This window comes from Leptodactylus fuscus, chromosome 7 (assembly GCF_031893055.1).
Source record: "Leptodactylus fuscus isolate aLepFus1 chromosome 7, aLepFus1.hap2, whole genome shotgun sequence".
NCBI lineage: Eukaryota > Metazoa > Chordata > Amphibia > Anura > Leptodactylidae > Leptodactylus > Leptodactylus fuscus.
Window position 1 is genome coordinate 82,020,919 of NC_134271.1, and position 144,179 is coordinate 82,165,097.

Consider the following 144,179-nt stretch of genomic DNA (forward strand, 5'->3'; position numbering starts at 1 on the left):
TCTATCTATCTATCTATCTATATCTATCTACGTATCTATCTCCAATAAATGAACCTCCAAGGTGACCCCAGGAGACAGCAAACATCTTATGATTACTTCTAACACTAAGAAGTCCTTTCTTTTCTCTGTTCCATTTATGTACCTCCTGTCCTATCTTTTCTTTCTTCTTCATCGCTTTCTATTAGTCTTATTTGCCATGTTTTTATATCTACAACTGAAAGTTTGTTGCACATTTATCCAGTTTAGGTAATTCTCTATAAACTAAGCACCCTGGGTTCTAAACTTATAGATACATTGTAACAAACCATCATAAGTTTCTATAGCTCACACTTTGTCTAGACTGGAATCAGTTTCAACAAACGATCAGCTTTGAGAACTATAAGATCTGTGTAGGTTTTCAGCTTCTGGATGTACATAACAATGACCTAGTTCCCTGAAAACAAGCAAAGATCTTAGAAATGGTGAGGAACTGAGGCTAGGTTCACATCTCTGTACTGGACTCCATCATTCAGGTTTGCCGAAGGTACCGAACCGCTAAACAGTGGCTACCCCATAGACCAGACCTGGGCAAAGTCCAGCCCCCGGGCCATATCCGGCCCTCTGACTTATTCAGTCCGGCCCGCACAGCTTTGACTAGGGAGGCGTGTCTAGGGGGCGTGTCTTAGTGCCTGCCGAAGATGGAGATGTGGAGCGTGTCATAAAGTACTGAGAGATGTAAGGTGAGCTGCAGGGGGGAGAGAGAGAGGGTGTGTCCCTGTCTATATGTGTGTCTGTCTATGTGTCTGTCCTTATGTGTGCCTGTCCATATGTGTGCCTGTCTATGTGTGTGTCTGTCTATGCATACCTCCCAACTTTTGAAGAACCGAAAGAGGGACAAAATGTGCAATTTAGCCCTGCCCACTTTTGTGTTGACTCCACCCACTCGTTAATTTTTCATGTGCCCGCACACAGTATAATCCTCCTACAGTCACCCGTAAATTATATGTCCCCCCTCTATCTCTCCCCCAGTTTCATATACACCCTTCATCTGCCCCAGATTCATGTCCTCTCCATCTCTGCCCCCAGATTCATGTCCCCCATCTCTGCCCCCAGATTCATGTCCCCCATCTCTGCCCTCAGATTCATGTCCTCTCCATCTCTGCCCCCAGATTCATGTCCCCCATCTCTGCCCCCAGATTCATGTCCCCCATCTCTGCCCCCAGATTCATGTCCCCACATCTCTGTCCCCAGATTCATGTCCCCCATCTCTGCCCCCAGTTTCATGTCCCTCTTCCATCTCTGCCCCCAGATTCATGTCCTCTCCATCTCTGCCCCCAGATTCATGTCCCCCATCTCTGCCCCCAGATTCATGTCCCCCATCTCTGCCCTCAGATTCATGTCCTCTCCATCTCTGCCCCCAGATTCATGTCCCCCATCTCTGCCCCCAGATTCATGTCCCCCATCTCTGCCCCCAGATTCATGTCCCCACATCTCTGTCCCCAGATTCATGTCCCCCATCTCTGCCCCCAGTTTCATGTCCCTCTTCCATCTCTGCCCCCAGATTCATGTCCTCTCCATCTCTGCCCCCAGATTCATGTCCCCCATCTCTGCCCCCAGATTCATGTCCCCCATCTCTGCCCTCAGATTCATGTCCTCTCCATCTCTGCCCCCAGATTCATGTCCCCCATCTCTGCCCCCAGATTCATGTCCCCCATTTCTGCCCCCAGATTCATGTCCCCACATCTCTGTCCCCAGATTCATGTCCCCCATCTCTGCCCCCAGTTTCATGTCCCTCTTCCATCTCTGCCCCCAGATTCATGTCCTCTCCATCTCTGCCCCCAGATTCATGTCCCCCATCTCTGCCCCCAGATTCATGTCCCCCATCTCTGCCCTCAGATTCATGTCCTCTCCATCTCTGCCCCCAGATTCATGTCCCCCATCTCTGCCCCCAGATTCATGTCCCCCATCTCTGCCCCCAGATTCATGTCCCCACATCTCTGTCCCCAGATTCATGTCCCTCCATCTCTACCCACAGTTTCATGTCCCCACATCTCTGTCCCCAGATTCATATCCCCCATCTCTGCCCCCAGATTCATGTCCCTCCATCTCTGCCACCAGTTTCATGTCCACTCCATCTCTGCCCCCAGATTCATGTCCCTCCATCTCTGCCCCCAGATTCATGTCCCCACATCTCTGCCCCCAGTTTCATGTCCACTCCATCTCTGCCCCCAGATTCATGTCCCTCCATCTCTGCCCCCAGATTCATGTCCCCACATCTCTGCCCCCAGATTCATGTCCCCACATCTCTGCCCCCAGATTCATGTCCCACATCTCTGCCCCCAGATTCATGTCCCACATCTCTGCCCCCAGATTCCTGTCCCCCAATCTCTGCCCCCAGATTCATTTCCTCTCCATCTCTGCCCCCAGATTCCTGTCCCCACATCTCTGCCCCCAGATTCATGTCCCACATCTCTGCCCCCAGATTCATGTCCCTCCATCTCTGCCCCCAAATTCATGCCCTCTCCATCTCTGCCCCCAGATTCATGTCCACTCCATCTCTGCCCCCAGATCCATGTCCCCACATCTCTGTCCCCAGATTCATATCCCCCATCTCTGCCCCCAGATTCATGTCCCTCCATCTCTGCCCCCAGTTTCATGTCCACTCCATCCCTGCCCCCAGATTCATGTCCCTACATCTCTGCCCCCAGATTCATGTCACCACATCTCTGCCCCCAGTTTCATGTCAACTCCATCTCTGCCCCCAGATTCATGTCCCTCCATCTCTGCCCCCAGATTCATGTCCCCACATCTCTGCCCCCAGATTCATGTCCCCACATCTCTTCCCCCAGATTCATGTCCCACATCTCTGCCCCCAGATTCATGTCCCACATCTCTGCCCCCAGATTCATGTCCCTCCATCTCTGCCCCCAGATTCATGTCCCCCAATCTCTGCCCCCAGATTCATGTCCCCTCCATCTCTGCCCCCAGATTCATGTCCCCTCCATCTCTGCCCCCAGATTCATGTCCTCTCCATCTCTGCCCCCAGATTCATGTCCCCACATCTCTGCCCCCAGATTCATGTCCCACATCTCTGCCCCCAGATTCATGTCCCTCCATCTCTGTCCCCAAATTCATGTCCTCTCCATCTCTGCCCCCAGATTCATGTCCACTCCATCTCTGCCCCCAGATTCAGGTCCCTCCATCTCTGCCCCCAGATTCATGTCCCCACATCTCTGCCCCCAGTTTCATGTCCACTCCATCTCTGCCCCCAGATTCATGTCCCTCCATATCTGCCCCCAGATTCATGTCCCTCCATCTCTGCCCCCAGATTCATGTCCCCCATCTCTGCCCCCAGATTCATGTCCTCTCCATCTCTGCCCCCCGTGTCATGCCGTCCTCTCCTTCATCTGCCCCCAGATTCACGTTCCACCTCCACATTAAACTTACCTTCTCCTCCGCTCCCTCGCCGCTCTCTGCCCGCCTCTCTCGCTGACACATGCGGCTGAAGGAAGGAGCTCACACAGGTCAGCTCCTCGCTTCGCCGCTGCCCGCCTCTCTCCCTGACACATGCGGCTGAAGCTGCTCGCGTGCTCGCTTCGCCGCTGCGTCTCTCTCTCGCTGACACATGCGGCTGAAGTGAGGAGCTGACCTGTGTCAGCTCCTCGCTTCGCTGCTGCCGCCGGCTCCTGGCTTGTAGACGCGATGTACAAGCCAGGAGCCGGCGGCAGCGGCGAAGCGAGGAGCTGACACAGGTCAGCTCCTCGCTTCAGCCGCATGTGTCAGCGAGAGAGAGACGCAGTGGCGAAGCGAGCACGCGAGCAGCTTCAGCCGCATGTGTCAGGGAGAGAGGCGGGCAGCGGCAAAGCGAGGAGCTGACCTGTGTCAGCTCCTTGCTTCAGCCGCATATGTGTTCAACTCAGATCTGCGTCCTCTGGACGCAGATCTGAGTTGAAATCGGGACATACCTCCCTCCAACCGGGACCGCGGGACATGTCACCTAAATCGTGACTGTCCCGCGGAAATCGGGACGGTTGGGAGGTATGGTCTATGTGTCTGTCCTTATGTGTGCCTGTCTATGTGTCTGCCTGTTTATATGTGTGTCTGTCTATATGTGTGTCTGTCTATATGTGTGCCTGTCTATATGTGTGTCTGTCTATGTGTCTGTCTATATGTGTGTCTGTCTGTTTGTCTATATGTGTGTGTGTGTGTCTGTCTATCTGTGTGTGTGTCTTAGCAACCTAGGGGCAGAGATGGAAGGGGAATGTTATACTAGGGCAGAGATGGCAGATGGAGGGGGGGGGGGGACATGAAATGGGGGATATGAAACTGAGGGAGAAATGGAGGGGGGGGACATGAAACTGGGGGTAGATGAAGAGGGCACTTAGACTGGGGGGACATTAAACCGTGGAGGTAGGTGGAGGGGGACCTGTCTGCCTGTAGTTGCCCCCAGTTTAATGTCACCCTCCAGCTACCCCTACGGTTTAATGTCTGCTTCCAGCTTCCCGATTTTAATATCCCCCTCTAGTTGCCCTCAGTTTCATGTCCCGCTCCAGCTGTCAATTTATTGCCCCCCTCCAACTACCCCCACTGTTTAATGTCCCCCTCCAGCTGCTCCAGTTTCATGTCCCCTCTAGTTTCCCCCAGTTTATACTGAGGCACCAGGTGAGGGACTTAATACTGTGGGGCAGTTGGAGGGGACATTATAATGTGGGGACATATAATGTACGGGTGACTGTAGGAGGATTATACTGTGTGGGGGGGCATGGAGAGATGATTGGGAATGGGCGGAGTCAACATAGAAGTGGGTGGGGCTAAATTTGCCATGGCGCGGCCCTCTAGCATAGTTTCAATTTCTTATATGGCCCCATGGGAAAATTAATTGCCCACCCCTGCCATAGACTATAATGGTGTCTGCCTGGTGCCTATCAGGTTTTTTAACTGAAATTGGTTCAGGACTTTTCTCTCCGACGATTTGCAATCGGCTTCTGCATCAGGGTCTCTAACAGAGGCTCTTGCGCAGATGTGAACCTAGCCTAAGGCATAAAATATGCTGGAAAGCTGCAGAGCGTTTCATTACCCAGTGATGACTGGTAAAAGTGGCGAAATGTATGTGTAAATATTGTTGATGTCTGTGGAAGGTTTTCTGCACTTCTGTCTGTTAGAGCGAGGGGCTAATTCGGAGAGGCCAACGTGTGGACGCTGCTCTACTCACAGTTCAGCCGTTCCTTCAGAAAATGATCAATAAGCCAATGAATAATTTACACCCTGAATCAGGAGCCGCCGGAGAAACATCTGTAGCATCGGGAGCCTTGCATGAAGCGAGCCCTTTGTTAGCATTTGTCAGATTGACTGTAATTCACATTGATCCAGCCGCATCCACCTAATAAAAGTGTCTCTCTCTGGAGGGAAAGCCACTTGGAGGAGATGTGCTCTCCACCGTAACCTGAGCTGCCTGGTGCTAACTTGTTGCTGCATCTAATGCCAACACAGAACTTCATCTTACACTTACTGTCAGATATAATGTCCATACAATGCTAACCACAAATCCTTCACTTAACTTCTTCTGATCCTATGGTTCTCACTAATTTTCGGGTTTCCATCCTTCTGCTCCACATGGTGAGCCTAAAGACGGAGACCCTGTCTGCTCACAATGCTTGTCCATAGACAAGTATTATCAGGAGTGGAGGGGGCGTTCCTCCCCGCTCGCACTGTACAGCGCAATAGGCGCTGCTGTGAAGAGGACGTACCTGACTGACTATCAGTGGTGGACCCAGGCTTTGCGGAGCACTGGGCAATTGACTTTGGCAGGGCCCTACTTAGCAGGGGACCCCATGAATTTTTGAAAAAAATTAGCCCTAAAAATGCGTTTTTGAGGCGTTTTTTAACCAGTTAGCTGTGTTTGACCAACTTATAAAACTGACCTTATTTGTGTACTATTAGCTCCATTGGGAGCGCGCACGCAAGGCCAGCGGCATAGAAGCGACGTCATCTCACTGCTGGCTTTGCATATGAAACCCCGCCCACCAATTGATGCAAGAAAACCAGGAATAAAGAAGAGTTTACAGCAGCGAAGACTGGTGAGTAAGGGACATGGGAATACCCCTTTAAGCGTGCCTCACGCTTCTAACCCATACCTCCCAACTTTTGAAGATTATAAAGAGGCTCCACCCACTTTTATGTTGACTCCGCCCATTCTCATTCATTTTTTCATGTGCTCCCACACAGTATAATCCTCCTACAGTCACCCGTAAATTAAATGTCCCCCCTCCATCTCTCCCCAGTTTCATGTCCCCCTGTTTCTGCCCAGTTTCATGCCATTCTCCCCCCTTCATCTGCCCCAGTGTCATGCCGTTCTCCCCCCTTCATCTGCCCCAGTGTCATTCCGTACTCTCCCCCTTCATCTGCCCCAGTGTCATGCCGTTCTCCCCACCCTTAATCTGCCCCAGTGTCATGCAGTTCTCCCCCCCTTCATTTGGTCCAGTGTCATGCCGTTCTCCCCCTTCATCTTCCCTAGTGTCATGCCGTTCTCCCCCCTCCCCCTTCATCAGCCCCCAGTTTCATGGGCCCCCTACATTATGTTCCACCTTAATGTTTAACACAAAAAAACCACACTCACCTTCCCTCGCTCCCCCGCCGCTCTCTCCACTCTCTCACTCATACACATAGTTGTAGGCGCAATGTGACATCATCACATTGTGGCTCCAAATGCCGGAACGCAGCGTTTAAAGCAGGAGCTGAGCTGTGACAGCTCCTACTTTAAACGCCTATGTATTCAGCTCATCGGCATCCGTAGGACGCCAATGAGTTGAAATCGGGACATACCTCCCGCCGACCAGGACCATTTTGTTAGGTCCCGGTCGCGCTGCGGGGCCCCCTGGATCCGCCCCTGCTGACTGTCAGGAACACCCTTCTGACTGTAAAGAGCTACGGTACCGAGACCGAAAGCTCTTTACCCGGGGCACAGATCGGGAAAGCCAACAGTGCGCTGAATTCAGTGAAAGGTCCTCTTTAATTTAAGCAACTAATTTTGAAATAAAGTCCATTCTATCTGATCCTTGTTCACACTAATAGCAGTTACACACTTGTGCACATTAGATTGTCAGTGCAGCTCTGCACACACAAGGACATGTACTGGGACAATGGTTCTGGCACAGGCACAATAAATATAGCTGAGCATTACGTGCTGTGCCCAGCCAGGGCCCACTGCCAGCTGCTTATTTACAGCACAGAGCGCTTGGCGTTATCTGAGATCCTGTTAATTCATCTTCAAAGACGCTAATTGATCTGTGTTATCGCTTGTTATAGAAAGTATCCCTGTAATTCCCCCTTATATTTCTATTGCCAGGTGATTCACTCGGGGTGGGGGGCTCAACTCTCTTTTATCAGGCGCTCAGGTTAATGGCACTCGGGTTTAGGACACTAAATTCTGCCATTGTGCCCATGGAAATTCTGAACAAGTATCTTGGAGCCGGTACAATGGAAAGATCAGTCGGATCCAGACGGGTTTAAGCATTTGCTACAATTATATATAACATGAAAGAACAGCGCTTTACCCGTGTAAAAAGCGAGGAAAAAGCATAAATCTTGTGTGGCCGCTCAGCAGCTGAAACCAAATTCATTAGTGGGAGCTGGAACTCTGCTCCGGATGTGCAGTCAGCGCAGTGTAAACGTGGCTTTATTAGCAAATCTGTAAGTGAAAATACAGAACCAGCATCTATGTAAATGGATTAAAGCCTCTCTGCCCCATAGCCCCATAGATCCCAGCCACAAGTACAGCATCATTACAGCTCTATTGCAGATTATAGATTCACCTCATCCTTTATAGTCACTGAGTCCTCCTGCAACTTTATACAGCAATACTGCTCTGTCTGGGAATCTAAAGATGTGTTCATCCTGAACTACCTGGTTCACGAACCAGAACTTCAATGAAGACTCATACTGTTCTATATATTTCTATGCTTTTTGAGTATTTCTCCATTTTTTAACACGGAGTTAACGCGAGCGCATTTTAGCATAATACACGTGTATAGAATACACGTGTAAAAATAACACTCCCATTGACTTCAATGAAATTTTTTACATGTGTAAAAAACCTGTCAAAATACGCACCAAAAAACGTAAGGCGTATTGTGACGCGTTTTTTACATGTGTAAAAAAATTCATTGAAGTCAATGGGAGTGTTATTTTTACACGTGTATTCTATACACGTGTTTTATGCTAAAATGTGCTCGCGTTAACTCCATGTGCACGGGCCCTTAGACTTATGCCCCTTTCACACTTGCGCTCATTGTCCAGTTTGTGCATTCCACCGGTTTCTGTCTTCTGCCCCGGTGAAACTGGACAGGGGACGGAAACTCGGCGGTCAGTTTTAAAACTCATTCACTTGAATGAGTTTTCTGCCTGTCCGCGAGGAAACCTCTGTGGACTTTCTGTGAAAAGCACTGTGGGAAAAACTGCAATGCATTTCCACTGCATTTTTTACTGCAGCATTTTTTTGCTGCAGCCCACTACATGGGGCTTTAGCCTAAAAGTATTTTTACTTCCTACAGGTACTTTTCAAAAAGTGACAGTTATCGCGTGATGACGCCGCCTACGCTGATACGTAGACGTCTGAACCAGCGCAAGGAGAGCGGCAGCTGTTCTGCACTGGTTCAAAGAAAAAAAAAAAATCACCCAGGCTAACACCCCCCCCCCCCCCCGGTCCGCCGCCTCATTAGAGGTGCGGCGCTGGATATCCTAGTTACAGAATGTAAATCTACAGCAGGTAGGAACTGGCATAGATTTCCATTTTAACCCACGTATAAAACTGGCATGTGCCAGTATAATAAGCCAGTCGGACTTTCTCTACCCCATTCCCTGCCCGCTGTACCTACATTCGCACAATGTGGGGCCGGGGCCACATGTGGCGGAAAGGCTGCAGAAAAAAATGTGGCGTTTTACAAACACAGCAAAGTGGTTAGGATTATAGCGAATCTCATGCCCAATTTGCAGTAAGTCAATTATATCTACGGAAATGCCAGTGGTTTCCCTATAGATATAATTGAGGTAGAAAGTCCAGAAAAAAAAGTCTGGAGAGGTTTTTTTTGCTGCAGGACGCCAAGTGGAGCCTTAGCCTGACAGGGGCTCTAGGTGCACATTTGGCACAAGAAAGGCCTTGCGCCAAATATACGCCTCAATATCATCCCTCTGCATCAGATTAATTCTCAGAATGTGTTCTAAAAAAAGAGTTGACTGTTGGACGTAACAAAATGTCCATTACACATTTTTAACTTTTGAGTGAATAAAACTTCAGTAAGGGTGCATATGTGTCGTGAGGATGCCCAGACATCTGACCAGGTATATAAAAACTTATAATCTGGTTGAGCAAATAGAGGAGGGTGCTTAAGGGTCTCTTCACATGGAGGAAAATGGTGAGGAATTTGGTGTGGAATTTCAGCTCTGAAAAAAAACTCCCATTGATTTCAATGGGTTCCTTTTTCTGCTAAAAGGAACCCATTGAAGTCAATGGGAGGCTTTTTTTTCAGTGCTGAAATTCCACACCAAATTCCTCACCATTTTCCTCTGTGTGAATGGACCATAAGGGTGCATTCATACTACGTATACGGCAGCTTATTCTGAAAGTAAAACACGTTCAGAATAAGCGGCGTATAAAGCAGTTCCATTCATTTCTATGGGAGCCGGCATACGAGCGCTCCCCATAGAAATGAATGGGCTGCTTTTTTCACTACGAGCAGTCCCATTGAAGTGAATGGGAAGCGCTGCGTGTACGGCTCGGCATGAGCAGAGCTAGCCGTACACGCCAGCACATCCCATTCACTTCAATGGGACTGCTCGTATTGAAAAAAGCAGCCCATTCATTTCTATGGGGAGCGCTCGTATGCCGGCTCCCATAGAAATGAATAGAACTGCTTTATACGCCGCTTATTCTGAACGTGTTTTACGTTCATAATAAGCTGCCGTATACATAGTGTGAATGCACCTTTAAAGTGTGAAATAGAGAATACTACCACCCAGTTGAGCTCCCAACCCCAGTGAATTCTGGTAGCCCACAGCAGGGGCACTTCAGCACTTCAGGCTTTCAAGCTCTTCAGCTTTTGACCTTGACTGGTGGCCACCAACTACAAACGGTACCTTAAACCCACTGCAATGTTCTACCTGGTTTGAACGCTTTTTCCTTCTCTCTCTTCCTTTGTTGTAGTTTCACAGAATTCATATTTGCATGTGGTGAAAGGCAGATGAGATCGTGATGTGGTTGATGAAATGGCGGAACACTAATGTCTTTACTTACAAAGATGTAGATAACTGTCCTGAATGCCTTACTTCATTGAAACTGTAAAGCAGCAGGAATGACTGCAGCTTTAGATGTGTCTAGAGTATAAGACATAATATATGCATATTATAGTAAAAGTTTGAACATATACGGAAATTCTGTTTCATGAAAAAACAGGTACAATAGAAAGGCAATGACTTCTACATACAAGGCTCCTTGGGTTCTAAGTGAAACCAGCAGGTCTCCCCCTCGGTTGAGGTGATGTAGCCTCCACTAGGTCACTCCTTGGGTCCAGGCTGCGCATGATCTGTGGGTAATGAGTACCATCTGGTGATGCAGCCTTGACGCTTTGGCCAGCACCCATCGCCCAGGCCTGTAATTTGATTCTGATATAACTGGCTCCTCAGCAGCTGTGTGCCGGGTTTTTCTATTTAAAGCTGAAGGAAAACAAGATCTAAGCCACATCAATATCCATCGTCTCCTTCCAGGGATGGTCAAAGTAAATGTCCTGACTCATGAGCAGCCAACTTGGAGTGGTTTCCCCTGTCCAGGAGTAGAGCGGCCAATGAAAACAAAGAATCCTGAGCAGCGTGCAAATGGGATGAAGTCACTGCACATCCTTAGCCTCGTACAGTGGGGATTATGGAGAAGGTAGAGGTGACCTGAAGGTGGCAGGTGACTTTTATCATCACCAGAGCTTTGCTGGTAAATGGCCAAACACAGCAGCAGATTTACTAATAGTGTCTAGATTATATGCAGATTTAGACTATACAATGTTGTTACACTGTCTAAAATGAGACCATTTATCAGTTGGCTTGGAAGTTCCTGACACTTTTTTGGTGCCTGGTGTCACAACATAAGTCACACCCCTTTCCCATGAGACCACACCCTTCTCCAAAAAGTCATGCTCTTTTCCAGACAAGTTGGAAAAGTGTCTTGGGCAAAAACTGCAGCATTTTACAGTTCCTAAAAAGTGTCTAGGATTCTGTAGTGGATCCCATCCGCACATAGCAGAAAAATATGTGATTTTGGAAATCGCAGCGTGTTAATTATACCTATGGAAATGCTGGTGGTTTCCCCATAGGTATAGTTGAAAGAAACCTGTCTGGACTTTCTGTGAAAAATGCTGCGAGAAAAAATGTTTCTTTCCGCTTTTTTTCTGCAGCCCACTACATGGGAAAATCGCTGCGGATACAGCTGCGGCAAATCCGTAATGGAAATGGATCACGTTTTTTTCCGCAACTGTTTTCACAGAGAGTCTTATACTTACACGGAAAATGGCAACGTTTCCATAGGTATAATTGACATGCCGTGATTTACAAAAATGCAAACATGGCACCGCACAGCATTTTGGTGCAAATTACGCCGGAATTGTAGTGCATTTTGTTTGATAAATCTCACCCCATACTATACAAGTGATACTGGCGCACCCAGTCATTTCACCCATAGGACTTGAACCATAGAATTAGAGGTCTAGATCAAGACATTCATCACATACTTGGTAGAGAAAGTAGAAAAGAGTCTGAGATACCAAATACCACAAAGCTCTTGGATGAGAAATGAGTTGGCGGTCATTCTGATCAGGATGGGTTTTCTAATTCTGAATGTGATTAAGAACATTCCCATTCCCTGACAAGAACGAGCGATATTTCAGACATTGCCGACATGAAACATGATATTTATTAAACCTTATTCACATGGAAGGGGAAAATGGTTTTGCCACAGACTGTGAAAAAACGGACATGCTCTATCTTTGTCCAGTTTGACAGATACAAAAGTAGATGTGAATACAAACATAGATTCTCATGGGTGTTAAAATGGCTATGTGACAGTCATGTGAATAAGGCCAAGAACAGACCGTCACATTCATCTTTTTTTTTACAGACTTTAGATTAGTGAAAAATGGAAGTGTTGTGTGCATAAGGCCTTAGAAAGTTGCAAACCTTTTCTTTCTACAATGATGAAGACTTATTCATGTAAGATAAGAGTGACCCCTATAAAGACTGAAGTGGGTTAGAAACAGCAAAACAAAGTAATAAAATTTAACATAACCAAATAAAAGAAGAGGTAAAACCAACAATCCATTTGCTTATGTGCAGGAGTCGGCTGCTCTGTGTGTGCGAGGAATGTCGGATGCTTGTTGTAGTATTATTACATGAATATTAAAGAAGCAGTGACCGGAGCTCACAGGGACACAAGCCGCCTGTTCCACTTCATCAGGGGATCATTTGTACTGTTATGGGGTCGGAAAACCTACAAACTCTCCCTTCATCCTGTAGGAAGGAAGTTTAGGTGAGACTGTTATTCCTGCGCTCTGAGGAAGCCTTGTTTATTGAAACTGGATCTGTATTAAAAAGGCCTCGGAGGAAGTTTGGTCGGAGCGGCCGCAGGGAGTCGAATCAAAGTGACTGTGGGTCTCACAAGGAGCGAAGCCACCTGTAATGAGATCACCCAGGGAGGAACGACCGAGGAAAATCAAATAATTAAACAAACTCGGCTTATAAGACAGATGTCCGCACCCCGGGGGGCCCCAAAATGCACTACAGTGTACTACATCTGTAACTCCACAGCCTCTCCTGTGTGAATGCTGATGTCCAGGATGTGAAGGGGGTGATAAATATGTGCAATTTGGGGAAAGGGAACAATTTTTCATTTAAAGGGCCAGTAACCTTGCAGCTGAGATTTTATAAGGGGATGTTCACAAAGCACCTGCTGTAGAAACACCTTCATTCAGGTGCATATTTTTTAGTCTCAGAAATTTCTGCAACAAATCTGCTTCATACACTTAGGCCCGGGACCCCCATGTGGCGTAAACGCATGCCAGTTATACCTACGGAAATGCCAGCAGTTTCCTTATAGGTATCATTGGAACAGAAAGTCCACCGAGGAAACTTCTGCGAACTTTCTGTCTAAAATACTGCTGGAAAAACCACGATGCTTTGCTGCTGCATTTTTTCCCGCAACGGTTTTTTGCTGCGGGACGCCACGTGGGGCCTTAGCCTCAAGATGACCATACACTTTAGCTGTTATGCTTGCTTGCCTTCTATTTTTCCACCCCATACACATACAAACTAAAGCTAGCTAAGTATACATGTGTTCTCAATGGAGAGAGGGGAATACTGTGCTGCTGCTGCTTAGGAGGCTAAGGCCCCATGTAGCGGGCTGCAGAAAAAAAAAACCTGCAAGAAAAAACAACGCCTGTGAGGAAACACAGCAGCATTTATATACCTGCACCGATACAGCGTGTTGTTGACATTGATGATCCACCTGCTCTGGCGTTTCGGCAGCTCTCAAGCTGGCCTGGCACTGAAGTTGTTCTTCACAAGGTGCCTGTAATTGTTCCGACATCTCAGCAGCTCACTTCAACGCCATATGATGCATGTGTTGTTGGCGTGGATGATCCCCCTGAGCTCCGCTTGAGGAGAAGTCTGTGACTTCTGGCTACCTTCATAGCTCTCGTTGTTTGCGGCAAATTAGATTTTCTTTTTCCAGTCATGTTTAAAATTGACAAACTGCCAATTTGGATTAAAGGTGTTTGCCCATGTCAGTTTTTCTGCAATGCCTGGAGCAGATCAGATAAAATGCAAATGAGTCTACACAATCCAGGGGTTAGTGTGTGTTTACACAAAGAGATAACAGCCCTGGGACCTGAGATAAGGTGCTGCAGGAGCAGTGTAATATAGTATGTGAACATAATTTCATAACAGTGAACCCATGTCATTTACCAGAATAAAAAGTAGTCTATGTTTTAATCAAGGTTACAATCTATCTATGTGCCAAATTTCATTCAAATCTGTTCAGCTGTTTTTGCGTGATTGAGCAAACACAAAAACACCCAAACATCCAAACTTTCACATTTATTATAATATTAATAATTGTATCATATAAATAAAAATAATCATTTTATTTTGAAACTGGAGTCTAAAACTTTTCCAGCTCCAACTTCAGCCAAAATTGGTTTGGACTCCAACTTTACAACTTCGCCCTGGACTGCATTACTCATTCTGTAGGCTTTTCAGTCATTCGTTCTTATTCTATGACCAACTGACTTGAATGATAGTAGTTAGAGATGAGCGAACACTGTTCGGATCAGCCGTTCCGAACAGCACGCTCCCATAGAAATGAATGGAAGCACCTGGCATGTACACTTTGCCAGCGGCCAGTCGCCGTGCCAGGTGCTTCCATTCATTTCTATGGGAGCGTGCTGTTCAGAACGGCTGATCCGAACAGTGTTCGCTCATCTCTAATAGTAGTGTGAACGTAGACCTACACAACAATGTGTTCAGTCACTGACAGCAAATAGAGATCTTGAAAATATAAGGAATAGAAACATAAAGGGGAATATTCATTATTGTTCTATGCATGTGGCATTTTTGCATTGGTCTCACAATTTTTCAGAAAATGCCTGGGGTTTGTGCGGGTCCATCACCCACACTGCATTCATCATCATTTACATCTGGTGCTGGGGACATACAATGCACAAGTCTTTATGAATCCTCCCCAAATGTATTAGAAAGTAGCAGAAATTTGCAGAGAACTTGTGTCTTATTGTCTCCAGAGATCAGGTTGGTTCTGGATGATGATGTTGATGATGATAATGATAATGATCTGGATAGCCGCACTGATCTCCCATGTGACCCTGTTGTACATATTATATTGCATCATTGTATTCTCTATTCATCATTCAGTAGAGACATTGCAAACAATGTAATAAACCACAATTTTGGCAACAATGTAGATATACTACTCTATGGCATGTAACCTAGGCGCCATCTCTGAGGGTCACCGCTGATGAATTCTGCTATTTTATAAGCCCACAAGGCCCCGCACTGCCGACTTTGCACAATCTGGATGCTTTGTGTTTACATGATGAGCTGGAGCTTTACCAGAGACCCCGACCTGCCCAACGCGGCAAAACACGTCAACAGATGGGCCGCACAGCAGTAAACACAACACATTTGTATCCAGCGCGGAGTGTCGCTTTACGCCTGGCAGGAGAACAGAAAAGAACAGCCAGGCAGAACATGTTCCGTCTTCGCTGGGTGTTGTCTTGCTGTTGGCTCAAGACGTTGTCCCGCAAACAAGCTGAGAATTGGCTGCACGTGCTGGCCTCCTGTGGAGAAGGCAAAATTGAAAAAGACTTCATAGAAACATAGCCAGAAAAACTAAGAAAAAAATCTAATCCTAATCCTCCAGTTTCTCCTTCTGTCAAGTTTTAAAAATTCTATCCATCTGGTTTTAGTTGTATCTATTTCTGGGAAAGCTGGGTGACACCACTATAATTTCCATAAGGGCTGCTCTAACCTAAGTGTAACTTCCTCTCCTGCTTTATGACAGCAACATTTGTCTTATCTGTCATTTGAGTCTATAGGAAAGCTGAGTGATAGAAAATATGGACATCATATACAATCACCCAGTTTGTGAGCTAGGTAAAAGCTGAGAACCTTTTATTGATTATCTGATTCTTGGAAATCTGGGTGGTAACCTATTTGGCTCCCGTTTGGGGTCTTCAATAAACTTTCATCAAATCCTGATGAAATGATGCAACACACTACCACATTAAGAAAAACTAGGTGGAAACTTAGCTGCCTGCCATTATAGGGACTAGTTCTCACCCAGCTTTCTTTTAGTCTTGGTACAGTGACCTTAAAGACATGGACGTGATAGTCAGAACTACGGGAAAATATTTCGACAGCACTTCTGGGTATAGTGGTCAGCTCTGACCTTAGGATGCTACATCACAGTCATTGTTCCTGTTCCTCATAATTGTGTTCTGTATCATCTTTCCAAATTCCAGAATGAGACAAAGGGTGTAAATACTTACAACAAGAATCACCAGCGTGTCACAGAAATGTTACGTCGAGACTCCAACAGGTCAAAACACCCAAACATATAGGGAAGGAGCAATTCTGACAGCACAAATGTTACACAAGATGATGGAAATAAACAAGGCGAAACTTGTCTCTGGCAACTAAAATAATGGCACCAAGCCCTGCGCCGAAAATAAATCCGATAACGAGATTATGTAACACACAGCGAATGCAGGAACAGACAGAATACATGAATATATTACACATCCCATAGGAAGATCACAATAACATGAAGGATTATCTATACTATGCAGACTCTGACCCACAGGTAGCAGTAGTATAGAAGTTTTATTGTTACACACAGAAGGCAGTATTTGAACTTTTATTATTTATATTGTTATACATAGAGGTGCTATTAATGATGGCTTTACCCCACAAGTCTCGCAGATATTCACAATGTTTATCTAAGGGTTTAGAACCCAGAGTATAATAAGTGGAGGCCCAGGAGAGGTGAGTAAACATAACAATCATCTTAGTCTGAAGTATTGCACTTCCAGTTGGAGATGGGTCCTTTCTTTTGCTGGTGTTCATAAGGACGCTGATGGTAAGTGTAGGAATGAAACAGGAAGCAGCAGCGCAGTTGGACCAAAGTATATCTTTACTGAGACAACAATGAACACATGCTGCTTCCCAATGGGAGTTGTGGTCATGGAGTTACACTGTTGTGGTCGGTCACAGACTTGGGATGAGAGATACATAGAATTAAAATGATAATATGGTGGTTATTCTCAACTACAATAATGAATATTCTCTGCCCCTCCGACTATGACTATGGGTACTGTATATGCAAATCTGTCTCCCAAGATGTAAACAGGGAGACAGTGCCTCTGTTATGCTGCCCTCTATGGGAAGCACCCTGAACATCATGCCCGACTTTCCCAGAAGTCTTTACTGCATAATGCGAGGTTATAACCAAATCAATTTCTCAGCTACGGACGGCACTGTTTCTGTCTGGTTGGACTTCATCAGCGCAGCCTAGAGATAACTGATTTGGTAGGAGTGAGATGTTCAGGGTGCTTCCCATAGAGGGCAGCATAACAGAGGCACTGTCTCCCTGTTTACATCTTGGGAGACAGATTTGCATATTCTTCCCATGTTCCCTTGCAGTGGAGCAACTATGGCTGTATAAGTCTCCACACACCTGAGAAGGTGGTCTCTCCTTAAGGAATGACATTATCCCCATAATATGGGTACTGTAGTAAATGAAGTCCCAGGATCCCAGGCTACCTGTATATAGATGGGTCCTGATTGGAAAGTTATGGAAACCTCATCTTTTCTAACTTGGAACTCATTCTTCTTTTTTGGGACCTGACAACTTATTTCCCTGGCTCGGGTTGCTGGGCAGGTGACTCTTGTTTGAGCTTTATTTCTCTTTCCTTATGGGTAAAAAATATGCAAATCTATTCTCCAGGATGGAATTAGGAGAACAGTGCACTCTGTACACCACCCTATAGAGGGCGGCATCCTTAACATCATGAACGACTCAGTTATAAAGTCTTTTAATCATAATGTGGATTTAATTGCCAAATCAGTATTTCTGTCCCAAAAGGAACAGATTCCCAACTATGGACAGCGCTGTTTCGGCCTATTGGGCCATCCTCAGCATAGCGTAGGGATACTGTTGCACTGTGCACTGTTCTCCTAATTACATCCTGGAGAATAGATTTGCATATTTTTTACCCAGAATCCCTAGCGTAGCAGGAATGACTTGTAAGTGTCCGTACTGCCTATGTAGGCAAACACTCTCCCTGATGTGTACGATTGTCCCCTGACCCTCTTTCCTTATAGGCAATAGTCTCTCAGCAGGTGGTCTATACTTCTTCCCTGCTAGCACTAGACTTAACAACTAATTGACCTTCATGTCCATTCACATGTAAAGGGTGCCAAACCATAGTGGAAGGCTCAAAGGGGGCACAAAACAATAGGGAAACTGCAAAACAAATATAGATGAGAATCACATATCATACCTAAGCAGTGTCCACTGGGATTCTGCAATATAATCTTGAAGAATAAAGCTACATTCACATCCATATCGGAATGATGGACTTTTTCCTCCACTGGTTTCAGTTTAAAAATGATACCCGATAGACTCTAATATAGAAATGCAATGCTAGGGTGAACGTAGCATAAATAGCCCAGATGTTAAGCACCATATTTATGTTCTATTTCCATGTACAATGGCTGGTATATGGGCTAATGGGCTAGGCTATCTTCATAGCCTCAGTTTCTTTCTGTTATCTTTTCTGTCCTGAAGTTGATCAATGACCAATTACATCTTCATTTTCTTCCTGTCCCTTAGTTCCCCACTTGACCTTACATAGTCTGGCAGCCAGAAAATAAGTACACAGTGACCTGCAGTCCTCCAAGTGTAAAGGTCACTTGTCCTTTCTGTCTTGGGAGATTTCCCGATGAACACTCTCCATCAGAGGCTTCTTAAAGCCCTGAACACCTCTGAGCTACATGCAATGAAATGACAAGAACTGTATAGTCATGTACACGAATAATGTTACAGATATTTCTGAATTATGTCCTGTATTATTTTATTTTTATTTTATAAACTATTCTTATCTAAAGCCTAACATATAATAAATAGAACATAAAGTAGCAATGCCATATACAATTATTACCTGATGATCATGTGATGCATAACAAAGATAATCATGGAAACAAAACAAAAACTCACCCTATAGTCCATTGCCACAAAATAATCCATGTATCATACATACATATATATATATATATATATATATATATATATATATATATATATATATAGTGCTTAAATTGAGCCAGAACATGCTAGAACTTAGTTCCAGCATAAAGACAAACTGTCTTTCAGTGTTCCGGTATAAAGAACCCCATAAACATCGCTATTATTATACCCAGGGGTCTTTTTGAGTCCCCTGAGTATAATAATTGGAGGGCTAGGAGAGCTGAGGGAACATAAAAAACACTGATACTTACCTCTCCTGGCTTCAGAAGGCTTCAGGGCTACTTGGTGATGTCATAGACGTCACGTAGGTTGTGCTTGCGTTCTTATGTGTCGCGACACAAAGTCCGACTCAAGTGATGTCTCTTCCATCATTAAAGATGGTCAACCTCAACCGAGAGTGTGCTGCAGTCCAGAAGAGGTAAGTAACATTGTTTTTTATGTTTATTTCCTCCCCGGGCCACCGATTATTATAGAGTATAATATTTTTACATAGGTTGTCCACAATGGGCCTTAATACTGTTTGCAAGCGACACTATAGGGAAGGAGGGGGGGTGTTAATTATTGCAGAATATATATATATATATATACTCCTTAATATAATAAAGGCGAAGTGAAGCCTGTTCCATCCATTGTCATTGTCCAGTCAATGTCTAATGGACCAGGTTTGTCAGCCCAAATTACCAAGAGCCCCCACCACCTACAACCCTTTTACATCCAACCCACCAATATACAAATGTGCACAAGGTATTCTTCAAAAGACAATACTTATTTACCTACAAAAGCTCAACCATCACATATCAAAGCCCAAGTTCGGTGTCCGCAAGCCCCACATTTCATTTATCTTACTGAAAACAAAAATCTACAGTGCCGACATTAACCTACCGCCATGGCAACCCCCTCCAAATAAGAGAGCCCTTCTCTATACACAATCTTTCATATTCCAGAGAACAAACCTTCACCATGTCACTGACAATGTGTTTAACCACCTCATCCACCAGGAGGATTCTCTGCTGCGTCAACTCTAAACACCATGCAAGAATAAAGTACACCTGTCCCAAATTTCTGAATGTTCTATAGGCCAACCCCTATACACCATGTAAATGACGCCCACATTATGAGACAGTCTTAAAAATAGAATTCATATGTGTAAATAACTGTGAAAATGGCACATCAATAGCTTTGCAATGCATAAATGTCACAAAAGCCACTAAAACACGGTGGTACAAACTGAATAATAACTTGCCCCCCAGTGATTTCAATGTGTCTATTCATGTTTATGGTTTTTTTGATTGTCCGTTCTAATAGACTGTCACAAAATAGGACACGTCCTTTCTTTGACCTTTTTCACGGATCCTTCAATAGAGTCAAGTTTGTGAGGGATTTGTGAAAACCGTTTGAAAGCAAACACTGACTATCCATTACTCTCCACAAGTGTCATTCTATAATGTATGATACTGCTGTATCTAAACCTATCTGTTTGATAAACGTTTATTTAATTGTATGGTGTAATTGGCATGAGCCTCATGGGGATTTTTGCCTTCCCCTGGATCAACACTGTAGGGATTGTAGGGTTATAGGTTGGACTTGATGGACTAATGTCTTCATCCAACCTCATCAACTATGTAACTATGTACTATGAGAGATACTGTCGGCTGAGCTGCTGTATCTACACACATGTGCACCCTTTGTTATTTCGGGGCAGTAAATAATAAGACGCAGGTGATGACAAGAATCAGGTATCTTCCAGTTCCAGTAATGATATCTTCCTTCATGTGAACAATGGTCATTAAGTAATTTCACAGATAATCATAATCTCCATCACATGGTCCTGATAGGTAGTTATTATCTGCTGATACATTGTCCTGGAATGAGGATTGTGAGCTGGACAGTTGTCGTCCACACTGGACATCACATATGACCTCAGAAGTAAACAGAAATATTCTCAGCACTTTCTGACTTTTTATTACAAGACAATGAAAATGTTTCCAATTCTATGAATAACTTAAGTAAATGTCAGTCCTGGAGTCTCCTCTTCAGGTAAAGTTAGGGTGCATTCACATGATGTAACGTGGAGCGCGATCTGGCACGTATACGTCTGCAAAATCACGGGCGCTAAATAACGCAGCGTATATGCTCCTAACTCCCATTGAAATCAATGGGAGCATTTTGAGAGCGTCATCTGACGGCACGTGTACACGTTACATCGTGTGAATGCACCCTTATATGTAAAACCAAGACCTGTAACCAAGTTATGTGTAAAACCAAGGCCCCCAAGGAATCTGTATATGTAGTTATTGTTGGTGGAAAGCTAGGTGACAACTAGAGATAGGCAGACCGATTCATCACAAATTGGGCTCAACCCCTATATTCAAAATGGTTCAGTTTTTACCGAAACCGAAACAATGGGGATTCGTATCGGACAAACTAATATGGCCACCGTCTCATGTATTGCACAGTAAAAATACAGAAGAGACATTTGTCTTGTGACCTTCTGGCGCCAACTGACAGCCTCTCAGCCAATAGTTAGTGGAAGGTGGACACTTTATAGTGCTGATGTCATATACAGTATACAAGAGTGTGTGGGCTTGAACACGAATCATATCAGGGATGGCGGAAGTAAGGAATGGTTGTATTACAGCATGATACAGAGCACTGAGTGCTGCAAATCTTGTGTAATACATCTAGAGACTTTATGGAGTAGGAGAATTACAACACAGTTTAGCCAGATTTAATCAATTACAGACAGATTAGTGATAGAAATCATAGAAAGAAGTGAGGGAGAACATTTTATGATTTGGCAAAATGCGCTGAAATTTTGGAGTAAAATTTTGGCTCCAAAAAAAAAAAAGCCAACTGATAGGTGGCATAAACTTAGACTAAACAGTCTTAAGATATGCCAGATTTGGCATCCAGCGAAACACTGATAAATCTTTTGGATTTTTAGGTTTTCTATTTAAAAAATTAAAAAGGATTGATAGATCTGCCCAAATATGGGAATATTACTTATAATTAACACAATAGCTTTTCCCCATTTTAGTCTGCGTAGTCACCAGTGCAGAAGTTTTGTAAATCCACATAGCAGGATGGCATATGAACTTATCCTATAAGTATGATATCCAGAAGCTGGCGGCTGCAGCTGGTTACTATGTATCACCTGTACGTCCAGTGATGAGCCCAGCGGGACGGGGATTAGACACATTTATAAGACTGGGAATAAGAATTGATCACGACCCTGCTTTGTGCTGCTTATTCACGGTAAGAGCAGATTTTACCATATTCAGGAGTTAGTCGGGACAATCTGTAAAATTTCATTTCTTGGCGTCTCATCTGGGGAGCTGCAGATAGGTACAGTGTAAGTCTTAATGCAGAATCTTTATATCTAATAGCAATCAGCTGAGAGGTAGGGTCAGGTCTGATGATGTACAAATCCGCTCTATTTCTACACGCGCGTGTTAATATATATGGAAATCAGTCAGCATGGAGAATCGCGGCTTGTAGTCTTAAGTAGAGCAATATTCTTCAAGGAGCCTCAGCTCAGAGTATTGGTGCTTTTAATATGTGGCCTCCCCCTCTCTGTTTAGGATTACTGGAGATAAGGGGGTAAATCATCTGCAGCTTTACAATTATACTTGCTCCTTGAGACTGCTGCTCCATGACTGCAAGGCTTTTAAGAACGTCCAATCCCAGTATTCTTAAAGGGTAGGGAAGGTCCTTGGAAATGACTTATTCTCAATAATGTATATATTTCATTCTGCTAAAGTAGCTCCACTCTTAACCCCTTCACTCCCTGGACCACCCATAAATCCTAGAGGTACTATTGTTTCTGGTGATTACATTTATAGGATTCACTATATATCATTATAGTCATTTTAACATATCTTCCTATAGCAATGTTCATCCAAAGCTTAAATAGCACATGAATAGAATGCAAGTACTTCAGTGAAGTCTAACATAATAACAGATTAAGTGGAGAGATGAATCAGTTTGTTAGTTCTATATTTTAATAGGAACTTGGGACGCAATAGTTATGTGCAGTTTCCAAAGTATTTGGTGTCCAGCTTCCTTAGAACAGAGGCATAACTATAGGGGGTGGTAGCAGTCACTAACAGGTGCCGGACCTTGAGGGGGCCCCAAAGGTCCCTCTGAAACATTAAATATACCACTATTCTAAATGATACAAGGACCCCTTTACTGATTTTGCATTGGGGCTCAAAAGCTTCAAATTACGCCCAACCGTGGCTGTGCTCAGTGTGATATCCATGTATTTCACAGATAGCACACTGATCCATTACTTTCTATGGGCCCCGTACACACGACCGTGAATTACACGGTCCCGTGTACGGGCCAACAGTTGTGGCCCGTGCTTTCGTGGCTCCTATTCATTTCATGAAAGGAGTTGCAGAAGAGCAGTGTGTGCACAGGTGACACAAGGGGACATCCCCGTGTCCCCCTGTGCAGCCCATGCTTTTAGTTAATAGCAGGCCGGTTGTAGAATGTTCAACTGTCCATATAGTACTAAATTGTATGTATGTGCAATTTTGAAACGATCCTGTCTGTCAAATGACTTTCTGACAGACATACATTATGTAAACTAAACAGAACCTTAGGAACATCTAACAATGGAAAACCATGTCACAGCTTATAATGTGTTACTGATAGATTTGCCACTCAGGTGCCTGGGAAAGCTGAGTGACAAACCAAGTAGGAGAAATAAATCAGCCACCATCCAGCTGTACTGAGACAGACTCTTTGAATTTTTCTTGATATAAGGGCATCTCCAGGATTGGTGATGTTTTAATTTTAGGGGTAAGGTGTGATCCTGGCGAATCCCATCCAAAAATACACGCAGCGGACACGCTGTGATTTCCAAAACTTTCATGGTTTTGGAGATCGAAGCATATTGGTTATACCTGTGGAAATGCCAACGGTTTCCCTATAGAAAACCTCTGTGGACTTTCTGTGAAAAGTGCTGAAGGAAAAACCGCAATGAGTTGCCGTGCGTTTTTTTTTTTACAGCACTTTTTCGCAGCGACTCGCTATGTGGGGCCTTAGCCTAAATACTCTTTCTATACATGACCTGTTGACGGTGGAGGGTATATCAGAATACCATACCTGTTTAGGAGAAACATAGGGCAAAAAGTATGTAAGACCTCATGAGGAAGTATATAAGACTTGTCAGTCAAGCATAAAAAACTTATTTAAGACATGTATAAGACCCATTGGTTGGGTTCACAACACAAGAGTTATGGGAACTTTTGTTTTGTTTCCTTGGGAGTCTTTATCAGGAACGTATCTGCAAGCAGATTGCGTAGTGACATAGCTGAGGTCATTGTGCGCCTGCTGGGAATTAGTAGGGGTGCTGCTGACAGTACATAGCAGGGTGATGATGTGTAGCCTGTAATAGCAGATAATAATTCCCTGGTATTACTCACTTAAACGTGACGGTAATTGTGAGCTGCTCAGGTGTCTGCAGGTTGTTGTCACCTGGCTCCAAGCTCAGTCGGACAGAAAGACAAGTTCCTCTTGTTTGAGACTTTATTCACATCAAAAACTTGTCACAATAGGGAGGAAACTCAATCGCTGTCTATTTCCTGAGCACAATGGCAGCGATGGCGCATTCCAGAGGGCGGAGACTAAAATATTCTACATTGATTCTTGAGAAATGACTTGGATTGATCCTCATGACAATGGTTAAGCCAAGTTTAGTCTATGAAGCTGGAGAGTAGGGCTTAAAACTTAAAGGGAAAGTGTTGCCAGAAAACCACCTATTTTATTTTTAGCAAGTTTTGTTAAACATAAAACTCTACAGACTTTTTTTGAAAAGCGCTGTGGGAAAAAGCTCAATGTATTGCCGCCACGATTTTTCTCACATCGGCATCCAGTCGTGCACTCCGTTCCGGATTAGGCCCAAATGAATGGGCCTAGTCGAGAGGGAGTGAGAATGAGCATATAGCTTCTTTTTCCAGGAGCCTGAACAAACAGCTCCCAGAAAAAAGAACTGACTGGCTCCCATTGATTTCAATACGGTCAATACGGCCTCAAAATCCTGACCAAAAAACCCTGTGTGAACTTAACCTTACTGTGAAGTATCCTAGACTCCCTGCATTGAATGCAATGCAACCCCTCCTGGAGTCCCAGGCTGTCTACTCCAGTATAGGACCACCCACCTAACAGTAGACAGCCAGACTGGCATATTTGGTGATGAAATGAACAGAAATGATCGGTGGGAGCTAGCACCGGAATCAGTGGAGTGGCGCATAGTGAACATATTACAGCACTGATTGCTCATGAACAGTCAAGGCTAGAGACAAAATCCCAACTGTGCAGGAGTTAGTGGAGCAGCACCTTATAAAGAAAGTCAAAGAATTAGAGTTGGTGGAGGTGGTAAAAGCTCTACTTTAAGTGCTGATGCTGTCTTGTGGATGGATCCTTACCAGTGGCATAACTACCGCCGTAGCAGCAGAGGCAGCTACCACAGGGCCTGAGACATTAGGGGCCCAGTGACAGCCGCTACCGCTGCTATCATTATACTCGGGGGTCTTTTTGGACCCCCGAGTATAATGATCGGCAACCCAGGAGAGGGAAGAAACGTAAAAAACACTGTTACTTACTTCTCCACGATCCGGGCAGGCTTCAGCCTAGTCGTCTGACGTCTCATGACCCCGGCCTGCATCCCGGGTCATGTGACATCTGACGTCATTGCAAATGGACTACTTCAGAGGCCGTCATCGTAGGAGCAGGGAGATAGGTGAGTAACAGAGGTTTTTTTAATGTTTTTCTCCCCCTGAGTCTCCGATTATTATACTCTAGGGTCTGAAAAGACCAGAGTATAATAATTGTTTATGGCTGTCCACAGTGGGACATAATACTGTGTGCAGGGGCCACTATGGGGTAAAATACTGTGTGCAGGGGCCACTATGGAGGATAATACTGTGTGGAGGAGCCACTATGGGGTACAATACTGTGTGCAGGGGCCACTATGGAACATAATACTGTGTGGAGGAGCCACTATGGGGGATAATACTGTGTGCAGGGACCACTATGGGGGATAATACTGTGTGGAGGGGCCACTGAGGGACATAATACTGTGTGCAGGGGCCACTAAGGGACATAATACTGTGTGCAGGGGCCACTATGGGGTATAATACTGTGTGCAGGGGCCACTATGGGGTATAATACTGTGTGCAGGGGTCACTATGGGGCATAATACTGTGTGCAGGGGCCACTATGGGGTATAATACTGTGTGCAGGGGCCACTATGGGGCATAATAGAGCGCGCAGGAATGCGTAGGAGGGGGTCGGTCAAGGTCTTCGGCATCAGTGTTGGTCGGGGGGGGGGGGGGGGCGCATGTCAAAAGTTCGCCACTGGGCCCCGCCATTCCAAGTTACACCACTGATCCTTACAGAGCCATTCCCTAGACCGATCTCTGTCTTTTGGTGATCACTACCCAGCCATTCCCCACTTCATGCCCCTACAGTTTGGCCAAATGCTAGTTTTAATGGCAATGGAAGAGGACAGAGATCAGATAGCCATGCGTATTCTCTTACCCTCATGTCCATTATATGGAGGCGTACACAATAAAGTATCTCTTATGTATTTCTAGGATTTTTTTGTACTTGTCCACATCATGCAGCATGAATATGACTTCATAATGTGTAGAGCTGAACTTGAGATACCCTCACTGCCCCCTGAGGAGCATCATTGTCCCTTTTGTCATTATTATCAGGGAGTCCTTAACTTTAGTGATCTACCAGTACTTCCTCTAAGTATATACCCCCTTCCTTATCTTAATGGAAGGGTTGGAGCAGGGTTGATTGATTATCTAGCTGATTGATTGATTGAGTGAAAGGTTTGCAATCAGCCTGGAGGGTGAACCGCAGGGACCCATTGTCTCCCTTCCTCCTTAAGTAGCTGGGCAGTTCTGAGTTGCCAATATCCATCTCTCTCCATCTTCATCCATCTCTGTGAATGTAAATCCTTGTCATCTCTTCTATCAAGCTGTCAAACATTTTTTTCCAAGCAGTTATTAGTGATGTCTGTCCTGTAGGAAAGCTGGGTGACCACCTTATGGATAAACATTTAGTTTCCCCCTGACTTTTGAGTAGCAAATGTACAATATTAGAGGGAGGATTGTGTCATTGCACTACTAGAAACCTGGGAAAGCTGAGTGGACACCTCTATAGATTACAGTTGTGGTCTAGTTCAAGCTTTAACAAATGTAATAATAGACGTTTACCAATGGATGAGGATGACATCTATAGAAGGCTAGAACGCTTCGTAAATCTGACTTCATATCTGCTCATGATTCCTGTAAATTTAGTATTTATACTTTGTATCTCATAGCTGATACATTGTCAGTGATTGCTCTTATCTTCTTCATCCTGCTGTCTTCCTCATCCTCTGGCACTCAGGGTGGGCCTGCTAAAGTTTAAAGGGGAACCACAGTCCAACCATAAATTAGTTCCTGTAAATGAGGATTCTCTTCAGTTCAGTGAGTGCCCCCTTCCCTCCTCTGCAGTTTATGAGTCAACAAGAAACTTCCTAATTTCCAAATTTATGTCTTTGTAACTATAACCCCTGATCTAGTCATCCTTTGATCTGTGATGATTTACACAGATGTGATGGGAAATCTTTGCTATAAATAAGGGTTTGGCAATGAAACCCAAAACACAAGGTCCAGAAACATCTTCAGAAAGGTGAAGGACGATATGATAAGAAAGAAGTAGATGAAACAGTCCTGACCCCCCCCCTCCCCCACCCCCTTGTAGAGGAGAGAGAAAACCGGCTCTGGAGGCACTGACGGCACTATAAATATATTAATCATATAACACATATTTATTCACAATGCTATTCCATATCCGAAGTGCCCCAGACTTATGAACAAGCCCCTACCTCTAGCACATCTTTGGCTATCCATATACCACATTGTGACACCTTTATGTCAATTTAAGGCATAGATTATAGTAAATCTGTTGAACTACAGGGGGCTCTGCTCTCTACTGCCAAACCGCACCAGGTTTTCCAATCACAAAATTTTGTACATAAGCAGTGCGTACCATAAATGGGACAAAGCTTCCATAGAACACAATAAAAGGTAAATTAAGGTGGTCATCCAACTTTCCCAGATACAGACATACACAGAAGTTACCACCCAGTTTTCTCAGGGTTGTAAACACATAACCTAAAGGTAGCAGATATGCCATTCAGACATCTAAGAAAGCAGAGATTTAATGGTGGGTTGTTGCCTAGCTATGCATTCTCCGGTATATAGTTAATAACTGCAGCTAAGAAATCTACATGTAGACAGGGCTCTGCTTTTCATCAAGTTGATCTATATGTTATATACTGTAAATCTCTTTATATAGATTCCGTTACTATAGGTCTGCATACCTGGACAAGAGTTTGGCAAAGATGGGTGGCACTTTTTCCAGAAACAGATATAGTTAAGAAGTATCAAGTGTGTCAGGGAAGCTTCTTTCTTAGTAATTTTCAGTTTCGCACTTGACTGCGGAGATATGCAGCACTGACTTCTTGCAGAAACTGTGGAATCCACCCTTCTGTTGTGAAGACGTAATCCTATCTGTAATTCACACTTTCCAGGGTTAAGAGCCTGCGGCAGAATGTGAATTTATGAATTAATTTGTACAACAAGCTCGCTGGTCCGGGCAAGTAACAACCAGTCCAACAAATTAGCAGAGCCCCCTTGTGTATGAACAGGCGCCAGGATGTGTATGCAGGTCACAGCAGATATAAGCCGAACCCCCACTGGACAATTATACCACGGCTATGTGAGAACACTCAGCACCCAACAGAATCTACACAAAGGAGTCGTAACATTTAGCTAAATTCACATACAGCAGACTTTTTGCACAAATTTATTCAACTCGTCCATCCATTGAATGGGCTTTTAAAATGACCACTTGCAAGCCGTCGTCAAGCTGTTTTTCATGGTGGAATCGTGGTGGACAGATAGCGACCCAAGTGTGAACGCCCCCTTAAAATGAATAATAATCCTGCCTATAGAATGCCTTACCTCATGGCAGTAACTGAGAAGTTGTCACAGCCCACCCCCTTACTGACATCACTAAATAAACTATATCTTGTTGCAAGATATATATATAATATTCTTCTGGCTGCTTCTTCATTTCAGGGACCTGTGAACACAATTTCTTACATTGCTACCTTAGAATCTTATAAATATAATTTTAGATTTTCTTTTTCTGAGGACTTTGCCTTTAAATGCCCTATAGATGAACAGTATTCTATCCGCAGCGAACAGAGCGAAACTTTGCTAATATTATTTTCTGCTGTTCTTTCTCATTTCTTGTGACATTGTTTTTCGTTGCCTCTCTGACTCCTAAGCTGTCACTCACAATTCAGATGTTGCGTTGCGTTGTGTTGTCAGCTCCGGGAACGATGCTCTTTTATCTGTTTACATTCCTGCATGACAGATTGTGTGATTTCAATGCATTTTGCAAACATTATTTAGCCTGTGCTCTCACTCATGTTCCTGCTGCTCAGAAGAGTCTCGTTTTCTTATTCTGTCTCCATGAAAAACAAATCATTGCGGGCATGATGAAGAGCTGGGTGAACATGTGGGGTTACCCTGGGCAGACAAGCAGATGCCAGCTCTTACCATTGATTAGCAGACAGGCAAGTCTCAGTCCTGGCTGGATGGTGAACCGCCACAGTCTCGTGTGCCATCAGTCTCTGAGCACTGCTGCTTACGTTTATGTAAATTTATGCAAAATAATTTAAAGGGAATTCTTAATATGGATTTATTATTCCTTTATGTAAATGAGAGAGCTGCCAGCTATTGGTAAAGTGAAGGTTCACCTCTGTATATAAGGGAATTGCAATTATACCAAGCAAAAGCAATGCATCTAATAAGCAAGAGCAAGGGCGGGGAAATCAAATTCCCTATGGTTGCTTTCCCTGGCACCATCCGAATATGAGCACTGAGCCAAAGAGGCTGCAAACAGCACATTTTAACACTTCACCAGCTGAATTATGACATCCACTTTCCGGTAGTAATACTACTTTCTGGCTCTTTCTCAGTAGTTCTTCAATGGAACCAGCTGCTTATCATCCAATACTCCAAGTAACTGGCCTACCAATATCACTGCCTTTACAATAGCCCATGAGGCTTAGGCCTCACATGGGCCTTTGTGGACTTTCTGATTCAATTATACCTATAGGGAAACCGGCAACGGTCCACACTGTATATTTTACCACAAAGTGGAGATATAATTTGCTAGAATCCCTTGCACTTTCCCTTGACCGTGGCGTTTATACTATGTGGGGCCCTGGCTTTACCCAGAATTTTATTCACCTGGGGCAAAGGGTGAGTGTGTTGCTCCCACGTAATAATACCTACAAATGCCTAAATATATAAGATTTTGTAGTTCAGAATTCAAGTATTATTTTACCGTTGCTGCTTCTGTCCTACTACCCTTTACTTAAAGGGGTTTTCCGGCCAAAAAATCATTTTTTTTTTTAAATTTAAAAAAAGGTCTGTTAGTGTTATTAATGGGTTAAAAGTGCACCCATATACTTTTAGCGATTTCTAGGTGTCTGTGGTATGATCTTCATTTGGTTACTTGTGTACCTTCCCACTATGTAACTTCCTGTGTACCTGTCAGGGCTCGTTCACATCTGCGTCCGGTCTCCGTTCATACAGGTTTCCATTTCCTGCACAAAACAGAGGCAGGAGACGGAAAGCTGCAGGACCCTTTCAAGCCCATTCATTTGAATGGGTTTGAAAGATGTCCGGCCGTGAGCGACGGTGAGCGTTTTATGCTCTCCGCTACGAAACCGTTTTTTTTAACCAGACACAGAGTCGGACATGCAGTACTCTGTGTCCGGTTTAAAAAAAAAAAACGGTTTCATAAAACGCATAAAACACTCACCGGCGCTCACAACCAGATCCGGTCTGACAGGTTTCCGTCTTCTGCATGCAGAAGACGGAAACCTGAAAACGGAGTCCGGGCGGTAGTGTGAACCCAGCGTCACACTACCTCCATGTCCCTGCTCCCCCTCCTCTATCACTATGTAACACCCCCCTCCCTGTCTCCCTAGCTAAACTACACTAAGCTATCCCACCCTAGCTTTCCTAAGCTAGGCTATCCTGCCCACTGATAGCCCCCCCATCCCATAGCATCATACGCACCTAGCCTCATAGTGGGAGCCGGTTCCTCTTCTCCTCGTCACTGTATGCCGGCTGGAGACCCTGCACACAGACCGAAAGTAACTCTGAGACATGCGCCGTAGAGATGGATTGCCATCTCTATGGCGCATGTCTTGAACTCACCTCCAGACTGCGCACGAGCTAGAAGAGAAGAGGAGAGGAGGACTCATTCCGGACACAGGAAGACACATATGTATTGATGGGGATGGGGTGGGAGTACTGGTAACATTCCGTTTCGGGAAAGGTGAAACAGAACATCACCAGATTATCAGTAAGTGTCCCTGGGGTGGTCACATGATTGCCCCAGGGATATAAGTAATTTATACATTTTTTAATTGTTGTAAATTAGAAGTTAGGTGGGGGGGAGGGAGTTTAGTTTATGGGAAGATTTTTTGTTTAGTCCAGACAACCCCTTTAAACATGTAAAGTCAGTCGACTTCCAAATAAGCATATACTGATATTACTATTGGCTCTACTTTCATCATAACTAAAAGCAACCCACAAATGCCCCACCAGTTTCTAGGTTTTGCCCCTGATCTAGCATTCACAGAACACAGACTGATAAAGATGCCAGGTTATAACACCATTGTTATATATTGATGTATAACATAGATGATTTCCCTCTCAAACACCTGGAAAATCTGTAGATGCTGTAATAGCCGCTATATTAGTTGTTATTGATCCAACCTCTCTAGAAACAGAACAATGAAGCAGCTCAATAAATATTCAACTGTTTAACAGAAAGTAAATATTTCATCCATCAGTATAAAATCCAGGAGATTCTGCTGAGATTCCATCTATCTCAGGGATAAAATAACAACTGTGGAATGTGGCAGCTTAATGTCTAGCATGGAAGGGGTTAAAGGATTTGACGAAAACACGTCTGGACTGGATTTTGTACGAAGACATTTTTTAACTTTTCAGTACCTCTGCACCACTTGGATTAGCCAAACATGCATGTGTATGTACAAGGGCAGATTGGGACCTGAAAGTGGCCCTGGAAAAAAATGTGAAGGTGTCCTCATTTTATACAAGTAGCCAGGACCAGCACAAGTAGCTCCTCCATCTAATGCAGTCCTGTGTAAAGTAATTTTGCATAGGACTGCTTTACATGAAGGCAGAGGCAGGAGTCCTATGAAAGTTATCATGTCAGATTAAAACTGTAACTTACACAGGACTGCTGCCACAAACTTCATGTAGAGCAGACATTTCCCACACAGGGCTGCCTGCTTTATATGTGCCGCTGTGCTGGTCTTTCCAATGTGCCAATAGATATATGATGCGGCAGTCTGTCTAATATGTGTAGAATGAGCCAGTCTGTATGATGTAATGGTCTATACAATGTGCTCTATCTGTATGTGCTGGTCTGTAAGGTGTGGCGTTGTGGATGATGTGCTGGGGTGTTTGATATGCGAGTAATGTGCCAATCTCTACAATGTGCCGTCCTGTACAATGTGCTGGTCTGTACAGTGCGTCGGTGTGTAGGTTGTGCCTGTCTGTACAATGTGCCATTGCATATATTGTGCCGCTTTGTATAATGTACTAGCTTATACATTGCACTGGAACCTGAGCTCTCAGAATAGTAGAGGGGATTAATTCCGCAAAGGTTTTATGTGAGATCAGAGCAAATCATAACCTGAAATGTGATCCCAGCAGGAACATCTGGCATCCATTATGAGCTCCTAGACCTGGGCTTTATCTCAGGAGCTGGCGATCGCTATTCATATGATATGCGCCAAAAGCTGTAGGTTCCTCAGATCCGTCTCCACCCACAACACAGACAGGAATTTGCACTCTGCAAAAAGATGAAAGGTTTCTGATATTGTCTTCTGCTGGAACTGGACCACTTATCAACTTCTATCATACCTCAGCTTCTACAGTCTTTGTATGGACACAGCTTGGGTCAGTAGACATCCTTCTTTAGAAGATGAGTCTGGACAGTGTCTTCCTGCACATCTGAATCCTTGTCCATTTGTCCTCCTTTCCTGGAGGCCTCGTCATATGCACCTCATTAAAACTGCTCTTCATTTACAGCACAAATCAGATTCACATGAAGGTGATTTTCAGGGGTGAAGTGCTGATGGCAATGGCTAAATTCCAAGACAACACGTTGACAACATCTGTAATTTCCTGGGAACATAAATAAATTGATGAACATGGCCAACTGCAGAAATGGTACTGTGTCATATACAAGCTCCTGACTGAAGCTACCCATAAACACAAGGTACATCCTGAAGGTTTATAGATGACAGGTCATTCAGATGACAACTCCATACATTGTGATTGTTGATCATTGGAAAAGTTGGCCAAGTTCTCACGACACTATCCATTTTATCCATTCATACGTTGTCTGATGTAGTGTATGAAGCTTCATCTTATTCCTAGAAACATTTAGGGGGTTTAGGTTCCAGTAGATGGAGGTCTTCATACAGGTCTTATGAACGGAGAACTGGACCACTAAAACAACAAATCCCATTGACTATAGTGGAGTTGGTTAAATGTCCATTATTGAGTGAGGGTGCATTCACACTGAGTAAACGCTAGCTTATTCTGAACGTAAAACACGTTCAGAATAAGCGGCGTCTAAAGCAGCTCCATTCATTTCTATGGGAGCGGGGATACGAGCGCTCCCCATAGAAATGAATGGGCTGCTTCTTTCACTCCGTGCAGTCCCATTGAAGTGAATGGGGAGTGCCGGCGTATACGGCAAGCTCTGCTCATGCCGGAGCGTACACGCCGGCACTCCCCATTCACTTCAATGGGACTGCACGGAGTGAAAGAAGCAGCCCATTCATTTCTATGGGGAGCGCTCGTATCCCCGCTCCCATAGAAATGAATGGAGCTGCTTTAGACGCCGCTTATTCTGAACGTGTTTTACGTTCAGAATAAGCTAGCGTTTACTCAGTGTGAATTCACCCTGACAGAGGAAAAAGTCCTCCAACAGAGACATGTGAATTTAGCCTTATTCCAGCTTCTCAGGGACCACTACGTTCAGTATAGACCTTTTAAACTATAGAAAGAAGCATTTTGTCAAGGTATTTGTGTTTATAGCAAATTTTTGCACATACTAGTTCTGTGCAAGTTGTAACTTTATGCCCTTTTAGGCTAAGACTCCATGGGACGTCCCACAGCAATAAAGCGCTGTGGGAAAAAACGCAGCAAAAAAGCGCTGTGGTTCTTCTTGCAGCGCTTTAAACAGAAAGTTCGCTGAGTTTTCCTCCGTGGACTTTCTGTTGCAATTATACCTATGGGGAAACCGCTGGCTTTTCCGTAGGTATAACTGACATGCTGTGATTTCCAAAACCGCGCCGGTTTTGGAAATCGCGGTGTCTGCACAGCAGTTTTTACCGCAAATTGGGCATGGGATTTACTAGAATACCATCCATTTTGCCTGTACTGCAAAAGGTTGCGATTTTTCCCGCGGCAATTCCGCGCGGGCAAATCACAGCATTTCCGTCCCAGGGGCCCTCTCATCACTTTTTTACAATACAGTCTGTCAATGGGGAGGAGCAAATACAAGTAAACTCACTGCTAGATAGATTAGGGTGACCTGAATGTAGTGGCTTTTTTCATTACCCAATCCAGGCCTCTGTTGTAGTCTGGAACATGGCGTCTCCGGCACCTCAGACTATATTCTCTATTCTAGTGGCCGCGCTGTTATTCACACTGTGTAGTAGGACCTGAAGTGGAAATTCATGACAAAGTGGATGGAGTTTTGCAGCAGAGAAGTTCGACATATTTAATATAACTTACATTTCAAATTTATGTAAACTGCAGCACAAATCTAGGTCAGCTGATAAATTGCAAGAATTTGCTTTTCATGTGCATGAACTGCCAAAGGACATACCGAATTTATTAAGAGTTATGTGCCTTTTAATACATTTTGTTCATCTTGCTCCAGTGTATAAAATGCCAGTCTTAATAAATTCTCTTCCTTGTCTATCAGAAAGCTGCAACGCATTTCATTATACAATGATTAAGCTTTATTAACATAAGATTGGACACCGGCCCTTTAAATCCCCATGTGCTTGATGATATGAGCCTCATTTACATGAATATATAGAATCCCAAAGGCAACCAAGTAATTGTAACCCCTTTCTATAATTTACACCATAAACACTTACAGGAAAGCGAACAGCAGAGGAAACGACATTGTCAATTTACGTACAGCCAAGGGTCACAATCTGCAGTGAACGCTTGCAGACATTGGAATGTATGGAGTGAATATTTATGGGTAAACTTTGCTTCATCTCATTGCATCATCCATTTATCATCTGTAACCTGGGGCAAGAGCTGCTCAGTGTCAGAGTGTTAAACTGGGAACTTTTAGGAGCTCTTTATTGTGCACCCAGGTCCCTCCAGGTCACCCCTATTTTCTAGCTGATTCCTCAGTCACCATGATCTTCTGACTAAGAGTCGTGCCTTATTCTGCAGTAATATAGAAGAAAACATGGTGCTCCTCCTGGCTATTGTGCAGATGAATTGTCACTTTCTAATGACATTGTGTGTATTTATTTTGCTAGTTGTTAAAGCGATTGGTAGGAATAGTCTTTTATAGTGGATTTGAAGCAGGAAGTCATCCATATAAACCAACAATAAAACCCAATGGCCTGCAGCCTTCTCCCAACAATAAAAGTCTTCTGACAACTGCCTGAGTGATTGACGGGCAGCCGCTAAGCATTGTGCCTGTGCTCGACCAAGTGGTTGTGAGGCTGGTATCAGATGGAGACTACATGCATAGGCAAACCGCCCATGACATAACACCCCAGCCTGTAGTATAAGCTCCCCCCTATGAAAAGCAGACCCCAGAATTGAAGAAGCAGAAGCCGCCTGATGGATTATTTTTACTCTGGAGCGATGTTTATATAATAGAAAGGAGACAATGGTATAATTCACCAGACGACATAAGCGCAGGAATCTGGGTTTATTTTTATTTTTGATGCCTCAGGAAATCAGAGTTTTTTCGCTTTTTCGAGTAATGTAAAAATAGAGCTAAAGAAGAATGGAGACCGCTAAGAATAGAAGGCACATGTGACACGGAGGCTGCAGGAAACCCGTCCATGCCACTGCACGAGAGGAGAGCAAGAAATAACAAGAACATATAGAGTGATGATAACACCTTCCAGATGATGAGTCCATGGGGGACCTCTACGCTCCAAATCTTATCGTAGAAGTTTACTATAAACTGTGAGCCATTGGAAGCAAAAAGTCCAAATCTACAAATCTATATCCAAGAGAAACAAAAATTATTCATATATTTTGTAAATTAATTTTCATCATTGTAATAATTTTATTTCTTCACCATTTTCAAGATTTCTGGTTATTTTCATGAATGGAAGTACTCAGAGGTGTAACTTGAAGTTCCTGGAACCTAGAGAAAAATCTATAATAGGCCCCTACTTACCTTGTGCTTTTTAGAATACTGGTATATTTAATATGGTGGAGGGACCGTTGGGGCCTCCTTCAGGGTCCAGAGCCCAGTAGTGACTGCTATAGTAGCACTTCCTACATCCACATTGAACTCAGTCCTACACACTGCTGAAGAAGGCTGTGGACCTCGACCAATTTTGGGACCTTAGGGCAATGGTGAACCTAGCCTTTCTGCTGCTTGTAGCGGTCGATCAAAAAATGCCAGTGGTGCTAGCGGTAACATTACAATAAATACAATGCAGTAATATTTTGTGCAGTAATACTCACAGGAGACGTCTCCCCACTTTTCCCGTCTCTTCCCTTTGGACCGCCATGACTACTTCTTCAAGCTGTGATTTTACTCTGTAAAGTTTGAAACACAGACATCTTTGACTCCTCACTTCTACACGCATCCAACCCCTATATATCCTACAGCAGCCCCTGCAGCCTATATTATGCCCCACAGTGGCACAATAGACTGTGGGGCATAATAGAGGTTGCAGGGAGGCCACTGTGGGGAATAATAGAGGTTACAGGGGCCACAGTGGACACTTCAAGCTCTATTATACCCCACAGTTACCCACCCATGAACTATTATTATACTCAGGGGTCTTTTCATATCCCCGAGTATAATAATCGGAGCCCCGGGGAGGTGAGGGAACATAATAAACATTGTTACTCACCTCTCCGGGATCCGATGTTAATCCTAGCACGCTTCGGTCTATATGGTAATGCCCAGATGTCACGTGGTCTGGGATATTACCATATAGGCCCAAAGCTTGTGCTAGCAGTACTATACAGGCCCAAAACCTGTACTAGCAGTAACAGGCTAGCCTATTACTACTATCACAGGCTTTGGGCCTATATGGTACTACTAGCACAGGCTTTGGGCCTATATGGTAATATCCCAGACCACGTGACGTCTGACACATTACCATATAGGCCCGAAGCCTCCTAGGATTAACATTGGATCCTGGAGAGGTACGTACCAGTGTTTATTATGTTCCCTCACCTCCCCTGGGGTGCCGATTATTATACTCGGGGGTCTGAAAAGACCCCCGAGTATAATAATAGCAGTAGTGGGATCGCGCCCTGTGTCCGGGCCTACTCACTACTGCCCTCTGAGGCCTATAGTACAAGGGGAAGCGGGGGCAGCAGTGAGCAGGCCCGGGGAGGTTGGTAAATAGGTTGCTACCTGCTGGAGATACTCATACATGAGCGCTGCTCCCGCTGCTGCCTCCTCCTCTTTTCCCTGCAGTAAGACATCTGCGTCTAAGCGTAGGCGGCTTCATCACGCCGCCTACGCTGATAAGTGGTCATCTGAAACAGCGCAAGGAGAGCTGCTGCTCTCCTTGCGCTGGTTCAGAGGAAAAAAAAAGGCCCCCTCCGGTCCTCCGCCCGAGGTGCGGCGCTGCTTGGGGGTCTCCTATCCAAACTCAGTGGTGAATGTTTGGTGATGATCAGTAGCGGATTATAATATGACCCAAAACTTTCACCAACTTTCCACCAACTTTCATCCACAGGCAGCCTCTGCTTTATCACTGCTTTATCAACATTCGGGGCTGTAGACACGATGTGATGACGTCACTCACATTGCCTGTAACTCCCTCAACAATACGGAGAGGCAGACCGGGAGCGAGGAGAGGTAAGTATCAGTGTTTTATTATGTTAAACTGTGGGGGCAAATGGAGGGGGGACATTAAACTGGAAGCAGGTGAAAAGTTGACACTAAACTGGGGGCAGATGAAGAAGGGGAGATTAAACTGGGGGCATATGAAGGGAGACATATTAAACTGGGATAGATGGCGTAGGAAATTAAACTGGGAACAGATGACGGAGGATAGATAGAGCATGACATTAAACTGGGAGCAATTTGGAAAGGAATATTAAACTGGGGGCAACTGGAGAGGGAAATTAAACCATGGGGGTAGCTTGTGGGGGACATGTTTGCCTCTAGTTGCTGCTAGTGTAATGTCACCTTCCACTTACCTCCACAATTTAATGTACCCCTCTAGTTGCCCTCAGTTTAATATCCCCCTCCAGTAACCCCCAGTTTAATGTTTCTATCCAACTACCCCCACGGTTTAATGTCACCCTCCAGATGTCCGAGTTTAATATCCCCTTCTAGTTTCCAGCAGTTTAAACTGGGGTACCAGGAGAAAGACTTCATACAATGGGGTAATTGGAGATGAACATTATAATGTGGGGGCATATAATGTGTGACTGTAGGACCATTATACTGTGTGGGACACATAGAAAAATGGATCAGTGTGGGTGGACGCGTGTGGAGCTAAATTTGCCATGGAGCACATGGTGCACCACATGTACTGTCCATCTTTCTGTCCTTTGAAAGTTGGGTGGTATGTAATGACAACATTACAGATTTTGAGGCCAAAGAGCTTCAAGTTATACATCTGTCCAGAGAATTTCCAAGACTGGATACCATAGCAGCAAACTCTCAGCTGGACCTAGGACCTAGTTCTGGTTCTAGTATCAGTTGACACCGTTCAGTTTCTTTCCCTCCTGACTGACTAGTAAATGTGGATCACAGTGATTTATGAGACAATTGTCTAGATGATGATGAGGAGGAGGAATTTACAGATAATATAAAATATACGTAATATCTCTTATTCTGAGGCAGGGCTCGGCAATCCTCGCCTGATTCATTCCTGCAGAAGAATCTCCAGTTTCACAACTTTACATGACTTTACGTTAATAAATGCAACCGGGAAGTCACAGGGAGCAAACACATGAGGAAGTGATTCAGCTGGGGGCAAGCTCAGTAAATGAGCAGGGCAGAAACCACAAATGGGTTGAGCCGCTCTTTATATTCTGTCACTTCTCTATTTATAACAAGAGATTGGAAATGTAGAAATAGAGACAGGACTCCAAAAGCATCTGCCCACCTACTTCAGCACTTCAGTCTCAGATATTGTTCACATGTACCCTGTTTGGTGCATATTTTACATCAATGTATTATGTAGAATTTTATATGATCCTGTGGCTGAAAATCATGATATTTTCTCTTTGACTGTAATGTGTACATTTCTGTAAAATTTGCAAAAACAATGTGTTTTTGTTGTTTCCTCTCATATTCCTATACTCAGAAATATGACTTTATTTGTGCCACATCCCAATTGGAGGAAACCAGAGAATGGGAGTAGTAGTGGCAATAGTTGTGCACCATATGGATCAAGTGCCCTCAATAATCTCCTCAGCTCACCTCCTAGACCAGACATCAATTGGGGGGGGGGGGGGGGGCTTGCTATCCGATGATGGTGGTAGTAGTTCCCCCAGGGTACTTGCAGTTGGAGAGGGGACCTCTTTTACCATGAGCCAGTGTGATGGTATTTGGAAGGGCCCCTGATGGAGTCAGTAGTGCAGTTGAAACAGGTTGAACTTTACTCAGCAAACTGTAAACTGTAAACTTTGCAGCTTGCGAATGAGGCTAGTAAACTCTAATGTGTATTATGTCCAGCCTCAGATTTGAGGGGATATCCAGTTATGATGAGGCTCTATAGCCGTACTTCACTCCAATAACTTTATCTAGAAAACTCAGCCCCCTACAGCTGAGGATACTGGAGCCTGTAGTACAAGGTAGTCCTTCCAGGGGTCTGGTTACCTTTTACATGGCAGGTCCCGGACAACACCTTCTGGCAATTAGAACTCCTTCTCTCCTCCTAGCACAGTGTCCAAATGTCAGACAATAGAATTCTCTGTCTCTGAGCTGTCTCTATGTGAGCCTAGGGCAGAATCTTCTACCTCAGGGGCTGTATGGAGAACTGCAGCCTTAACTGTGGCAGAGTCAACTCACTCTGTCCACTGCTAACTTCTACTCATATAACTGACGCCCTAACAGTTATTTGAAGACCAAAAGTCTCCTAGACCTTGTCCAGTGGCCTGCGATAGGCCAGGGCTTTACCAAGTGTACGGGACTAAACAGTGGGGAAACAAACAGTGAATTTACAGTAGGGAGAGCTGCAAACACAACACATAGAACATAAAACATACAGACAAGACATACAACTACATCCCGAGGCACAAAGACAATAGAAGGAGCCCTCTGGGATGCTGCATCTGCAGCTGAACTAAAACACTCCTTGTTTTTCCTTCCTTGACCATGGATATAATGTTCTAACTGTAGTGGAGACTGACAGTCAGGCATAGCGGTTGAATAGCAACTGCTAAGTTCTACATGCACTATAAGTGGTGTCATCCAAAATCAGTTACCATGGAGACTAAAGCTGACCAGACGTTAGTCTTTCGTGTACCAGAATGGCTGATTTCATCCGACAATTGGTTATACCATGACTGACCGTCAGCTGACTGACGATCAGCTAAAAATGACTCACTAGTGCACGATGAATAATCCCATCAACTAAACCAACTATATATGGCCAGCTTAGGATGACTCTGGCATTATATTGGACTATACATACAAGGTTAATTTATAGTATTCTTGCATCATGCTCTTTAAACATGTGGTCATAGTGAAGATCAATAAGTCTTTGTTTGCTTGGCACTCTATAGAAAGACTCTACAGGAAGTGAAAATCTTATGACAAGAAGATTGTGGCATAAAAGTTACATTATGCTTCTTCTTATCACTTCCATAAATATTATTATTGTGTCCCGGATTCATGTCCTTCACTCTACAATCCACACAGCGGGAATCCTGAGCTCGGAATATTTCACCAGTGAAGTTAATCTGTTATTTCTCTTGTGGTGTGAATCTGAGGCAGACGATTCTCTCCCAGGGAGGAATTGTGCTCCAAAGATTTAAATATTAAACCCACAGCCCACTGGTAGGATCGATGCCCGGGAAATGACATCATCTTTCTTTAAGTTTAAGGAGATTAACTCCTATAAGTCTGGAAAGGGACTTTATTTGGTGATGGCTATGACTAGTAACAAGATTCAGCATTAGGGCAGAGACATAACTGAATCTTATAGGCTTTGGTGCAAATGCTACACCTGGACATGAACTAATGACTTCAAGTGGAATGTAGGCCTTGATATCATGCTGTATAGAATCCCTATACATCACATTAGTCGACACCTATATGACTGTTGTACTGTCATTACATCAGTGTACAGATATCACAATATGTCACTCATATAGCTGTACTATGAGCTGTCACATCATAGTGGTGTTTGACTGAGCCACAGGTGTAGGGGCCTTGTTGCAACCCCCATCGCTATACTCTTTGTACACCTTTTTATTTACATATGAGCAGAAAAGACCTACAGCTACAAAATCCTAATAGTAATGTTAATGAAATCACTCACTCCAATGAAGACCAGGAAGAAAAGAATGCAAATGCAGGACCAATTCAAAACTCCATAAACAATGTAGACGGAATGAAAGAAATCCGCGCTTACCGAACCAAATCTTGCCAATGAATCTTTAATAAAACCTTTTCACACAACGCGTTTCGAAACCAACACACGGCTTCTTCATCAGGTGTACATAGGAGTCATATGACTCCTATGTACACCTGATGAAGAAGCCGTGTGTTGGTTTCGAAACGCGTTGTGTGAAAAGGTTTTATTAAAGATTCATTGGCAAGATTTGGTTCGGTAAGCGCGGATTTCTTTCATTCCGTCTACATTGTTTGTGGAGTTTTGAATTGGTCCTGCATTTGCAATCTCTTGTACGCCCTGTGCGTTTGCTATCTGCTGCTTCCGCCTGTCCTATAGGGGCTGGTGTGTTGAACCATTTGAATGCTGTGACTTTATCACAGCACCTTGAGGTGATTATAGCTACGTCTTTATATTGAGTGCATGGTATTATCGGAGGTAATGCACTAGGTGCCGCGCGGTGTTTTTCTCAGTTTTTTTCCAGGAAGAAAAGAAAACTTCAAAAACTGATTCCTACAAGAGCTTTGGAAACAATGGTTCATCAGTGATGCTTCTAGTTCTGTAAAAGTCCAGTTATAGAATATCTCCCTATTGGAAGTGCAGCCTGGCCCACAACCTTTAGAAGCATCTTGTGTAACATAAGGACATTTTTGGCTACTGGGCTCAAGTGCAACTGTGACCTCTGCAACCCTTCTGTCATTTAAAAAAAGGTTTATATTGGTGAAGTTCATGACTAGTTAGAAATTTCACTTCTTCTTCCAGTGGCAAAGCATCATGGTCCCTATATGGGCTTTTATACTTTAGATTGTTATAGCATATCCTCAGGATCCTCCACTGTTCACAATTCCTAGCTGCCTCATTCTTCATACAATACAATGGAGTTAGTTTGTGTATTGTCTTCTATACTGAAGTCTATGGGAGTTACAAGCAAGCAGTAATGCTTCAGACTAGAATAGCTCTGTAATGGTTAATCTTTGCTTGGATGGTTGCTTTAGCATATGAAACTTTTCTGCCCTACATAACAAGCAATATAGTAGCTGTCTGTCTCTGCAGATCATTGGAGGATTTCCCAGTCCTGGAGCAGAGGAAGCGGGTGACATTAGCATAAAGCCTCAGTTAAGACAATAGCTGTTGACAAACCCTCAATGTTATTTGATCAGTAGACAATGTAACCACAATGATAGTCATTACACCTGATGAGTTTATGTTATCTGTATAGCATCAGGTGGGAGTATCAGGAAGCCTGACTATAGCTGAAGAGCTGGGCCTGTGCATTGTGTGCAGCTCTGGCTGTGTGTGGAGGTGATGGTTTGTGTGCGTTCACACAGTAGAATGTTGTCTTTGCTGAGTGTATATGTTCTTAGGATAATGAGCTGCCTTTGGTGACCGCACATCATTGACACAAGTGTTTTCACTCTCTGTTCCCCAGCTGTGAATTCCTGGAGACTGAACAAGAGCCATTGTATGTGGACGACCAAACCCTCATAACGGAGATCACTGCGAGGAATCAAAGAAATGGAGGGAAACGGTGGAAGCCAAGAACATAATAAAGACAAAGCTCAGAGATCTTTAGGATGGGACGTGATAGTAGATGGGAGCTAACTGGATGTACTTATCAACGGCACGCCATGACATCACACCCTATCGGTGGACCTAATTCACATATCACTTACACAGACGTATTTGGGGAGATTTATTATCATTCTGCATCAGATTTCAGGTGTAAAAAATTTTCAAATCTCGTTGAGACCTTTTAAACACCAGTTGTGACATAAATTGTTTCAACCTGCCTTTTTGTACCGCCAATGCCACTATCCATAAAAGTGGGAGATTATAAAGTGGACCCTATGGTAATCATAAGGTGGGGTGCTCCTTATGGGAACAAATAAGATCAAATTTATATATAACAGAGACACATAACAAACTAAGGAACAAAAAAATTCCTTTTAAAGAGGACCTTTCACCGATCCATATACTGCTGGAAAGCCGACAGTGCGCTGAATTCAGCGCACTGTCAGCTTTCCCGATCTGTGCCCCGGGTAAAGCGCTATCGGTCCCGGTACCGTAGCTCTTTACAGTCAGAAGGGTGTTTCTGACAATTAACCAGGGACGCCCTTCTGCCCAGCAGTGCCTAAAGCGCTGTACTGTGGAGCGGGGAGGAACACCCCCTCCCCTCCTGATAATACTCATCTATGGACGTGTACAGAGGAAGGGCACGTTCCTCCCCGCTCCACAGTACAGCGCGATAGGCGCTGCTGGGCAGAAGGGCGTCCCTGGCTAACTGTCAGAAACGCCCTTCTGACTGTACAGCGCTACGGTACCGGGACCGATAGCGCTTTACCCGGGGCATAGATCGGGAAAGCCGACAGTGCGCTGAATTCAGCTTTCCAGCAGTATATGGAACTGCCTGTGCCCAATCTGATGAAAGGTCCTCTTTAAGCTACATGAAGGGCACAAACAAGGGGACATACACAATTAAGGTTAGGCTTTTGGCCCTAACAGATTTATTATCATTTACGCCAGAAAGCTGGGACCTTTTCATAATTCAGCCGCATGCCCATATACCTAAATGGAGATCTATGCTAATTGGGAACTGGCGTAATTCCTATTATATATGTAGGGCCAATATGCCCCTGTCTTGGCCTTCCCTGCAATGCTAAGGTCCTCCCCATCCTGAACTCCAACCATATATGCATAATGTGGTGAGCAAGGTGCAGAACGAGGGTTGAGGAACATGTTTGGCGCATGAAAAGGCCTTGTGCTGTACAATATCATCCCTTTATACCGGAAAACTGGTGTAGGGCTAAGACCTCACATAGCAAAATGCAGCTAAAAAAATACCGAGGAAAAAATTCAGCCTAAACACATTTCATTGCATTTTTGCTGTATTTTTTTCTTCCCCTTTTCAGCGGGTCTTTTTTTCCCCCAGTGTGTAGATGAGATTAACCAAAATCTCATTCACTCGGCTAGTATTGAAAAATGTTGGGTTTCCACAACGTTGGGCTTTAGCCTAAAGGAATTGGTAGATTTTTGCCAAAGTATCAGTGCAGATGAAATGTATTAGTCTGGAGTCCAGGCTCACAAAGGATTATCTAGTCTGGATACGGTTGTAACAAACCCTCAGTTGTGAGAAGTATTACGTCTGTACCGGATTTCAGGCTCTGCATGTAATAAATTAAAACACAAAGAGGGAAATTTATAAAATGCTATATTTGCGCTACAATTTGGTGCTTTTTACTTCGCTCACTACAGTTGAAAATTGCTGAAAAAGTAGATGGAGTTGAGTATAATTTACACCAGCATATAATGTGACAATGCATATCTACACCTAGTGATGGGGAATCTCCCATCACAGGTACCAGTGTGGTTCCCTTTGGTAGGCGCTCTCTGCCCTAGTGTCTAATGTATGGGGCTCTTTGTGATTTTCTCTATATGCAGTTGGGTAAATTGTTCCGTCCAGTCCTGGTGCCACCCTGACAGGGATAACTGAAAATTAAATACATTGTGTAACGCTCCTTGGCTTCCAATTGATTTCCTGTTTGTACAGAGTGTGTCTATGTTTTACGGCTCAGGATAGACATTGCGGAGATGGGACTGTCTGCAAACAATCACAGGTTAATTCACCCATGAGATCCTACTGTATAACACCAGACTATTCCTGTAACCCCCAGCCAAGAGGATTATACCAGAGCAGCACTGCATGATCAACAGATTGTTAGCTCTTCGGATCATTAACTGCATTCTAAATATTCTGTACTCTAATAATATGTTAGAAAGCTCCCAGACAAGTATACAGGCCACTGGAGGCCACATGTGTTTTCTAGGGACATCAAGCGGTTAACACTTAGAAATATTAGAACCAGACAGACCTGAAATCAATTAACTGAACACAAACTTAGTAGAAAAGTAGTTAAAATGAAACTGGCAGAATTTCTGTTTGCAGTAAAACTCTCCCTGTGCTAGAGCGCCACCTGTGTAAAACTATCGGTACTGCAGCCTCACTTCTCATGGCTGCGCTGTGTAGGAGACCCCTACATACTACGGTAGAGTATACACTGTGGATAATGTAATGTGCAATGCAGTTATAGCACAGGTTCAATATATAGGCAAAGCAGCATTTAATATAGCATCCGGATATATGAAGAGTAGCATAGATTGTCACAATAGGTAAGTGACCAGCTCTACTGGCTGTCTGCAGCCCCTGTGCAGCAAATATACAGTACATGATGCCAATAATCCCAGCGGAGCTCTGTATACTGCTCTCATACATTCTATAGGGTTCTAGTCATGGTTTATCATCATATCCGGATAATGTAATATTCATCATACAAGGTGGAAAATTGTGGAAATGTTCATGAGTGAAGAGGCAAGGGGATCATAAGGTTGTCCGGAGTTAGTGCCAATATGGTAGGAATATTATTATTTGTGTGTGTGTGTGTGTGTGTGTGTGTGTGTGTGTGTGTGTGTGTGTGTGTGTGTGTGTGTGTGTGTGTGTGTATACACACACACATTTGTTATTATTAATTTTTGCTGTTTGCAGGGTTTCATTGAAGAGTTAATCCCATGCTGCTCCTTGATATTGATGGATGACTATTGATTTTCTTTATACTGAATGTATTGATGTACTGTATATACTAAATACACACGGTCATATCATCTGAAGATGAGCGATCGTTTCTGTTTCCATTTGACCCCATAGTATGATGACTTTCCTTAGAATTTGCACTGGATTGTATGATCTGGACGGTATGATCTAGGACCCTTGTCCTTTACCCACTCACTGTCAGCTAATAGCCCAGGAGCTAGCACTCTACTTGCCCTCATATCACAGGCACTGCCTATATGTTACATGCATGGAGATGTAGGTCGTGCTGGGATTTAATGGAGAGTAATGAGTGGACTTCTAGGTTTACAATCTATTAGGACACAGACATTCTTGGCTCTGATCCGCAGATATATAACTGTCCTCCCCCTGTCAGGGGTTTGTGTGCTCTGGGCTCAGGCCTGGAGAGCTGTCACCTCTGAGTGATTCATTGCAGCTGATAAGATCATTCACTTTCCTGTAATCTGGAGAAAGGGCTTTTAAAGACACATTCTCTGCCTGTCCAGGACATCAATCCTCTGCCAGTGAGAGGTGATGTGAGGCCCATTCACACACTGGACATCACCTGCTGCCTGCACCAGGGCCCAGAGGAGGAGGCAGCAGTCAGGGTGATTGATGACCCGCACTGGGGTCCACAGCATGCCATGGATCTGGGGGGCTGTGTGCTACTTTCAGCTCACACTTTCTTATGTGGAAGTTATTGTATCAGGATATTTCCTGCTGTGCACTTTCTCTCTAGTTTTTTATTACTAACCTGCGACCTGACTGATATGTGATACAATGTACTAGCAGACTGGCACGAAAAGTAGTGATGAAGGGCTGGATGGTGAATCATTTCCAAAAACCCCTCAAAAACTGTAATGACCAATTAGGGTAAAATCATGAATAGCCCCTCTGTCCCGATATACATGTATACAGACGGTCCTTACTGGGGATCTTACTGCAGCTCATACACTGTCGTGTTCTTGTATACTTTCTCCTGCTCTTCTGCAATGCTCAGTATACTGTCCTGCATACTTTCCCCTGCTCTGCTGACGTACACAGTTCACTATCCTGTTCCTGCATACTTTCCCTTACTCTCTTGACATACACAGTACACTGTCCTGTTCCTACTTTCTCCTAAAATTCTGCGATACTCAGTGAACTGTCTTGCTCCTGTATACTTTCCCTTGCTCTTCTGACATACACCGTACATTGTCCTGCTCCTGTTTATTTTCTCCTATTCTTCTGCCATACTCAGTATACTGCCCTGTATACTTTCCCCTGCTCTTCAGTCCATATACCATACACTCTCCTGCTACTGTATACTTTCCCCTGTTCTTCTGCCATAATCGGTATACTGTCCTGTATACGTTCCCCTGTTCTTCTTATACACACACACACACACCATACACTCTCCTGCTCCTGTATACTTTCCTCTGCTCTGCTATCTTCTGTCCTTTGCTGTGCTGGGTACATCATTCTAGGCCTGGATTATTCGGTTACCCCCAAATTGTCTCACCTTCCCAAGTAGATGAGAGCGATAGGTAGCCCCTCAGCATTCTCCTGGCACCCCTCATATCTTCGTCATGACGCTTACCCAGCCTTGATCTCAATCCAAGCAGTATAGTAAGTGCCCCCAGTTCTGCACATCCCCAATCCGAACGATTCTAATAGATGCTTATACAGGTGCGACTTTCTGGGTTTGGGAAAGATATACTATAATGGAGATATCGGATTTATTCTTAGCTACACAGAGAACAATGTAGATTTGCTGTCGGTACCAGCAGGGGAATGGTTAAACACAAAGAGACCACTGAGGGGTCACATGAGTTTATAAATAAGGTGGTGGGCAGTGAATCATACCTTGAGGGGTCAGGGGCTGGGATCTGGACATAGAATCTGGAGGGTCCAGTGACCCAGGAGCTGTCCTCGCCACAGGTATAACATGTTACTACCCTACCCCGTGTTAGCTCACCCAATATTATCCAGACATTCTTACGATGCAGTCCCCTTCCCTCTTTCCATCTGGTTAACCCATTCTCTGCTGGATGGATGGATGTTAGCTTTAAGGGACAGCGATGGTCTTGATGCAGCAAGTGTCCGGATGAGTAAGAGTTAAGCCTCTTGGATAGATGCAGAGTCTTGTGCTGGGTGCTGAAGGAGGAAAGGCAGTCAATGGGTTAACCAACAGTTGTTGGACTTGTAGTTCTCTCCGCTGCCTAATATGTGGGTGGTGACTGGAGGAGGAGAGTGCAGAGCAGCCCGAGCCTGGATGTAGGGACAGAGCAGCCAGGGCTCAGTGCATGTCTCCGGGTGACAGGGGAGGCAGCCCTCATATCTCAGCCGGGACTGAGGGGCCAGGCAGGAGCCCATTGAAAGATTGGCTGTGCTGATTTGCATGGCTCCTCCCAGGATCTTTTAATGTCTGCAGTGCTAGGAGCAGGAGGCAGGATCAGGAGCTGGAGGCAGAGCTGAGCTGCGTTCACACTGAGCACTGACGACAGGCGGCAGCTCCGCTCACATCTCCTGGACGGCGCTCCACAAGTCTGCACAGCGCCCGGGGCGCACACAGGAGCAATCCGGCCACACAGGAGGCCGCAACTGGGCGCACAGGAGCTCGGGGCGCCGGAAGATTTACCTTTAGGATTACTGTCATATTGGGGAGCAGTGATCCCTCGGAGGAACAAGGACCCCGGGATGTGCCATTCGGGCACCAAGCGCAAAGTAGAAGATGCTTCACTCTCCTAAGGGGTTTCGGATAGCGCTGGAGACCCCCTGGGAGGAGCTGCAGGAGTCTGCCGGGGACCGGGCACTAACTCCCTGCTGCTGGCCCGGCTCTCAACCCCCTACTATTGGATTGAGCCCCTGAACGGCTGCAGGACCAGGACCCCCAACCCAAAGTTCCATTGGATTTCTTTATTTTGGATCCTAAGTGGCTTCATGATGAGAAGTAGGAGAGGAGAGCGAGACCCTGCCAGGTAAGAGGGGCACGGGGGGCTTCTGGGGTGCGCTAACTAGCTATCACTATCTATAGGGATCACTGTATCTATAGGGGTCAGGATATGTAGGTGTCAGATGTTCAGCTGCTGTCACTGGCTGGCCTGAGCTATAGGTGATGGACAGCACTTGTGGCATTGGGCTATAGGTGCTCCAGGTGTTAGTGGGCTATAGAGCTGCTGGCATAGGGATCATCCTATTGTTGACTATAACAAATCACATGTTTTGGGCTATAGAGCTGCTAGCAATAGGGATCATTCCATTGAGATAACCCCTTCTGTAGGATATAACAGATCCCATGTTTTGGGTTGGAGTTACAGGTGATCATTTCTATTGACAGTATAGATATAATGAATGTCTTATTTAGGAATAGCGATGTACAGAGATCAGGTATTTATGTAGTGGCTTATCTTAGTGTTAATATACGGAGATCATCTATAGGAGAGGATCGTGTTTGGTAAACATAGCGCAGTGATCTATAGAAGATACTATTCTATAGGACACATATATACCAGGATCAGATCTCCAGTATGTTATATGGAATCAAGTAATTGATAAAGACTCTGCATGGGATCCGGTGTTTGAGGAAAGATCTATAGGGATCAGTTATTTAGGGAAGTGTTATGGAGCACGGGGTCTATAGGGAAGGGTGTATAAGGGATGAGGTACTTGGGAATGCGATCCTTATGGAGCGGTATATGGGAACAATATAAGGCTGGGCTCTCCCTACTCATGCCCGGACTAGTATTTATAGAGTTAATCCTCAGTCTCGGGGGAGGAATCGATTATTATGATCCCAGGAAGGTTTATGTCACTAATAATCTGGAGGGACATGAAGCTGTCACCTCCGCGAGTCTGCGGGAACTCTACACCCCCTCCCCCGACCCTCGTACAGTGTGTGACTGTCACCCCCCAAAACAGGCTATATTGTGGGCATCAGAGAACTGCTTACTGGGGTAACTTAGATCCAGTCCCAGCAATATAACCACGGAGCTCACATCTCTAAACCTGTCTAGGAATCCTTCATGTAGACATCGATCCTTGTACATCAGATAGCAGCCACAACCAGACAGCGCACATTATATATATATATATATATATATATATATATATATATATATATATATATATATATATATATATATATAAACATTCTCCACTAACCCTCCTCTCCTGTTCTTCTCCTGTTTTTCCTGTCTGTGTCATTTAGTGGTAACATACATGTCAGGTTTATGGGATGAGTGAACCAGGCTGAGCCAGATCCTGTGCTGTATAACAGGGTGAACTCATCCTCATCATCCTCATCATCTCCATTATATAGCACAGAGAGCAGTGACTGGGGTGTTCATTCACTTGCCCACATTACTGCAGTGTTGCCACCCTGCCCCTGTCTGGGTCTCATATGATAGACAAGTCTTCAGGCTGCCATCATAACCCATGCAGGACCTTGTGATGCCAGCTCTCCATCTGATCCTCTCCCATGTTATTATCCTAAGTGTGGCAGTTTTTGGGCACAACATAGTCACAGCCAAAGCATTTCCAGAATGGAGCAGCATATGGGTCTTTATATGCGGTGACAGCAGGCTCATTAACTGATGGGGTTGAAGGCAATTCTTCCATTATGGTTAAGTGGTACAAATTGACTAGATGAGGCTATTACAGGTTATGAGGCTCAGGGCACGAGCTGCCTCCATCTCCAAGCAAAGGTTTAATCCATAATAGCCAGCATGAGCCTGGAATCCTAGTCCTGATCCCTGTGCACACAGGTGACGGTAATAGGAGGGGTGACAGTCCACGAAAACTAGACAGGTAGATGCAGAACATCTAAGGTAACCCTGCAGCACGTTGCATTCCTGTAAATTGGGAATACATGATCAATAAATCCTGTTGAATTTACAAGAGGAATGAGCAGATAGACAAGGTATTAGTACAAGGAAAACCTAAATAATAGTTGTCCTGTAAATAAGTGAGGAATGATGTGACTGTGGCCTCCATCCAGACATCTCCTATTATATATGGATAGGACATGACTGAATAACAGTGATGAAATCCTGTACGTATCCCCATAGACTGGGTGAGCCTGTGACATCCTACAGCGATATTGGTTGATGTCTGATGTCTGTCTTATGAATTAAGACTTAGTTACTGAGACAACTTGTCCCTAGTGATTTGGGTAACTGAAGACTTGGGTTATGTCAGGAAGAGTTAGGAGAAGCTTGAGGAGGTTCCAGAACAGGATGGTGGAGGGACTCTGCTAGTACAGCTGATGGCACGCTACATTACATGACTAGGTGACCCCAGACCCTTTACATTCCAGCACATTCCTGGTTCCCCCACTATTGCCCTGACTGAGCAGTTTGTGCAGACTTGATTCACATTCAGTTCATTACTGACCTCTATCTGTAAGAACTGTGCAGCCATTGTTTGTGTGGAGCCATGAAGCCAGGATTTCTGCGCAGCCAACTCCTCTCTCCCAGCTCAGGGGGAACCACGATTTATTTCCTCCATAAACCTGGACAAATTGCACATTATAAATGGAGAATATAACACCAGGCACCGACTGTAACTTTACATGCCCAGCTTGTTGTAAACTGACTGTTCTGCCTGGGCTGGATGGGAGAAAACACCAAATTAATTTTACAAATTGTAAGATTTTAGAACTTGCATTATTGTTTATCTGAAGGAAAATGTGGAGGTTAATAAGATCACAGCCTGCCTGGATCAGAGTAAAGCGGGATTGTGGAATAGACACATGTCATACATAATAATAATAATAGTGATGATAATAATAATAATAATAGTACACGACAATAAGATTTTATTCTCATCATCCCCATCATTAACTTCTTTATCCTTATGTATGAGTCCTTCCCTGCTCACTTCTGCTGGTAACTGTTACTGTAATTTACTCTATTATTATAGGCTGTGTAGATTATAGTGAAGATATTATAGTCACATATAACAGCTACTGTGGATCATTATAGTAACTCCTCATATTAAGATGGTGCAGGCTGCCAGTAGTTTCCCCCTGACCTCCAGGTCTAGGATCAGTGGAGATGTTCCCTCTACCCCGTGTATCTTTCTACTTACCTACCACTATGTGCTGGAAGAGAAAGGAATATCATCATCATCATCATCTTATAACATTATTTATTATTATTATTATTATTATTATTATTATTATTATTATTAGATAATGGCAGTGAGTTTAGTTCTTACTCTTTTGGTGCTGACTGGAATACAGCCTGGGATGGATGGATGGATGGATAGATAGATAGATAGATAGATAGATAGATAGATAGATAGATATCAGTTGGCAGACAGGTTGATAGATTGATTGGTAGATTTATATATATTTAGTGTACAGGTTGCTGCTTTGTTGGTATTAGTCATTTCTTACATTTTGGGCCACATAGTGACTATTTCCCTTTTGTATCACTATGGAAGGACAGAACAGGCATCTTGATCATCATAACCGGGACAGGCGTAGACTTTATTACAGTAGCCAATTTATTAGTCATTAATGAAAGACTTCTACAATATGGGATTCACTTAACTTGTCTCACTGAGGGGATATGAGGCCTGCGCTGAGTATATAAACAGTCATAGTCATTAGAGGGGACATTTTAGGAGAGGCTGAGGGAAAGTCACATAAGATGAGGACACAGGGGTGGACTTACTTCATGTGCAACCTGTGCAGCTGTCCAAGGGCCTCCTAAGTCAAGAGTCATTGTCATCTTATAAACAGCTTCGTACTGTCTATGAGATTGTATGTAAGGGACTCAGATATTGAATTTCATGGCTTACAATTGAGTTACTGGGAGCAAGCAGCACACATACTGTTTTTACATGAGAACTTCTAAAGTCTGTGTCTGTCACTGAATACGTAGTTCGGAAATATATAATATGTATTGTAGTATCATATAATATATTATGGAGTATTGATATAATATATTATATTGTATAAATGTCTGAGCTGCATAAAGAGTGAGATGGAGAAGAGACTTATCCACAGGCGCTGATGATTTACTTAGCTTGTACTTCAGTAATGTATTTTTCAGTATGTTAAATAAATATATATATATATATATATATATATATATATATATATTTATGATATTGGAATTTGTAAATTTCAAGGCCTTTTTCCCCCTCTAAATTCCAGCAGTTTATGCAGGATTTTCATTAAACGCAAGCTTAATTTTCATTGCAAAGTCCATTCCCTTACTGTATGTCTGTATGTACCCCTAATACATATGCCTTACCATTAACAATGATCATTATCAGTTAATATTAGTATTGCTATCTATTACCAGCAATAATTATGTATTATTTTTATTATTAATAATAATATTTTATTCTGTCCAGATTTCAGTGTCTAGATCCCCATACCTCAGTGATGTTACTTAGTGCCTCATGCCTCAGTAATGTCCCGTGCTTCCAGCACTGCCGGCCTCATTCTCATGAATATTATTTTAGCCCATAAATGTCCCTCTGCTTGGTGCGCAGGTGACTCGGCCACTTTATTAAAGTCATAATTCTCGTGCTCGGTTGGATTTACCTCTGTGACGTGTCGCTGCTTTGACATAAACAATCATCTGTGGCCTCCTAACCTCCTGTAAATGTAGCATTAGATATTATGTCCACCTGGGATACACAGCGATGACTCCAGGCCCAACCACCCATAAATAATCTATGAGGCCTCATGAATGAATCTGATGTCTCTATGATCAATCATCCAGTCTACATTATGTCCATTATATAAATAGTCAGGCCTGGCTTTCTTTACATTCATATTGTCAATTATTAATAATGTACGTAAAATAAATGCAGATACATCATTCCAGCAAGATGGCTAGCCCTAGAGGACTACTATCTTTACAGGGCCTCTGTAAATCTTTGAAGGGATTGTCCATAGTTAAAGTCTATGCCATGATGTAGCGAAGGGGAATTTTCTTTTCATAACTAAGTGTTGTACAACTACCCATTGCTGTTAGTATGAATCCTACTACTGGGCTTGGACAGTTCTTTTCATGCTTATTTATAATGGGTATAGAAACTGACAACAGTATGTATGCAATATGGTACCCAAGGCACTTGTAGCCTTTGTATCTCCAAAGCAATACCTGGATAGAATCAATCAGAATCAGCCATGGGGCAAGAGGAAAGGAAAGCAAGTACTTTACCATTTGTGGCCCTGATCATGATAAATCTCTATTGGAGTCTTTAATTTCTGGCTGGATAACTTGAAAAACCCGAGCTTGAATTGCAATGTGTTAGGGCCCCAATATCATGCGACATCTATAGTACTAGAATCCTTTTAAGTGAGGGGTGCTCTTTTGGCCCCCACAAGCCTAAGTATGATTGCCACCTCAGCACTAGCTAATACCTATTCTACAAAATTTACTTAAAGGGATTGACCCACAAGTAACATTTATCACCAATCAAGAATATAGGTAATGTATGATAACTGAGGGTACGATCACTGCGACCCCCCACTCATCATGAGATCTTGTGTCCCCTCTTTGAATTGAGCACTGGTTGTGTATGAGTGCTTCAATCCATCCAATCACAATGGAAATGAAGATAGCGAAATACAGCACTTTAGTTATCTCTGTCAATCCCATAGACTTAAAGGTATTTTGAGGCTGGATAAAAAGGTCCCCTTGACATTAAGCTGATAATAAGGTGTCCTGCTGCTGAGACCCCAATCAATAGCAGAAGGGGAGTCTGGTAGAACATGTTTAACTCACCTGCAGCGCCACCACAGTTGAAATGAAGCATTACACTGTATAATCAAAGAGCCCTCTCTGAAATGTGTGTAATGTATGGATACGCTGAGATATAATATATAATAATAATAGGATTAATAATAAGATTCCAGTGCACATAAAAGGAAACCTAATGTACAAACATATTATTATTATCATTATTATTAATAATAATCATAATAATAATAATAACAATACATTTTAAAAAGTCACTGATCTTGTCCTCGGCGTCGATCTCTGTCTCCAGGTTTGTTGTTTATTCTGAAATTTGTTACATTTCAATAAAATTGCAAGTAAAGTAAAGGTTTAATAAAAGAATATTTACATATTGCATATTGAATAGAAAACATAAGTGTAACAGGTCTGACTTTGTGAATGGTTGCGGTGAAGGCTGAAGTGCTCCCTGCTGTCACACAGCTCAGTATATATATATATATATATATATATATATATATATATATATATCAGTAGTGTTCAAGCCTCAAGGTCACTGGGAATAAATGTATGAGAAAAGGGCCTTTAAACAATAAAGTTCTCTGAAAGAACTGATGACATTTGTGTATGAACAATGCATGCTTTCCTGCTTACAAGACAACATTAAGGCTGTATAGTTACTCCACAATCCAGGAACATGTGATTGAACCTTCCCACTTTGTGGCCTGGGACCTTTCCTTGTTTTCTCACCCTCTGTTGTGGTCACATTGAGTGCTCGGTGCCTGTGTAATGGCCATCAGCATCTCCAGTGGTTACAATGGAGGCTCCAACATGAAGCAGAATGTCAAAATGGCTACGTATGTGCTAGGGCAGGGGTAGGCAACCTTCAGCACTTCAGCTGTTGTAAAACTACAACTCCCAGCATGCATACATGCTCTGCTGTTCTTGGAACTCCCATGGAAGTGAATGGAGCATGTTGGGAGTTGTAGTTTCACAGCAGCTGGAGTGTTAAAGGTTGCTGACCCCTGTGCTAAGGCCTTATGTACTTGACAAAGCTGGGTATATCTATTATTATTATTATTATTATTATTATTATTATTATTATTATTATTACTAACAACAATATACAGATCAGTACTATGTCATTTATACTTTCACTAACAAGCTGCTATGTCAGCCATAGAGGTTTGATAGGGGTTGACCAGGGAGACAAATCCCTGTAGTAAGAATTTGTCACTTCACTGACAAAACGAATATCCTCCCTAATGATGTAATAACTTATAACATAACAGCCATAGATAGCTGACACAGGACTTTACCTCAGATCTGGCTATTATTAGTTATTTCACCATTATTTTGAATGTGGAGAAAGACAGAGCCTTCATGAGTCACAGGCCCATGTCTCCTGGTTATTAAAGAACACTGACTCATAATCTCATTATCAGAGGCTTCTCATGGCATCTGGCAGAAATGCCTGACTCACTGTCTCCCCCTCTTGGCCACATTGAGAAGTATCCTTTTACCAGAATTGAAAGAGTGTAGCAGAATGCAATCATGTGTACTGGAGGGTTAATCCAAAATCTGATAATCCAGAATCTAATAACACTCTAGAACATCTGATAAACCAGCAATTATCAGGTCACACAGATGGCAGATGAAAGAGAATTCTGAGAGTGATCCCAGATTACTTGTCTTCCCTGGCATTGCTGGCAGATAAACTCAGAGATGTCTTACAGATGTTCAGATACTTCCCCATTATTAAGGCAATTGTTTGGAAACAATCCTCAATCTTCCTAATGCATGAGTGGCATATGGAGGTGGTCAGGGTTGAGCATACCGTATGTGTAACCTGCTCAGCTCTTGAGCTGGTGACACTGGAGCAGCATCGCTGGGATATCTTGTCGGTGTTTTTTGTGATGTGTAATGAGCTGCAGATTTCTGGTGTCATCTCTAGGTGCACATGGAACGACAAGGATAATATTGTCGATTTAGTACATTCCTTCAGGCTCCTGAATTATTTACCAATAATTTATCCTGTGCCGCTGCAGTAAGCAGAACAAACCGTTAATGCAGACTAAACAAAGAGACTCCCCGCAGATACGCCGGAGGGAAGAGAGGGATGAAACGCAGGGAAAGAAGCAGAAGAGTATTGTAGTGCGAGCAGCCCCTAACAGAACAAATGCACATTATTTCTGCTCCCCCCCCCCACACACATGATCCCTCTGCCCCTATATATTCTCTCTGATCTGTTATATTCTCTCATTGCCCATCCAACAATATTTCTGCCCCCTCCTATAAAAATCTTTCTGCCTTCCTACATAAACGAATTTAGTGATGGACATAGCAATGGTGCATCAGGGGCCCAGTAGTGTCTCCTTAAAGGGGTTTTCCAATGAACATGATCATATTTCAAATTGTAGACAATGAAATGTTAAAATTTATTGCAATTATAAACAAATGATTTGCTGAGTCTTAAAGATTGTCTTTAGTGGTGACAGTCTTTTGTCTTGATTGGTTTCCATTGGAAATGACCAGGGATGCAGGAACGTTCTATAGTCTGGGACTTGTCAGAAACCCGGCCATGATTTCCTTATTATGGACATGTTATGAGGCAGGTACAGTACAAGTATCAGAAGATAACGGTCACAATAACGATAAATTACTAAACTAATGAGATTCATGGCTTACGATTATTGTTGGATTGTTAGAGAGATATAAGGAGGGTGATCTAGGATGAACTACTAGAGAAAAAGGGGCTCCTAACTGTTCTTGCACAGGGGCCCCTAGCTGTCCGTGCCTGCCCCTTCATTGATTCCAGTGCAGAAAAACATTTGGGGAGTGAAGTTTTGCATTTTTATCTGTTGTGCTTTTTCTAATCATTAAGAAACCTAACTGTGACATCTAATAGAGAATGGGTTAAACAATTTTGATATTTGAGTCCACACCATATATAGTATAGCCGTATTTTCTGGTACAGAACTACACATTTGTCTACTATCTCTTATACAGCCACAAGATAAAATCCATCCTGCCTACATCCACCACTAGGTGGAGCTCCATAGTTTATTGCAAATTGTCTTCATTAATGGATGCTGTATAAATCTGCTGATATGCCCTATAGTTGTGACGGCAGATGGATGTAGAGGTAACCCTAACCCCAAACCCTTTTCAGAGCATACAAAGTTGACTTAGCACCGAATGGGAGCTCTTCCCCTGGATGGAATATCTGGACAGAAGATATGACCACAGCCAGATGAGTTGACTTGTGGTAGAGTCTTGGTGGCCTTGTCATGAGGAACAGTTATTATTATTGGCAATAATCATAGCAAAGCAATTGGCATTTCCTGAATATTAATGAAGAAGCATTATTTTACCTGGATTTTGGACATTATCATGTAATAATTGGACAGTGCCCACATGATAATGCCACAGGTAAAATAATGCCCATTCTTGTCTTATAATATTCAGTCTGGCGATACCCAATGTCATTGTGACCCCTATAGCCCCAAGCTCCTGCCTCCGATTGCTGTCATTTTTGCCTTATATCCCACTTTTACTTTTTTCTCTGACACTTCCCATTTTAATCCTCACACACTAAATATAATCAGCTTCTTTTCTGCATTTGTCCTGTCCTCCCCCACAGCCACTATTAACACTGCAAAGCCCTTAAGATAAATTATACTGGGTAATTCAAGGTCACAGAGAGCCAGCGCCATGTGGTCAGTCATAAGACTGGTAAATGGGTACCACTAGGAAGTCAGATATGGGGGTATGGGTTTGGGGTAGGGGCACAGAAAGTTAAGGCCATGTGGTCAGTCATAAGACTGGTAAATGGGTACCACTAGGAAGTCAGATACAGGGGTGTGGGTTTGGGGTAGGGGCACAGAAAGTTAAGGTCATGTGGTCAGTCATAAGGCTGGTAAATGGGTAGCACTAGGAATTCAGATACGGGAGGAAGGTGATATATTGCACTTTGTTTTAGATGACTCATTCCTATTCTGCTCATTACATCATTGCAAGTATAAACCAATATTAGGGTCCATTCACTACATGGCAGTTATCTTGTGGGCACCCATACACTTCTCTCTTTTTAGTATTGGTATTACAAATACGCTATCTATAATGCTGATACCTCGTATATTGTAGAGAGCTCTTTGGACCCTCTGAGGTTCCAAAGTCCAATTGCTACACCTATAAGCTATACCTCTGGACGCTCATAAGCCCAGTGACAAGTCCAGTGACAGGTTGCCTTTACATTAAAGTGTTTGGTCTCTTTGGGGTTGTGCCATTAGAGACACATATCTCTTATCCACAGGAGAGGTGACAAGGGTCCCATAAGGAGAATAGAGGACCAAACGTTCCCTTGTATTATCTCTATGAATGAAGTGCCAGGGCACTTGGCTGATCAGTGCTCCATTCACTTCAGTGGGGCTGCTTTGACTACATTCTCCATCAGCCCCATTGGGATCTAAGTGTCTATAATAGCACAACCCCTTTTATAGCCTTGCTCATTGGCTGAGAAGGACCAAAGAGGACAGGAACATATGACAAATGTGTCATTTGACCTTTATGAGTAACATGACAGGAGATGAAACCTAATGATCTGTTAGTACAGACTTTATAACTTTCTGGTCAGTAGAAGAGGAGTCAGGCAGAAGAGTGTAACACATGACTGCAAGGTTTAAGTGTAGACAGAGGCGTAATTTGCAGCTCCTGGACACCAAAATAAAATCAGTAATGGGGCCCCCACTTACCATGTATTACCTATAATGCTAGTGTCTTCTTCTATGGTAGAGAGGCTGTTGGGCCCCCACAGGCTCCAGGGCCCAGTAGCAATTGCTATCTCTGCACCCCCTATTGATATGCACTTGAGTGTAGTCTGAAACCATGGAGACACATACTGTAGCTTTACATAGAAGCTGTTGATCCAAAGTAGGAGGAGATTTTTTTTTATTAGTATTATTTGCAAAGTCACTTCATTTTTTAATTATAAAAGTGCTGAAGTAATCTAATAAATGTTTACACACGCTTATGCTATTGGTATAAGTACATTATGAGTACATGGTTTAGGGACACTTTGTGTTTTCCTCTTTTCTTAGCTGACATATCATAGCAGCCATCACGATACATTACTTGGTATTTTCTGTATTTTCCCTTTGCTTGCAGTTCGAGGCCCCTTGGTGCAGATTCTGCATTTCTTGTTTGTCATTTTCTGCCCCAGTCTGTGCAGAAGAGTAAATCCTGTGGCCTGGGCTCCCGGTGACTGCTGAGGTGAGGACATATCTCTAACAACAAGACAGAACATCCATTTGGAATTGTAAATGCAAATTTAACACAGCTATAATATGAGAGACGCAGAGTTTTTTCTTGCTTGGAGCTGCGGAACGTGCCAGTGACTGGAGAGCACAAAGCTTCTCATTCTCTGCTTAAGGGCTTGTCAATTGCAGCCTCATATCTGAACTCAAATCAATGTGCCCCAGACGCAGGCAGCCCGGGGGCCACAGGAACATTACATTATGCAACTTAACCCACTAGCACTAATATCCAACTAAAAGCATTCCAATGAGCGTGATAAGCCTGTGCCTTTATCTGCTGCCCAGTAACTGTATAGACAGCGCCAAATACCCCTGTCACACTAAAGGGACTCACCTGTATGGCTAAGAAAGGGGCTTTCATTGGAAAGAAGGCATTTACCTACGGTGAGGCAGAATGACACATAGTAGACTTAGATCCATTAGATCCATTATGCTGAATGTAATGTCATGTATAGATCATTGGCTTAGATACTGCAGAGTGTCACACATGTTAGGCTCAGGTACAACAGTTAAGTAGGCTATGTCGCTGTCATGGTCTTTACACTGTTTAATATGTGGATATAATGTCTTGGCACAGATTATGGAGATTACCTGTTATCATATTTTTCTTGCTGCTCTCCAGTCTCCTCCCACAGTATCTTCCCAGAAACCCCCATCTTTGATTCTTATTTACGCCCCATGTCTCTTGGTGTGTGATTGTGGTCATATATCAGCGTTTCCTTGGCTATTTTTCCAGTGTTTCTATCCATTTACTGCTGGCTGCTCTTATATACTCCCCGATGTCCGGTAATGTCATGGCAGGTAAACGACCTTAGTGCAGTCACTGCGCCGTCGCTTTGTTCTTCTGTCAGATTTTATCGTTCATCTCTGGAAACGCTCGTAAACTGCTCTCAGCTCCTGAAATATGTTGTGTATTTCTGGCCTTCCAGGGTCGAGGTCATATCAGCTGCTTATTGTAATAACATTTCTCCTTCTTCAGCACCTCCGCTTCCCTGCAAAAACAATAAAAGTGATCAACCATAAAAGAGTCGAGGGTTCTTAATGGTAGAAATCTGAGGGTTAGTCTCAGACTGATGCCACAGATTTCTAGATAGATTTTTCTGCCCTAAGACTGCACTATTAAAAATTCTGTTATACAGGGAATGTAATTGTTATGCTAGAAAACTGCTCTAAATGACTGATGTTTCATCTTACTCCCCACTGGTTGGAGCAGGATGGTAGTCTAGATGGACAGGTGCAAGGGTGGCCTAGTCTTTCACATTTACCTGGAGTTATACCCGAAATCTACACCAGTCCCTGGCTGGTGCACATATTAGTTATATGTGCCAGAATTATTAATAATTCTGGCACATCTAGCGCCAGTGGGGGAATGGTTTAATACTAGCATAGGAAACGCCAGTCTTAATAAATTCCACCTAATGTTTTTCCTTTGGCCTTCTTCCAGATCAACATGCCTATTAATATTTCTAGTGGAAGATATGTGTTGATACTGATGTAGACGGTGATGTGGATTCTCATAAGCCACAGCCTTTAAGGCCTTACTATAGGTTCATACCTGCACTTAGGTTTTTTGTTCTTCGAGTCCACTTGGGAACCAAAAGAATGAAAACCTAATCTGTTTAAAAAAAAAAAGATACCCACAGAAACTCATGGACCCCATAGATCAGGGGTCCTCAAACTGCGGCCCGCCAAGCACTTCTGTCTGGCCCCGCTGACAATGCCGGCAGGCGTGCATTTATAATGAAGCTCCTGGGGAGCTCGGGCCAGGCCATGGAGCGCACTTCACTTTACCTATTGGAGGGCACCGCTCCTGATGTCTGTGTGACCTGCTCTGCCTCCGGCCCACTGTTTAAAAAGTTTGAGGACCCCTGCCATAGATTATAATGGAGTCCGCTAGGTTTCCATCCGAAAAATGCAGAGGGAAAATGTCCTGCTTGCAAGTGGATTCAGGAATGGAAACCCCAAACGAAATACAGGCGCTGGTGTAAACTTAGCCTTATTCATATGACATTTTCTGAATGGCCATCACATGGCTATTTTTAAGAACAATGAGAGTAAATGAGTATATTCACATGTCTGTTTTTTTGAGACTTTTATACAGTCATTCAGAAACCAGACAGCTTCTAGCACTGTTCATTCTGCCAGATATAAAATAGACATGTTAGTACCTATCTAGACTGTGAATAAGGCCATAGACGGAACAACACATCTGTTTTTTAATTATATTAAGTTAGTAAATATAGCCGAGGGTTTGTTACCACTGTATCCAGTCTACGCAACACTGACTGATACTTTCTACCTGCACTGACACTGTATAGCACACCATCAAGAGACAGAGGAAATTTGTGATATTGCTCTGTTTAGCTCACAGATGACTGTCTGGCCTTGCCGCAGTTTTAACAGAACCTGTGAGAAGTATTTGGTTTGTACATGTTTCCAGCCTTTGGATACAAATGACATGGTTTCATTTACTGAAATCAAGCTGAGCCTTGGATAATGGTGAAGAACTGTGACACAAGTGTCTATTAATGTAGAACTCTCCATTATGCAATGACTAATCTTTATCTACATAAATCTGGACAGCCCTTTAATACTAACCCTGAAAGTCTCCAGAGTGTCCATATTGTCGCCGGATTCAGGAGCTGAAGTCACTTATGTTTTTTTTTTTTCCTCTTTGTGACCCTTTGCGACTTGTGATTTAATCCACAGATTTGACTTAATCTCTGTCAATGTGGGGTCATCTCCTTCTATGGCAGGAAGCTCAGAGGATCCAAGCTCAGATACAGAGCAGGCGCTGCCAAGACTTTTCTCAGGAGACTCAAGGGGTGAAGGGATCGTAAATGAACTGCACAGCGCTTGCTTTTGTGAATTGGTCACTACTAAGCTTGAATCTTCTGCTCATACTAGAAATCTCTCATGTCTCGCTCTACTGCGCTTTTCCTCAGCCAAGACCTTCGTACTGAGATCTCCGGAGGTGCAAGGCTTGGACCGTCGCCTAATGATAGACATTGAGGTCGTTCGTAAGGAGGGCGCTCGCGTATATTCTCACTGTTGCTAGGTTACAGGCTGTTTCTCAGCACTCTATTGGTAGCTTATGCACCATTTTCCTATGCTTATGCACTTGATGTGAACTTGTTCCTGTGGTTAGAAATATTGGGGTACATCATCTCTAAGTCTGTAGTTTACAACCATGGTCTAGGACTGTTTTGCGCTGCTCATTCAAGATCTTAAATTTTATTTATTTATTTTTTTAAAGTATTATAACATCTGTGATGTAGCTGCCAAGGTGGATAGAGCCAAAGTTTAACTTTTGTTGTATAATGACACTTTCAGAGACATGTACACACTATAAGAAACAAATAGTTAAAAAAACAAAAAACAAAACAAGATATGGCTATTTTGCCTCAATTTCTCACCATGTTCAAGATCTCTGCTTATTGAAAGTTCATGGTAGCATTCTTGTTTATATCCAGAGGCTGAAAACCTCATCTGTGAGCTAAAGAACCTGGATGACAGAATGATACATGGAACCTGCACTGATACAATGTAACAAACTATCAAACAAGCAGAAGTGAAACACTAAGGGCGGAATTCATCAAATCCCCTGTGCCAAAAGAGTGACGTAAAATAGTGACTCTTTAATGCCAGTTGTGACTGAAATAGTCACAAATGATGCGGATGTGCCTGTTTCACCACTTTTCCGAAAGTGGATGAGGTTTCCATATTTATTATCCTTTAGGCCAAAACTCACTGATCCGATTTTATGGTCCATCACTCGGATGCAAATCTGTTTTGACGGCATTGACTTCTATTGGAGCCATGTTTTTCACTATCATGTGAATAAGGCCTTATGATTACTTAACTTTCCTAGAATACTGAGAGGAAAGTCTTCCCAGTTATGTAGTGATATGGGGACAGGTAATCTAGTATGACAAAACTAAGCAGACATCACTGTCAGGGCTGTAGGACAACTGGCAATCCCTTTTGGCATGATTAGAAGCAAATCTAACTAATAGTACATTAATATGGGAGCGGGACGAGTGGCAGTGCAGGAGGGGGGGCACTGCATAAATAGGTAGATCTGCCTTTTAGGCCATTAGGAAACTGAGTAGAACCCACATAGGAGAGCCATAATGGCCGCCATGTTCTCAGTCACCCAGCTTTGTTCAGCGTGAAGTTGTGTAAGCTGTCACTTGTAGTTCCCCATTGGTTGCATAGTTCTGACTGTCTACTGGTGATGGTAGTTTTCCCTGACATGTGATTTCAGGTTTCTAGTGTCAGATTTCTCTGGTTTCCACATTTCCTGTCAGACTTCTCAGGCCTTCACTTGTAGATTCTTGAGACTGCTACATTTGGGCCTGGGGCGGTTTGATGTTATCTCAAAGTGTTTAGTCTAATACGGGTGTAGGGACTGTGCCTGCCATTGTTTTCCTGACAGGGATTAGGTGACGGTTTGCCTGTAGGCCATTCCCCTCAATGTGCTCCTCCAAGGAACCTGCTGTTACTTTTTGGGCTTCCAGTGAGATGTTCCTTTATAGGTCACAGTCTGGAGGGTCTCCTTGACCACGTGTCACATAAGGAGAAACTGTCATTAGAAGGCCTCAGGGACATAATAGTGAAAAGTGGACACGTCACACGACCATATTTAGAACAATTGAAGTCAATGAGCACTTACACACACACTTTTAATAATAACCTTAATAAAATAGGACATGCCCTATTCTGCCTGATTTTCTGGCCTGACAGACCAAGTACAAGACCAGTATCACAGACATTAAAAACAGATCAGTGAGTTGGGTTAAAAAAAAAAAAAAAGGCAGTTAAAAATGGACAATAGAAACAGACAGTTGGCCCGCAAATGGATGAAAAACGTATGTCACACCATGAGCTTTCCATCTTTAACATCCGTAGTTTTTAACCGTTAGTGACCTAAGGCCTCCTGCAAACTCATCTGCATCTTGCACCAGAGAAGTGCTACATCCTCTGTTTTGCGTGTTCCTCGCCACTTTGTGCGAATGTGGGCAGAGTGGGGATTCTTCAGCCCAACATATTGTTCCTGACTAGCATAGATTTCCATTCTGGTGCATGTGCGCCTGATATATTACATAGTCGCAGCTTCTTGAGAATTTAGGCGCAGACAATGCCAGTTCAGGCTGTGTTAGGAAACTCCATTCTCAATAAATTCCACAGTGTACTTTTCTGGCAATTTAAAATACTTAAAAAAGAAAAAAAAATTGCAATGGGGGAGACTTACTACTATGGCTGGACTTTGGTGTAAATGTGGCTCATCCTAAGTGGATCTTTGGTGCATCTCTGCCCATCTTGGTGTATTTAGGGAAACGGATACCAATGGATGGCCTCAAGTGAAATTTGCTATTCAACATTCCTTAATTATATCTGTATCTGGGTAAACTGGGTGGATTAAGAGTCTTCATTTGTAGTCACAGTGTTTTTTTTTTTATTTTTTTTATTTTTCTGTAAAGCATTATGGTTTCTGTGTAATGACAACAGAGAACTCATGCTGCTACATCTGCAGAACCCAAGAGCCAGTATATATGTTACCAATGTGCATGTAGTGTTGAGTGTGAGACCTTTCAGGGTCCATTCACACACAGTTTTGTGGCGCTGATTTGGCCACAATAACTTGTGTAAAGAATACATGCTGAAAATAAGACTCCCATTGACTTCAGTGAGATTATTTTTACACAAGTAAAAATAGCATCAAAAAACACGTCACGTTTTTTGGTGCAACGCGTTTTTTGATGCCTTTTTTAAAGGTGTAAAAATAATCTCACTGAAGTCAATGGGAGTCTTATTTTCAGTGTGTATTCTTTATTCTTTATTGTGGCCAAATTAGCGCCACAAAATTCCGTGTGAATGGACCCTCACACTGGTATTTTGACCTCTGTCCATTTTACCTGGTTTACTACATCATGTCTTATACTCTGACCACATCTAGAGCTGCAGTCACAGTTTTTCTAATTGCTGCTTGGAATCCAGGATTACGCTTATGAAAGTCATATCTGTAACATTTTACAATGATCCCATAATGCATTACATTTTTTTTGCATTTGGCAGGCATATTTTTGCATAGCATCCATCATAGACGCCTAATTTTCCCACAATGCAGCACAGTCAAGCATGCCCAGCTGACAGATGCAGTAACTCAGGGGCCCAGATTAGCTAATAGTTGGACATGCAGACTGAATATACCCCAGATTCATCACAATGGTTGATGTTAGATGATAAATCTGCGTATCTTTACACTATATTTATACCCCCTTTTGGATGGCTTACTTTAAGCTAGAATTTTAAGACACGATTTCTGCAAATTTGTTGTTGTGTTATGGTAAATTTAATGCTTCATTCACATATCCAGCAAATTGAAACATTTTAGCCCAAGCTAGATGCACCAAAAATGCGCCACACTGTGCCAAAGATGCACCACAACACCCAACAGTGTCAAGTCGAAACCACAGTCGTAGATCTGAGCCTGTGTCTGCAACCTGAGAGCTAACAGGAAAACAGCAGGACTCATTATCATGTTAAAATGCCCTATAAGGACCATTTGAGCCAACAGACTAGACCTTTCCCCCATTTATCAGACAGCAGAGCTGATCAATGCTGAAAATGCTATAAGGCTCCAAGCAATGACTCCTTTTACTCTACCAAAACAAAAAGAGTGCATCGGTAGAGACCCAGATTATTATGCAAACACAGAGCTACAATGTAACCTTCATGCAGTGTGAATAGGTGAGGAGAGCGTCACTTACTGACTGCGCTTCCATCAACACCCGCTCATTTGTCTGCTGAAAAACACCCATTAAAGCCAGCAGACACTGAACGTCTCCCTGTGTCTGGCTGTCACTGTCACATCAGGACTCATCTGATAAACCTTGAATTGTCTCTAACACGAAACGCGTCACTGTCTATGAATTCAGCAGCTTCCAACTTTCCTTGGCAAACCATCTTCTCTAGGAGCGTCTTTACATCACATCCACAGGTGCATTGTTACTAATGAGAACCAACGGGTGTATTTTATATCATACAATTATATGTACTGCTCAAACTGAATTTCTGTGGTCATGAGTAAAATGCCAGTGATACAGTGAAGACTGACACACAACCAGAAAAAACAGAAGGGGGAGGGAGGTAACAGTAAATCGCAACAATCTTATATTTTATAGTCTGTAGTGATATCCCATATCGATGGCGAAAAGAAATTGCCCAGGCATTTTTGCTATTCTCTTTGGATTTTATTTTTTTAATAATCTGAAATATGTTTTAGCTTTGTACTGTTTATAAACTTCTTGCCAAGATCTAGTGAAACAAATCTGAGTTGCAAGCGTGTCAGTGTGACTTTTCCTATGAAAGATGATTACACTGTCAGCAGGTCCAGGCCATGTCATTCATCCCTCATGTCTAGCACAGGCGCAGCACATTTTAGTGAAGGGCATGATGAATACATTTATTTGTTATTTTTCTGCTTGGGGCTGTGTCTATAAAGCCGATTACTCAGGAAGTTTCAACTTTTAACATAATTTCATGGTTTAAAAATACAAACAAAGTTGAGGAACTTTTTACTTTTTTGTTTTATTATATGTCTTTTACTCCTGTCACACGTAAAGCAGCCTTCAATTATCTGCTTGTTACATTATCAATGAGTACTTGCAGCAGCTTGCTTGTACTATGACCAACTACTACCAAATCTGTCATAATGCAACAAGCTCTGGTAACTCTAAATGCAGCTTTAGAAGTGAGTGGAGAAGAAAAGGCTCGCTCAGTACAAGTTTGGTTTCAGCTCTAACCTGTGCTGCCTATGCACAATTCTACATTAAGCTGCATGACTGTAACTAAGAGCCTCACCCCTGTCACACCCCATTTAATGGCAAAACTTGATAGTGTCCTAGGTGTTGTCTTGCAGTATGACAACTACGAGAGTCACCGATGACTGGTTTCAGGACCCTCTTTTTCCAGCTTGAAAGCTGCAGCATATAACCTATCTCCAATCAGTTCAGAAGATACTGCGTGAGGCTCTACATAAGTCATTGTTGTAGTGTGGCTCAGTTTTGGTGGAACATAATAGGAATAGATCAATGACTATACTACTGTCCCTTTAAGTCATCTATCATGTAAATATGAGATTACAGGGCTGTAATTTGCAGTAAACGTGTTTGTGATGTGGATTGCAGCTCTGCGGCCCCGCTCTTTCCATCTACATCTGCTCTCTCCAATTACTCGATCCTTTGGGGCAGGCAAACTGTTCTCTGGCACTTTCAGATGGAGATTAAGAGAATAATTTGACTTCTGCTGAAATTAAAGAAGAACAATCGTAAGTTCCCAGCGCTCGGCTGTAATGGAGAGATAAATAATTCATTGCTGCTGGTTTCTTGCTATTGGCTGCGCTGAGAATGTGAAAGGTGATGATGTCACTTTATGTGCCCTCCATTAACTCTTTCCTATCAGCAGAGACTATTTGGACATAGGTGGATGACCTCAACAGAAGGCACCAGAGATGCTGGACTTCCATACCCGTATATTGGCCTGGTTCAGGTTTTAGTGATAATTATTGAGTAGGGAATCTGATGTGCCCCATATAGTAAAACTTGTAGACAGACACTTGCGCGCACAGTAGAAGGTGTAATATGACAAAGAAATAGCTGACATGAGCAGAGGACAGATCTCTAGATACATTCCCTTGTGGACAATATGCCCTCCAAGATTTGGAAGTCTACAATTCTGTCCATGCCTACTGGGATAGCAGTGGTAGTGGTTGCCACAGACATTAGGGGGCCCAGCGGCAGCCGGTACTGCTGCGGAATTTTTTTTTTTAATAGACTGTTTGTTACCTGCTGGAGTAACTACAGCAGGTAACAGGCCCTATTTACTTACCGATCCTGGATCCTGCTCATGGCTGCCAGCTCTTCCCCTTCTGCGGAGGTGGCTGTGAGCATGAGCCGGGAATTGTAATTGAGGCCACAGGCTCGCGAGCCCCACAAACACTATCATTATACTCAAGGAGTGGGAACATAAAAAACACTGTTACTTACCTCTCCTGGCTCCGGAAGGCTTCAGGCCTACTTGTGTAACCTCCCAAACGACACGTGGGCCTGGCTTACATCCGACGCAAGCCCCAGCTCAAGTGACGTCTCTTCCATCATTGAATATGGCTGACATCATTGGGGAGTGAAAAGTTCGCCATGGGGCCCCGCCATTCCTAGTTACGCCACTGTCTATAATACAATGGTTACGATTTCATGTGCAGAACATAAAACTGCTGCAGGACAGTAATGGTCTTTGGGGACTGACACCTGTGCTTGTACGGTACATATTGTATACCAAATCTTTACCAACCTGGTAAATCTTTACCGTTTCTTTTACCCATCTGTCCTATTCTTCCCCTCCATCTTCCTCTTGAGCTGCATCCATCTTCTCTTATATCATTGTCTTTTCTTTTCCTTCATCTCCTTCTAAAACCCTGAGTTCTTCTTTCTCATCTTACTATGCATTCATCTCCTTCTCGCTCTAATGGAGATTTATGATGAGGAACGTTAGTTTTGCTGGAATCTTCATTTTAACTTTTTATGCCAGAATTGTGGAGTACCGGGCTTCAGAAATTCCCCCCTTTGCCTTTGCTTTATATTCACCTTCATCATCATCCTCTTTTCACTTATTTTCGTCCTTCGTCTTCCTATTTTACTGTATTGTCTATTTCCTTTTCTTTCTTTTTACTTCCATGTTTGGCTTTATCTTTTCTCCTGCATCATACTCTTGATACTGTTATCTTTAGTTTTTTCTAATTCTCTTCTTCACTTAAATCTTTCTTTTTCTCCTTATCGCACTTCATCTCGCTCCTTCTTTTCTTCTTCTCCTTGTTTTTCTTCTTTTGCTTTTCTTCTCTTTTTTTCTTCTGTCTTTCTTTGTTTGTCTTCTTTTCTTCTTCCATTTTTTAGATTCCATTGCTCTTTTTTCCTCTTCTGACTATTTTCTTTTTTCCTTTCTTCTTTTCTTCCTTTCTTCTTGTTATTGCTCTTGTTGTCGGAGTGCTCTCTCTCCTTGTGAAGCAGATTTCATTGCTCTGCAAATCCATCCTACATTACAGAACACGGTCCTGCTGATCACATCTGTAAGGAATTAGAATAAGTGCCGAGCGGCTGCTGATGAATAATGTCTTAGTCTTAGTTTTCATGGAGCAGTTTTTAATGTCTTTCTTTACGCCCCCGGACTCCAGACTTTCATTTTCTTTCTGAATTCTTAAAACGATGACTGAATTTGTTTAGCAAATCTCCAGAGGTATAATGGAAGGGTGTGAGTACTGCGCCCCTTCAGAGGCCGAATTACTGGCCGAGTAGGCTCAAGTGATTGTTATTATTATTTACAGGGAAGTGTTCATTCTAAAGCATTCAAGAAGGGAAAATACATTGAAAGTAAATAACAGATTCTAACCTGTACAGGAAAGTGGTCAGCACATAAACTGTGGAAAACGCAATATGTACAGAGGAAAGACAGGACGAGATCAATGACATCACTACAGTCATTCTGGTGACATCACTTAATGGAAGACACTGTACAAATTATGTAGCTGGCAAGAATTAGAGCGCCCACCATAGTAGCATTCTACTGATGGATTTACCCAGGGCTCCTCTATTAGGTCCTAGAAAGCGGAACAAGAAAAGACCACCACAGCTATACCTTGGGGTCCACAAAGGTGAAAACAGCCACGTTAGATTTAACCCTAGTAGTGGTGGGGCCATCTGTCAGTGAATCACTACTCCCACCTCTGTAGGCCGTGAAGTCTAATGCGTTACCTTGTTTTCAGTGTTGCCCTGTAGATAACTGACATGAATACTTGTCCTTGGTCTTGGAGACAGACAGAAGTATGTGATGTATTGACCCTAGTCTTGGAGTTATAAGCAGAAGGCGGTCATTTGTTACATATGTGTACATGTCTTGTACTACAGTACTGTCCTGTTTATTGTATATAGAGCGCTCAGCACTCACCAGTTACAGGAACCATATCTCACTCTATATAGAAGGATAATGTATCTGCCATGTATCATGATACATGGGGATGAACCCATCTCCAGACTCACTGTCAGACGCTCTCTAGGCTGCGTGAAAGGCGCTTTTCAAATTACCCAAAGACTTTTTTTTCCCTCCACATCTTTTCTCATAAAAGGCGACTGCTGGCTTCATTGTGCAGAATAATTCATATAGAGAAGAGCAATTTGCTAACTGCAGAACCTCAGCTTTGCTTTTCCATTGAAAGGCAGAAAGGGCCATTGGCTGAATATAACACACAATACAAACTGCAGCATTACAGGCCTATTGTAAGGAAGATTATTGCAAATCCGTTCTGCAGTCTCTCCCACTCTCTCTCCCTCCCACATTCTGTATTTTTGCTTCCTGACCACCCTTATTTCCTTACTCTTTCATACATTGATACATATATAGATGAATGTGTCCTCACCTGACACAATGTGAAAATAGTCATACGCTGGAAACCAGTGACACCAGTATTGAGGTTTCTTCCTGGAGATCCTATAGCATGTTTATGTGACTCTTTCCATACCTTAGGTATGTGTGCTAATCGGGAGTAATTTACTATTCCCCTTACGCCAGAAATGGGAGTAGTTGTGATGCGTGAGCACAGCAGGACAGAGACCAAGGCAGGCCAGGGGGGGATGCTTCAGCCCAACAAATTGACCAGACTAGAAATTTACACCAAGACCTGACTTGCATAGATTTTAATTCTGGCACATGTAAGTATGCCAAAATGTTAATAGGCTGGAGCCTTAATAATTCTGATGCACTTCTAGAGAATCACTTAAAATATGTCATGTATATCGTCTGAGGTATGAAAAATTGCAATGTTCTGGGTATCATTTCTTCCTGATGTCTGCCAGCCCTTGAACCCTCTTCCAATCCCCTCCCCATTGTTGAGGCTTCTTCTTCATTCTTTGAAGTAGATTCTGTATCTTTCGTTATTTTAAATAGACAACGCAGCTGAGGCAGAGTCATTGACCATATATGTGCTCTAATAAAGCTAAGCTGCAATATAAAGCAATGGGGTCAGGGATACAGATTAAGCCTTTGATGAGACTAGAGCGGGCAGTTTTCTATCTGTTTAATATCTCTGCAATGAATTTAGTGATGTTATTAGCCTGAGTGATGAAGTCATTAAACATCAGTGGGCCAGATACTCAGCCTACGATGGAGAAAATATAGTATTGGGCATGGTTCTGCCTTAGGTGGTGAAAGGATCTATGTGTCAACTGGACTCATGGGTCCTTAGTTTCCTTCTGCTTAATCCTGCTCCCCCTAAACTACATGGAAACACAGCTTTTTTGGTTGTTTTTTGAGCCAAAGCCAGGAATGTATTGAGCAGAAACTAGAAGTATAAGAACTTCCTATATATTTTCCATTTCTTTTGTAGGTATTCTTGGCTTTAGCTCAAAAAAAGCAAGAAAATTTGCAACACAAAAAAAGCTGCATTTCGGCATTATGGGGCCTCAGCCTTGCAATCCCTTTTGTTTAGTGGTGAGGCTGTACTACACAAGGAACAGGTGGAAATGCAGGGAATGTTAATGTCAGTTTTGGTGTCCATGACATGGAATATTCTGCTGGAGTGTCTATAAGGTGGCTGAGATGTCTTGGGCACGTTGAGTGATTGTTTACGTTGAGGTCTGAGTTGTGGTCATTGTAACTTAAGTCTTAATGTAGACACAAGACATGATCACACTGAAGGCTGGAAACCAAAGAGAAGTTCAGCTGTTGATGGTGGGACAGCTGGAGTAGCTATTTTATCCCCGTGCTGATGTGTGTGAGTGAGGATATATAAATATATATCTATATACCGTACGTGTGTTTGTATCTGTTCTGTTTCTATGTGTGTGTGTGTGTATATATATATATATATATATATATATATATATATATAAATATATATCTACAGTGTGTATATATACATATATGTATATAGATAGATACATGTGTATATATCTGGTTTGCACATATGTGCCTATCTACATGTGTGTATTACATGTATGTGTTAGTATACACTACATACTGATTTACTAAGCAAAATGTGCATTGTGCCCAACTGCATAAAACAATAAAAATTGGCCAAAATGTCATGCTTCAGATTTAGTATTTTCACGCCTCACTTGATAGCTCTACAAGTTGTTGAGAAGAAATGGGCTAAGACGAGCCATAAAATCATACATCAGATTTATTAATGTTGTGCGCCATTATTTTGGTGCAAAATATTAGTGTAAAATAAGTCAGCCAAGACAAAGTTAGTATAGAGGAGAGTGAGGTACCTAACAAATCTATCAAGATGTGGCAAATTTATTATACAGCGTGTGCCACTGTGATATAAGTGGCTGTAAATTATGCTGTCTGAATATAATAATATATTATAAATCTAATGTAATATGTAATAAATCTGCCCCACTGTCTGCATGTACAAATATTATATATGTGTGAGTTTTCGGTATGCATATTGTATGTGTGTATATACTATATGTACATTGCTTATATGTGTATGACAGATTTAACAAATCTGGGATATGTGAACACAAACTGTGACATCCACAACCGCCACCATATTTAATATATATTTTTTAGGGCTCTTAGGGTGGTTCCTAACCCTCCCTGTCTACATATGCCATTCCTAGAATGCATTGTGTCGCCGTCAGTTCATGCGGCTCCTGACCTCTGCTCGTCTTCAGGCATAATTCCAGGAACTTCTATAAAAAGTAGAAATCCCTTCTGTGTTCATCTTATTGTGAGGCGAAGGTTATAAATAGCCAGGACGCACGTCTCTCCTGCCATACAACAGAATGGCAGATCTATGAATGCTTAAAATCCGGCGAGGATAGCAGAGCGCGCAGCCTGATGTAATTACGTGCTGGAGTCTATCACATTAATATCTGATCTGCTGATACTGACAGTGACAGCTCTGTGAATACTGAGAAACTCCACTTCCAATTGTCCCTGTAATCCTGCTAAATCTTCATCAGACAAACGCCTGTCAAGTCCCATTGTCAAATGCTTTGCTGTGGGTCATAGCCGGCGGCCATATCTGCTAATTAATCAAGGTGTGGACTTGCCGCAGCCTCACATTCCACCAAGCAATGGTGGCACTCAGAAAACAATGGCCGCCAGAGGAGTCTCTGGTGAAGCTGCTCATAGACATCATTGATTTTTCAGCATACTATTGCTTTAAAAACCTGAGCTCCTTGTATGACTAGTGTCCCACATCACGATTTTTCCAACAGCACTTTTCACAGAAAGTCGACTTTCTGCTTCCATTATATCTATAGGGGAAACTGCCGGCGTTTCCATAGGTATAATTGACATGCTGCAATTTCCAAAACCGCAACGGTTTTGGAAATCGCGGCATGTCCTCTACTGTGGATCCACACCTTGCGGAAAAATATGTGCAAAGGACATGCTGCGATTTTCCAATTTGCCAGAATCCCATCCACCTTGCAGTGACTAAAATGTTGTGACCCCGTCGCGGTTTTGGGAATCGCAGCATGTCAATTATGTCTAATGCTACATGGGACCTTAGCCTAAAAGAGCATTTTGGAACCACAAACTACTTTCTGACTATCCACGCCCAGTACAGTTGTGCTCCTTGTTTCAGAGGACCACAGCGGAAAAATGGACCCCAACAAGAAACAGACAAGAACAGAGCCCGAGAGACCCCCATTGATTACAAAGGGGCCCCTCAAGTGCCCAGTCGAGCTTGCAGCTCTTTTTTATCTGGTGATTTCTGACAAATCTGTGCCGGGCGGACATCCGGTGCAGATGTGAACATAGTCTTATCTGCTTCGTAAAAAAATATTGTATAAGTGGCGAAATACATAACACGTAACACACAAATGATTCTTAGGATTGAGATGTCTTTTGCTGACAGACGAAATAGGTGCTCACTGTTAGTCAGGGGACTATGGTTACCTTCAACCAGTTTAATATCTGACTTTGTCCTGTAAGAATGCACAGAAATTCTACCGGTAACAAAATATTCAAGGTGATACCAATGTAGAACAGGTTTGAGAACAAGTTCGTCTATTTCAGGGCCAAGCCCAATACTTATGACTGGTTAGAGCCTGGGAGCTCTAGTGACACCTGCTGTTCAAATGAGGAATCACTGCATGTGGGAAAAAAAATCTAACAAGTAGTTGATTTAATAATTTATAATGAATTACAGATCTGTAACATGGCGGTGATGAACGCCCTCAAACTGTGCATGTATTTGTGATGTCATAGGAAATATCAGCACCGGCTTCTTGACATCAAAGTTGCCTGCCCCGTTCTAATGCACCTTTATTTTAACACTGCATTTGCCAACACATCTATGCCAGTTTCCCGCGGCGAATGAGTGACACATTCTCCGTTCTGCACCCAGGTCGGACATGTTTATTAGAACTTAGGTTCCAATAAGAGAGGAGCGTGGTTAAACCAAGGACAAGCAGCAGAATTGTAAATGCAGCTCTGGATGTGGATTATACTGTTTATTGTCTGTTGTATAACAGAGATGTCTTATCGTTTTTCCCTGGTTATCAGAGGGAGTTTTTGGGATTGTCTATAGAAATCATCTCTCGTTATAATGCTCTGTTTCCATAATGGGCTCCAGCAAGAAAAGGGTTAAGCCAGCTAGTAACTGTGACTTTGTGTGAAGGCTGCAGAGAGATTCCACACGGATATAGTTTCCTCCCAAATATTCTAGGTTACGTCAGGTGTGAGTTTCTGTATCACCCTGAGGAAAGGCCAAGCTGTAAAGCATATGAACTTGTGTACATGATCCCTGCTGTATATATAGAATATACTATATATAATCCTATAGAAAAAGCTCTGGGCTGCACTCTCATGGTTTAAAGGGATATTACCTTTTGTACTGCTACATAACTAGGCCGGTTCTTCCAACTACAGCTTTGGGAAAGCTGGATAATATGGATAATCCTGCTTCTTACTCAGCTCTCCCTGCCTCCTGAATGGTATACTCACATAGTTATGCAGAAATACATTTCTTTCTCCTATATCCTTACATTAGGTCAGTTTGGCATTCTAGGTGACAACCTCTGTGGGATGTCTAATGGTGGCCATATTAGAAGTAACTCAGCTTTCCCGCTTCCTTGATGTTAGTACCTAGTTATATAGAGAGATACTGTACATGCTAGTAACAGTAAGTGACTTGTCATGTCAAGATTATTAGTCTTCACCGACTTCTCCAGGAACAAATCTAACTAATAAACAGCAGATATAACAGGACACATATACCTAAACAAATATAATAGAGAAATATTATATGTCACATGAAAAAGGCAGACATAGCGGTACATATATAATATGGATGGATATGCTAGGCAGATATCAGAGCATCTGATATTAGATATAAAATAGCAGTTATAATAGGACTGATATAATAGGACAGATGGTATGAGCTGGATATACTAGGCCAGATATAATAGGTAAATCTACAGCAGATATAATGGAGTAATTTTATATATATATGTATATATATATATATATATATATATATATATATATATATATATATGAATAGCTATAATAGAACAGATTTATTGGGGTAAGTATAGGAAGCATATATGATGGGAGATATCAGTACACCGAGTAGGATCGTTCTCTCCGCCGGTGTCTCCCCTACAATGTCAGAAAGCCCTTGTGATATCCAAATTGTCATTCCACATTCAGCGCCGGAGCCATAAAATTCTTATTGCATTTGTCTGTGCAGTTGCTTAAAGCGCTCGGCGGTGCTTACAGACAATTCTGATTTTCTAAGCTGAGCTTTTAATGACCTCTGTTTATTAAGCGGGGATGGAATTTGCTTCCAAATGTAGATTGGGAGGGAGAACGGGGAGCTTTATGAGCATGTAAGCAAAACCACAAGCGCTCGCCTAATAGGCCTCCGCCATTCACCTTCTCTGGGTGGAAGTGCTATGGTTACCAGCGGTCTGGGCACCGAACCTGACACCGGGCACTGAGAGCTTCCTGCTGCCGACTCTTAGGAAGTGCCCTCCTCAGCACATTCACAATGTATGGATAATCTGCCAGGCAGTTTATGTTAAAGGGCCAGCACTGAATATAAACACACTAAGAATATAGGGCTCTGCCAGGGAGCACAACGCCTGCAGGGGCATACAATCCATTATACTTCATATCATTCATTATATGATTTTTTTTTTTTTAAGTATAATTTGTACGGACTTTTGAGGATATGGGATGTTTGGGATTCCTTTACACGACAGCAGCACCCCTAACTATGTTCACAGGTTTAAAGGGAGTGTACCACCTCCCCCATATTCAACCGCCATCACCGTGTCACAGACATGAAGATGATTGTGTCATGCTCCACCCCCTTGCTTAGAAAATAGAAAGGGGAAGAGCAATATATAATATAACTGTATTGGCGAACATTCAGTATACCTTCTCAATTATTGATCAAAATCTCTCCTCATTCTGGGATCGAGAGTCCAGTTGGAGTTAGAAGGTGCAGTACATTATATGGTGTGCGTGCTTTCAGACAGTATCTCTTTTGTTATGTTATCCATATGTTGCATAGTACACTATAGGGAATGTACAGGTTATAGTCACATATGGGGGGGGGGGGCATAGGAGTGCTATACAGGTCACATTATGCTTAGAAAGGTACAATATAGATTTTGTGATGGAGCCCAAGCACTTCCAGCTGCCCTCTGCATGGAACTGATCACCTGAATCCATGTGAATCCTGCCATGCTGGTCCAGGGGTGTTGAGTAAATCTGGATTTGCAGCCTGAGCTCTCTGCCCCCTCCCTAGCTATTAAGGGCTTTAGTGGGGTGTAGCCAGCCCTGCATACTTCATTTTCGACTGACTTATGTCTTACTGAGATCAGTGCCGGAAGTGTCGTGTCACTATAATCTGGGGTTAGAGGTGGATATTTCCATATCTCACAATCCTACCTAACATTGAAAAACCGTCATGAAAGTCCTTCACTCTTGGCCAAATATTCTGCTAGTGGGAAAACATTCACCTTATAGCCAGTTAGATTTTCCATTCTAGAATCTAGGAAAGCTGGGTGTTAATTGGTTTTTTTTTTTTTTTTTTTTTTTTTTTTCTTCACATTGTTGCCAATTTCAATGCCCAAAACTACTTCTTGTAACATTTCCATGAAGTGGCCACTAGGGGCAGTGTTCCTTAGTAATTCACCACTGTAGTATTGGAGTCAATGGTGTAAGTAAATAGGTATCCACATAACAGAACTTGTAGCAGAGCTTCTCTCCACCATGGCCATATCCATCTTGTTATGCTAGTCTCCATCTTCACTTAGAATTCTTTGTTTTTGGAGTCAATGTTGAAAAATGTTATAGCTTGTTCTGTAAAGATGGCACATGATCCTCTCCGTATCCGTAAAGCATCATCACAAGTTTCTTAAATGTGGGATAATCCTGGAAATTATGCAACATAATAAATAATACACTGCTGTAGCTGCCATGAGTGGTGTTGTGGGTGACACATCCTCCAGAAAGGGTATAATCCGTTTTTGCCTAGAATTTGGGGTGTTTTTATGTTTTTTGATTTCTTCGTGGATAACTAAAGTGAAACCATTTTACACAGGGGACATTTCCATGTAATCACCTCCGAGCGCAGGCATGTGATTGGCTCATGTGAGAAGTAATAATACGCTGCCGCGGACCAGATCCTTATTAACTTGTCAAGTGCTGCAAACAATTCACCGTCTTTACTAAAAGATGACAATGGAGGCAGCTGCGCCATTCTCTATCCACAGCATACGCCCCCCTTCCAGCGTTGAATGGGTTAAGCTGACGTGCCGGGCCGCAGGAGCAGCTGTTCTACAATGTCTCAGACCCCATTGAGATTCAATTCACACGACAAGAAGAAGATTCGAAAACAAGACGGCGCGATCAGACACGAAGCGCAGCGCGTTAAGAGGGATAAACTGTGACTGTCACAATTGAGTTAGGACCATAATCCAGTTAGAGGATCTTTTTATGCAGACTCACGTCATCCGCAGTAATTGGAGCCAAGCTGTCCTCTCTCAGCGAGCGACACGTGACACATGTAGCAGAGCTGAGTGTCTGATGCAGCGGAGCTTCATTTGTCAGACGGAGCTGGTTTTGTTAGATGCAGCAGAGCGTAATCTTGTTAGATGAATTATTAGAGATCTGACTATAACAGATGCTGCAGATCAGATGTAGCAGAGCTGAATATACTGTAGTTATGGTGAGCATGTATGAAGTAGGGAGACTGAAATTATTCTATTTAATATTATATTTGATATTTCAGATGTAGCATAGATACTATAATTTAGGAAATTATGTCAAAGGCAGAAAAGGAATACAATGCAGCAGAGATAACATTGTCAGATACAGTGCCACTGTGTTTGTCAGCTATAGCACAACTCTGAGCGTGTTTTCAGTTGTAGCAGGGATGAGTCTATCAGTTGGAAGACCGTCCTGATGCCACAATGTGTTATCTGTGATTTCCCAAAAGATTTCCAGCTCAGATCATTTCAATAAAGTCACACAGGCCCAGACAACAAATTCAGCACTGCTACATTATTACATTCACAATGTTGGCCTTGTGATTGGGTAAATGTCTTCATTTTATATCAGGATGATAATGGCAGTGAATATTAATTGGCCGCGTTAATGGCTCTTGGATTGATCTGGGCTCCTGGTATAATGCATTCAGCTCCACAGAGACAGCAATTTGCAGATTAGAGATGGAAGACGTGAAATGTAAAGACTCTGAAGGACGTCGGTGCTTGGGTGTCACCGGGTGATGCTCTGACGCCTCCGCTGAAAGTAAAGAAAATACAATGTAGAGAGGGATTTATTATAATGTATTACATAGTCTGGATAGTACATAGGGAACCCCACTTTCAGCTAGAGTCATATCCAGAGATATGAAGGTCCCTTATTATTAGGGTGCCCCACTCGGTACCATTAGGTTGGATGTGCTCTGTGCAGTACCTTCATATCACAATTATGATTAGTGTCAGAACGTGGTTTCTTGTGCCGACCAGATAAAATGATTCTGGAGTCCACATGCCAACAACCCCTAGCAAATGTACTAAAGCACCCTTTAAATGTAGGTGTCTTTTACTAGACCTTTATTATGTTTGAGCCTGAGTCCACCACATAATCCTCTGGTATTCTGGTGGGCTGGGCCAGTCCGACACTGCTTATGGTATATCGGATAATACCGTCATACTGTGCACAAGTAGTGTTGTCAGGTAGCTACCTATATTAACACTGATATTGAAATACCAGCTTAAGGTGATAACCTCTAAGTCAATGTTTGAGACTAATGACATGCAGCCAACCCCTGTGATGTCAGAGTTGTGGTAAATTGTAGATGTCCATAGAGTTTAAGGTAATGGCGCCATCTACTGACCACAATAGTATTAAAAATAACACCAGAATTTAGTGTATATCAGTTATCATATGGGATGTATGTTGGCGCAACAGAGATATTACATACAGAGAAGCTGGCTTTGTAAGAGTGCTTTCACATCTAGAAGATTTTCATGCTGTAACTGAGAATCCAATTTATTCATTTATGGCTGAGCCCCCACGTTGCAGAAACGCAACTTTTTTCGTTGCAGATTTTTTGCGTCTTTTTGAGCCATAGCCAGGAGCGGATTGAGCAAAAGATAAAAGTATAATTATTTCTTAAATATTTCCCATACCTTTTGTAGCCATTCTTGGCTTTGGCCCAAAAAAACGCAACAAAAAAAACTGCGTTGCCTCAACGTGGGATTTGCAGGAATCTAGTAGCTTCTTATTAAAACAACCCCATTCACATGAATTGAATTGATTTTAAGTTTCAGATTTCTGCAACAAAATCTTCTGCTTGTGAAGGCATCCTAGGATGTAATCTGGTAATATGCAGTAGAGCTGGGTTTGTCGGATGCAGAAAAGTTGAGTTTGTTACTTGCCATTTATTCATTTTCAGATGTAGCAGAGATGAGCCTGTTCTATGCAGTTTATCTAAGGTTTTCTAAAGCAGTAGAGCTGATCTGCTCTGATGTAGATGCGCGAGTTTGTAAGGTAGTAGTGTTGGGGTGGTTATATGTAGCAGATGTCAGTCGAATTGTTGTCAGGTTGGCACAATGTAAGTCACAATCTGTTTTTACGATTTTCCCAACTACAAAGATGGCTGACAACCAGGGGTGTGGCCAGACAGTTACATTTTAGTTACCCATATAGTAGAACACGATACCGTCTCTTCAAGGCGCTCTCTCCTCTCTGGGGCTTTTCATCCTCTGAATGTAAAATGACTTCATCCCCTTCTCCGACATTCTCCTGCGCTTACCTTGCCTGGGACTGCAGACTCAGTTACCACCTCCCGTTGTTGCTGTCAGTTGTCGGCAGTTTTATCTTCACAGACATAAAAATGTGAGATTTGAATGAAAGGGAAGAGAAGTGGACGGCTGTGAAGTGTGGAGAGTCTCATGTGAGAGACACGTCTCTGCTTTCCTTTGCAGATGATTGCTTTAAGAAGCGCATGTTTTCGGTGACACTGGAAATATGGGTTATTCGTGTTCCCCGTCGGCATTCTCTGAATTCTACGGGAAAGGCGGCTGAATTATTTATTTGTGCAGTTTTTGCTGCGAGTGTCTATCTGTCAGCAGCAGGGACTGGATGCCAGGAGCGCCCGGGTGCTGCAGTCAGCAAACTCTCGCTTCCACATGACTTGCAGGATGTCGCTTACATGGAAATGTTTGTTGTGTTACACAAGACTGTAACAAATCCTGTATAATCCCAGTGCTGCAGTGCGAGGTCCCCTGTGTGCCCCAGAAATGCCCATCACTAAACTGTGGGCATCTCAGACCCCTGCCTCGATTGTAAGGAGCTGAATGCAAACAGAGTAGACCGAACAAGAGCAAATCTTACATGGAACTTACATAAATCATGTTGTAAAAAGTCATCCTGGAAATAATATACCTTCAGTCCAGGCCTTTCTTGGCTCGTACGTCCGTGACAACTTGTACTTGTACATGTGATAACCCCTTATGGGATATAACTCCTCTTTTAGTGATGATACTAGCAAATAATAGACCCATATCATTCTGCTGGGCCATTTCCCTTTCAGTATTCCAGGAGGTTGCCCCTTTTTTTAAATAAATAAACCTACTGAAGATTCCTGGAGGTTGGCAAGCATGTTATGCCTTAGTTATATCTGTCATTGGGAAACATAAAAGATGGATGGATAGATAGATAGATAGATAGATAGATAGATAGATAGATAGATAGATAGATAGATTTTTTTCAGCACTAGTGGTGTATTGTATTTTTTTGCTATTTGGATATCTATGGTCTTTTGGCTACAGTCCATGGATTTACACCCACCATTTCTCCATTTACATTGTGCTACTCTTTCTTTTTTGTGTTAGATAGATAGACCATAGATAAGTCTTATCCAAGGTTGTAGACACTCCAAATACAGGTTAAAAAAGTGCAACATTCCATTAAAAATCCAATGAAAAAATACAAGGGTTTTTTTTTTTCTTGTTTTTTTTTTTTTAGCCTCAACAATGCAACATTTCAGTTCTTAAATTGAACTTTTTTCATGAGCTTGTTTTCAATGGATTCTTTTCATTTAGTTGTAGATAGATTTTTTTTTTTGCTTTTATTGTGAATTTCTTATCAACAACGTTCCTTTCATGTCGAAAATATAACATCATTTAAACTGTACAAACAGGTAAAAAAGAAAGGAAAAAGTATCATTGATATACTGTAATTTACGGTTTTTGAAATTGCATTTCCACCGGATATTTTTCTGCAATGTGTGGATGGGATTAGCGCGCACAGGAAACCTTTCTGTGAAAAGTGCTACAGGAAAAACCGTGATGTGCTGCCGCTGCGATTTTTCCCACATTGCTTTTTTGCTGCAGGGCGCTACATGGGTCTTAGCCTTAGAGTGACAATATGATTAATACAATATGTGCCTGTGCAGCCTGTATAGAGGGCCTTTGCCAATCTGCTTGGGAATATTTCTGTTCAAGCCCATCTCTCTATAGATGGTAGACTGACCTGGGCCTTTTTCCTACTACCTATTATAGCCCTTAAGGCTAAAAACCCCTTATCCTTCCCATGCCTTCTCAATTGATTATCTAAACCTGGGTATATTACCGTACAGCTCTGAATTAGTTCAAGAATCTTATATTTAATAGTAATATTTAGGAGTTGCAGTAAACAGAACATATCCAAAATGTTCAACCCATAATTCTGTCTCAGCTCCTCACCAGTGGGATAGATATGAAGTATATCGATACATATGAGATAGACAGATAGATAGATATTGATTAGTTACTAACTTATTACACTACTATGAAATATTTGTGAATGATTCATTTCACATATCCATCGTCGATAGTCAGGATGTGCAGCGGTTTATCATTTCATCAAAATCCACTGAAAAACCTTTTCTAAATCCAACATTGAACATAATCCAATTTACATCCAGGAAAGGGCACTCCTTGGTTATTGATGATGATGATCTGAAGATCCTCCTAAGTACATCTCCACCACTTCTTATCTGGAACAATTAGCAGATCTATTTGTACCTGCAGCGCCCGCTGCTTCCCTACTGTCAGAATCTTAAATCCCTTTAGAAGGATGAAGGCATTGTTCCAGACTGCTGCAGGCCCGGGCGGATTTACTGACCTGCTTAGCTACATTAGCATCTCTGTAAATTGGCTTGTAAACTGCTCTAGTTCTAGCCTTTAAACATCCTGTACACACAGATTAGAAAAGGTCAGCAGCGTTATAAGATATCAGTCACATATAATGTGAATTTGAACCTCCTGACTCGCCCCTACAGATGTCAGAAGGGATAAGGATTGGGGAGCTGGATTTTATCAGACAGCAGATGTCTTCCCTTTCCCAGTTCAGAACATATGCATTGCTCTACTGTGCCGAATGTATATGTGTATGGGGTAGTTTAGCAAGAACCATTGTGTGCATGGCATGACCAGCTTAACACTTGGTTATTCTGGCCTCCAGATTGGCTCTTCATGGACCGGTCCTTTGTATAGTCAAATTATACATGATTCTGGTATTGGGATGTTGTGTTTTCTTGTGTAACTTACTAAAGTATTTTTCCTTTTTGTAGGTCCAGCTGTTGGAGACTGGAGCAGATCTTCCACAGACGAAGGACCCTCCATTAAGAAGACGCCAACATCTTGCCTTCAGGAGAAGCACTGTGCCAAAATCCTCACCAGTGTCACTAACTTTATCCCTGGGAAGAAAAAGATAATTCCCTGGTGATTAATGAGTGCAGTATTCTCATCAATGGCAGTATATAGTGGCACCGGAGGATTACTGCACCTTTAGCCGCATGGAGTGCTCTTCTTGCCCAATGGTTGGACACAAGCACATTAAATGCTGAGATTTGCACTCCTACTTTGTTTTTGCACCTCTCATTTTAGCAAGGGCCTTTTGTTTTCTCTAAACCAGAAATGGGCCTACAGACAGTACTTTGGCCCATGGACTGGGTGTCATTTTTGAAGTCATGGATTGTGTTTGCACTTGGGCTTTCCATGCAGATAAGTCTCTCTAGGGCCTGCCCTACCGTGTGCCGGTGCGACCGGAACTTTGTCTACTGTAATGAGCGGAGTTTGACCTCAGTGCCTCTTGGGATTCCGGAGGGTATAACAGTGCTCTACCTCCACAATAACCAAATTAACAATGCTGGATTCCCCGCAGAACTGCGCAACGTCCAGTCAGTGCATACAGTCCATCTGTATGGCAACCAACTGGACGAGTTCCCAATGAACCTTCCTAAGAATGTCAAAGTGCTTCACCTCCAAGAGAACAACATCCAGACCATCTCCAGGGTGGCACTCGCTCAGCTGTTGAAACTGGAAGAACTGCATTTAGATGATAACTCCATCTCCACTGTCGGTGTGGAGGACGGAGCCTTCAGGGAAGCAGTCAGCCTAAAACTGCTCTTCCTGTCCAAGAATCACCTGAGCAGCGTGCCTGTTGGACTTCCATTTGGTCTGCAAGAGTTAAGGTTGGATGAGAACCGCATTGCTACCATTTCAGACCAGGCCTTCCAGGACCTGACCAGCTTAGAACGACTGATCCTAGATGGCAATCTACTCACTAACAAAGGGATTGCTGAAGGCACCTTCAGTCATTTACCCAAACTTAAGGAGTTTTCTATGGTACGTAACTCCCTCACTAGTCCTCCTACTGATCTCCAGGGCACTTACTTGGTAAAGTTGAACCTGCAGGACAACCAAATCAATCACATCCCCGTGTCAGCATTTGCCAAACTGCACAAGCTCGAGAGATTGGATATTTCAAATAACCGGCTCCAGTTGTTGGTCAAGGGAGTCTTTGATAACTTAACAAATCTGAAACAATTGACTGCACGAAACAATCCCTGGTATTGTGATTGCAGTATTCGATGGGTGACCGAATGGCTTAAATCTCTTCCAGCTGCTATTAATGTCCGAGCTTTCATGTGCCAGGCGCCAGAGAATTTCCGGGGAATGGCTGTTAGGGAGCTCAATGTCAATCTACTCTCTTGTCCAACCACCACTCCTGGCTTACTTCCTGTTACTCAACCTTCTCCAACCCCAGCTCTGACCACAATTCCCACAACTGTCTTCATTCCTATCCCCACTACAACACCTACAGTCCCATCACCAACCACAACACTAGAACCCACTACTGTGCCTGAGCCAGAAATAGTGGTCCTAGAGAAAGTTACCCCAGCTATCCGAGAACGGCTCCAGCTCTCTATTCGTTTTATAAATGACACGAGCGTCCAGGTCAGCTGGTTGTCCTTCGTTAGTGTTGTGTCCTACAAGCTGACGTGGGTCAAAATGGGGCACAGCTTGGTTGAGGGGATTGTGCATGAGCGTATAGTGAGTGGGGAGAAGCAACACTTGAGTTTATTGAACCTAGAACCCAAGTCCACGTACAGAATTTGTTTGGTTCCCTTGGACGCTTTTAATAATTACCGAGCAGGTGAAGAGACTGTATGTACCGAGGCTACCACCAAAGCTTCCCTGCTCAACAATGGCAGCAACAGCCCCTCCAGCCACGAGCAAACAACTACTCAGAGCATGGGCTCGCCATTTCTGCTGGCTGGGCTCATTGGAGGGGCAGTCATTATTGTACTTGTAGTCCTCCTCAGCATCTTCTGCTGGCATATGCACAAAAAGGGCCGTTACACATCTCAGAAATGGAAATACAACCGCGGCCGTCGGAAAGACGACTATTGTGAGGCGGGAACAAAGAAGGACAACTCAATCCTGGAGATGACGGAAACCAGCTTCCAGATAGTCTCCTTAAACAATGACCAGCTCCTTAAAGGAGGTTTCAGACTGCAGCCCATTTACGCCCCAAATGGGGGCATCACTTACACAGACTGTCACATCCCCAATAACCTGAGGTACTGCAACAATAGCAGCGTTCCAGATCTGGAGCACTGTCACACGTGATAGCGTGACACTGGGGGCATCAGCAGTGGCTGAGTGACCAGACTGAATGGACAGACTTTGCAACATAAAATGGAACGCAGAAACAGAAATCCCATTTACATTTGATAAATGTTAGCGAGATGCGTTTGTGCATCGGAATTCTCTGTAATTTATACGGTGTACTATATAATGGAATTTAAAACAAAAAGTGCTATCTTTTCTATTTCCAGTTCATTGCAAACAGTTTTGTAACTCTTTGCTTTTTAAATCTTTAAAATTGCTGAAGTACTGTACAGGGTTGTACAATAAGAACCCATTTGCCATGATAATGACAGGATTGCTTGTGTTTGGTTTTGTTGATCGCGGTCGCAGCGCACATTACTATGTCACATGATCACAGCGGATGTCATATCAGAAGTCATTGAACTTGCACTAAGGGGTCATACTTATCCTATAACACCTTGGATTCCCTTCTCTGTGTATACAGTCTCCATGTAATGCTAAGTAGTTTTGCAAATGCGTTCCTTATATTGTGCTAATCTTGATTTATTCTCCAGTCACATCTTTTGCAGCAGTCAGAATTCCTTTAGTTTTTGCTCTAGTCGCAGTTCCTTAAATCTCTGCGATTCCTGGTTTATTGCCAGTACAGAACATAGTAAGTTGTGATTCATTGTGAGAGCTTTAGTGTTTACATCAGCCACTGTGTAATAGTCTGATATAGAAATCTCTCCTAATGCAATATACCGGTGATCAGTGCATTATGGGAATTCACCTAAGGCTACATTCACATCTGCACCGTTTTATCCATTCCTCTGATCCACTGGCAGTCCAGAATAACTGAAAAACAAGTAAAAACTGATGACTTGACACAAACTGATCCCAAGGGATCCCATTGACTTTAATGGCGTCTTCAGGTGTCCATTTTTAAACTGAAATTATTGGACAGAAAGTGGGGCTTTCGTCTGGCAATTTCTGACGGACACCGAGATGGAGACTCAGTGCAGATGTGATCATAGTATCAGGAACATTTGGTTGTATGGTGCTGACACAAGAATTGTTAGGGCAGCTCTGGATGTTATTGAAGTATAAGGCATTATGTAACCACAGAACTATGAGTACAGCTCTGGCTATGACTGGAGTAAGAGATGGCGAAATAACAGAATTGTAAATGCTGCTCTGCCAGTAACTGGAGTTTATGATGTAATGTAAAAGCAGATTACTAACTGCAGCTCTAGATGGGATTAGAGTACTATACAGGATGTCACAAGGCTACTCAGCATTATATGGAGATTTGGGATTGATGCAGAAATGCTCAGCTTTGCTGTGTAGTCGAATGTTTCTTGTGTTTCCAGGATGACATTCTGCATTATTCTGATCTAATGGAGATATTTTGTATTGTGTCCTCTCTCTGGTTCTTCCTAGATCACAGTGTTTGTATAAGGAGGCTTACTAACATTTCTGACAGGTGAGACTTTTGAAGTCACATTTGATCTTTTATTACCCAGGAAGATGTAACAGTCACAGATTATTGAATGGTGTTTCCAGGCAGTATCTGAGACATGGTTGTGTTAAAGCTGTATTAGGCCTGGTTCACATCTGCGCTTGCGGACCCCCTGAATGGAAACATATATGCATTAAAAAGCGGTTACCTAAGGAAACCACATGGGCCCCTTAGACTATAATGGGGTCCACTAGGTTTCCGCACTAATCATGTGGAGAGAAAAGTGCTGCTTGCAGAACTTTTCTCTCTACATGTTTTGTGTGGAAACCATTATAGTCTAAGGGGTCCATAGGTTTCCCAGGTAACCGCTTTTTAATGCGTATAGGTTTCCATTCGGTGGTCCCCATACAGACTCCCCGAACGGAAACCCAAATGCAGATGTGAATAGAGCCTTAGGTTAAAGACCCACGGGACAATACGCATTGCGGTTCTTACCACAGCTCTTTGAACAGAAATTCATGGGAGTTTTCCTCCGCTGACTTTCTGTTACCATTATATCTATGGGAAAGCCGCCGGCATTTCCATAGATATAATTGACATGCTGTGATTTCCAAAACCACTCCGGTTCAACCATTCGGTTGAATGCTGTACTCTTTCCTCCACCATTCAGCTGCATGGATTACACAAGGCAATGCGTTGCCCACAATTGGCATCTATTAACCTGCTTAAGAGGTACGATCAGCAAGCAAATACTCAGTGGTCAGCTGATCAGCAATGAGCATTCCTAGGAGCATTCGTTGCCGATAATTGACATGAATATTGGCGCATCTAATAGGCCCTTTAGGCTCTGTTCACATCTGTAACACTTGTAACACAAGTAACAATACTGTGGTAGAGTTCTCGTATGTCAGATACCAGCGGTGCATGACATACTCTATTGACTTACCATATGTACATACAGCGCTATTCACCTGTAATATACAACAGAGGCTTTTGATGAAGGCCCCAATGCACATGTGAACAAAGAGTAATCCTAACCTAAGAGATAAGACGCAAGTCATCTCTTACATGAATACTCCATTTTTATATATATAAAACATCTTCATTGTATAATGAAACATCTACGACATTTTAATAGACATTAATGGAGGCAGATTAAAGGTTGTCTAGGCTTAAATTTAATTTTACAATTAGGCTGGGGGAGGTGATAAAAATTAAAAAAAAACAAAAAAAAAACCTCCCAGCATAGTTTGTACCATCTGCTCCTCTGTCATCTTGCAGTAGAGTCCTCACCAGCTGTGATGTCATGGAGCCCTTCCGCTGAGGCCGCTGATTGGTCACGTGACTGTTGAAGCCCCTGAGGCCACTCAGCGGCCTATGCAAGGAACTCGGGACACTGATTGAGCTGCAGGACAGGACTGTGCATCGGGACAGGTGAGTATGTTTTTTTGTTTTTTATTCACCTCCCCTGACCTAATGAAAAAATAAAATTTTCTCCTGGATAATCCCTCTAAATTGTCTAAGCTAAACTATCTTTGTTTCCAACAGCAACCAATTACAGCACAGCTTTATTTTTATATTTTGTTCTTGAAAAATTAGATCTGTGATTGGTTGTTGTGGGCAACAAATACAGTTCTTTTTCTAGGCTAAGGCCCAACATTGAAAACGGAAACGGAAACACAGCTTTTATTGTTGCACATTTTGTTGCCGTTTTTTGAGCCAAAGCCAAGAGTGACTACAAAAGGAATGAGAAATATATAGGAAGTTCTTATACCTTCTACTCAATCCACTAGAGGCTTTGGGTCAAAAAACCGCAACAAAATCTGAAGCAAAAAATAAAGCTGCATTTCCATAACGTGGGGCCTCAACCTTAGGGCTAGATCACACAGGTGCAGGGGGGAGGATTATGGTGCGGAATCCACATCATAATCCGTCCCTCACTATGGTGTTCTATGGAGACCGCTAGCGTTCATTTTTCCGCTAGTGGCAACATGCAAAAAAAGAAGCGAGCTGCCCTTTCTTCAGGTGGAATCTGCGGCTGATTCAGCCGCAGCGTCCGCCTCGCGGCAGCACGCTCTGGAGTAGGCCCATTTATTTGGGCCTAATCCAAAGCGGAAAGCTGCGACGGGATGCCGTGCAATGCACGGAATATGCACACGTGGATTTGCGTGTGAACTAAGCCTTAGTTTAAAAAAATCTCTGCTTGCTGATGCTGAGTAGAAACATTTTTCTTTCAGTACAGAGACTGAAAATCTGTACAAGTTAGGTTGTGTTCACATCTCCATCAGGTTTCTGGTTTTCTGTTTTGTTATAGGAGCACAAAAAGGTAAGTCCCAACAGGCCAGATCCCAGTGGACCCTACTGACTACAATAGACTCCATTAGGTATCTGTTATATTGTCCATTATCATTTTGCTGAAATAAATGGTCCGGCACACATTGTAGATTGCAACTTCTAACCTTCAAAATCAAGCAACTACATGCAAATAAATTATAGCAATGTGCTCGCGGCTCTGAGCACTATAAGGTACTGGGGCTGGTTTAATAAAGATTTTAGGGCTGACGGACTCCCTTGGCATTTCCTACACCAGTCTAAATCCATACCGCACAGATACTAGACACACCACAATGAATTCTTACTAATTCTAATGGAGCAGTCATGGGCTAGCATAGATTTCTGGCATAACTCACAACACTTTTCTGCCATGAGTTTAGATGCAGAGTTGATGAGTTGCGGAGCAGTTCTAGACATACTCTGAGTGCAGCCCAGTTAGTAAATCTGGAGCTATTGTGCATGTACATTACTTATCCTTTAGGAACATACCTTCTTTGGGACCCCCCCCCCCCACACACACACACACAATCTGCCTGAGAATACCCACTTTTGGACAAGGTTTTCATAAACCCCAATGCCAAATTTCCTTGGATTTTCTCTGAAATTTCACTAAATTTTCAACACATTTGTGACTATTAGTATGCCCCAGTACTGAATTGCATCCTATATATTCCAGAGCTCCAATACTGCAGCTTTAGACCTGAAATCTCCCAGTACTTTCTACTTGCTCAGTGTCTCCATAGAGGTTTGCTCTGGTGATTTGCATTGGGGTTGTCAGTACACCAGATTTCGTACAGTTATCCTAGGCTAGGGAGATATTTTTTAATAAATAAGCCCAATATTAATGTGATTTTGCAGATATTATTGTGTTGACAGAGTCTTCCTATGACGTAAACTCCTCACCTCATCCACATAACTAATATGCGGCACAGAACTTGCGGCTCCTGGCACCCCCATCACTTGCCGTAGCTCCTTGTAAGCAGCTGTGCCAGGATGTATTGTTTAATTTGCCATTTCTATAAGCGGTGCACATACAGTTGGGTAATCCACCATCTGGCATATTAAACAACCATTGAATGTTTACACGCGGCATATTGATCGGGGCTGTGTACAGTCTACGAATCTCGTCTGTTCTCTTCTCACTTCTCTAAACTGTTATAATTGCTGATATAAAATGTAAAGACTTTGCTGAAGCAACAAATCATGTTGTACAGAGACTGCGCTCCCGGGGGATGGAACCTAAATCATCCAGCTTTCCAGAAGCCATCACACTACACCAAGAGCAAGCAAAGTAGTAGTTACAATATCTTCTCAGATGTTTCTTAGTTATATCTGTCTCTGAGAAAGCTGGGTAATTATGAATTCATCTGAATTAGCTTTTCCCAACTCCTAAACAACATAAAAGTCCAGTCACATAGCGATACATGATATACTGTATATTGTCATCCGGGACATAGGAAAACTAATAAATATTAAAACCTAACATACTATTTATAACTCTGACATTGAGTGAGTGTTATCCAGCTTTCCCAGGTTTCTGAATGACAAGTTGACTTAGATACGTCGTTATATAGTAGCAGAAGACATATCAATGCATAATAAGGTTTCATTTCCCTTTAAATCTGCTCTGCTACCCTATAAACACTGTATTGATCGGCAGGCTCATAACCGCTTCGTCCTTTTTACGCTTCAGCCTTCAAGTTTAATGTGAGGATACAAAATGGAAAAGTTCTAATGATTCGCTCCTTGTCCCTGAATTTCTCCAAGTCATCATTAATAAGGGGCCCTGGAGTATAATCTTACACGTTGCGGCAGTAGCGGTGAGCAGAAACACCTTACTTTGCCGTATAATTGTGTGGCAGATATTATATGAAAAATCACAGTGCTGGATCTAGAGCAGACATGAGATTAACTGCATACAAAAGCGAGATGATGGGAGGGAGAATGTCCGTCCCGCCGAGACGTGATCCGCTGTCTATTCTTCTAGATAAATTACATCCAATTAGAGGGGCGGCCCTGTGGACGCTGCATCTTCAAGTTTTCTTTCATTTCTTTAAAGGATATTAAAAGTTTCCTCCTGTGTAAAAATTACCAAGTAACAGCAAAAGTGTAAATGTTATAAATTTAATGCCGAATGCACAGGCGGGCGCAGTAAGTGCCCAATACAGCGGATTAAAGGGCCAGCAACTTATAACAGTACAGCGACGTTAGAGGAGGAGAGGATGAAGTTAGTCACATATATGGATGTAGCACTGGGGATATGTGACACAAAGTAGTCATAGTTAAGGTTTTACACAGTCCAATAAACACTAGAATCTACCTACCTACCTCTTCCTAGTCTGAAGTGGCTGATAACAGGGAACAATAGAATGTATTCACATGTCCTACTATCATCCTCAAACCCCACCCAATCTTACCTATGGAACAGAAGAGGGATTGTGGCACATCTTTGGGACAACAAATGGTCATGTACCAAATATGTACAACATTAACATTCATCTATTCCAAATACTGGTGTACATGGGTTGATAGATTCCACTGTATTATTCTCATCCATACTTATAGCCTGAAAGTTTAAGGGCTCATGGTCTAAAATCTCCATTTTATACAATGCATCATTCTCATTAACCCTTTTCCCATTATTCCAATGTAATCTTTGGGTCTCACATATAAGGGACCATTTCTAATTCAGGGTATATTCACATTTTTTATTTTTCAAGATAAAAAGGCTCAAAAATGCTCTTTATGAATGAAAAAGGATAGTAAAGCTATGTGTGTGACCGAAGCTTCGGCCTGTATTAGGGGTATACCAGATACTCTGCACAGAAGTGGTCCCTGGTCACGGTTACATGGAGGACCCTAATGCTGCCCACTGGGTACTTGTGACTGTATATATGACAGTCCCCTAAGACAAGCTCAATGGCCTTATCATATAGCTATGAGGCTGGCGGCACTGATTCCTCTCTAGAGGGACGGTGTAGGAGCTGCAATTCTTATATTAATCAGAGAATATCTGGGCATGATAATGAACCTCGCTGCCGCCTCTATCTGCTGCTTTCATTACGAGCTGTGTGTTCCGCTATTCCCTAGGAGGTTGACGCTAGGACGCCAGGATGCTCAGTGCCTGCTGGCGCATACTGTAGAGATATTATTCAGTCACCTGAGGACGAGATTCATCCCCAACTACAGGAAAGAAGTGCAACAAAGTATCAACCTGAAGGAGAAGAGAACATAATAAAATGTAAATACTGCAGAACAGTGCACCAGATATACAGAACCTCAAGAAGATTGTGCAAACATATGCCAAACATGGCACCGCATATACAGTCTGCAAAATATTGGCACAAAATATTCAGAATTCACAGAACATTGCACGGCATATACTTAGATAACATTATCAGTACATGGGAGATGTCCAGTGAAGCAAATGTTACACTGGACTATAGGGGGCACAGAAAATCTTCAGAATATTGCACCAGATATACATAGACTGTAAAACACTGTGCTTGGTATACAGAATCTACAGAACATTGCACCTATTATACAGAATCTACAGAACATTGCACCTATTATACAGAATCTACCGAACATTGCACCTACTATACAGAATCTACAGAACATTGCACCTATTATACAGAATCTGTTTAATACCAATGTCAGTTACAGTCTTTCCAAGTAGCAATGTTTTCTGTGCACAGGTGTAAGCTGCGGGGAGTAAAGGGGTCACTGGGTTGGATTTAAATTACTTGTGACCTGCAGAGAGGGGATCATGGGGAAGGACAGCCGCTAATGATATGTTTCACTAACAGCTCCTGTCGGGATGAGGTCACTTTCACGTGTGCAGCTGTGTGTGTGCGGCAGGTACACTGCGGAGCTGCTGGAATATAAGCATACTGCAGTCTGCTCCAGTTATTCACAGTCAGGATTCAGGATACTTCACAGGACAATTTATCATTCCCAAAATGTAATGACAGCCCAAAAGACCAGTGTGTGAAGACTCCTAGCTGAAGACCCATCTCTGTCTCCTGATCCAAGAACATATATGCATAATGCAGACGATGAGCTGTTACCTGTAGACCAATGTAGCACAGATAACACAGTGACATCTCTCTGAGCAATACTGACCCCTACATTTTTACCGGTATTATGTCTGATGTTATGGGTGTTTCTTGTATGTGGAGAGGTCCAGGCTGTTCTTTGTATCTATTTAGGTTCATGCTACTTTATACAGCTGGAGAGATTAAAGAGGATCTTTCATGGGTTTGGGCACAGGTAGTTTTATATACTGCTAGAAAGCTGAAAGCTGAAAGCTGTACTGTGATAGCGGGAAGGAACGCCTCCTCCCCTCCTGATAATACTCGTCTATGGATGATTACTGGGGGAGGCATTCCTCCCTGCTGTCACAGTACAGCGCTAAAGGTGCTGCTGTGGAGAAGGATATTCCTGTCAGACTGTCAGGAACGCCCTTCTGACTGTGAAGAGCTATGGTACCGGGACACAGATCATGTATATAAAACTGCCTATGCCCAAACCCATGAAAGATCCTCTTTAAAGGGGTATTCCCATGACGCTTGTTCACTAACCTGCAGGCTGTTGTTCTCTCTTCACTTCCTGCTTTTCTCGGCACATAGGTGGGCGGGGTATCACTTGCACAGGATTGGTTATAAATGAATTACCACAGTGTGAAGCTGATGTAGCAGAGCTGGATTTGAGTCAGCTTGCATTACATACAGAGGTAATGGACTCCCTATCTCAGCCCTTATCAGCCAAATTCAATTAAACTGACTGATAAGAGCTCAGAAATCCCGGAGCTCTCTGAGAAGCTCCGCTACTTAAAAGACACAAACAGCTCAGAGCTGCTCCCAGCCCCTGAGAGCAGGCAGCTACATCACTTGACAAATGAGCAGATAATCCCAAGGGACATAGAAACAGAGTGTAAACAATGAAGTGAATAAATTAAGATAGCGGCCAAACAAAGCAGTTTTGATAAAACAATGCATTTAGGAAGTCTTAAATCCACATAAACTAGCAGTATAGATAGGATCCTTGTGATGGGACAACCCCTTTATGGCTGCTTTATGCAGTGTCAGACTTGAGATGTTGTTTCTAGGGGCCCACCACCAGGACCCAGCGCCGCAACTCCCATGAGGCGACCTGAAGCGACCGCTTCAGGCGGCACTATGCCAGGGCCCCAGGGAGGGCGGCATTTTTGGTTACCTCAGCCAGTCCAGGACAAGCTTTCCTGGACTGGCTTAGCACCGAGCAGTGGTTTGGGGAGGCCACTGGAGCAGCGCTGCTCCAGCAGCCTCCTCTCACGCTCAGGCAGAGAGCAGGTCCTCTCCGTGCCTGCTCTCTGCCGCTAAGCCCCGCACCCTTCACTTCACCACGCCCCTCCGCTCCACCACGCCCCCTCCACTCCGCCCCCTCCTCCCGGCGGGGGGGGGGCGGCTTTCTGTAGTTCACCTCGGGCGGCGAAAGGGGTAGGTTCACCCCTGCCAGGACCCCTGCAGATCAGCTGTACCGAGACAGCATGGCTAGAGGTGATGACAAATTCATGCTGCTTACCTGCTATACGATGTGCACCACTGGACTGCCTAAACCTACCACTACACTCTGTATAGCAAGCGAGCAGCATAGCTCCTGAAATTGTTCACATTACCTGTAGCTGCACTGTCCTTAAAAAGCTGATCTATAGGGGCCGTGGCTGTCAGACCCCTGCACATGTAATATTGATAGCCTATCCTAAGGACAGACCATCAATGTTAGAAAGATGGATAAACCCTTTCAAGAGATTTCCAGGGTTATCCAGGAATTAACAGTTTTTTTTGTTGTTGTTTTTTTTTTTTTTTTTTTTTTTTTAAATTTGACACCTCCCTTGCCACCACAGGGGTTTCTCCATCTTATTGACAGCCTCTTTAGAGGGGTTGTCTCTGCCTAATTTTCTATGGCCACTTCACTGTTCCACCTCATACATTCGCCCCTTCACTGGTCTTCCATGCAGTATGGGGACCAATGATGGGGCCATTATATTTTTTTGGGACAGTGTGTAGTACAGATACAGATGATCAGTCTGCGAACTGGATGTCAGCCCCCTACTGATCAGGTATTTATGGCCTATTCTGAGGATAAACCATAAAAAGAATTAAGCCCAGATAACCCCTTTTATATGCCCCCATAGTGCCCCATACACTTTAATGTTCCTCACACAGTATATTAGCCCCAATTTAATGGCCCCATTACTGGTCCATACAGTGGCTTCCCATACAGCATTATCAAGTCATTACTTACCCGTCTGCTCCCCGATTCTGCTCCTTCTTGGTCCGGGTGCAAGTCATGTGATGTCATGTGCTCCTGCAGCAGGAAGGAGCCAGAAAGGCTGGAGAGTAGATAGGTTAAGTACTGGCACTCAACTTTTAGGCCACAGGCTCAATGTGGCCTACAAGTTGGGGAATGGTAGAGCAGGAAGCTCTACCAATAGTAGAACCAAGTTGGGGCGCCACTTCTCCCCGGTTATGCTAATCCAGGTGTATTTTTAACAACCAGATCGACAGAACTGGGGGGAACTGGCCGCTTTCACTTACTAATCCCTACTCCTGCTTGCTTTAGAAAAAAAAAAAGAGAAAAGATACAACGACGAGCGGCACATAGCATGATACTGTTTATATTGCTGCTAAACGTGCTCTGATATATGAGGAAAATGGTGGAATTGGTGAAATACACGTTACCCTGATGTTGGTATGTATCAGTGATTACTGTATATCCACAGGTAATAGGTGCAGTCAACACAACAAAGATGAAGAAAATTCATTATAGTTAATGTTGTGGTTTTGCTCTCACCTGGATTACTTGTGAAAAGTCACAACTACTATGTAAATTTATAATAATCCAATGGATGTCTGGAAGCTGAAGGACCTCTGAACACCGGGACCTCTGGAATCTGGACAGTTAGGGAATGCATTGAGCTGGGTGGAGTGGAATCTCCAAAAAAATGAGGTGCTATATCTGTGCTTTCCAAGTAAAAGCTTTTATTCAACTCAAGACACACAACACGTTTCGGAGATATAGAATCTCCTTTTTCAAGTGCAAATGAGACAAAACATGACAACATACAATGCACAGTGCAAGAACATCCTACTCTTGCTTGTGACCTCCTCTTCAGCCTTCAATGGACCCTGTGTGCCGCCCATCATGTTGCAATAATGTAATGTGCAGCTCAGGGGGGCCACCTGGAGGCTGAAGAGGAAGTCTGCAGTGAGGGATGCAGGGATGGGTAAGTTAATAGAATCCATTACTGGATCCACACTGCCTATTAAAATAGTAATTGAGGTCTACTAGGGCCCTGTAAAGGCATGGGGCCCACTGGGGTATTCACCAGTACCCCAGTGGATCATTCCGAGCATGGCTCTATGCATCTGGAGAGGTTCAGGATGCTCTATGTATCCATTGAGGTTTATGCTACTTTATGTAGCTGGAGAGATTTAGACTGCTCAATGCATCTGAAGAGGTTCAAGACACCCTATTTATCTGGTGGGGTTCATGGAGAGATTCAGGCTGTGTCATATTTGTGCTGGAGTCTCAGTCGTGGAAACCGACGAAAATTGACAAAGAGGATAGTCTAGAGGATAGAGGATGGTCTTCTGTTTTTCTTCTTCTTGTTCTTCCTTTCTTCCTCCGCTTTCAGTTTGAAAATAGCGTACACTCGGCAGTCCCCATTATAGTCAAAGTCCATGTCCGTGTGTAACCGCTGTTTTAGTAGTCCAACTCTCCATCCTTCGGGTCCCCCAGGGGCCCGAACAACTGAGACCACTATGCAGATGTGAACTTAGCATTAGCCTGCTCTCTATATATAAGACATTCAATTTTCTCTATGTATCTGGAGAGGTTTAGGATACTATGTGTATGCATAAATAAACTAGTGTCAGATATTTTGATAAATTTGCGGCAAAGAAAGCACACTAGTAAAAAATAAGTCAAGTAAAAAAACTGGCATAAAAAAATCCTCTCGCATTAAATTGGTCCCTGTATATATGGAGAGCTTCAGGCTGTTTTATGTTCCTGGAGTGGTTCAGGTTGCTCTACCTAACAGGAGAAATTCAGACTGCTCTTTGTTATTTGCTAAGGGTTAGAGATGAGCGAACACTAAAATGTTCGAGGTTCGAAATTCGATTCGAACAGCCGCTCATTGTTCGAGTGTTCGAATGGGTTTCGAACCCCATTATAGTCTATGGGGAACATATACTCGTTAAGGGGGAAACCCAAATCCGTGTCTGGAGGGTCACCAAGTCCACTATGACACCCCAGGAAATGATACCAACACCCTGGAATGACACTGGGACAGCAGGGGAAGCATGTCTGGGGGCATAAAAGTCACTTTATTTCATGGAAATCCCTGTCAGCTTGCAATTTTCGCAAGCTAACTTTTCCCCATAGAAATGCATTGGCCAGTGCTGATTGGCCAGAGTATGGAACTCGACCAATCAGCGCTGGCTGTGTTGGAGGAGGCAGAGTCTAAGATCGCTCCACACCAGTCTCCATTCAGGTCCGACCTTAGACTCCGCCTCCTCCGGCAGAGCCAGCGCTGATTGGCCGAAGGCTGGCCAATGCATTCCTATGCGAGCAATCTGATGTAGCAGAGCCGAGGGTACACTAGAACCCCTGTGCAAACTCAGTTCACGCTAATAGAATGCATTGGCCAGCGCTGATTGGCCAATGCATTCTATTAGCCCGATGAAGTAGAGCTGAATGTGTGTGCTAAGCACACACATTCAGCTCTACTTCATCGGGGTAATAGAATGCATTGGCCAGCGCTGATTGGCCAGAGTACGGAACTCGACCAATCAGCGCTGGCTCTGCTGGAGGAGGCGGAGTCTAAGATCGCTCCACACCAGTCTCCATTCTGGTCCGACCTTAGACTCCGCCTCCTCCAGCAGAGCCAGCGCTGATTGGCCGAATTCCGTACTCTGGCCAATCAGTGCTGGCCAATGCATTCTATTGGTGTGATGAAGCAGTGCTGAATGTGTGTGTTTAGCTCAACTACACCGGTGGAGTAGTTGATCTAAGCACACAGATTCAGCTCTGCTTCAATCAGCGCTGGCCAATGCATTCTATTAGCTTGATGAAGCAGAGTGTGCACAAGGGTTCAAGCGCACCCTCGGCTCTGATGTAGCAGAGCCGAGGGTGCACTTGAACCCTTGTGCAGCCTCGGCTCTGCTACATCTGTGCACCCTCGGCACACCCGATAGGGCCCCAAAAAGTTATTTTTAATAACATTTCCCCCTAAATAAAGGTTATCCCTAGCTATCCCTGCCTGTACAGCTATCCCTGTCTCATAGTCACAAAGTTCACATTCTCATATGACCCGGAAGGTGGGAGGGGAATCGAATTTTGGCGCACTTTACCACGCGGTGTTCGATTCGATTCGAACATGGCGAACACCCTGATATCCGATCGAACATGTGTTCGATAGAACACTGTTCGCTCATCTCTACTAAGGGTATGTTCCCACTACTGCAGAATGTCTGTTGTTCTGAGCAAAGGATCAGAATAACAGACATTGAGGTTTGCCTGAATGACGGATACAAATGGAAGACTTTCTTTTATATCCATCCTCACTGAAGTCAATGTTAAAATAAAACAGAAGGTCCTTTCCATTGGCTTTTCATTTCAGAGACAATCATGTGACCGTAGCCTAGCCTGACTGCATTTTGTTTGTTTTACCTTTCAGACCCTTATTAAGAGTAACTGTCATACATACATGAAATACACATGCAGTGGCATAGCTAAAGTGCCTGTAGGGGTGATAGTCACAAATGGCTTCTACTACTATGGCAGAACATCAGAACCATATGTGGATCCACAAACCTCTATACAATATGATGTAATCAAATATGGCAGATTGCTAAGTGGTTACCTCTTAGGTTACGTTTTTGCACATTCCTCTTTTTGCATGACTGCTCTCTCTAAGAAATAGTTCACATACAACAGATATGAATTAAAGGGTCAGGATTCCCATATATAGTCATGGAAAACTGTGTTCCTTGTAAATGTACAAAACCAAAGCATTTCTTAGATGTTGTCATCTTCTAAATAAACCTCACCAAGAACAATAGAAGCAGCAGGAATGGGATTTTGCTCCCCACAACCAACATACTTGCTATTATTGTAGAATGAAACTTCTGCTGCTTATTTTGTTTTCTTTTCTTTGTTCCAAAATATTTTCCATGTAGAACACCCCCTCCCCCACTTAATCCAGTCTAGTTCATCATGAAGCAGAAGGTTCTGCAACTTTCTTGGACCTTGGTACAACATTACAATTACTGTCCCAAATGTAGAGAGTGTAGAAGTAGCATAGATGTTCCAAATATATCACATTATCTCAAGCTGGATAATATAGAAAGTTTTGTCTAACTATATATGATCTCTTGACTGACTTACATTAGACCACGTTTGCGCTAACATTTTGGTGCCGTTGGTGCATACTAAGCCAAAACCCTTTGTGAAGCCAACCCTTTCCAGCTAAACCATTTATCGAGCAAGGTACAAAAAGCACCTAAAATGCTTAGGCCACATTGCGGAAAAGCAGCGTTTTTGTCTGCTGAAAAAATGCTTCAGAAAAAAATAGTGTTTTACAGTACCTGCAAAGTGGATGAAATTCTGGTTAATCTCATCACACATTGCAGAAACAAAGAGCTGTTCATGCATTTTTGAAAAACGCAGCATGTCAATTTTAGCTGCGGAATCTCAAGCTTTTTCCATATAAATTTAATAAGGAAAGAAACAACACAGAAAAAAATGTAGCAAAAACTCAATGAAAAATATGGGGGAAAAAACAAGTGTATTTTTGTAGTGTATTTTTCCAAAGCGTCTTTTGAGCTGCATTTTTCTACATGGGGCTTTAGCCTAAAGATCGGTTCACATCTGCGTCCAGTCTCCATACGGGCTTTCTTTTTGTCTCTCCACATGAAAAATACAGAAAGAAAAGCACTGCAAGCATGGAAACCACACGGATCCCATTATAGCCTATGGGGTCCACGGGTTTCCTAAGGAATTGCTTTTTTATGCAAATTAGATTTCCATTCAGGGGGTCCACAAGCGGACCCCCCAAACAGAAACCCATGTGCAAATGTGAAGTAAGCCTTAAAGGCGTTTTCCCACCTCACCTGCTCACCAACTTGCAGGCTGTAAGCTCTGTTCACTTCCTGGTTTTCTAAGTAAATTGGTGGGTGGGGTTTCACTTGCTGTCTCCCACACAAAGCCAGCTCTGCTAGCTCTCTTCATAGCAGTACATGTTTGCAGTCAGTTATGAGGGATGGTTGTAAATAAATTAGCACAATATCACTGGAAGATGCACAATATGAAGCTGATGTAGCAGAGCTGGATTTGATAGGTGATGAGAATCCTAAACTTACAAGCTACAGGACCAAGAGTCAGCTTGCAATAAACTCAGTTTTAGGTCTATGCTTACATACAGAGGAAACAGACTCCTTGTCTCAGCCCTTATCAGCAAAATTCAATTAGCTGACCTGATAAAAGAAAGAGGGGGATAACAGCTCAGAAATACAAGCTCGCTCCGAGCACTCAGCTCCCCCTCCCTCCTGAGAGCAGGGATCTACGTCACTTGTCCTGGGTGGAGAGATAAGATCATTGTGGTTATGGAAATGCATATGTGGTAGTTATGGAAATGCTGTGTAAACAAAGTGAATAATCTCAGATAATAGCCAAACAAAGCAGTTTTGCTGAAGCAATGTATTTAGGAAAAGCCTTAAATCCACATAAGCTAGCAGTATAGATAGGATCCTTGAGATGGGACAACCCCTTTAAAGGCTTTTCCTAGGCAAAATAGAAAATCAGGGGAATGAAGTAAAAAAAAAAGAAGTGATACCGACCCCTGGTCCTCTGTTCTGGCATTAGGTTTCTCATTGCATCCTGTGGTGGCAGTGACTAGATGAGATGTAAAGCAGCTTTAGTGACTTCTGCAGCTAAGTGGCCTCAGTGGTCACATATTCAGTATCGGTGACGTATTAGCAGTGACCTGAGCCACAACCGGCATGAAATAGAACCGGACCTGATGCTGGAAAAGAGTACTGAGAGTTTTTTTTTTAAATGTAGATTGTAAGCCCACACAGAGCTCACAATGTACATTTTTCCCTATCAGTATGTCTTTGGAATATGGGATGGAAAGCCATGCAAACACGGGGAGAACATACAAACTCCTTGCAGATGTTTTTTTTTTTTTGTCCTTGGCAGGATTTGAACACCAGGACTCCAGCGCTGCAAGGCTGCAGTGCTAACCACTGAGCCACCGCGTGGCCCCTGGAGTACTGAGAGTTTGTGAGTTTGTGTATCACTTTTTTTTGCCTGGTGTCTCTTCTTCTCACCTCCTGTATTCTTTAATAAACTTCTGGATGGGCTTTGACTGTTTGATAGACAGGACATTCTAAAGTACTTTAGTAGATATGGACATTGCCATTACCATGATAAATTATTATTAGGATTACTAGAAATTATATATTAATGCAGATAAAATGTACATCGTAAATGTATATTACATTACATAGATTTGGAGAGAAAAACCTGACAGATGTATTCAGCTACTTTTATAGGATTTGGATGTCATAAAGAATGCTTGCATTGACTGATAGCAGAAATCTTGAAAATGTTGACAAATTGTAACACATAATCTGTTTAGAAACTTTCAATATATGCTAATTAATCTTTAATGGCTTAAAACTGGAGATAGACATAAACACATTTTTAAGAGTCTCTGGAAACTTTAATAAAAGTGCTTTCCAGAAAAGGGTCCCGGTGACAAGTTCAATCCAGACTAGGATTCTTCATGGTTAACAGACTCTGGTGACAATTAGTTCAGATCAAAGAACGAGTCGTTATGCATCTTCTAAGTGATGTCATAGCTGTTTATTGTTCCATCCTGGTATAATGAATTGCCTAAATTGGTAGAGAGGCAACAAACGCATTAACGTTCCTGTCTTCCTCCACTCCGCCAGCCTGTAATACGTTGCAGATTGTCAAATGGCGTCTGAATGGAAACAAGGAAAATGTTTCTGCCTTTCCCAAGAGACATAAACATCAACATATTGCACTGATGTGTTGTTCTGTTTTTTTTTCTTGGCTTCCTCAATTAAAAATAAGCTATTATGTGGTGGCTTAGAACTCAGAGCCTGCTTTGCTCTTCAAGCTGTTATGTTGCAAGGAGTCTCTTTAAAGGAACGTATTGGTTTGGATCATAGTCCTAGGCATCCCTGACAATGGGAACATTGGCTCATGTAGACACGACTCAATATGATTCAGTTTGGTAGGATGTAATGCCCCTCATTGCCTCTAGGTGTCACTATGACTAATAGAATTTAATGTGCTGACTTCACTTGCTGAATTACATGAATTAACAAAGTACCATGTGTAGTAACAGTCAAGGGGGTAGGCCCTTCTATTAGGTCTGAAAAGTGTCGAAAATAATACCAAATATAGTTGTCGAAGCTTAGATCCCTGTTACCAAAATGTACACTTAAAGGAGTACTCCAATTTTTATTATTATTATTATTTTATTAGTCTATAGAATTGGATATTACACAGTTTTATAATATACATGTATTTAAACTTCTGCGCACATGCATTTATTTTATTAGTGCAGACTAGAGATGAGTGAACACTAAAATGTTCGAGGTTCGAAATTCGATTCGAACAGCCGCTCACTGTTCGAGTGTTCGAACGGGTTTCGAATCCCATTATAGTCTATGGGGAACATAAACTCGTTAAGGGGGAAACCCAAATTCGTGTCTGGAGGGTCACCAAGTCCACTATGACACCCCAGGAGATGATACCAACACCCTGGAATGACACTGGGACAGCAGGGGAAGCATGTCTGGGGGCATAAAAGTCACTTTATTTCATGGAAATCCCTGTCAGTTTGCGATTTTCGCAAGCTAACTTTTCCCCATAGAAATGCATTGGCCAGTGCTGATTGGCCAGAGTACGGAACTCGACCAATCAGCGCTGGCTCTGCTGGAGGAGGCGGAGTCTAAGATCGCTCCACACCAGTCTCCATTCAGGTCCGACCTTAGACTCCGCCTCCTCCAGCAGAGCCAGCGCTGATTGGCCGAAGGCTGGCCAATGCATTCCTATGCGAATGCAGAGACTTAGCAGTGCTGAGTCAGTTTTGATCAACTACACATCTGATGCACACTCGGCACTGCTACATCAGATGTAGCAATCTGATGTAGCAGAGCCGAGGGTGCACTAGAACCCCTGTGCAAACTCAGTTCACGCTAATAGAATGCATTGGCCAGCGCTGATTGGCCAATGCATTCTATTAGCCCGATGAAGTAGAGCTGAATGTGTGTGCTAAGCACACACATTCAGCACTGCTTCATCACGCCAATACAATGCATTAGCCAGTGCTGATTGGCCAGAGTACGGAATTCGGCCAATCAGTGCTGGCTCTGCTGGAGGAGGCGAAGTCTAATGTCGGACCTGAATGGAGACTGGTGTGGAGCGATCTTAGACTCCGCCTCCTCCAGCAGAGCCAGCGCTGATTGGTCGAGTTCCGTACTCTGGCCAATCAGTGCTGGCCAATGCATTCTATTAGCCCGATGAAGTAGAGCTGAATGTGTGTGCTTAGCACACACATTCAGCTCTACTTCATCGGGCTAATAGAATGCATTGGCCAATCAGCGCTGGCCAATGCATTCTATTAGCGTGAACTGAGTTTGCACAGGGGTTCAAGCGCACCCTCGGCTCTGCTACATCAGATTGCTACATCTGATGTAGCAGTGCCGAGTGTGCATCAGATGTGTAGTTGAGCAGAACTGGCTCAGCACTGCTAAGTCTCTGCATTCGCATAGGAATGCATTGGCCAGCCTTCGGCCAATCAGCGCTGGCTCTGCCGGAGGAGGCAGAGTCTAAGGTCGGACCTGAATGGAGACTGGTGTGGAGCGATCTTAGACTCCGCCTCCTCCAGCAGAGCCAGCGCTGATTGGCCGAATTCCGTACTCTGGCCAATCAGCACTGGCTAATGCATTGTATTGGCGTGATGAAGCAGTGCTGAATGTGTGTGCTTAGCACACACATTCAGCTCTACTTCATCGGGCTAATAGAATGCATTGGCCAATCAGCGCTGGCCAATGCATTCTATTAGCTTGATGAAGCAGAGTGTGCACAAGGGTTCAAGCGCACCCTCGGCTCTGATGTAGCAGAGCCGAGGGTGCACAAGGGTTCAAGTGCACCCTCGGCTCTGCTACATCAGAGCCGAGGGTGCGCTTGAACCCTTGTGCACACTCTGCTTCATCAAGCTAATAGAATGCATTGGCCAGCGCTGATTGAAGCAGAGCTGAATCTGTGTGCTTAGTTCAACTACTCCACCGGTGTAGTTGAGCTAAACACACACATTCAGCACTGCTTCATCACGCCAATAGAATGCATTGGCCAGCACTGATTGGCCAGAGTACGGAATTCGGCCAATCAGCGCTGGCCAATGCATCCCTATGGGAAAAAGTTTATCTCACAAAAATCACAATTACACACCCGATAGAGTCCCAAAAAGTTATTTTTAATAACATTCCCCCCTAAATAAAGGTTATCCCTAGCTATCCCTGCCTGTACAGCTATCCCTGTCTCATAGTCCCAAAGTTCACATTCTCATATGACCCGGATTTGAAATCCACTATTCGTCTAAAATGGAGGTCACCTGATTTCGGCAGCCAATGACTTTTTCCAATTTTTTTTCAATGCCCCCGGTGTCGTAGTTCCTGTCCCACCTCCCCTGCGCTGTTATTGGTGCAAAAAAGGCGCCAGGGAAGGTGGGAGGGGAATCGAATTTTGGCGCACTTTACCACGCGGTGTTCGATTCGATTCGAACATGGCGAGCACCCTGATATCCGATCGAACATGTGTTCGATAGAACACTGTTCGCTCATCTCTAGTGCAGACCCCTATCTGTACAGTAGATATTACCAAGTATAAGTAGTATAACCAAGGAATTGGTCCTGTGCAATACATCCATGGGATAAGAGATTAGGACTAAACATGGCATCTGTCATGTGACGCATCATGTGAATCCTGGGTATTCTGTAAGCAACTTGGTTAGATGCATATTGGCACACAGAAAACAACCCTGGGATAACTAAAAGGAATAATGGTAGAAACAGTTCTTTATTGTAAGTATCTCACTGTGTATGTCAGGGGTCGGCAAACCTGGCACAAGATATAGTTCTCTGGCATGGCAGCCAAGCAGTTTTGTTCAGACCGTAAACTTCCAAAATGAAACTAATATTATTATAGTCTGGGGTGAGCAAACAAAAATAATAATGTTATTCACTTTCCCTGGACTCTGGCGCTGCACCCTGTTCTCTTTGGCGCGTCTGCTTTACATCAGAGACCACTGACCAATGAGATCCAATCAGCGGTTTCTGATGTCAGGCAGAAGCGCTAAAGAGGACAGTGAGCAGCGCCGGAGTCCAGTGGAGGTGAGTAAGGGTCAGTTCACATGTGCACCGTCCGCGCGGGTTTTGACTCAGAGAGAGATGCGGCTCGCCGCGTCTCTCTCTGGTCAAAACCCGGCTGCCGCGACCATTGCGGTCACGGCTTTCCCCTCCTAAGTTGGCTCAAATGAATGAGCCGACACAGGAGGGTGCTGCCGCTAGGCGGAATCCGCGGCCCAGCGCGCCGCAGTTTCCGCCTGAAGATAGGACATGTCGCTTCTTTTCTCCGCTAGCGGAGGCGGTCTGCATAGACCACCATTGTAAAGGGGCGGGTTTTGAAGCGAAATCCGCTGTCAAAATCCGCCCCTTTGCCCATGTGTGAATGAGCCCTAACATTGTTTTTCATATGAACAGAGAAAGAAAGACGTTCAACCCAGTTACGTATCAAAAATAGAGAAAAAAAAAGAAAACCAGACAGTAGAATCTAGAAAATGGCAGGAAAGGACTGTAATAGTTGGTGAGGTCTGTTCAAGTCTGTATGTACACACTGTGTGTGAAGTATGTAATCTATGTAGTTGACCCTGATAATGCAACCCTACAATCTATACAAACAATATCCATCTGTGAACTATAAGAAAAGAAAAACAATGAATAAATTATATTGATACAAGTTACCACGTGGTTTATGATCAATATATATAAATATAACGTGAAAATACGCAAAGACAGTAAACAACTATACAGTGGATGCCAATACAGTTAATTATAAGTAGAGATGAGCGAGTACTCTTCAAAACTGCCGTTTCGAATAGCACGCTCCCATTAGAATGAATGGACACAGCCGGTGCGCATGGGGTTAAGTGGCCAGACGCCGGCACATGCTGTGTGCCGGCTGCATCCATTCATTCCTATGGTAGTGTGCTATTTGAAACAGCAGTTTCGAATAGTACTTGCTCATCTCTAATTATACGTTCAGATTATAATGAGTCAAATGTGTAGTTGCCACTGGGCTCCCTTACAGCCTTGGGCTCGGGCAAACACATTTCACACATATTAGAATTCGCCTCTGCTCTGAAAAGAATCTGCAGGAAGCGGAGAGAGACCTCCTGTTTACACTAATGCTAGAAAAAAAGAGGTGACACTGTGGTCATGTGACCATGACCGAAAAAGGCTCTATGGAACCACCGATGTTCAAGATGAGTCTAACTGCATGGCAGTCTATATAAATAAACCTAGCTGTGTGCATTTTCTTTCAAAGTTGTCTGCCAGCGATTATTGTCAACCCTTCTAAGATATCATAGGGCTAATTTCACTGTTATCAGTTACTCACCCTCTTTCTTCTCTTCCTACTAGGGACAAGGGGATATTGTCACTCCTTAGGGAGAGACCACCATATACTGTAGGTGTGTGGAGACTTGTTAAGCCTTTAGCACTCCACTTTCCAAGGAACTATGGGAAGAATATGCAAATCTGCCTTCCATGATGTAATTAGGAAGACAGTTGCTGCCTCAGTATTGCAAACCAATAGAGGGCACTCACTGGAATGTGCAAGCCTGTCTTATGACAGGATTCCAGTGAAATAACCCAATAATGGCTGCTCCCTTTAGCATCATGCCCGACCTTCCAAGAGGCCTTTGTTTTGCAATGACGCTGGGATTATTACCAGGTATAGTCTCTCAATCGAGGACAGCTGTTTCGATCTACTTGGATCTCTTCAGCTCGATGTAGAGAGGACTATAACCTGGTAGAGGTGAAAAGCTTAGACAGGGTTAAGGGGATATTGTCACTCCTTAGGGAGAGACCACCATATAGGTGTGTGGAGAACACACACCTATATGATGGTCTCTCCCTAAGGAGTGATAATATCCCCTTAACCCTGTCTAAGCCTCTCACCTCTACCAGGTTATAGTCCTCTCTACATCGTACTAGGGACAGTAAGAGTGCCTTTCCTATCACTCTCACCCTGCACATATGGCTGTGGAATGGGAGATGCAATGTGATATCCGTGTGAGATCAGACAGGCAGGAAGTAGCTAGCTTCTTCTCCTTCACCAGATATTAGTATAGCTGCCTCCTACAACATAACAAGAAAGTCATGAGGATCTAAAGCAACATATGTAACAATTTAATTGTCCACCTAGAGACATATCTTCTGTATAATCTGTGTTGTAATGCATATTAGCTACGAGCTCCATGCCTGAACAATTGGTGACTGACGCGCTACATTGTAACCATCCTAGACAACTATTTAATTAGTCTGTGTTTTCAGAAATGACAGAATATTTTGACTGTGGCCGAGAAGGTAGAACAGTGTCAGTAGGGAATAGAAAGCATTCTTCTGGAGCCTTACAAGTGCAAATCTCAAGTCAAAATTGGGGTTTAATTACATTTTCATAGCAGAAAGTCACACTCTGTAATTAATATGTTATGTTTGCCATTAACTTTTTGTAAGCAAAGGACCCCAGAGGGGATGGAACGTGGCAGCGAACACATGCCGGGCATTAATCTTACCATCCAAAATAGAATTGGGAAGATAGGAGGGAATTTCTCTCAAAAATAGACGCTGACATTTTAACAGCTTGACTTGGTTGGAAAATGGGGCTGGGGGGGTATTTAAAGGGCAATAACAGACAGAAAAACGAACTGAGGATTGAGTCTGTTTTCTCATGTCCCTTATAATTAGGGACACGCGCTGCCATTCATTCCCAGTATGAACATCCTTTATGTCCCCTAGCAGCTGGTTTCCTTGGCTGCATTCATGTTAAAAATGATTTCCTTGTCTGAGGAGAAGAACCTTAGTGGTAGAGACACTGATGCTGAATGATTGACCTCAGGGTAGAGTCAAGACATAGGTAGGACAGGCAGCTGCCTTGGGCACAACTTACTTTCTGGGCACAATTCCAGCAGTAAAACTGAGCAAATACATCATTAGAAAGTAATTTCCAGCAGCAAGGAGTATCTGGTTTTCTATGACTTGCTAGAGGGATTTATAATCATTGGGAAATTTTTTTAGAGATAATGATGGGTATAAAAACATCACAGAATTTCTCACAACTCTCCCTCGAATATCTGATCTCTTGGGTACAATAAACCTTAAATTGTTCTTAAAAGTTACATTAGTATTATAGATGGAATTAAAGAAGACCTTTCATGTCCTGATAATGTATAGTATTATATACCACTAGAAAACCGTCTGCCTGAAGGACAGGCGTTCCTTGTCTACTAGTGATGATGCTGAGCTATAAGGAATGCCCCCTCTGACAGTGGGGAGATATCAGCGTCAAAATTAATGGCACCGATATCTCCAGCCACGTTTCGCTGAATTCAGTTCACTGTCAGATTTCAAGCAGTATATAATGCCATACATTGATCTGGACATGAAGGTCCTTTAAGTATTTCTCCCACGGTTTGTGGTGAGCGGTATGGTGTCTGCTGAATCCCATAGGCCCTTCTTCCATTCTATACTACCAGATTGCCTCAACTTTCCTTGGTCAACTTTTGTCGTTTTTATACTGCATAACATTACAGCTTCCGGCTAGATACCAAGCAAGTACTAGAAAGTCAAGTCCAGAGGAGGATTAAGACTACTATGAGACCCGAGCTGGGTGAAGACTGTGGACCCCTGCCAGGAAAAAGTTTTCAGGATGTTTTAAATGAGCTGATCAGTTGAATGATCTTTCACAGGAATTCTCAGTGAATTCCCAATGTTAGCTTGGGTTTACACATCGAGCGTTCAATGAGTACTACATGTACCTGGATTTCTGCCAAACAATTAAGGTAGTTGAAGGTAATTTTTATTTTTAATAGCCATGGGATACAAGAAGTTGGAGTTCACTGTGAAAGAACAACAGGCTCTTAAGGCTGCTTCACTATGCTGGTAGTAAACACACACCGTCCATGCCATCATGCTTATGTAAAAACAATGAAAAACAAGACAGCACCGAGCTGTATATGGTGAAATACTGTATGGGTGAGGTTATGGTTAAGGTGATAATAGTTTGTTAAACTCTCACCTGGTGGAGTTGTGAAAAATTCACAACTACCATATGCGCCTGGAAACCAATTGTAGGGGGTTCCTCCCTATGTGTGATCAAGCAGCTGGATCCTATTCACCAATGGTGTGGACAAAACATGTATGGACCGGGATAAAGGACCGCGCTTCACCAGATTGCAAGACAACCCACTGTGGGCTCAGAGTGGAGGTCGCAGCTGGAGAGCAGAGGTTCAAAAGCTGCTGTGGCCGATATCACTAGCAGAAAAACACTCGTCCTCCATGACCTCTGCAAACTGCAAGACGAATGAGAGAAATTCCTTTGCACTTGAAGAAGGGCGACTTGTGCCCGAAACGCGTTGTGCTGAACTTTAATAAAGAAGGTTGTCTTGCAATCTGGTGAAGCACGGTCCTTTATCCCACTCCATACATGATGCTTATGTAAAGACCAATCGCAGCTAAGCATGTATTTACAGGTGCATGCAAAACGCTACTGTCACCGCAGGCAATGTCTAAGTTGGTGAGAAATTTGGTAGCCATAGGTTTCGGGGATGTTCTGGCCTCAGACGGCTGCTTAAAAGGACTTTTTGTAATCTGCCACTTACAATCTGCTTAGCTGATCAGCCATCACTATAGATGACAACCAGATACATAAAAATGGGTACTTTATGTAATGGAAAATATACTACATAGTACTCCAACTGAGTTGAGATTAACTGAACCAAGTGGAGCCAATACCATGTAGATGGAAAATGGCTTGGTATCTGGTGAATCTCGTAGTTTTGCCTAGGACCCACAATGTCAAGAGTAGTTTAATTGTGAAATCAAGAAGTCAATAAGAAACTAGTGTCATGATGTTTCATGGGCCCGGTGATGTCTGCTGGGTCCCACGGTATCTGATGAGTCTTGTGTGCTGTTGTCTAGATTTCACTGTGTCTAGAGTAGTTCTAGGTCCCACTGTGAGTGGAGTAGTTTAATTGCAACATCAGGGGGTAAGAAGTAGCTAGTGGTATGGTGTCTAGTGTGTCCTGTTGTGTTTTCTGGATCCCATGGTGTCTGTTGAGTCCTATTGTGTTGCCTAGATCCCACTTAGTCTAGAATAGTTCAATTGTGACATCACAGAGGCAGTAAGTAAATAGTGACATGGTTTCTAGTGGGCCCTGATATGACTTCTGAGCCCCATGGTGTCTGACGAGTCTGATGGTGTTGTGTAGGTCCCACTGTGCCTAGAGTGGGGCCACTATGATAGCTATTCTCAGTACCGGAGTTCACCATCAGAGCTTCAGGAACTTCAGTTTATACTGCATTTCTGTATCTGTACTTTATCTAGTTGGACATATTTTAGCTCCTGATGAACCCTTATACATCATTCTAAGGGGAAAACGCGTTGAACTTTCTTTGTGTGTGTGTGTGTGTGTGTCGAGCCACTGTGATATTTTAGCGAGCATTGTGTCTACCCTGTCCCCTTATCTCATCAATTGGGGGATGGTCTGTTATGGGGTCTGTTTTAGCAGCTCCCCATTATCTACCTAATATCTGACAGATGCTATAGGCCTATTCCCTAATGTGGTGGTTAGATGTTACTGCTAATAAGGACCACTTTCATAATGGTTCACTGTGGGAGATATTCTTTACCACTGTAGGGTGGCAAGGAGAGTGCTATAACTATACACAGCTTATTTATCCTTACTACAGAGTTAGTCTCAGTTGTGCTTTTCCTTTTAGCCACCATTGAATGAACAATACCTGTAGGATAAATTGTGTACACCCCTCTAGGTCTTGTGTTTTATCTTTTGTTTATGCACTTCCACATGTCTTTTGACATAATTTTATTTATGAATTAAGAATAAAAGTTACATTTTTACCATTCCTTACTGTGAACCTAAGTCCCACTATGATTATAGTAGTTTAAATGTATATTAACCAACTCATGTATTTCTTAAGGTTTCCAACAGTGTGACACCACCATAGCTGCAGTAGAGTGCAAGCAGCACTTTTTTCTCTGCATGATTCGCGAGGACACCGCACAGAAAACATACGGACCCAATTATAGTCTATGGGGTCCGTGTGGTTTCTTCGCTAACCACTTTTTAATGCGTATAGGTTTCCGTTCGGGAGGTACCCAAGTGGAGAAACCTAAAGAAATTCATGAAAGGATGTTTTCTGTGTATGGTGATGATGCACTGTCCTACTACAAAGTAAAGTTTTGGGCCAAGCATTTTAAATGGGAGTGGGGAATCAGTTGAAGGTGACCCTCATTCAGGGCATCTTCAGAGGAAATCATTCCTGATGTTTTGAAGATTTCAGAGGTCAGATCCTAGTGGGTACCATGAACGTTGACACCTGGGCAAAAACATGTCACCAGCAAGAGAATTTAGTCCTGCTTAGGTGCACCAGTTCATAAGTCGCACAAATCACAAGCTGCTATCAGGAAATTCGGTTTCATGGAGTTTAACCATCTACCTACAGTCCAGACCTGGCTCCCTTTTGATTTTTTTCTCTTTCCTAACCTGAAGAAACTTCTGCGTGGGCAACAATTTCCTTATGATGGTGTAGACAAAGAGGCGGTAACAAGGTTCCTACAGCAGCAAGAAGTTTCTAATGATTGGAGGCAAAGTGGAATAGTTGTGTTGAAGTCAAGGGTATTACATGGAAAACTAGAAAGTTCAATTTTGTCAGAAAATTTTGTTTTCATATTCAGGTAGATAACTTATTGAACACCTCTCGTATTGTGGACTTGTGTTAACAAATAGAGGAGGCTAAACTTCATAGCGATAAACAGGCTGAGCTTCACAAATGACCAGCCAGGATGTCGTAATTAGGGTCAAGCCGATCTTGAGATTTCAGGATCGTTTTTAAAATCCGATTTCTGATCATTTTTCATCTGAACCCAATCCCGATTCCGATCCTAATGCAAGTCAATGAGATTTTTTAATGATTGAAAATTGGATTTTAAAAATGATCCTATTCACTACACAGCATGTAGTCTAAAAATTGAAGGCTTTAATTTTTGGACTTCATGCTGTGTAGTGATTAAAAAAATCCGCTGGCTACTTAGTCCCCCCTGCTGTCCGGTTACTTGCACAGAACCGCTGCCGCCTCCCCTCCCGGTGTGTATGCTGCTCCCGGAGCTCCACCTGTTGTTCTCTGTCTGTTTCTCTCCTCTCTCATTCAGACGCCGGCAGAGCGCCGTACATGCCCCCACAAGCCCCGCCTACTCCCAGCATCTGTAACACTAGCCTAGGGAGGTGGGGGCACTCATGGCACTCTGCCAGCATGTGAATGAGAGAGAAGAGGACAGAGAACAATGGCCTGGAGTTCCAGGGAGTGGCAGCGGTTCTGTGCAGGTAAGTTACAGTTAAGTTAAAGGAAAGGGTTTGAGCGATCGGGATCGGAATTCCGTTCCCAATCTTTTTAAGGCAGGATCGGAACCTGATCGCGATCGTGAAATTTACTTGATCGCCGACCGGGATATGATCCGATCGCCCTAGTCGTAATAGTAAAATCATACATGGGTAGGCATGGTGGTTAAGCATAGAAGTAAGGATCTTCTGTAGGGTCATTTATGACCTTAAAGTGTAATGGCTCTGCTAGAATCGTAAGCCAGAGCGTCACCCCTTTATTGCTGTCTGGCCGGGTGCTATATGTCAAACAGCTGGGGATCTCACAGTATTTGTGAGTCCCAGTAGTCTAGCACTTCACCAGTTTCCTTCTCTGATTATTATTATTATCTGAAGTGTTTTGTGCATTTATTCTGAAGTCAATGTGTACGCTAGTTTGGGTTGTTTTATGAAGGAGTGAGGGTTTATCCCATATCCAAAAGTCATGTTGTCTGGATTCTATGGTGTCTATTAAATGCCAAGTGTCTGGGGACTCCTATGATGTGTCTGGTGGGTTCTATGGCTCTCTCATGGGAATAAGCATCTGGTGATACCCATGGTGTCTATGACCATTACTCGGTACCGAGGCTAATACAAGAACACAGAACATCTGTTTCTCAATGTTTTTCTGTGTTCTGGAAGCTGCTAAACATCTGGAAATATCTTTGCAGAACAAAATACATAATCAAAGGTTGACCACAAAAATGTCCCAAATCACAAACAGATCATTTGTTCATATGTAAAAGTTCACTTTAAAGAGTCCAAAGAGAATGTTTGCAGATAAAAAAGGCCCAGTAATAAATTCATCCTATGATTAATACATAATCAATGTGCCTAGACTGAAGCCCTGGGGTTACAGAATGACAGCTTTACCTCTGTCCAACAGGTCATGACATGATGACATCACACTATATACAATCTATACAATATAGAGGTCTTATTAGAAGTCTATATTCATGTAGTGTTACTGTTTTATGTTTTAGCACAGGCTTATAGGTCCTCGGGTAGTAGTACATTGGCACCTCCTTGACCTAAGTTAGGTAGTATGAAAGCTAATTCTTCTTTCTATAGAGACGTAAGGTGCTGCTTTACACTGCAGTTCTGTTCTGGCTTTGGCTTGTCATTTCAGGTTATTCAGCTTGTCTCAAAACCATTGTCCTATAACCAGAGCTATAACTTGAGGGGGTGCAGAGGGTTCAGTCGCCCAGGAGCCTTGGGGGGCCCATAAGCACTGGCATCAGTATTGAGATTACAGCTTCCATCTGGCCCATAAGCCAAGGAGACCCACAGATTACCCTAATCACACTAATGATATGCGGTAAAAACTGGAGTCCAGCGTATCTTTGTTGAATAAAAACATTTCTTCTTTTATTGGTTTTACAAAAAACTTTAAAATACAGTGATCACAGACACAGGATGGTATAGTATGGTGTGGTAGATCCAGCGCTAGCTGACGCGTTTCGAGAGTGGACCTCGCTTAGTCAGCTATGACTAAGAGAAGTCCACTCTCGAAAACGCGTCAGCTTGCGCTGGATCTACCACACCATACTATACCATCCTGTGTCTGTGATTGCTATATTTTAAAGTTTTTTGTAAAACTAATAAAAGAAGAAATGTTTTTATTCAACAAAGATACGCTGGACTCCAGTTTTTACCGCATATCATCTGTATCTACACGTTCCTTGCCGGTGGAATGACAAGTCCATGTGCCCAGTCCTTCAGCTGGAAGACAAATGATCGGGTCAGTGATCTAATTACAATCTACTGATTTCTTGGTACTTATCTCACGAAAAGCTGCACTATATTGCTTCGTGGACTATTTTGGGTGGCTGTGATTTTTCCTTTTCCCTCTTTCCCTACCATATCGTAGTAATCACACTAAGGTGGATTCAACTCCTTAGCACCCGTAACCATCACTATCAAGAATTCTCTGTAGGGATGAGGCAGAGGGCCCAGGACAAAAGATATCACTGAGGTCCACAAGCTTTTAGTTACGCTACTGCCTATAACACAAGCTCTAGATGCTGCTCTCTCCCTTCCCTATGCTTTACACTGCAGCTTTGCTTCCATGTATCAGAACAAGCATAGCAGGAAGTCAATGAAGGGAGAGACATTGATATTACAGCAGAATTATTTATAACCTACAAGAAACTCATCTAGCGGAGAAGGCTAAATACAGCGTATTGCTTTTCACTTCTGGACACTCTGTCCCTTTTTTTAGTTGCAGTTTTAAATAATTAACAGTTTTCCACATTTTTGCATCGTGTGTGACCTTTGTGCAGCGAGCCGTCCTGTGTACAGACATGAGGAATGGAATTATCCGAACTTACATTAGGATTCTGCCAGAATGTAGAAGAATGGGCTGCTGTGATTGGCTGCGGGGGTCTCACTGCTCGCGGGACACACTGTATAAAATGATGGCTCCGGTAATAACGCAGCGTAGGAGCCGACAACCCTTGTGAATTGATATCTAATTATCTTCTCGCAGGCGAACAAGTGGACCTCATTCACTTACATGTGATTCACAGCTGTACTGAAGAGAGGTCAGGATTTATCTATTCCCAGGAGGTGGCATAAAATAAGGGCCTGGTAATTGAGTGAGAGGCAGAAAACATGGAGGCTTATCCGGCAGCCCCTCTGGACACTGATCACATTACAGACACAACGCACATTGGAGCAAATTTACATGGTGTTCAGATGTGTTTACAGTCTCAGAGCTGCATCTAAATGCCTACTCAATGGGAAGCATAATGACCCCCTAATATCCAAGAAACCTGACCCCACCAATGTACAATGCCACAGTATGGAAGAGCAGGTAAAGCCACGTGTGGGGATTAACCCCTTCCACCATTATACATTTGTTTCTTTCTCACGGCAAATTTAATTTAGCTACATTTTAGATAACCATGAAATGTAATATACTTCAAAGTTTGTAGTGTCCCATCCTTATAGCATAAAAGAAGGATATATTATACTGTATGTATACTCCAGTAACATCCAGAGCTGCATTCTCAATTTTGAAATCCATAAGAGTTGTGGTTAGACATACTCAGAATTATACCGGTGACTAAGCTTGCTTGCTTTTTTCTGTGAGCACCATGTTCCCGCTCACGGAAAAAAGAAGCGAGCTCCCTTTCTTCAGGCGGGTTCCACGGCTGAGTCAGCCGCGACATCCGCCTCATGGCAGCACGCTCTGGACTAGGCTCATTCATTTGGGCCTACTACCGAGCGTCAAAATCAAGACCAAAATACGCCCCCTTGCCCCGTGTGAACTAGGCCTTAGGTTGCCTACCCTGATGTAGTGTTTTCAGGCTGCTGTACAGTGATTTATGTATAGGTATTGCACTGCACCATGGCAGACCAACGTAAAAGATGAAATATAACTCAGGCTCTACAAAGAAACATTACGTCACCATATATATAGGTTTTATCTAGATGCGAAATGGTGGTTGGTTGATAATTTCATAGTGAACCCATACTTAAAGTCATGGAAAATGATCGCTCTCTAAAATTGTTCTTATTTTGCTTACGTTCAATTTTATTTTTATTCAGAGGAGAAACGGCTGCCTGTTTATTGTGTCATGGCCCCTAACCCATCATTACCTGCTTCTGTAAATGATGTAGGAAAACGGAGGTAACAAAGCGTCCACCTTTAAGTGTTGCGCGGTAGAGGTAGGCGCTTTTATACATAAATGACTTTCAGAGAGCTTTACATGATACATTGTTGCCATTTTCGCCAAGCCATCAATCTCTGTAGAGAAGCCAGGGAGTCGTAAAATATCCTCATTTCAGAGCACAATGCGGAGAAGGTGCTGATTTTGTTGTCACGGCAGCTTCTCAGCTTTTCTCGCTCCCTCGCAGGTAATAGACAGAAGCAGGTGCTGTATACAAGGAGGTTATTAACCCACCATGGCTGATGTTTGGGGAGGGGAGAAGAAGGGACTTGTAGAATCTGGGATGAAACGTAGCCTTCGAGACTCATTGGGGGGGATTTATCAAGATCAACCTTTAGTATGGTCTTGTTTATCTAGATTTCAACTAAAAAGAGGAGAACATGACATTTGCCGAATTTAGCTCTAGGGAGTATTGTTTCTCCTTGAGGAGACCGCCAGCTGGCGTAAAGTATCTTACAGCACAGGCACTGCTCCCGGGGAAAAAGGTATGAAATTTAGCTCTAGTTTATAGGAAAGAAAACAGTTTCTCTGAGGAAGCTACCCTATAAGTCAGTGTCCTAACCTTCAATGAGTGTTAACATATCTATCTAGCTTTTGACCATAATGCCTACACCCATGAACATTAACAACTAAATTGCTGATCAGGAGACACCTTGTTTCTTTATTTTAAAAAAGCGCAAATAGTGAACCCAAGCTGACCAATGATTGCCCAAAAGTGGACTATGATACCAAACTCTGATTGGGCCAACTCTTAGCCAAACATATCTAACATGACTAATGTTTTTTTGGAGGTCTGAAGTCTTCTTTTCAGTTAAATTGGCGTCTTTAGCAACAAAAATTGAATGTTTATCGACAGCTTTCAGATATCAACCAAACCAGTATCTCCTACAAAAGGAAGAGACGCTTCTGCAGACAACTGTTTTGTGGTTCTGGCTCCTGATCTGTACAGAGAACAGTACCAGATGACCTAGTGAGAGGACGTTGACATAACACTGCTTCTCCTTACAGAGACCTCCAGGTGGTACTGGATGGTACGTTTTTACACCTACCTCAAAATTTTTGAAAAGTGTGAATAAACATGAAATGCAGGAACATGAAATGCAGAAAACATCTTAGAGATGTGCATTATTTATATACCCAAAATACTAGTGACCAAATACACAAGTAGCCAAGCAGCCACAAGTAGATACAAGGAAGACAAATATGTCTAACATACCAAGAGAATCTTTTTTAATTTTTTAATTTTGCATAATTTATTCCTTTTATGCTGACTATTAAAATGCATGCGTTATATAAAACAGATAACTTCACCCTATTGACTCAATTTGCTGGTAAAAGCAGTAGACTAAATAGAAAATAAACAAATGGCAAATGATAATGTCTAAATAAACTCATTATAATGGTAAAAATATAAATATACAAATCTAAATGCTGCACCTAATTAGGAATCTCTTACAGCAATGTCCATGTCCGACTGCCAACCGCCAGGCCTTCTGGGAAGTGTAGTTTGCCTGCGGCCCTTCCAGCCTTTGGCTTCCTTTACATGGATTAATTAAGCCTTAGTAACCACTACCTGAGTAGAGAAGCGGTTCACAGGCAGGTCTTGTAATAGGGGTGGAAATCTCTTCAGGAACAAGGAGCCTCATTTACAGATCTTATTGCTACTACCTTAAAAAAGCAGCCAAAGTCAAGAGTCTGTGAGCAGGAAAAAACAGAACGTTCTTTTATAGGGCGCCATTTATGATGATCGTTAGGGATACGACTTGGGTTTATAAACTAGTCTCCATTCCTGGTAGCCTGAGTGCAGGCTGTGGGAGAGGGGGCATCTGTCACTGGGCTGCAATCCCAGCTATGAAGAACCCCAGTTATTAGAATTATTATTCTCACCGTTATTATTTTTTTCTTTATTTTGTACCATTATTTTACATTTGACCCCTGAATTCAATATGAGAAAAGTTTCAAAATGGTTTGCTTTGTGTTATGGCCTTCATGTGGCTTCTGATTCATGACTTCCATGACTTCCATGATTGATTCTATCCAGCTCTGTTGCTCCTCCTGTTCCTTTTTTTTTTTTTTTTTTTAATTCAAACTGTTTTATTAGAATGTTTTCATTTTTACAGCAAATATAACACTCAGATATGCTTTGAGAAGCCAACATAGATAAGGCCTACATTGATAACACTAAACAAAGAGAGAGAAATACAATGTGATAGGGCAAAAGAGCAATAACATATGGTGGCACTATAAACCCAAATGGTCGTGTCACCGAGTCTAATCAACAGGTAAGTATAATTAGAAACATTGGATATAAACAGACAGAAGTCATTAAGATGAGAAAATCAGTGGGTATAGAAGAACCAGTAGACTCAGACTAAGAGATTCTCTCCAGAGTCAGTTGTTTAAATATTTTCGACTGTCTTTGGAGTACGGCTCTTTCTACAAGAGAGAGGGATGTGAGAGAAGGGGTTGCGTAAGGGGAAGCGACAATAGTGTAACCTGAAAAAATTAGCCACAACTTCAATATGGCCGGAATGAAGAAACGGGGGGGGGGGGGGGAGAGGAAATGAAGGAAGGAGAAGGCGTATGGAAGAAAGGGGGGGAGGGGGCAGGAAGAGTGGTGGGGGGTAGGTGTAGGAGTGGGGGGGGGATGGGGGGCGGGGGGAGAGAGAGAGAGGTGAAGCAGAAAATCAAGAGGGAGCAAAGTGGTGGGATGGGGGAAGAAAGCAAAAAGACGAGGGGGTATATTAGTAAAGGGAAGATAATCAGGGATAGGGGGAGAAGAGCTGAGTGGGGTTGCAAAGAGGCAGAGCAGCAAACCGCCATCTGCAGATCCAGGCAAGGGGTGGAGGGATGAGGTGATAAGGGAGCAAGAAGCAACTACCGAGAATCTAGATACTTAAGCAAAGGTGTCCAAGTCTTCAGGTAGGAGTCGTAGTTCCTTCGTGATTTGTGCAGTAGCGCTTCAAAACGTGAGATTTATCACACTTTTTCCCACCAGAGTGATACGGGAGGGGAGGATACCTGTAGCCAGAATCTAGGTCTCCTGTTCCTTTTATCTGCCATTCTTCTTGAACCAGTTCTCATTAAAATACATCCAAAAAATAATGCTCCAACCTGCTTGTTTTAGAGCCACCTGTAGGAATAGGTATTATATGGTTTCTATTGCCATAGAGAGTCTTCTTTCAGCAACTCGAAATTCTTCATAACAATACATTGTCCACCATGTATGTGTAGAACTCCAAGCCTTCCTGTAGGACTTTCCTGTAGGAGTAGAGTCTATGGTATAGCCTCGCTGGTTACTAAGTATTTAATGTGAATGGACCTTATAATGATGTTCCTCTATAAGGTACTTAGAGCTCATGATATTTACATTATTACAGCCTTTCTCTTCTTCCCTGCCCCTGCTCAAAAACCTCCTTTTATACAACAACACATAGATACGTCTTGTATCAGTTTCCAGCATGCAATCATAAAAAGCCACTTTTTGCAGAACCAGGCTGCTGCTGAAACTAATCTATCTGTCAGTTCAAAGGAGAACGCTTGAAAGCAGATTTAAGAGAAGCCAAAGCCAGGGTTTGTCCAAAAGTAGCAAGACAATATTTCTTCAAAAGAAAGTCGATCTGTGTTTTGTAGCCTTATTACCTCTTTGAAGGCTCCTGCTTGTACTTAGTCCACTGGGAAGAAGAAAATGGAATTGTTATTCACTGTTCTCGTTTATCCCTCCAACATCAATGCCGAGAAGGAAGATATGTTCAGGGAAGGACGCGACACAGGTACCGGGGGTCAAGTACCCCTCAAATTGTTTGTGTCTATACAAGATGGCGGGGGCTGGAGGCTTCATAGATGCAACAGTTATGATATTTTCTTTCATAGTAGAAGAAATATGTTGGACAATTCCACCATAGAGAAGAATTGCTTAATGGACAGATCATAGGAGTCAGTACCAGAATTTAAGTAAGATATAGCCTTGGTAAGAGCATGGTGGTTAGAGTTGGTTCAGAGAAGGCGGGAATGGTGGGGTATATGTCTCAGGTGCTAGGTGCCAGGGGAGCCCAGAAGAATGCTCTCTTGGACAGGATATGTAAATACCAGATTTGGGCAGCAAACTGAATCTATTGACCCTGGTGAAGGAAAGACTTGTTACTGTGTCTTTGGTAGCAGGAATTTGCTCTCCATAGCCTCTGTCTTTTCAGGGCTCAAACCGCATAGATATTGATTTTCTACTGAAAGTTCATGTTGATTTTGATGCAGAAAAAAACAAAAGGAGAAACCGATAGAAAGTCTGACTGCAGACTGTTCTCATTCTCTTTGAATGCAATAAAATTGTAATGCCAAAATCCAAGAATTAAAAAGGTTGTTGCCAAGAGCAACTCATTTATTGTGTAGAAAAGTGTATTATTTATCACTATGGACAATATTACCACCTCTGAGTATCCCGATATCTTTCTACAGTCCAACAAAACTAATAGACTTTTCCCATTGACCTCCAGCCAATGTCACCAATGACTTTGATATAAAAATGCAATGCAGTAAAATACCACCTTGCCTACCTGAAAAACCCGCACAGTTACATTATTAGAGAAGTTCTCAAAGACTTTTACTTACATTTTTGCTGTAGAATTTCTTATCTCTTTTTCATTTGGAAACGCAGTCGGAGCTCAGTTATATTTAATAGATGCATAACCTTTATGAAATATACATCTCCTAAAATACAGAGCAGCATCAGTGCGCTTCACCGGAGTAATCTCTGCCATCACTGACAGTTCATCTCTGACTATCTCTTATATATATATATATAATATATAAAACCTGCAGTCACATAACTATTACTGCAAATCGGCTGCTGTTTTATTGTAGGTATAAAATGCATAGAAATCTTTAGATGATTCCGTTCACTATCAAGTAGACACAGAGAATGTTCTGAACTTCACAAATTTGGTGGTCGTGGGTATCTCATTATGCCTGTGGTAAGGATACTTAACTTATCTAGGTCTGTGGTCAGGTGAGGATCCAAGCTGAGCAACAACACTAAAGATGTCTTTCTATTAATATTTAACAAACTTTATGGAATACATAAACAACACATCAACATTTATTATTATTTCTTAGTAGCAAAACCAGACCTGACCACTAAATTAATTAAATCCAGACCCTGAAATTATAGTCCCAGACCCTATAGTCATACAGACCCAAGATTAGAGCCTTAAACTAATTCAGACCCAGATTAAACCTCGTACATTTATTGAGGCCCCAGACTAGATCCCTAAAATAAGACTCCATATCAAACCTCTAAAATGAATTGGACCCCAGTCTGAAAGCTTAAAGGGGCTCTATCAGCAAAATCATGCTGATAGAGCCCCACATATGCGTGAATAGCCTTTAAAAAGGCTATTCAGGCACCGTAAATGTTATATTAAACTACCCCCCCATTTTAAAATAAAACCCTGAAACAGAATGTGATAAACTTACCCATCATGCACGGTGGGCAGGCATTCTGGGTCCGCCGTCTTCTTCATCGACGCCTCCTCGGGTCCCATCTTCCTCCGGTGCTTGCGAACTGACATTGCTAAAAAAAAAAGGCCTGGGCGCATGCGCAGTAGCCGTAGTAGAAGCAGCATGCTCCTACTGCTACTGCGCATCGTATACGCAGCGCTATTTTGCGGCCGTGATTTTGCGTGCCACATCCCGTGGCACTGAACTCCGTATGAACTCACCCTTAGGAGGTGTGTTCTGAGGACTACTTCTGTTCAGACCTCATAGACTGCCTCAGGAAAGGGTTCATCTTCTCAGACCCCATATTTTATTTCTTTACATGATAATAAGTATATTTTCATTTATTTCCTCAAACTCCTTAGCTGTAGTAAACTTAATTTGTAGATCTTTTCTTAAAATCTCACTTTTCTCTTTTACCCCCTAAATTTACCTTTTACTCTGATGTCTAGTGTTAAACTGAAAAGATCTATAACTTTATAATTGTTAGGGTAAGCAATGAGTCCAGACCTGAATCCCATAGAACACCTGTGGAGAGATCTCTTGATGGCAGTTTGGAGAAGGCCCCCTTCAAATCTCAGGGACCTGGAGCAGTTTGCCAAAGAAGAATGGTCTAAAATTCCAGCAGAGCTTTGTAAGAAACTCATTGATGGTTACCGGAAGCGGTTGTGCGCAGTTATTGTGTCTAAAGGTTGTGCTACCAAGTATTAGGCTGAGGGTGCCAATACTTTTGTCCGGCCCATTTTTGGAGTTTTGTGTAAAATGATCAATGATTGACTTTTTTTTTCATTCTCTTTTGTGTTTTTTCATTGCAAGCAAAATAAATGAAGATATTAATACCAAAGCGTTTGTGCTTGCAATCATTTTCTGGAAGAACATGAGTATTATCTGACAGAATTGCAAGGGTGCCAACAAGTGATTAAAAGATCATAATTCAATTCCCCTACCCAAGTGCTAAAAATATTTTTAAATATTTTTGAAAAATTATTCAATGTATCACAGTTTTATTCTAACACTCAAGTCAATTAAGTTATGTTAAAAATTAAATAATAAACCAGCACAAGCATGTAACTGGTATTGCTGTGTCTGAAACAATCTACATTAAAAAGTTATTGAACTTAACATAACAAGTTAATATAACAAGTTATTCAACCCACAAGTGAACACATAAGAAAATAAAAAACACAACAAAAGAGAATAGATGAAAACTATAGCTTGTTCTGCAAAAAAAAAAAAAAAAAAAAAGAATTGAAATTTGTATTGAAAATTGAACTCAATTGTGAAATTAAAATGTTATGGCTCTAAAGGCCGTAATATTGCAGTGGCTCCTATTTACACAGTCAAGTTTAGTCCAGGTCCTACCGTCCACATACAGATGATTTTCCATAGATGGGACATGGCCGTGTGCAAGTTCCATAAGAATGACAATGCAAAAACAAAATATTTATTTTATAAAATTGTTATTATAGAGCAAAAGTAGTAAAAAGTAAAAACAACCATTTAAGTAATTACAGTAAGAGAATAAACTAAGGGCGACTTCACACTTGCGCCCGATCTCTGCTTTGCAGGTTTCCATCTTCTGCCCGAGAAACTGGACAGGAAATGGAAACCAGCAGTCAGTTTTCAAACCCATTCATTTGAATGGGTTTGCAAAGTGTCTGCCCGTTAGGCCCGTGAGCATCTTCTGGTCTCCGTCGCGAAACCGTTTTTTTTAAACTGGACACAAAGTCAGACATGCAAGACTTTGTGCCTGGTTAAAAAAACGGTTTCGCCGCGGAGAACAGAAGACTCTCACGGGCGGACACTGACTGCTGGATTTCCGTCTCCTGTCCAGTTTCTTGGGCAGAAGACGGAAACCCACAAAGCAGAGACTGGGCGCAGATGTGAACCAGCCCATAGCATGTCATTTATAGTGTATGGTGAGTGACGTGAAAACAAACAAAAAATGTAAATAAATTATATATTTTTTTTTGTTATTTGTCCTGCCCAAAAAAATTATTATTGATTTTTTTTATTCATTATATGTATTCTATCTACATGCCTTCCATCTAAAAATACAATTTTCTCAGCAAAATCAAGCCCGTAAATGGGTACGTCAATGGAAAATTTTCAAAGTTACGGCTCTTGAAAGACAGGACTGAAAAAAATCCAAAAGTATGCCTTATCCTGGAGACCAAGATAGGATGTGTCTTTAAGAGGTTAAAAGGGTTGGCCACTTCCAGACCAATATTGAGAGACCAATGTTATTGTTTGTATAATAAAAAGTTGTACAATTTTCCAATATACTTTCTGTATCAGTTCCTCTCGGTTTTCTAGATCTCTGCTTGCTGTCATTCATTCTGTTACTTCTAGTTGATAAAACTCTGACCATGGTCATGTGATTTACGGTCCATGGTCATGTGATGAGTACACAGGTGCTGCTCGTTATACTTACAGCACAGTAATCAGACATCTGCCTGGTAATCAGCTGTACACCTGTGTGCTCATCACATGACCATGGACTGTAAATCACATGACCATGGACCGTAAATCACATGACCATGGTCAGAGTTTTATCCTCTAGAATTAACAGAATGAATGACAGCAAGCCGAAATCTAGACCCGATCAAGGTGGTCCCACAGATTCTCAATTGGGTTGAAGTCCAGGGAATTTGCTGGCCAAGGGAGTACAGTAAACTCATCCTGATGCTCCTCGAACCAGGCATGTACACGGCGAGCTTTATGACATGTCGCATTGTCCTGCTGGTAGATGCCATCATCCTGAGGAAAAACAATTCGCATGTAGGAGAGAACATGGTCTGCAAGGATAGATGCTAGAGATGAGCGAACAGTAAAATGTTTGAGATTCGATATTCATTTCGAGTAGCCCCTCAATATTCGTCTACTCAAATCAAATATCGAATCCTATTATACTCTATGGGGGGAAAATGCTCGTTTCAGGGGTAGGCAACGTTCGATCAAATTACACTTACCAAGTCCACGAGTGAGGGTTGGGCTGGATCCTCCGAGAAGTCTTCTCCGTGCAGCGTCCCCTACAAGCGGACATGCGCAGTCGGCTATGTCCAGGCCCGATGCCTGGCAGAGTGAATTCAGAGCCGGAAGACGCCGCGGGGAAGCTGCACGGAGAAGACTTCTAAAGGTAGGAGAAGAACCAGTGTTGATTGACCTACTGTATAGCATTCGGCCAATCAATGCTGGTTCTGCATCGAACTTTTCCATTTGAACAGCGAGTGGTACTCTATCGAGTATGAGTATTTTGAATACCGTAGTATACGATCGAATACCTACTCGATCGAATACTACTCGCTCATCTCTAATAGATGCATACTTGTGATGATCCATCTTGCCTTCCACAATGATGAGTGCACCCAGATGGCTGATGACACGTGCCTTCTGTGATTGGTTATTTAACATTGATGTCAAAAGTAGGCGGTGGTCACATTAATATGACTGGACTGTGTATATTGGAAAATTGAACAACTTTTTGTTATACAAACCATAACATTTGTCTCTCAATATTGGTCTGAAAGTGGCCATGCCCTTTAAGTATCTGAATGTAAATAATGAAGGTTTCTTTTCACTGACAGCAACACAACTGCAGAATTTTTACTTCTAAACGGATTTCATTAATTTTAGCTAAGAACAATAGAATGTGGATTTTTAATCCCATGCCACCTATTGCAGGGTAGGAACCCTCTCTGCATCATATATTGACCTGCTTAACCCCTCCCTCACCATTATAAAGCCACACCCCTAGCCAGGAAAGCGCTGATTCCACACATTCCGCTCCTGTAATTGAGCTGTAATTTGTAGGTTTTCCCTGTAATGAGCACGTTTCCTCCTTTTTTCCTGCCTCAGCTCAGCACCAGCCAATTCTTTAGATAAGCGTCTCCATTGTCCTTCGGAAAGGTGACCCAGTTCATTAAAATCATAAAATGTTCTCTTTCTTGAGCGTGAAACGCGTCCACAGTTATGTAATAAAATAATTGGCCGCTTTCTCTCCTGCTGGAAATATGTCCCTGCAAATTTACACAAAGGCCGAGTAGTTTAAACTATTGTCTCTCCGGGGACGCAGCACTCCAGAAAAGTTTATGTGTTTTCAGTCATAAGATAAAACTGAGGAACTCAGGGCAACACTTCAGGCTGCTTTGCCCAGACACTGAGGTGGGAACATCTCCCACTCCTTGTGTTATAAACTCTTCTGCTTGTAAGATCTTTTAATTTGGAAGGAAACACAAAACTTCACTTTAAACTGACTCTCCAGGCATGAAAAAAGAGAAAAGATATAATTTATATTGTGTCAGAGGTCTACCTGATAACCACGGTCTCCTGCAGCGTTACAAGAACTAGCGATAGCATAACCATGGCAACACTGTTGCTTTAGCAAATGAATGGCAGCTTCCTCAGACTTAAAGGGCTACTCCAGTTTTATATAAATAAATATTGGCATGTAATGAGAAGAATAGCAAATTTCTAATAAATTTTATGGCTCAGTTCATTCGTTTTCAAGATCCCTGCTTGCTGTCAGTGCATCAAAATTTTTCTTTACATGCATGAAAGAGGAGTAGGCCGCAAAAATACAAGTTGCAATAATTTTTGGCACAATTACTGTTACTGTCCACATCTGGTCCAATGGGTCAGCAAGTTGCGCTAGATTTCTTATCATTTATGCCAACTTACTGGTGTAAAAGACCCCTGAAATCTATGCTAGCTACAAGCGGATATATATTTTAGTGCCAGATCATGACCTGGTGGGGGGTTTAAGAAGAGGCTTGCATTTCCTTATAAATGAGGTGCAACCTTTGTTGGTGAAAGGGATATGAAAACTGGCATTGAAGGCTTCCCCCACTATGTTGTAACAAATCCTCGGTGCGAGTCCATACATGGTTTTCAATCTGGTAGCGTGCTCTCTTCTGTCCTGGCTTTACTGACATCAAAATAGAAAGCCCCTTTAAGAGCAGGAGGTGGAGCCAAAGTCTCTTCCTACATCCATCTTCTGAGGCTGAGACCTGTGCAGGGAACGCTGGGATATGGGATGCATTACTGATTGTATGACAATGAGATAGATTTATCATGCCTTGTATTCCAGGTACAATTCTTTGTGCAAGTCTGGTGTTTGAACTAAAAATTCTCTTCTTTTTAACACTCTTACTACACATCCTTTCAGGAAATAGCCACAGCCCCATCAGATTTAGTAGTATTTACACCTGAAAACTGATTTGACCCCAATGTGCACCTCCTCATAAGTCAGGTGTACCCTCCGTCTGGAAATAAATCTCCCCATAGAGCTCACTCATGTTCAGTGCGACTTCGGCTGATGTCACTGTTCAGCCTGTAGACTTTCCCTTACTCCTCATCATGACTTCCCGCTCCCTTGTCTCCATGGCTGATAATGATTTGGTGTCAGGGCCATCAAGCAGGAAAACCTCGTCACAAGCCGGACAGCTTAACCTCATTAAACTTTGGTTTTGACAGTGGGATTAAGATGATAAATCCTACTGGGGGAAACAGAATTGAACTGATATTCCTTGTTGAAGATCACGCTCCAGAAGGTTATGTGGTGCGGTGACATGTGTACAGCCTCAAGTAATTAGTACAGTAATGGAGGAGAGAAATCATGGCAGAGAAGGAAGGTCATGTAACTGTGGCGGGGTAATGGGCAATACCTCACATTGTTATAATATAGAAATCAATTAATTACAAATGACAGGATTCAGTTTCATCGTCTGGGTGCTCCATTTGTGGTTACGTACACATGAACCTGAATCCCATATTGCTGGACGTTCCTATAAGCATGTCCACCATCACTGCAGGGATTTCTTGTGTGATGTTCCTTTTTAATACCTGGATAGTTGGTAACTGAATCATTTCTAAGGGACTTTGTTGGCCATTACTGCCACCTAATTTGAGCCCACTGGACATTTTCTTGCGAGACCTTCTAAGGGGAAAGTTTACTGCAGTAAGCCACAATCTACCAAGGAATCGGAAATGAATATTGTACAAAAGACTGCTGCAGTGACAGCGATCGCCATGACAATCAGTAATATGGAGCAACAGGTTTATGCATGCTTAACCGCAAAAAAAGACACTTCCAGGACATGTTATGAAGGATCTCTGATTCTCCTAGCGTGATATAGGTTTTGACCAAATTTCATCAAACATTATTTAGTCTTGGAGTTATAGCCAATTTTTCCTGGCCTCCACCATGTGGAACACCCTGTGCTTGTCAAGTAATGCAAAGATGTGATAGTTCTATTACCACCATGACAAGAACATAGTTATGCCCCTATACAAATCACTGGTACGGCCACACTTAGAATATTGTGCGCAATTTTGGGGCCCCGATATACAAGAAAGACATAAGTGAACTTGAAAAATAGCAAGGACGTGCAACCAAAATTATTAGGGAAATGGGTGGACTGGACTACAACGATAGATTAATAAACTTGGGGTTATTCAGTTTAGAGAAAAGACGTCTACGGGGAGATCTAATAACAATGTAGAAATACATGAAGGGACAATACAAAGAACTTTCTATGGATCTTTTTACTCCTAGGTCAGTGACAGTGACAAGGAGACATCCTCTACGTCTGGAGGAGAGAAAGTTTCACCAGCAACATAGAAGGGGATTCTTCACAGTAAGAACAGCGAGGCTATGGAACTCCTTACCCTAGGAAATGGTGATGGTGGATTCATTGAGCAAGTTCAAAGAGGGACTGGATACCTTTCTCGAAGAGAACAACATTACAGGTTATCGATTCTAAATTTTAAGGACACCTTGATCCAGGGTTTTTATACTGACTGTCAGATTGGAGTCGGGAAGGAATTTTTTCCCTGAAATGGGGCAATTGGCATAATTCTCATGTTTTTTTTTTTGCCTTCCCCTGGATCAACACTGTAGGGATTGTAGGGTTATAGGTTGGACTTGATGGACTAATGTCTTTATCCAACCTCATTTACTATGTAACTATCCATTAGGACAGGTGTTTATAGCACCAATTGTGCAAAGTCATGGGGGTTCGGGGGTATTCTTTATCTGTCTCATAATATCCATGGAGAATTGCATAGTCATTTGCCAGTGGAGACTGATATAACTATTGTCAGGGTCTGGGGTTGCTAGGTGGGGTGGCATAGACACAAAAGTCCAGTTTCTGTAGTCCAAAACAAAGGTAGAGTTTATTTTCACTCAAAAATATAGTGCAGCAACAAATGGAAACAATACAAAAATAAATACCTGCCCGGCTAGGCTTTAACTAAACATAGAATAGGTTACCTCACCTAGAATAACAGAAATCCAAACAGCCAGTAGAATCATTCAGGACACAGCTCCAAAAATATGACCTCTCTGCTGGCTCTCCAGCCAAGCTCTGCCCCAAAGTCTGCTGCTGGAGCTGGCTTCTTAAGCTCCCTTGATGAGCAGACTCTCTGCCGGAACATCCCCAAAGTGTGGACTGGAGGGGGGGGGGGGGGAATGACAGGTCCCACTGCCAACCTACCTGTCATTCCTAAAAATCCAGCCAAGCACTGAGCATTTACCAAAATGCTCAGCAGATGAAAGTTGTCTGCTGAGAACAAACATTCCTTCTGGAGTTTTCTCATCTCACGCACCTTAGTAGTCTGGGTGAGATGTACACCCCCTCCATTACCTGACCAGCCATCGGCTTACACTATGTAACTGATTCTCATGACACTTTGTGTCTAGGAGTCCCCATTGGGATGGCTGCTTTCATTGGTGGAACTACAGTGCACAGGTTGAGAACAAACTAGCAATAATTGCTTGTGATCCATACACGTCTATGAGCCCTGTGCCATTAATGAGCGGACACAATTAATGCTATTATACTGCAATGTTATAATGCAGACCAGTCGCCTTGGTCTTAATGCCTTACAACCACATAAAATAAGGAATAAATGGGTAACAGAACTTCATCAGGATAAACTGTGACAAGGTTAAGAGTAGCATATTACTTCCCAATGTATGCAGATTATCTCTGCTGTATGAATCTGAAGATCACTGTGGTCACAATTAGTATTTGCCTTATTGCTCTGTGTAGTTCCAGATGACAGATACAGATATAACAATGCAGGATAACTCCGCTGCATAGATCGATTTATAAAGGAGCAATTACCCAATCCATTGTTACTGCTCATAGTGACGGGGTCATCTGAAGAACCCTGCTTGGATGAAATGTGCAGCGAACATTAGCAGAATAAGACTCATTAAAAGGGGATCTGTAAATACAGCACGAAAATGAAATCTCCTAATAATATTTGTGTTTCAATTCTTCTGCATTTTCTAGATCTCTCTTTGCTGTCGGTGAATGGGAACATCTTAGAATCCTGAGACTAAAAACCCATCCTCATTTAATACTTTTTACAGCTGAGCACTTGTATCCCCTATAAACTGCTAACAACAGCCGTTATCTTCTCGTGTTCGGATGTCCCCAAGCGGACCCCCTAGCGGAAACTTAATCCACTTTAAAAAAGAGGTTACCTTCAGAAACCCACAGACCCCATAGACTTTAATGGGGTCCACTAGGTTTCCACCCGAAAAGGGTGAAAAATGCAGAGAAAAAAGCGCTGCTTGCAGGACTTTTCTTTCCACATTTTTCAAGCGGAATGGGGAATAGAATCCTTAGTTGTCATATCTCTTATGACACATCAATTACTGCAGCAAGCTCTTAGCCGTAAGATGGTGTACAGGCAGTATAATATTCGAAAAGAATAGTCTACTAATGGACAGTATACTTGGTAGAACCGAAAATCTCTAAAGTAAATCTGGTCTGGATAACCGTATTCTCTTCTCAATCTATGAGATTATATCTGAGCACTGTACTTGTTGGCTCTTTCACAGTCCCATAGAGCTATATGGAGTTGCAGTCCACTTGTTTGACTGCTGCTCCATTCAGATGGGGATACAAGGGACCCCATTCACATGATCATTGAGAGTCCTACTGATCTACAACTTATCGCCTATCCTGTACATTGTAAACTTGGCACGATCCCTAGTAGAAGTTGCAAAACTTTTCATTATATAGTGATGGAGCTTTATTTACATAGGACTGGAGCAGCTCTTTAATGCACTGCGCTCTGTGAAGTATTCTGCTGTCTGGAACATGGAGGACGCCTATATTTTATAGGAACATATTATTACAGCAGGAATGAAATTCAGGCTTTTATTTGATTGCAATGAAATGAATCCTGGAAATTCAAGGCTTAATGAAATCGTACAGCATGAAGGGGAATGAATGGATTGGAAATATTTAATATCATTTTTACTATGATAATAATATAAATATATAAATGTCATTACATAGGACTCTATTTAGATATACTCACCCCTATAGAGCCAACATACAGTTTTACATGCTGCCAGATGTCTGCCTGTAATAGCTTAGGATAACCATAGATCCCAGGAAAGGATGTTGGGTTAGAGAATGCTAATTCTTAAGGGGGCTACTGATTCCCTCAAGTAAAGCTCCACCATAATCAGCTGAAGTACCCTTAATATCCTTTTTGTATATTTGCATACTCTACTCTATTCTTTTTACTTTAGGCTACATTCACATGGCTGAAAATTAAGAGGAATTTGAGGTGGACAACCGCATCAGATTTCTCTTCTATTTACTGCTGCTTTCCGCGGGGGTGGGGGAATCTGCCTCAAAATCTACATTAGATTCTACCATGTGACTGGGCCCTTACATTTTATAATTTGTCAAGTTTAGGTAAATATTTCCTCTTTCTGGAAACCATCAACAAGCAGCTGTTGACTGATCTCTTACTGAACTAAACTATAAAACGAGCCTTTTAAGGACAACAATGGAACCCAAAAGACCCCTATGATATTGTCCCTGACATCGCAGGATGAAAAAGTTCAGTTTTCAGAACTTACTTGTCCACGATCTCAAACAGACTGTGCGCCAGATGGCTTCTGACGCAGATGTGAACTTAGCCTTACTCTTAGTGTGTGTTGCTGTTTAGTACTTTGAGTGCTCTGAAATGACCTGCTGTGAATGGGTTGTGTGTCATTGGATCCAACTCCTATATACATTTTACATGCTATCTTATAAATGCAGAATGTATCATAGCAAGATATATACAGAATGTATATATATATATATATATATATATATATATATATATATATATATATATATTGCAATTGGGGGTGTAGTTATAGGGGGTACAATGGTAGCAGGTAGAGACCCCATGCAAGATTTGGCATTGGGGTGTGGGAAACTTAAATTATACCTCTGACTACATTTAGAATGAAAGTACAAGGTACAGTAAGACATGTCAGCAGATACCAGCCTGCTTGTTGACAGACTTCAGGTAAAAGCAAGGTATTTATTCAAACCCGGCAGAGAATGAATCTAATCATTATAGAGCCAATATTAAAGATGGAGTAGGGGTGCTTTTTGTTCCCTGTTATCTTGCAGAGTTGTCAGTAATTAATATATAGGCCACAAGCTATAGTGTGGACGGTGCTTAGTTGCATTTGGATCATTTGAACATAAGACAATACTGATATAATAGTAATATAAGATGAAAGGATTGATATGTGAGCTCTCTATATTTTATGTAATCTTTCAGCAAGAAAATCAGTATCAAACCAATGACAGTACCTTCTACAGCTGCTACTATACTTTCCAAATATGTCTTTCTTTTTTCTGCATTGCAGCTCCATGTTCATGAAACTCAGAAATTTACTCTGACACAAATTAGGTGAAAAGGACCTTAGGGGCATTTCTTCTCTTACAAGGGCTTCACTTTCCTCTCTAAATAACTGACCCCTAACTGCAGACAATGTGGGAGATGTCACTGAAGCAATGGTGGTGGCAGTGGTGAGGGCAGTTAGGGGCAGTTATCTAGAGCAGAAAGTGATGTCCCATCTGGAAAAGACATGCCCCTTTTGCCCTTTTCAAATAAAGTCTTGATTTTCATTAACATGGAGCTGCGATGCAGAATTAGGAAGGCATCTTTGGAAAGTGTCAAAGTAGCCCTAGAAGGTGCTGCCATTAGTATGAAATAGTTTTTTTCTGCTGACAGATTTCCTTCATTAGAACATGAAGATTCCCCCCCACCCCCACCACCAGGCAATGTCCTATAAGAACAACTCACTGTTACATATCAGATGTTACAATACACAGATCAGCAATTGTCTACAGCTCGACCAAAGAAGCTCAAGGGAAATGTCTTGTCTCTTGTTATCTGGGGCCTTGTAAGTCACCAGGCAGTAAAGAGCAGTAAGTTATGAAGGTCCTTGTGCATGACAAGGAGACGGAGAAGCCCTCCTCCCTTCCCCATACTGCACATCACTTGTCTTTTACATCTCTTGGCTACATGCACCTCGAAAAGTATCACTAATGACTTCTGCCATGGTCTTAATAAGCTGCAAGTTCATTTTTATTAATGGTGACCTTTGCAGTGAGCTATTAATTACAGAGGGAGAGCGCAGAGCCAGTCAGGACCCATAAAGCATCGACTCCCGGGATCATGCGGCCATAATTAGTATTCACGGCACCCAAGAACTAATCTGTGTTTATTCTCATGGAGTTTGCATTACCCCAGGCTGAAATATCTCCCTCCGCTTCCTGCATTACCGGGTTACTGGCAAGAACCCACTATAGACATTAAAGGGCCGGCGCCCAGTCTTCTGTAAATAAAGCTCATTCATTGTATAATGCAAAGTTCAGCAACTTTCTAATAGACTTTGTACTTAAATTCCATGGTAGTTTTAAGATCACTGCCGTAAGTGATCAGCTGACCTATTTCTGCGCTCAAAGCTGAGGGTTTGTTTTAGTTGTATCCAGTCTAGACAATGTATCAAACTATGCAGATGGCCAAAAATGTAACTAACAGAGGATTATCTAGACTGTTACATTGTAACAATGCATAAACAGACATGTTTCTAAACTGGTTCATTGTAACAATGCATCAACAGACATGTTTCTAGACTGTTACATTGTAACAATGCATCAATAGACATGTTTCTAGACTGGTGCATTGTAACAACACTGTATTTTAATAGAATTGTAGCTTATTTGAATGGATGGTGTCCAAACAATGAGTGACAAAGACGAGCAGACCCCTCACTCCTTTTGTGTAACTTCATTTATTACTCTGTAATGTCTCATTTTATCTATACATGAACCCTATGACTTGTAAAGTGTTGCAGAATTTGTTGGTGCTTAAAAATAAAATTATAATAATGTGATCAGTCCAAGTTATTCTTACACTTTGCATTTATTTGGGGGCTAAATCTGAGATACAAGCCCTGGTGTCTGCAGGGTCACAAAGGCCTTTCTGCTGCATACAAAGATACAAAATATTAAAAATGGCATGTGTAGGGGGAAAGGGGGGGTTCAGGCTTACGGGACTTGCTCTCCATGCTCAATGTTATAATACAGTTTCTACATTATAACTGCTAGTTTCTGTTATCTCCATAACACTTAAACGGGTTTTCTACAATTACATATTGATGTCCTTAGGATAGGGCATTAATATGTGAATGGAAGGGTCTGACCCCCATGATCCCACAGATCAGCTGTTTGAAGAAACTGCAATGCTAGGGTAACCATGGTATTCTCTTCACTGGATAACAAGCACTGTGCCATACATTGTGTAGGAGCTTTCCTTTGTATTACAGCTCAGCTCCTTCTCACTAGAATGGGACTGAGCTGCTACTGTGCTATGTGACCGATAAATGTGACATGATCAGCACAGGGAAGAGGCGAATGTGTTGTGGGAAATATCCGGATGCTAGACGTAAGCAAGGAATGGGCGTTATATGTCAGGGGAAAAAATAGCCAAGTAAGTTCTCCTAGGTGGAAAAAGCAAAACTTTGTCTAGCACCACCTTTTTGAAGGTAGCTCCCTATAAATCAAAGCATGACTTTGGCATTGTTTTAAAGGGGACCACCGAACAAAAGGTAGCGCTTGACCAAATTACCTTTTTGTGTGGAAAAAGAATGAGAAGAAACCATTTTGAATAGGAAAGATCAACAATTTTCAATTAGAAGTAATATATCATGAGATTAATATGCAGTGATACTTATTTGAGTCATACATGTACATTGTAGGTTTTCCAGGGCTGAGCTTCCTTGGTTTAATACAGTAAAATGTGATGACTGAAGGCTTTCTTTAAATCTCAGAAACTTTCCAGATTCCTCACTCCAGTAGTTAGTAGGATGAATGTAAAGGTAATTTTGACACATGACTGTGGGGAGACGTCATGGTGACCCCCCAGTACACCCCAGTATGTAACTGCCACAGTAGAAGGCGGCAATCATTCTATAATCACAGAAGTAATGAGCTCAGACACAGAGAGACAGGGAAGGTTCTGAACAGCGGGGAATTAGCGGCCATCTAGGGTGCCCTCCTGTACAGAACATGAGGATCCCAGGGACTACACACGGAATAGTTCTTTACAGACACCTAAAGCAGAGGGAACTGTCCTCATTTTTTAGATTTTGTGAATTCTCTTGTTCACTGGTTAGAGTCTGAAGTAGACATTTTGTAAAGGAAGGAGGATAACCAGAATGATAGCAATGCCATACAGACACTACATAATACAGCTCAGCCCCAATTTATTCCCCACAGTGTTCTGAGCCATGTGCCTTTATCTTCATGTACTATGATGTTCAATTGGTTGGTGCCACAATCTCAAATTAATAACTTGTCTGTAAGATAGGTTTTTTTTTTTTTTTTTTTTTTTAAACCCTGCAACTATCACTACTTTGGGAGATTTGTTTGGTGTCACCTATCTCCTGGGACTAAGAGCAATGGCCGGTAGTGGGGTAGCTATCTAGTTATATGTGTACAGCTGAAGAGAGGTGGAGTACAGGACTCGGCTATCTCACCCACTCCCGTCTGAATGAATGAATGAATGAATGAAAAAAAATGCATGTGTAACCCCTTCACAGGAGTTACTAATGGTTATTTGGCCATAGAAGTGCCTTATATGTTATGATAGTTTGTATATGTTGTCATGTTCATTCTGTATTCATTTGTGTAATGTTAAGCTATTGTTCTCTGGTATCACTTGTCCTAGTGAGCTGTGGTCTCCATAGCAACACACACTATGGTGAGTGGATCTGTAGCTGGAACAGGAAATAGTCATAGCAGATAGAGGAAGTAGTATTCTGTAAGAGCCAGGGAAGGAGAGGGAAGGAGAAGTGTGGCAGTGGCCATCTTGTGTTTCAGACACTGTGTTGTGAGGATTTCCACAGCAGTAGCAGGACAGAGAAGCTGTGACAGAGCCCTGCATCACCATCAGTAAGAGGACAGGCTTATATCAGGCTAAGCAGAGCTATAACCCTGGCAGCCTGCACCGACCTCTACAAGGTAACTGAGCCCCTGCAGTAGACCAGAATCTGGATCTGCAGACATCTTAGACTCTCTGCTAATACAGGGGAAGGTGTCAGCCAGCTACAAGCCACTGTGCCACAGCTCACTGCTACAGGACAAGTGACCAGCAGATGCCTGTTACAATAAAGCAGTGAGCACTTCTACTGATCCTGGCCTGGACATTGCCTTCCTTACAGCTAAGCCCTGGGCTAAAGCTCTTTGTTGGAGTAGAGCACTGGCACCCACATCACCATCTCAGCCCAGGGACCAGCGGGTGTCTCAATACTCCAACTGGCGTCACATCTAACTGACTCTGCCTATTTCCCTGTGCACCTCTCCTGGGAGTTCTGGTGCCAATAAGGTCACCGTGACAGTCCAGCCTCCTGCACGGTTCTCCCGGGGTGGTCGCAGTTGGCGTCACGAACAGGATTGCTGTGCCATTGAAAAAAAGAAGGGAGGCACTTGAGCTGCTGGCAGGAAAAAGGATCTGTGACTGCGACACTGTGCAATATCGCCATCTTGGCCCTGCATCGCACGCTATACCTGAATCTACAGCACAGGCAACATCAGGTGAGCCACGTACCTCCAGTATGTTTAGGAACAAAGAAAAAAGGGATTTTGTCAGTTTTAAACACCAAGGGTTCAGTAGTGAAGATTAGGAAGAGGGGTGTAGTGTTTCAGCCCCCACAGCTGCAGTAATGCCAATCACAATGCCTTATTACCCAGGCGTGCCATGGCTGCCACTCTATGTAGGCGAGCCAAATACCCTAAAGGACTTTAAAGAAAAGATGCAAGCGACTTTCAAAGTTTATCCCCTCACTGCTGAGCAGAAGGTTGCTATGTTAATGGGTCAGATGGGAGGAGCAGCCCTCCGTGAAGTTAAGTCCTGGGATGTTAAGGAGAAACAAACTGTTAAGCAAATTTTTGATAAACTGCGCGCCATATTTGAAACTAAGACTCTGTCAGAACTAAAAGCTCGGTTCTTTAGCCGCAAGCAGAACGCAGGTGAAAGTCTTAGAGACTATGCTCTGAGCTTGGATGAAGCTCTCCGCCAGGTTGCGCAACTAGATCCTCATGAGCTTCACAATTATGATTGCACGCTGAAGGAGCAATTCATCGAGGGTGCTACACCTGATGCAGTTAAAATGCAACTACGTATGCTTAACTCTCAAGACCCCGACCGACCCTTCAACCTATTTAAAGAGACAGCCATCCAAATCCTTAAAGTGGACACAATGCCAGAGGAGCAGCATAATGTGCCCTCAGCTTCTACAGCACCTCCGCCCTGTGTAATCCAACAACCCATTTCTCAGTGCACACAGATCCAACCTTCTGACTCCAACCTTGAACTCCAAGGACAAATCGCTGAACTTTCAAAGAATCTAATTAAGCTTTGCAAAAAAGTGGATGACCTTCAGCTGACACCACCGAGGTCTCCCTCATCCCGGCACTGGCAGCGACCTTCGCCACGTCAGTATTCACGCAGACCGTTATTCCGACCCGGTCGCAGGGTCACGGACCAGTTTGATTCATCCGGAAGGCCCATCTGTCGAAGTTGTCATTTACCAGGACATGTTGAACGAGAATGCCAGCCTTTAAACTAGGCCGTCCTGGGGCAGAGGACCTACCCCCAGGAGACAACCACCACCATGGTCCACTATCACCTGAATGGGGCCGACATTTCATTGGAGACCGCCCTATCCTTTCCATCAATATGAACAACATCCCACTGACTGCTCTCTTGGATACGGGATCACAGATGACTACCATGCCCCTTGCCCAGTTTGAAAAATATTGGTCTCGAGATCAGCTACAACCATGCAATCCTCATGAGCATGTGACTCTAATTGCCAGCAATGGACAAGAACTTAAACAGGTAGGATACTTCCTAGCCACCCTTAAGATTGGCAAAACCGAACTGAAGGATCAAGGGATTGTCATTGTGGACGTTGCCAAAGACAGAGACACTCCCTCCATCATCATTGGGACCAATGTCTTAGTTAATTGTTTTGATGAAGCCATTGCTGCCTTGTCTGACACTCTTCAAATAGCCGCTCCAAAAGAGAGACACATCTACCATAAGGCCATTAAGGTTTTGGTACAACAACAACAGGTACAACTTTCCCAAGGTGAGATCGGAAAAGCTAGGGTGACTGACGCTAGACCCATCATCTTACCACCTGGTCATGTGATGATGGTCTGGTGCCGGGCCAGGTTTGGTGTCAAAGGCAGGGATTACTCCGTGCTCATCGAGTCAATGCCTACGGATCGTACAGTTATTGCTGCCCGTAGTTTGGCTAAGGTGACCCATGGACGAGTCCCTATACAATTGTTGAATTTTGGGAATTCTGAAGTTACACTACCTCGGTATACAGTAGTTGCCAAATTATCCAGAGTTCAGGATGCTGATTGCCTCCAGAGAGTCCATTGTGAAGCTCAGACCACCAATTCACAACCCACATGTAACCCCACTGGGGAGCAAAAAGAATGGTGGCAAGAGATTCACCTTGGAACCCCTGAGACGCCTTCATCTCAGCTGGAAGGGGTATTGCGGGTAGTTCACGAATACGAACACATTTTCAGCAAGTCCCCTATGGACTTTGGGCATGTCACTGCAGTAGAACACACAATTCAAACTGGTGATCATCCTCCCATCAAGCAAAGACATAGGCCCATTCCCCCAGCACAATACCAACAAGTAAAAGGCTTACTCCAAAACATGAAGGATTCCAGTGTCATAAGGGACAGCCGAAGCCCTTGGGCTGCTCCCTTAGTACTCGTCAAAAAGAAGGATGGTACCATTCGCCTTTGCGTGGATTACCGCAAATTGAATGATATCACCCACAAGGATGCGTATCCGCTGCCCCGGATAGAGGAGTCCCTTGCAGCTCTTCAGTCTGCAGCCTACTTCTCTGTCCTGGACCTTACCAGTGGATACTGGCAGGTCCCTATGTCCCCAGCTGATGCTGAAAAAACTGCCTTCACAACACCAATGGGTCTGTTTGAATTTGACCGGATGCCATTTGGGTTGTGCAATGCGCCTGCCACATTCCAACGGCTCATGGAGTTCTGTTTAGGTCATCTAAACTTTGAGTCTGTCCTGTTATATCTGGATGATATAATTGTTTACTCCAGAACATATGCAGAGCATTTGGATCACCTTGCGAGAGTGTTTGAGTCTTTGGATCGCTATGGTCTGAAACTCAAACCTTCCAAATGCCATCTCCTAAAATCTGAAATCCAATACCTGGGACACATTGTGAGCGCTGATGGGGTGTCGCCAGATCCTCAGTACACTGAACGGATACGCGACTGGCCAACTCCTGAAACGGTAAAAGACATCCGTAGATTCCTTGGGTTCGCCGGTTATTACCGCCGATTTGTAAAAAACTTTGCCCGGATTGCTGCACCCTTACAGGCTGTACTGATAGGTCAGTCTACCAACCGATCTGGTAAGAGTCCAACTATCCAATGGACCCCTGAAATGCAAAAAGCATTTGAGGAGTTAAAAGCGGCCTTAGTCGGTCCAAATGTCCTTGCTTACCCTGATTACAGTAAACCGTTCATTCTGCAAACAGACGCAAGTAAAACTGGACTTGGTGCTGTCCTTTCCCAGAAACAAGAAGGTTTGATTAGACCCATTGCATTTGCCAGTCGATCGCTTCGGGCGACTGAACGTAATGACTCTAACTATAGCTCCTTTAAGTTGGAGTTTCTGGCCTTGGTTTGGGCGGTTACCAAAAATTCCATCATTATCTCACCGCCACTCCTTTTGTTGCATACACAGATAATAATCCTCTGACCCATCTTAGCACTGCCAAATTGGGAGCAATTGAGCAGCGTTGGGCTTCACGTCTTGCCAATTATCAGTTTACCTTAAAATTCCGTGCAGGGAGGGAGAATGTTAATGCTGACATTTTATCTCGGTTACCCCAAGAGTCAACTAATGACCTAGATGACCCTGACAAATGGGAAGAAGTTGAACTCCCTGACTTCTATGACAAAGTCACTCAACGTGTTAATCAAAATGTCCGGACCAAATATTGTAACCTTCAGACCATGCGGGTTGAGTCCCTCCATCATATGGATTGGGAACAAGTCCAAAAACAAGATCCAACATTGCAAAGATTAAAAGACCTTTTAAAAGATTCAAATTCAATAGGTCCAGATAACAATGCAAGCCCTGAACTTCAAAATCTCTGGCGAGAGCGCGGTCGTTTAACTTATCTGCAGGGAAAACTGGTCCGCCGTTATGTAAATCCTCGTACCCATGAGCGAGTGTTTCAGATTGTGATACCAAGACAAGACGCTCCTTTGATCTTGGATGCGTATCATAATCAGTCAGGACATTTCAATGCCCAAAAGACAGAACGAACCATTAAGGATCGTTTCTACTGGGTGGGAATGCGCCCTCAAATTGAACAGTGGTGCCGGGATTGTGCACAATGTGCTTTGCGGAGAGGATCTAACCAACGGGCCCCTCTACAGGGCATTGTCACAGTCAGACCACTAGAGTTGGTAGCGCTTGACCACGTCAAGTTGACTCCAAGTCGGTCAGGTTACACTTATGCATTAACAATGATTGATCATTTTTCAAAATTCATGGTTGTAGTCCCAGTAAAAGATCTCACTGGTAAAACAGCAGCTCGGGAACTCCAAAGACATTTTGGGCGACCCTACGGTTATCCTGAAAAGATCCTTACTGATCAAGGTCCTGCATTTGAGTCAGAGCTTTTTCAAGAGTTCTGCAACCTCTATGGGTGTCAAAAGATCCGCACTACAGCCTACCATCCCCAGGGTAATGGTCTTTGTGAAAAAGCCAATCAAATCATTATCAACATGCTGAGAACAGTTGCCCGTGAAAAACGATCTGAGTGGCCAGAGCTATTGCCAGAGATCACTGAGATCTATAATAACACCAGACAGGATTCCACAGGGTACACTCCTGCATACCTCCTTAGAGGACAGTTAGGACAGCTCCCCGCTGATCACCAAATGGGAGTGATTACAGAGGTTAGGTCCCCACCTTTACCAAATGACACTTGGGTAGCAGAAAGACTAAGGGTTAATAGAGAACTTCAGGAACTTGTGTGTAAATCTCTGGACCAGGCTAGACACAAACAGGCTCTCCAGTATGACAAAGGAGCAAATGCTCAACCATTGCAACCTGGAGATAAGGTCCTAAAAAGGCGACATGTTAGGCATCATAAGTTAGAGGATCGTTGGGAAGACAACGCCTATGTTGTCCAAGAGGCACCACATGATAACCCTAAAGTGTGTAAAATTGTTCCAGAGGATGGAGAAGGTCCATCCCAGTTAGTGTCTAGAGATGATCTCAAAGTCTGTCCCTCCTCTTATACAAGTCCTAGAGTGACCCGTCGGTTACCAGCTACTCCACACGCTCTGTCACAACCAAGACGGACATTACCCTGTATACCCATTTCTGGCCAACATGGTACAGAATTAGGACTTGCTCTGGCTTCCCCTAACTTATACTTCTTTGTGAAACCTACGGTTACACCGTTGCAAAGAGAGACTCCTTCTGTGTCAAGGGAAACAAGTGACTCCATTTCCTTAGAGGACTTTGTATCAGAGACTCCAGACACTCAGGTACTCCCTGTTGAGAGAGAGGAGGCCTCAGAGCCTGAAACAATTTCTCAAAGGAGATCCCAAAGGGTAAACAAGGGTAAACCCTCAGTTCGCTACAGCCCTTAAAGGAACATGCCAAGATCAGCCATAGTAGACTGTGCATTTCAGCTGATCATCTGCCTTGGAAACTTTTGTTTGTCTTCACTTCAACAAATAAGCCATATACCTGGTGCCATAGTGGCGACACCATGCTTGGACTGCCCAAAGTTCTACCTCTATGTTTATTATTTGTTCCTAACCCATTTAACGTTTATTCCATTTACTTTGGACTATGGGATATTTAAGCCATTGACTGTTTTCTGTGTTATTGGTATCCCGAGGACGTGCTACATTCAAGAAGGGAGGGATGTAACCCCCTCACAGGAGTTACTAATGGTTATTTGGCCATAGAAGTGCATTACATGTTATGATAGTTTGTATATGTTGTCATGTTTATTCTGTATTCATTTGTGTAATGTTGTTAAGCTATTGATCTCTGGTATCACTTGTCCTAGTGAGCTGTGGTCTCCATAGCAACACACACTATGGTGAGTGGATCTGTAGCTGGAACAGGAAATAGTCATAGCAGGGAG

General features: G+C 42.9%; 1 protein-coding gene across 1 annotated transcript; it reads left to right on the forward strand.

The window, feature by feature from the left end:
• Nucleotides 1–48,827: 48,827 nt before the first annotated feature.
• On the forward strand, nt 48,828–87,197 carry FLRT2 (fibronectin leucine rich transmembrane protein 2). The gene is made up of 2 exons (XM_075282363.1): nt 48,828–49,352; nt 84,546–87,197. Exon 2 carries the CDS (start codon nt 84,892–84,894, stop codon nt 86,887–86,889), a length of 1,998 nt encoding a protein of 665 aa, XP_075138464.1. The 5' UTR covers nt 48,828–49,352; nt 84,546–84,891; the 3' UTR covers nt 86,890–87,197.
• The last annotated feature ends 56,982 nt before the right edge of the window (nt 87,198–144,179 follow it).

Coding starts and splice junctions, on each gene's coding strand:
- FLRT2 (XM_075282363.1), top strand. CDS start 84,892: ATGGGCCTACAGACAGTACTTTGGCCCATGGACTGGGTGTCATTTTTG.